This window comes from Columba livia, chromosome W (genome assembly GCF_036013475.1).
Source record: "Columba livia isolate bColLiv1 breed racing homer chromosome W, bColLiv1.pat.W.v2, whole genome shotgun sequence".
Taxonomy (NCBI): domain Eukaryota; kingdom Metazoa; phylum Chordata; class Aves; order Columbiformes; family Columbidae; genus Columba; species Columba livia.
The window spans coordinates 194,735-334,049 of NC_088641.1; the positions used below are offsets into that span (position 1 = coordinate 194,735).

At 51.7% G+C, this 139,315-nt stretch overlaps 6 protein-coding genes and 2 long non-coding RNA genes across 35 annotated transcripts in view; 2 read left to right on the top strand and 6 right to left on the bottom strand.

Annotated features, from left to right (window-relative positions):
• The first annotated feature begins 3,374 nt into the window (after positions 1-3,374).
• LOC135575292 (uncharacterized) lies at positions 3,375-4,651 on the top strand. Its single transcript, XR_010468627.1, has 2 exons — positions 3,375-3,976; positions 4,432-4,651. It is a non-coding gene; the product is annotated as an uncharacterized LOC135575292 (long non-coding RNA).
• Positions 4,652-5,240: 589 nt separating this feature from the next.
• LOC102092987 (complexin-4) lies at positions 5,241-17,751 on the bottom strand. The gene is made up of 3 exons (XM_005515281.3): positions 15,555-17,751; positions 12,744-12,831; positions 5,241-5,789 (listed from the first exon to the last, which is right to left on the bottom strand). The coding sequence occupies exons 1-3, from the start codon at positions 15,719-15,721 to the stop codon at positions 5,562-5,564; spliced, it is 483 nt and encodes a 160-aa protein (XP_005515338.1). The 5' UTR covers positions 15,722-17,751; the 3' UTR covers positions 5,241-5,561.
• A 209-nt stretch (positions 17,752-17,960) lies between these two features.
• Positions 17,961-37,151, bottom strand: LOC135577019 (protein ERGIC-53-like). 2 transcript variants are annotated; one of them, XM_065044481.1, is made up of 14 exons: positions 36,900-37,151; positions 35,634-35,788; positions 35,440-35,547; positions 33,182-33,243; positions 32,375-32,474; positions 31,450-31,573; positions 31,056-31,114; positions 30,372-30,504; positions 28,520-28,713; positions 28,336-28,406; positions 23,124-23,277; positions 22,273-22,394; positions 20,732-20,800; positions 17,961-18,565 (listed from the first exon to the last, which is right to left on the bottom strand). In XM_065044481.1, the coding sequence occupies exons 1-13, from the start codon at positions 37,111-37,113 to the stop codon at positions 20,764-20,766; spliced, it is 1,533 nt and encodes a 510-aa protein (XP_064900553.1). In that variant the 5' UTR covers positions 37,114-37,151; the 3' UTR covers positions 17,961-18,565; positions 20,732-20,763. The 2 variants fall into 2 exon arrangements, with proteins under 2 accessions (XP_064900553.1, XP_064900552.1); XM_065044480.1 differs by having other exon boundaries at positions 17,961-20,800.
• A 5,357-nt stretch (positions 37,152-42,508) lies between these two features.
• Positions 42,509-52,187, bottom strand: LOC135577022 (uncharacterized). Its single transcript, XR_010468626.1, has 4 exons — positions 50,757-52,187; positions 50,583-50,655; positions 45,316-50,337; positions 42,509-43,350 (listed from the first exon to the last, which is right to left on the bottom strand). It is a non-coding gene; the product is annotated as an uncharacterized LOC135577022 (long non-coding RNA).
• Positions 52,188-55,826: 3,639 nt separating this feature from the next.
• Positions 55,827-60,831, bottom strand: LOC102093899 (gastrin-releasing peptide). Its single transcript, XM_065044484.1, has 3 exons — positions 60,506-60,831; positions 59,673-59,923; positions 55,827-56,218 (listed from the first exon to the last, which is right to left on the bottom strand). Exons 1-3 carry the CDS (start codon positions 60,648-60,650, stop codon positions 56,165-56,167), a joined length of 450 nt encoding a protein of 149 aa, XP_064900556.1. The 5' UTR covers positions 60,651-60,831; the 3' UTR covers positions 55,827-56,164.
• Positions 60,832-65,515: 4,684 nt separating this feature from the next.
• Positions 65,516-71,518, bottom strand: LOC102092806 (signal peptidase complex catalytic subunit SEC11C). 3 transcript variants are annotated; one of them, XM_065044486.1, is made up of 6 exons: positions 71,375-71,518; positions 70,224-70,333; positions 68,883-69,032; positions 66,784-66,903; positions 66,085-66,142; positions 65,516-65,713 (listed from the first exon to the last, which is right to left on the bottom strand). In XM_065044486.1, exons 2-6 carry the CDS (start codon positions 70,304-70,306, stop codon positions 65,660-65,662), a joined length of 465 nt encoding a protein of 154 aa, XP_064900558.1. In that variant the 5' UTR covers positions 70,307-70,333; positions 71,375-71,518; the 3' UTR covers positions 65,516-65,659. The 3 variants fall into 3 exon arrangements, with proteins under 3 accessions (XP_064900558.1, XP_064900557.1, XP_064900560.1); XM_065044485.1 differs by lacking the exon at positions 71,375-71,518 and adding an exon at positions 71,057-71,270; XM_065044488.1 differs by lacking the exons at positions 68,883-69,032; positions 71,375-71,518 and adding an exon at positions 71,057-71,270.
• A 16,895-nt stretch (positions 71,519-88,413) lies between these two features.
• LOC102093718 (zinc finger protein 532) lies at positions 88,414-130,421 on the top strand. Of its 17 annotated transcripts, none has more exons than XM_065044494.1 (12): positions 89,866-90,001; positions 93,379-93,504; positions 93,594-93,678; positions 94,384-94,519; positions 98,619-100,978; positions 104,689-104,870; positions 107,510-107,686; positions 117,625-117,787; positions 120,899-121,177; positions 126,169-126,281; positions 127,617-127,764; positions 128,649-130,421. In XM_065044494.1, the coding sequence occupies exons 5-12, from the start codon at positions 98,639-98,641 to the stop codon at positions 129,141-129,143; spliced, it is 3,897 nt and encodes a 1,298-aa protein (XP_064900566.1). In that variant the 5' UTR covers positions 89,866-90,001; positions 93,379-93,504; positions 93,594-93,678; positions 94,384-94,519; positions 98,619-98,638; the 3' UTR covers positions 129,144-130,421. The 17 variants fall into 17 exon arrangements, with proteins under 17 accessions (XP_064900577.1, XP_064900581.1, XP_064900573.1 ...); XM_065044500.1 differs by lacking the exon at positions 89,866-90,001 and adding an exon at positions 91,326-91,813; XM_065044493.1 differs by having other exon boundaries at positions 93,379-93,678.
• A 2,985-nt stretch (positions 130,422-133,406) lies between these two features.
• The window catches only part of LOC102093541 (mucosa-associated lymphoid tissue lymphoma translocation protein 1), a 23,666-nt gene continuing 17,757 nt past the window's right edge, over positions 133,407-139,315 (bottom strand). For all 9 annotated transcript variants that reach the window (XM_065044535.1, XM_065044540.1, XM_065044534.1 and 6 more), the window contains 4 exons: positions 138,832-138,981; positions 137,432-137,589; positions 136,461-136,586; positions 133,407-135,678 (listed from right to left, as the gene is read on the bottom strand). In XM_065044535.1, the coding sequence (XP_064900607.1) occupies positions 135,208-135,678; positions 136,461-136,586; positions 137,432-137,589; positions 138,832-138,981 (905 nt within the window). In that variant the 3' untranslated portion in view covers positions 133,407-135,207. The remainder of the gene's footprint in view (positions 135,679-136,460; positions 136,587-137,431; positions 137,590-138,831; positions 138,982-139,315) is intronic.

Sequence of the window (139,315 nt, forward strand, 5' to 3'; positions counted from 1 at the left end):
CACGAGTGTGCTGGGAGGCCACAGGGCAGGGCATGGCTTCGCGGGAGATCCACAAAATGCTTTTGAGGTAAGGCAGAGAGCCAGATCCTACACCTTACATTGTGCTTGGCTCGGTGGAGGACCTGCCTCCACCATACTCCTTCCTGTAACAAACTCCTTCCTGCCTTTCTCTTTCTGTCACTTGATCACTTTTTACACCAGCACTTGCCAGTTCCTCTTTGGCACCAGCTCTCTTTTGTCCCAGCTGGTTGAGTGACAAACACCGCAACATCTGGAGTGGTTTTCAGCCTGCACTTAGCTTTGAGGATGCTTCCATTTCAAGTCTGAGTGTATGTGAATGAAAAACACCACTGCTGCTGCTTTCAGATATATTAACTAGTCCAATAAAAAAGTATGACCTCTCTCAAGAAATCTTCATTGTTGCTTCCCCCCTGCCCAACAGGATGCATTTTGTGTAGATTTTTCCAGAGGAATCTCTTCAAAACAAAGGCAGTCCTTGCTGCTGCCCACACCGTGAGGTTCATGGTCTGATGTCCCAAGGTTAATTCGCTGTAGGAGCGCTCGCTGTTCTGTCAGCGCCAGGTGAGGTTTGCCTTCGGGAACTGCTTTGGGGTGCGGGAGGCTGGGGCCACAAGAGCTCAGCCATCCCTTGGCAAAGAGGGAGAGGCCAACAGGAGAGACAAGGTTAGTGTGGCTTTTGTGCACAATATGAAAAGCAAGTCAATACCACTGTAGGGGCATTGGAGGGTGCTCAAAGCAATCAGCCAGGGGCCATTGTGTTCCTTTAATCTACATGCGTATTTCCCAAGAACTCTATTAGTGAAGATGAATGAACTGTGCAATGTCCCTAATTTCTTCTAATTTGGAGCTGGGGTTTTATGGCACTCACAACCAGCACAAAACATGCCCGTCCCTCCAGAAGCCCTTGCCAAATTTGGGATTCGGTTTTGCTTGTTGTGGCAAAAAAAGATAGCAAGGTGAGACGCAAAGGAGAAAGCGCTTCAGCTGGACTCTGGGCGGCAGCAAGTGCCATAAAGGGCATTGGGTTCTGGCACGGATGGTGCTGTTAGGGCGCCTGCCAAAATTGTCAAATACAGAGATGACTTACATTTTTTGCTGTTAATCACAATGCAAAACATACAGCAAAAAAACCTTCCACCCCCAAGCAAGGTACACGTCCCACACAGTACAGGAGACCTTCCTCCCTGAGACAGAAGGATCCTTCTCTCCCTCTTTCCTCAGCAGATTATTACAGTTGTGTTTGCCATATGGAAATGCATTTGTCTCAGTAGATTCCTTGTTAAAGGAGAGTGGAGTTTTCGAAAGAGGAAGCAACTCCCTTGGCCACAATCTGTAAAAATGTGGAAAAATGAAACAACAAACCTGTAGCCGAGCAGCCAGCAGCTCCGAGCCCTCAGCTCCAGATCTGTCCCGCCGAGCTCCAGGCACAGCGCGCGGTGCCCTGACGCACACGAGGGCACGGGCGCTGCGCAGGGGGGAATCTAACGGTGCCGGTGATAACCAGGGACTAACGCGGAGAGTTCAGGATGGCAGAGCAAGGTAACCATCTGAACATCTCCCTTTGGGCCTGAGGTGCTGGCTGTTAACTAATACCCTGCTGCCACAGAGTCCCTTGGGACGTGTCACACTAGCATGAAGTTTCAGAAACTGATACTGTGGTACATCACAGCTTTGCAAAGACAGTTTGCCTTTGGAAATTTACAGGGGGAGTCAGGATCAAATCTGAGAATATTCATTATGGGATGAAATAGGTGGGCTTGTTTGCCTTTCCAAAAGACAGTCCCCATTCCATCTCTTTTTAGTTTGTTTTGTTTTTTGCAATGTATTATTACAACAATTACTGCTGAAATTCTGTTTAGAAGCTAACAAACATTGTAAGGATGGACAATCTCTAAAGCACAGCTGTCTGCTATAGCTCCTTCGCATGCATGCATAGTGAAGACAAAATGGGAATAGTTCTGATCCTGTTGGTGCTGTTGAGACATATGTATGGGACATGGTTTCACACAGTGAAATCACCACCATAAAATGCCACAGATTCTTCCTTTCCTCCTGTCTTTGTGTCAAGCTGAAATAATGACTGCCTTGCTGAGCAGACATTGGAAGCTGAAGTGACCCTGCAGGTGGGACGTGGCTCTCCAGGCCGGTGCCGTGCAGCAGGGAGCGCCTCCTGAGAGATCAACAGGCCTCCCAGGGTCAGACAGCAGACCCGCGAGGGGCGAGGGGGACGGGGCTGGGCAAGGAAAAGAGTGGAACGCTGGCCCCGTGGGAGCGCGCACCCTGCTGCAGTTTGCACGCTCCGCATCATCAACAGATTGGTAAAACTTTTTAAAATGGCTCTGCCTTTTTTCTCCCCAGAAGTTCCTAAGTGCGCTGTTTAAGAACCTTCTTGAAAGCACAACGTATGAGAAAACTGCTGCCTCCTCCCATCACTGCATCACTCGTACCCTGAGTCACCTCTCTGCCGAGACTTTCCTTGTGTGCCCCAGGAGAGCCGGTGGCTTTTCCCCACCGCTCAGGGGGTGTTCCGTGGCCTGGCCGCGGCTGCTCGGGGAGCGGGGCGGCACAGGGCTGGTGCCAGGGCTCCCACACGCGGGCTCGCCACGCTCAGCCATCCCTCCGGAGGGAGGGATCGGAGGTTCATGCCGTAAGGCTATATTAATGCAATCCTTCTTTACTTGTTTTCCAATTAGCCTAATTGAATTCGGATTGCTTAAAAGTGGGCACTAGAGACATTTATCTTGATGGGATGATGGCCTTGAGCTCCAGCGATCCTATTAACTGTAAGAACCCAAATCCCAGGTAGGGTCGGTCCAGCAGTAGCTCCCACGTGACCCAACGCTTTAATCTGCTCCTCTCCCATGCAGCACACGCACGCAGACACACAGACATGCACACGTACGTGCACACAGGTGCATGCACACATGCAAGTGCATTCACAAACACACCAGCGCACACGCACACACAGCCTTTCACAGTTCCGGCAGCACTAAGGGAAAGGTTTAGTGCAAGACGCCTTTCCTTTTCCCCAGGAGCTGCAACAGGGTGCTGCCTGGGCCCCCGCCCCAGGGAAGCTCCGCACGGGGCTCTCCCGCGCCGCAGCCCGGCCCTGCGCTGCCCCGCTCAGTCTCCAGCTGCGAAAACGGTGCCTGAGGCAGCTCCCACCCCCCAGCAGCGGCCCGTGCTGCGGATGGGGAGCCAGCCCGCGGCCACCCCCCGGCCCGCAGCCGCCCCCCCAGCCCGCAGCCGCCCCCCCCGGCCCGCGGCCGCCCCCCCGGCCCGCGGCCGCCCCCCCGGCCCGCGGCCACCCCCCCGGCCCCGCAGCCGCCCCCCCGGCCCGCAGCCGCCCCCAGCCACTCCCGGCCCGCAGCCGCCCCCCCGGACCACGCGCCTCTGCCAGCCCTGACACTGTTTTTTGGAATCTCATTAATCACTTGTTTGGTGATTCTGACTGTACTTTCTTCCCTGACCCTTTAAACCGTCAAAACGCTGATCCTGTATGTGCTGACGAATTTAATCAGCTCCTTTAAACCACCAGATGCTTTCAGTAAGATTTTCAGCATGTCCCTGGCACATTTTAATTCAAAGGTCAAAAGCCTTAGGCTTGTTTACTTCGGTGTTGTATAGATAAGACAATTCAGTCTGTAAAGTAACACAACAGTATGCAGACACCTACCAGATTTACACACACACAGAGGGAACGGGATTTATCCTCACAAACCAGTGTTGTAAGCTGAGCTGGCGACTATTGTAACTACTTTACGTAAAGAGCCCACTTCTTTTCCACATAGATGATTAAACTCCGTGGTGACATGTGAGAGAAGGATCCCAAGAGACAGAAATCGGATCAGAAGTCTTGGGGATTTTAGGCAGAGCTGAAGATTCTCTTCTCCGCTACAGAAATGACGCGTTACAAACACAAGAACCACTGACCACCATCTCTGAACAGACCAAGGTACCCTCCGGAAAAAGTGAGCAGGTGGACTGGACCACCTCTCCAGGGGCAGTAACGGTGTTTACAAGACAAGGTTTACGTCACCACATACCGAGGTGTTCTTTCCTGTACCTAATGCCGGGGACACGCACGTGTTTTCTGCAACCCCCAGGATGGGGGGGGAGAGATAAAGAGCGGGGGGGAGGGAAATAGGGGGGGGGGGGGAGGGAAAGAGGCGGGGGGCAGAGAAAGAGAGAGGGGAGGGGAGAGAAAGAGGGCAGGGGGGAGAGAGAAAGAGACAAACTGTACTTAGTGCATTTATTCATTTAAAATGAATATTTTTACTTGATTGGGTGGAGACACAGAGAGAGAGAAAGAGAGACTTACAAACCTGTAGGAAGATGCCACATGCATTCATTTGCAAATTTCATTACAGTCGAGCTCTTGGAGAACTTACCAAATCCTTCATTTTATAGAATACCTGAGTCCCTCGAGAGTAGCGTTGTATACGTCGTCCACGTGCAAGGGCTGTACAGTTTTTGCGTGGGTTATGCTGCATGCTAACTGTACGGCTATGAGACACCGGGGCTCCCAGCGTCGTGTTTGGGGAGCAGAAGGCAGCCGGGCCAACACCTGCTTCGGTTTTCCCCAGAAGAAACTCCAAAAACAGCAATAAAAATCTTGCTTGGTTCTGAATCTCCACCCATTGAACTGGATCGTGCCGGTCCCACAGGCTCAGGTTTAGCCCTAGTGAAAGCCCTGCTTTAGGTGCCCTGCCCCAGCATCATCTTCCAGGCGGGCCAGAATTCCTTGAGCCTTGTCTGCAGCTGGCTCCAAGAGTGAACGTGGTGGGCTCGTTTTCAGCCACACGGGTTATTTGCTGGTACCACAAGCCCGGAATTTGGCACCGGAGCAGCCAGCGGGCTGCTGCTCTCACCTGGGGTGCGAGTGCCCGCGGAAACCAGGGGCCGTGGGCGACGCCGCCCCGAGCAGCCGCGCCGCGCCGCGCACCCCGCCGGGAGCTGCCGAGCCCCGGTGCCTGCCGGCACCCGCTCACCGCTACACGGGAGGACGCTTCTGTCTCGTGCTGTGCAGTTACATGCTTCACCTTTTGCTGTATTCAGTACAGACATGGCCAAAACCACTTTTGCTGAAAAGGCCAACATTTGAACACTGGATTTGTTTCAAAATGTTTGAAACAGATTTTTAAATTAGAAATATAGGTATTTATTTCTGAAAGCAATATGAAATGAGTGGTTACCTATGCTATGCATCAGAAGAACAATTTTGCCTAAAAATACACATTTAATAGCATTTTGATCTCTTTGAAAAATGGAAAAAGGCACATTTTTTCCTCAATATTAGCTTTCTTAAACCTTGCTCCATGGGGAAAAATGTTGTTTAAAAATGAGGTTCAGTTCTGTCGTTGCACTAAGCAGTCACAGCACGTAAATGGACCCCCCGTGGGGTTTTAAAGTCTCTCTCTCTCGGTTCTCTATACTTACACTTAATGCTATAGACCTAAGTGCATTCTTCTGCTCGCTCCTGCTCTGCAGCCCCACTGAGACAAGGCTGAATCTGCCTCCCTTGGGTAGGGGTATCTCTTCTACATCACAGAACATTTCTGCTCAGCAGCCTGTTTCATTTCAGTGAAGGTGGCTTGTGCCTTTTCTTTGATCGCATCCATGTCCATATTCTGGATGTTCTGCAGCTGTCCCAGGATAGAGTCTTTGTCTTCTTCCTCCACCTGATCTTCTGCCACCATCTTCTGAAGGTCTTCTGGCAACCCCACATCATCTCCAGCCATCTGTATTTGATTCTCATCCAATTCACTCTGATACAAAAAGAAAATAAAACAGGTACATGAATTTCTGCTGTCCCAGGATTTACTGATGAGGTTTTTGTTTGTTTGTTTTAGGGAGCAGCAAAACATAGGCACAGATTTTTCGGTCAAAGTTCTTAGATGTAATGCAGTGGCTTAACCAGCCCCCATTTTCGTGCTTAGAGTTTTCGGTGTCAATTACCTTTCTTTAAGGGTTTCAGCAGTGTCAGAGCTGAGGCCCTCAGTGTCACTGGCCGTTTTAGAAGTGTTTGCCATACGGGTTCGCTGTGGAACATGCTCATGCTGCAGGAAGTCCACTACAAGTTGCTTGTATCCACAACGCACTGCCCAGGCTGCCATCTGTTCTGTGGTTCGGTTGATGAAGCAACAGCTTTAGAAAACCCGTGTGGCTACCATTCCCCTATTAATTCGGTGGTGGGTATCTTCCGATATCAGCACTAAGTGGAAGCCTTCCTGAAGAAACATGCATTAAACTTAGGAAATAACGACTAGGAAAAAAATGTCTCCATCTTTCCCAGACCACGTCTGAACTACATCTAGGTCTCTGGCTGCCATCTCCGAGCTGTGACAAGTGCAGGGGCTGCCGGGCACACCCCAGAGCAGCGCTGGTACGTGGGTGACAGGAGGACTTGACAACAGAGGAGAGGATGGAGGTGGGTGTGAGTCTCAGAAAGCAAAAGGAGAGCGAACTGGATAAGCAATTAAAACAGCTGAGATGAGGGAAGCGCTACACACACTTGCTTCCTGCCTGCCTGCTGAAACGCTCTATCGCTGGGGCCATGTCGATTTCTCAAACAATGGTGATTTTGTTCACATCTTCTGATGGATCCAGAGCTCAGAAGAACAGGATATTTTGACACAGTTCACACATCAAAGATAAGCATTAATGCCTCATTACATCTCCAAAATGAAGCATGACAGCAGCAAAGGCCTGATATGAATAAGCAGCACTGCTGTCAGCAGGAGGTGCTTTTGAGAGTGAGAGGGGTTCGTATGAATGAACGCATGCAAAAATGAATGGAAGGACGTATATGAGCAATGTTCGTGCAGTTTCAGGCCTCAGCAAGAACGGGCAGACTGGGAGGTTTGACTGCATAGCCACTATTTACCGCTACATGTATTTGCACAGGTTTATGTTTCCAATAACTGCACTTCCCTTTAACCCAATTTCTCCCCATATCTCCTATGAACATATGGAGAGGTGTATCCCAATTTTCACTACGTGGCTGAAATGGGTGAAGACCTCTCTTAAGCCCTTTGGGTAAGGGCTGCTGATAGCAGATCTGTGGGAGACAGAAAAAACGTGTGAAGTTTTCCATCAGCAGGTGCTGGTTATTGGAGGAGTGAGCCCTTCTGAAACTCTCCTGAGTAGCAGTAGAGGATGATAAAAAAAGATACAGGGTTAATTACTGAAAAAATCTCCCTAAGCTGACAATCACACATCATCTTTTCTTTAGAATTATTTATAATTTAAGACATCATCACTGCATACTACCGTATATTATGTGAAGAGGTGCCTATACAGTTCACAGAAAGGCCACTTTGGCAACGTGAACAGTTGTTCGGCACGTTCTTGCACCGAAGCCTCCTGCCTTACTGAAGTCCGAGATGTGACGCACAACACGGTTTGGGGATTCCGAGTGTTCTCTGACCACGGAAGAGCACATTCGGGTGTAGTCTAAAGCCATACAGTTCTGCCCAAGTCACCTGCCCCTACACATTTGGCATTTAGCCTGACCTTGAACAGGGTAGGGTCACCCAACAGCAAGCCAGGAAGCACATAAGAAATAAGTTAAAGCTTGTTTTCTCACAAGGAGACCCCCGAGGATTTCCCCACAGGGCGTTCTTAAAGTCAGGTCATGCTGCACAGCGAGCCTGCAGCCCCAGGCACTCAGCTCCGAGAGCCGGGACCACCGGGGCGCTGCGAACGCGCTGTGCCCGCCAGCCCGCGGCGGCAGCTGGCCACGGGAGCACAGCGGGGTGTGCCGAGCCCTGCTGCCCCAGCACGGACTGTGCAGGGGCTGCTGCCTGCCCCAGGCCACGCAGGGTTCTGACAGTAACAGCGGCATCGCCCTGCTCCAGAGAACTCTGAGCCTGGACTGCAGAGAGCCCCAAAACAGGCAGACCTCACGGGCAGGACAGCTGGGGCCGTGGGCTTTACAAACTCATACAGAAAGCGCCTCAAGACCCTGGCAAACCTGCACCCGACTGGATGGCCTGTCTCCTGCTGACTTTAATCTTTAGATTCCAGGTCTCTGCAAGCATTCAGCCACCCTTTTAGGATCTCTGAGAACACAAACCCAACATCTATTCTAGTAAATTAAATATGCCTGGCACTGGTCTCTTGCCCGAAGGCCAGCTGGCCTGGAACAACCCACTGCGAGGCTGTTGAACCCTCTCGCCCTCCCAAACAGGGTGGTCCCATCTAACTGCCTGTTGGGAATGCCTGTCCTAACTCCAAACGGGCCCTGGGAACGGCTTGAGAGAGTGCCCAGGCCAAAACTGGGTCAGACGCTATCCTGACCATTCAACAGCACAGGCAAGAGCGTCCTAGTGCCGGGTAATATTCTTTGACCCTGATAATGCACCTGAGGTAGCCAGGCTCAGATCCATTCTGTTACAGGTGCAATATAATAGAGTTCTTTACACATATGACACACAGGTGTAAGCAGAAAACAGTCAGTCTAAACACCTGTTAATATGAAGGCTGTTTGTAAACAAAAGATCAAAGCTCAGACTAATCCATAGGAGAGCCAAACTTTTTGAGCATCACCCTGTCACGTACCGCTTTCCTCATGTCTAACTTACCCTGTCATAAAATTTACCTGTGCACAGAGACCGTCAGGTAGGGGAATCCAGACCTGACCCTGTGATTCACCACCTATAATGTGCCAGTTACACACAAAATCAGGGCTCACTTCACATCAACCTGCAAGTGGGATTTTTGGTAAGCAGTAGGGCAGCCTCATGCTGGGCTATGCCGTCCAAGGGCTGCGGGTGACTCACGAGTTGGTACGAGGAGCCACCGGTTGGAAACACCGGCCTTCCCCCCCGAACACCCTCTCGTGCCCTCCCTGCACAGGGAACACGCGTGGGAGCTGCCTGGCACCCCGGCTGTCAGGGTCCCACGTGCCCCACCACGTCATTGCCCAAACTGCGTTGCCCCTGTGCCCCAAAACCCCATTTTGGCTCAGCCTCCTGGCATCCACTTTGTGACTCCATCTTTGCACAGTGGGTCCACAGATGTTTCACTCTGGCCTATTAAGAAAGCATTTAGATCAGCAAAATAATTCTTCAAGCTCAGGAAAGACTTGCTTTCAGCTACTCATCTGAAGCCTGCACGCACTGAAGAGCTTCTCCTGAGACAAGTTTCTCTTTCTGCCCGGCCAACACGCATCCCCCGCAGCACAGCTAGAGCTTATGTAACGGCTGCAGACAAGTAAAAAACCTTTAATTCTGGAATAGTGCTATTCATTCAGTCAAGTCTTAACAGCATCGCCATCACAGAACGACAGAGCAAGAGCTGAGATTACATGACTACGTCTCACCATGAAAGGGATAAGCTTTCCCTTTTAACGTCTTTAGCAGCACTCGTTGTTGAAAAGACACCCAATTGCATCTGAGTACTCTTCCCATCTAAACACCGGTGAACAACAAACATCCTGCAGCTCCGTCACCGAGAACCTTGCCGAGCAGTGCCCACGGAAGTGCTTTGCCTGGGCAAAGGGGCCCACCTGTGCGGAGCAGATGCAGTCCCTTCCCGAGGTGCCGGAAATTCACACATCATGAGACAACCCCAACTCTTGGACAGAAGAACAGCGCTAAAGTGACAGTACTCTGACGGGCAGCAGTGGCATTCGAGGTGACACAGCGTGCAGATCAGTGGGGCGAGGCTGCCGCGCCGCAGATGAGGTCTGTGGACAGGTCGGGTGGGCCTGTGGTCACATAGATGTTCCTCCTGCATCACACGCATCATCTCCCCAAGACCCTGTGTTTAGACCTTGCGGCAGTTAATTGATTACTGTATCCCAGTTCAGAAAAAAAGGCAGCAGGTGAATAAAGGGTTTGGTGTAGTTTTTTAAAATTAAAATATGTATGTATCTATACACTTTTTAAAAAATGATTTGTATGAAGGCGATGTATTGAATACTCCAAAAGTGAAAAAGTTGTCCGTAGATGAAAGGTCTCATGGCTAAAAACATCTTCCTGATGGCAAACTGAAGTTGACAATTCTGTTAATAGGATTAGGTTCATTAAGGGGCTGCTTTCTCTTACAAATCTAGCCCAGATAGCACGGAGCTTTAGATTTAGCACTGAAAAGGGGGCCCTGTGTAGTCCTGAGTTTCAGGCTTTCATTTACAATGCGTGCTAGTGATTGGTACTGGTAACATTCAGAGTTTCTATCCCATACTGGGCTACCTTAAATTACTTTCAGTTCTGAAAATAGTTAATGCATTATCACAGCTCCGAGAGCATTTTGCTGCCATGATGTTGTATCATAGAGTTGAAATTTTTTCAGGGACACATAGCATGCACGTCTTGATTTAATTTTCTTCCTAATATAACAGATGGTTTCATAAGGGCTGATGAAAAGAAAGCAGACCTTAAACCAATAAATGCTATATAGGTAGACACAAATGCGGAAAAGCATATCCTACAAAAGTTACTCGCAACCACGGCAAATCAGCTCCTGTCCTGCCTTGGAACAAGCGTTCTGCTGTCACTGCTGACGTTTGGCCCCAAGGAGCACCTGGTGCGTATCAGTGCTGGAGATGGGCAGGTGTCCATCGTGTGGGTCAGCCAGGGTGCCCGCGGAGACCCAGCCGCCGCAGGCGGGAGAGTTCCGGTCCCAGACACCCGCCCCAGCGCGGAGCCGGGCGCCTTTGAGCGAGCCCTGTCGGCACGCGGAGCCGGGCCTGGCAGCGCGGTGGGGCTGGCTCAGCACCCGCCTCCAAAAGGAAAACAAAGCCTCGTGATATTTTACTGCTCAGCTGCTAATTAAAATGCCGGTGTTTAGAGATTTAGGCCTGCAATCCAATCAACCACTTAAAATCTTGTACTTCATTTTTTTGCATAATTAATCTTTCTGTAATTAAACCTGCCCTCAGGATGTGTTTTCCTCTTTCTTGCCTCTATGCTGAGCACCCGTGGCCCAGAACAAACGGCATATTGCAACTGGCAAATCCAGAAGAGCACAGTGGACAATCCGCCCTTGCTCCTTCTGCCCCTATATACGACACTGGTCACGCACAGCGCTCAGGCATACCCGTGTTTCTCCAGGCGTCTCCCTTTCTCTTCCAGACGGATGTTCTGTCTGGAGGGAACTGGAAGACGTGGTACCTCTCTCTCGTCCTCTTGACGCCAGGCTGTGTCTGTGAGTGCCCGCAGTCCCCCAGCACGCGCACCGCAGCGCGGACACCCGCCGTGCAGCGCGGCGGCTCCGGGGGCCGCGCCCGGCCCAGCAGCGCTCGCGGACCACCGCAGCGCCCGCACGGTGCCAACACGCGTCTCCGCGGAGGGACCTGCGGCCAGAACAGCAACACCTCCAGGGAGCGAGAAACAGACCAAACTCGTGTACAGGCGCGTGACCTTGACAGCCGTCTGCGAAAGACCCACAGGCTACAATACTTCAATTTAAAGGGGTGATTTGAATGAGAAGCTATAGGTGTAGCAATATGCCTTCGTTTTGAGGATGACAAACTCTGCCTTCAGATAATTTTAAAAGTTAAATGTCCTTACAGAGAGTTTGTTAATCTGAAATTAGTTGTTATACAGAGCTGTATTCACTTCAAATTCGCTTACAAAAGCTTTATTCAACACTGACACATTGGGAGGGCACATAAAAGTAGCCTAATTGAGGTTTCTCCACAGCATTTTTTCCCTTTCTTGCCAGCACGGGCCTGTCTCAGAACATTCTGCCACACTTCAAGACAGCACTTCTTTTCCTTGGAAAGTCACTTAGCAAGGTTTTGGTTGCAAAAACAGATTTTCAAAGTTAGAGAACAATAAATGTTTCATCCCTTATCAGGAATGAGGCCTGCGTGGTGAAATACAGATGGAACGATTTTATCTAAGTCACAAGGTTCATCCAAATTGTAACGTGCCTTTAGGGTTCAAGCAAACGATTAGGAGTGGTGCAGTATTATGAATATGGCACTAGAGGGCTTTTGGCTACTCGGGGTTAGAAACAGCAAACTAACACTGTAGAAAAAATATAGAATCACAGAAGCATTTCGTCTGGAAAAGACCCTCAGGATCATCGAGTCCAACCATAACCTAAGTCAGGAACTGAACCATGTCCCCAAGAATCTCATCTATGTGCCTTTTAAACACCTGCAGAGACTGTGACTCCACCACTGCCCCGGGCAGCCTGTATGACTTACAATTTGTGTTTATATTATATAATCCCTTTTTGAACCTAGGCGACTTTGTTAACTTTAAATTGCTCGATCGCTGGTCCTTTTCTTCTGGCATTTCTGATGTTTCAGTGGGAAGTTCTTTAAGCAGCTCAGCACAGACACCTGCAAGTATTTCAGTACTTAGTTGTCCTTACCACAGAAAACGCACAAGCGTCCTACTCTATCGCTCGCGGGTTCTGCGATAGGTTTTAACACTTCTCAGCCACACGTGCCCTTGCTCCCAGGTCGTGCCAGGACGGGCTCTGCGGAGCTCACGGGCAGCCCCACCAGCCCGGCGTCCCCACCGCTCTGCACACAAAAGTCACCGTGGGTCCCCTCCACCTCGGGACATTCTGTGAGCAGAGAAAAAAGGGTCTAAAAGCAGCAGCCAGCAGGGAAAACCGCGGCTCCGGCCTCCTCCATTTCCGTACTGAGCCGCAGCGGGGACCCCGCTGATGAAGGCGATTTGCCGTTTTCAGAACGTCGGTAGTCAGTCTGTTCCAAAATTGGGCACGTAGCTAGATGAGATCAGGAACGCCAGGCTTACCTTAGGGAGTCTGTACTTTTCTCTCAGATGAACCCTCAGACAGGCTCGCTCTGCTTTTTTCTGTGCAAATGCCGCATCTCTTTCCATTCTGGAAATCAGAAAAAAAAAACATACAAGAGGCTAATAAAATACGGTCTTTTATACTGAACCAGTTGCTCCGCTGCAAAACGTTACATGCGGGAGTTATTCCCAAGGGCACAAAAGCAGCGAAATCAATAAAGTGATGCTAACAGGCCAGACTTGTGCACCCTGAGCGTGTTCTCAGAACAGTTCCCTTGAGCCCTGTGAAGAGTGAACGAAAAGGCAATACTGCTTGTCTGGAGTTTGTACCTGTACTAACTGTTATTGCTCACTGTAACAACGAATAATTCCGATGAGCAGAACAGAAAAGTTACACTTATTCCTTGGTTATTGCACGGGGGCACTTACGGACACGCGGCTGCCTGCCCGTGCCCCTGTTCTACAAACAGGGCATTGTTACGGGTAGAACGCACACAATGGCAGAACGGTCCTTCTGGCTCAGACCAGAAGTTCGCTTACCCTGGAGTCCCAGCTCCAACAGTGGTGGATGCTGAGAGGAATTTAAGAGGATAAGCATCCCGTATCAAAACTGCTCAGCTTCCAAAAGTCAGCGGTGTGAAGTACTAGAGCAGGAAACAGGCTCCACATCATTGTCTTTAATAGGCCTGGACGGTCTCTGTCACCTCTGACTCTTCCTAGACTCGTCTGCATTCATTTATTGTTTCAGAACATCCTACAGCGATGAATTCCACAGCTTCCCTCTGTGGAAAGGTACTTCTTTTATCTGTGATTTTATGAAATGCTTTCATTAGGTTGAAGAACAACTCAGCACATTTTTTGGTTAGATTACTTGCACTGTCACAGAAATTCTATGGCAAAATTTATTTTGTTCCAGTACAGGTATTTTGTTACATAAAAGCTACTTGTAGGATGAAATGCTGCTTTTCCTCTGCTTCCACAAATGAGCTTTTGGTCTCTCTCTCAGAAAAGTCCACCTGAACTGGAAGCCATCAGCGCACCTTCCGTGTGCTCCCCAAGGCGGCTGCCCTGCTGCCCTCGCCGAGCAGCTGGCGCGGGGCCGTGTTCGCCAGCGCGGCGACGTCCCAGCACGTCCCTTCAGGCGTCCGCTGGGGCTGGAGAGCATTTCCTGCTCAGGTGCATTTGAGCTTTTCGCCTGTCCTGCCATCACGGGAACACCTCGCAAAACTCACTCAGCTGATCTGCCACCATTGCCCGGGCCCTGGCACCTGTCCTAACCTGACACCTTTTTGCTCTGGAGGATCTAATTATCCTGTGGAACACGAAGCAGGTACCAGAGTGGCTGCGTGGCCGCCAGGAGCCTGCGACGTGCAGCACGAACCGGGGCTCCCCTCCTGTGGCGCTGGGAGCAAACTGTACGCGACCGTGCTGGAAACTGCCAGCACAAGCCACCCGTTTCTTTCTGCTGGTTCTCAGGGAAACGTATAATACGCAATCTGTGCATTTTTGTCTGTTTAATTGCCAAAGCAATCCCAAGCCTGAGAAGAACCCAGGGCCGGGGTGGCCACGCGAAGGCCCGGCCGCCCGCGCGCGCCCCCGCCAGCCCCTGCAGCCTCCCCGGCAGCGCGGAGCCCGGCAGCGCGGAGCCCGGCAGCGCGGCGCCCGGCAGCCCCGCGGCGCCCGAGGGGGCTGAGGGGGTGACGCGCCCGCTGACCGCGCCGGCCCCAGCTCTCTCCTCTTCGAACGTTCCGATCGCAGCTGCAGACCGTGCTCCCGGAAGCGCGCCCGCACCGCCTCAGCGCGCGTCGCGGGCACACGGCACGCTTGAAACATCACGGAAATCGTTGTCTCACAAGCTTTTTCCCTGTCCCGGGAGCCCCATTTTGCTGCTCAGCCTCAATAAAGCATCTTCCTGCCGGCAGGCAGCTACTGCTCTTTCAAATAGCCTTTCACAAAATGAGTAGCAAAGAGTCTGTATTTTATTCCAAACAAAATGATACCTATTTAAAATTTTGTGACAGAAATGGCCACTGCTAAATACAGACCTGGATACCTCAAATTCCACTAGTCATTAACCTTTCACCTATAATCATCTTACATGACGGATTTACACAACCATTATGTAATTGACCATTAGATGAACAGATGCATTCGAGATTTAAAAGTCAATTGTTTTCTTTATAATTATGCATTATTTGAACTCCTACACGTTAAGGTCTTTATTTTAACTCCGGTTTGATACTTAAACACAGCAAGCGGTAAACATTATAACTACAAACAAAATAAAATTGAGATTTAATCAGTTGAAAAGTTCTGCTTTTTTTAGTAGATTTTAGAAAAATACTGAAAATGTGGCTAAAAAATAATACTCTTAAAACTCATTAGTTTTTCATGTCTGCCATAATAAACGTGGACAAACAAAAGATTGTGTCTTGAAAGCGTACCTGACGGGGGTTCACAGGACAGCAAATCACACACGCTTTACAATTAACTCCTGCACTATAGAGAGCTCTGTACCTACGGAAAAATCTGACAGGTAAAGGACCGTCAAGGAGGAACAAATCCAGGACACCGAGGTGCGGAGACAGCAGGAAAGTGTGGGGGAAAGTCACAGATGGGGGAGGAAGGGGAACGCAACATTTTGTAAATCCAAATCGGTGAACTTTTATTTTGCAAAGTCTCTTTAGCAAAGATCCACCTGCTTTAGAAAGGGAAGAGAGCTGAAAGTTTGACGTTTTCTTGGGTTACCTTTATCTGCACAGAGTTATCGAGAATCAGCCCCATACTGACAACAAGGGAACAGGTACTCACTTCTCCTCAACCATCTGCTTCTGATACTCCTCATACTCCTCTCTGGTCATCCCCGCGGCCGCGGCTGGGTCGGAAGGAGCGCTTTCTTCTTTGCTTTCTTCCCCTCCACCTCCGAGTCCCAAGTTCTTTACCTGGTTGCTCAACATGGTTTTCATTAGAAAGGCCATCTTCAGGAGGAAGGAGCTAGGAGCAAACAGCTACGAGAACGCAAAACCACACCGAGAACGTTTCCAAACCAACAACTGTAGGCAAGAGAATTTCTACAGCCACACCAGCTCCTCAAGGGCACAATGCTAGTGAAACGTGAATGCCAAAACCAGTTTGTCAGCCATAATCTGGATTAAAGAGCGAACTCCTTAATATCTGGAGGCAGATGGTTCAGATTACTAAAAAAAAAATCATTAGATGCAGCTACCTACTTTTTATATTAATGCCTTAAGCTAATTTTACACACACAATTATAATGTGCAATAGCACTTTGACGTCTTCAGTCGTGAGCCTCTCACTTCCAGAGAGATGGAAACACTCCCTGGAGCACAACAGATCTGAGCTCAAACGCCCGTTGATTAAATGGCCATAGTAAAATCATACAATTCGGGCTACTGAGCAGAAGACTCTCACGGATTTACAGTCAAATGAGATTTGAAAACAAATTCTTCGGTAAGCAAAAAGCCCAATCCTTTTTATCCGTTAGTATCTTATCAGATTGGACAGAAATACATTGATTTTTCTTCATCTGCTTCTCACAGGGTTGGTTTGCCTCTGAACTCTCTTTTTCCAAGAGGCAGTCACGAGAAGCCAACGCCATCGTGCTGCTTGCCGCGGTTGGCCGCAGCTCCTCCCGGCTGTCCCGCCTGCACAGGACGGCCCGGACGGCTGGGGCTGCTCGCGTGCCGCGGCTCGTGCGGCTCCTCAGCTCTCACACCTGCGCTCGCACCGCCGGCCTCTCCACGCCTGCTTAGGCGCGGATCTGCAGCCTCTGCTGCCTGGATCACAGGCTATTTTGGGAAAGATCATCTGATAGGTCTCAAAAGTTCATGATTTTGGGTTTTGAGCATTTGTTCTAGTATGACTGACTGCACATGCCTTAATGAAACACTCTGTAATTTTGATTATCTAAATGGTGCTCCCAGCACTCCGATAATTTCACTGAGAGATGGGAGGATTCCAGTTTGCCTAATGCCTTAATCTGTATTAGAGTCTTTCTAATTAAAGCAGACCTGTCACTATTTAAAAAACAACAACAAAACAACCCACGGTATTATGTAATCCTGGATTATTTGTGATTAAACAAGAAAATTTGCGTTTCTTATTGAAATATAGTAACACTCAGAAGCACAAACTCCGAATCGCAAAACCACTTTGATATACTATGGATACCTGTGACGTGTTTTGCTTAAATCAAAACTGATCTTTACAATCGCCGTGCTCTTCCGGAACTGCCCAGAAGCTGCCAGAACTGGGGAGGAGGACCAGCCTTGCACACCTGGCCGGCCGCGAGCCCGGCCACCAGGACCGCGAGCCCGGCCAGCAGGACCGCGAGCCCGGCCAGCAGGACCGCGAGCCCGGCCAGCAGGACCGCGAGCCCGGCCAGCAGGACCGCGAGCCCGGCCACCGGGACCGCGGCGCCTCCCCACACGGCTCGAAGAGCTGAGACCACGATGTCAGAGAGCTGGTCCCAGTTTCAACAGCGAATGCTAAACTTGAGCGTGCACTACTCTGAAGTTCAATGCATAAGATTCTAAGCTGTTATCTGGCAAAGTTTAACAAATATAAATCCAGCATTAAGTTTATACATAAGGTACTGCTGCTCCTACCTCAGAGCCGGTTCCAAGCGGGCCCGGCAGCCTGGCTGGGGAACGAGTGAGGGAATCCCTGACCGGACAGACACACGGCACAGGACAGAACGTAAGACACCGCACCCCGCACGCCAGGGACACGCTGACTGGCTGCCAGGGGACGCACGTTGTGTCCCAGCAAACAGGAGCGGAGCGCCCAGGTGACGGCGGTTTGGGGAACCTGGAAAAGCACTTCAGAGATACAGGCAATTTCAGCGCCAAAAAATCAGGTACATTGTACGCTCAAAGCAGCCAGCACGCAACTCTGCGTGCCGCTAAGAGACCCGGGAGTTGACACACTACTGCAGGCCTGACCGCCAGTGCCCGATACTCAAGGCAAGTCTGACAACACAAGCTCTTGAGCCCACGTCTTGCTCTCCGGTTAGAGTGGCTCTTGCGCAGACTGCGCACTGTGACCCGCCACAGAGCCGGCCCAGGCGGGTCAGCACGTCTCCCACAGCAGCGCGGGCGCCGCGGAACCCACATCACGAGCGCTGGACCCTCCGAGCGGCGTGCACAGTGCTGCAAATGCACCTGCCTGGGTTACACGCACCAAATTAGAAACCGATTACTAAAAATATGCATCTTTATTCAAATAAGGTTCTCTCTGAACTTCAAGTGTCAATTTACATTAGACAGAAACAAACATATGCAAATGTCAGCTGTTTGAATTAAAAAACAGTAGACAGTCTTTGCTGTTACAGTAATCGATGCTTTGATAAATGTCAAATTTTCTTCAAACAAGAAGTTAGGTAATTTACAAACCGTATTGTGAATTTTACTTTTAAAAGATTCACATGTGACTATGTATTTAACACACTCCAACCAGTACAATGAGATTCTCTCGTCACTGCCAAATATTTGCTACTTATGATCCACACTTCAAATACAACTATTAGACTGGTTCTCACCCGTACTGCCAAACTGGATTCCACGTTGTCTCCTCCTTCTAGTCTGAAATCTTACTTGGTAAGAACCAACCGCACTGTGACAGTGTTGAAAGAACCTTCTGGTATGCAGCCGTGACAGGAAGCTACGCTGACTGGCAAATACTATCTCAAGTCCAAATCTGTTGCTCCCACTTCGAGAGCAGGCGGGGCGGGATTTGAGCTGGGCAGCTGGGAGGTTTCCTTTGATCCAGTGAGTGACCAGGCAGTTAGGAGCGTTCCGGGACTGTGAAATGAAGCACGAAGCAAAGTTACCACTTTTCGGAGGTTACGCTTTAGACCTTGTGCTCCCCAGTACAAGAGGTTCCCGGTTGCACAGGGAGACGCGCCAGATCTACGAGCAGCACGGGCACACAGGCCGGGCCTCGCACTGGAGATAACGGGGTAGGCTGAGTTTCCCCCACACACCGTTCCCAGCCTTCACTTCTTTCTACCAACAGACACGAGAGTACGGGCTGCTCCAGCTTTAAAACAGAGTTACGTTTAAATTCACAGCAACAAAAAACACGGGCTTCCTCCAGTTGACAGACTAGAGCTGTTCCTCGTTGTGACAGAGACACGCACCTGCCCACCAAATCGCACCAGGCCGTGGGACGCAGGGCGCCCCGCGCAGCTCCCGCACCGACGCAGGAGGGCTGGCGGCTGAAAGGACAGCACCGCCTGTGTTCACGACGATTTAAGAAAACACATCAAGGGCAGTCAGAAGGGTCGGGGTTGAACAGCTTAGACTCAAGGCACCTCTAAGTATTTGCTGGTGTTGAAAGAACTGAGTGAATCAATTCCCGTGTGTTATTCTGGCTTATCTGAAAAGTGGTTTTGCATTGTTTTACCCCATTTATCCAGCAAGATCAGCTCAAGGCAGCAGTTTCTCCAATTAGTACAGCAAAAATCTTCTCAGATTTGTAAACGAGCCTATAAAGCCGTACCAGTTACAGCGTACTACACACCGTTCCATCGATACTGCGCAGACATCTGCTTTTGGACACTGTACTTTCAGTAACAAAACGCGTTGCATAGATCTCTGGCTTCCCCAGAGCGACGGGCGCGATGCTGACGTGGTCCCACCGCCCCGGGCCCGGCAGCACGGGCCGAATGCAGCGACCGAACACTAGATGCCGAATAACTTCCGCAGGTTCGGCCAAACCAATTAATAATTAAAAGTGAAGTATCCTGATGCATTTGTGTATTTTATAGAGTTTTTAAAAATGGAATACCCCTATTCTAACTCTACACACAAACAACTCAAGGACAAAGTTACAACAGGTAAGTAAATAAGGCAAAATTAATTCATTTCACATTCCTAATCTGGGTTATCTGCTTTGTTTCCTTCCTGAAGCAAATGTTCACCTGACAGACGGTATCAAACACACACGTTCAGGCTCATGCTTTTGATATCAAAGCAGAAACCGACACACAATACTGATTCTGCAACAGCTGCTGCATTAACAACCGTGTCTGAAGCAACAGCCCGTGAAGAAACAGGTTCACATTCAGTACCTCTAGTTCAGAATACCTGCCATGTCAAGAGTTAAATCGAAGCATCCGAATTTGATACATGAAAGACAGCTTTATCAAAGTAAAGACATATTCACACACGGAACAGATCCTTTTAAAAATCAGATTTGAACAGGTATAAAGCGATTATATCTTTGCTGAAAAAGTTCCAAAAATCTCCAAACAAAATGACAGATAGACTCGAAAGTACAAAAAAGAAACAGTCCCACAATATACTCCAAGAAACTACTTTATCATGTTTTTTCTCAGTGTCTTAAACCAAACCCAAACTAAGTGGAGAGGCCTTTGCTTGTTCTGTATAGATTGTTTTCTGCATCAGTCAGACTGTTACGGGTCTGTCTCTGTGTCCACATATTAACAAGCGTTTAAATCTGTATTTCCCAAAGAGTTAGAATTAACTAACTAATCCTTAAACTGTTCAATCTAAGTGGTAAATAAATGAAATGTTGATAACAAATTTTTACTCCCGCCAAAAAACACTGAAGAGCAGCTGGTTTGGGCTTCGTTGTCCCTTCGCTTGCCTTTCTTGTCCTCTTTCATCAAGTGACGTGTCGGGACACTCGGTGTCGAGGTTTCTGCACAGACCATCCCCCTGCAACTCCCGTTACAAACAACCAGAGCCGGGATCCCAACGAAAGAGGAGGAACACGGCATTTGGTTCAGTATCTGTGGGCAGGTCAGCTGAGAACACGGACCCAGACAGGCTCCACAGCCCCCTCTACCACGTGCTCCCCACTCTGCTTCTAACTTCAGCATCAGCTGTTTAAATGGGAACTCATTTTGTCTATCACAATTCAATAATTTACAATATTGAAGTATATCGAACACTTTAATCTCCCCCATTTACACAAGTGTATAATTTTCTGTGCATACATACTGCTGTCATGTACGCACAAAAGGAACAGGCCATCAAAAGAACTTTTTGGCTGCTGCTTCTTGTTGGCTCCTGGAAGAAAAAGCAGAAGAGAATTCATTAAGAACTTACAGCACAAAAATGCCTAACTGGTTTAAACAAATAAATATGGCATGTATTTGGGGTTAAAAGACTCCATTCCCTGTCGGCAGAGACTTAGGAAAATCAAACGTACATCGTAGCACAGGAACGGAATACATTTTTTCTGTTTACACAGACGCTGGTAACACCCCTACGGGTCCAATTCTACATCAGAAGCCAGGAACTGCGAAAGAGCTTACGAACTCATTTGTGAAACACTGCAGCTAAAATGTTCTAAAGCTTCTCAGTATCTGATTGGCCTTAGGGCCATCATAGCAAAGGAAATACGCAACCAAGCACTGAAAGAATTTACTTGAAATGGGATTTCCTTTTCCCCGGCACAGAACACATTAGTGTTTCTCTTGGTGGATCCAGACACCCCGGAACAACCACACACGGGCACTGGAGTTACAGGGGCACTGAAAACAGCTGGGAGGGACCAGCTCCTCGTTTGCCTTGGAAACCATCTCTGCGGCTGACGGCACAGAGCGACTCACGGAAGGAACGCGCTCCCTCCGCTCTCCCGAGGAGGAGACCCACAATAAAAGTCAGCGCTATCAGCAGCATTTGTCTTGTATTAATACTAGTTATTCCTCCATAGAGGTAGCAAGCAGCGTTTCCCCTTTGAAGGGCAACGCAGCTATTTCAGTCCCCACTCCTTGTCCTGACTCGCGTGTGTGAGAGAACAGAGGAAACATCCCAGTTAGTTTAGGGCGAAAAAACTTCCACAGAGTGTCAGTGTCGTACGTAGGAGAGAGATGACGGGGCGTGCTTTGTGAATAGAGCTCACTGAGGAATCTGCAAGGTGAAACAAGTACCTTGTAGGTACATGTGGCAGAAACAACAATTTTTTAAAAAGCATCAAATCGCATCAGATTTTGTTGAGATATTAATAAACTTCACAAAGTCCAGCAGAAGAGGCCAGGACGGTGCTCGAGAGCTGCGGTACGTGCTTCGGGAGAGAGGGAGGGAACCGGGCGTGCTCACGCGGGACAACGGCCGGAGGGCTCCGCAGCAGCGGTGCGATGCACACGGGGTGCTGCTGAGGATGCGGGGACAGCTGCTCCACAGTACAAGAGACATGGCAGTCAAAGTCACACAGGGCACGTTCCCACCACACAGACCATCGGGGTGGGAGGAGAATAAACCCTTCGTTATGATAATTAAACATTTCCAATAGGGTCCGTAGAAGTGGTAAATTTTCCGTTCGTGGAGGCTCTGAATACCTGACCGGGCGACGGGGTCTGAACTCAGTGCCAGCGCTGCTCTAAGCAGAAGGCTGAACTGGAGACCTCCCGAGGTCTCTTCCAATCCCAACGATCGTGTGTGTCAAAGAAGATTAAGATAATCATACCATTGCAATTGCATTTCTGGTCAGAGGTTTAAAATCATTCACCCTGTTGTCTTTAAACAAACATACTTACCTGTACATGATATAACCAATGAATAACACTGTTTGCACCGCTACGAATATGAAGAAGTGCACTGTAGATAAGCACGATGGAAACGGCGGCAAGTCCGGACACTTTGATTTCTCACTAGTTGGCTACAACACAAGCAGAAAAAAAGTCTGAGAAAAAAAGCACACAAGACATGCCATCAAACAGCTGTCACACGTACGAAACAAAACAAGGGCTTCGGGACAGGGCCTAAAAACTGGAACAAGCAGAAAACAGACACAAATGACGCTGCTCTGAAAAATCATGATCTTACTCCCCATGGCACTTTCCCTTTTATGTTTCCCAGATAAACTGACTCGTGTTCATTTGAGGGCTACAGGGGAAGGAATAAAGCTTTGGTAAATTGACCCAGAAATCAATAACCTTGTACGGCATCATAAACTAAATCAGCTTAATTGCTGCCTACGCTAGACCAAGGTGCTCCTGAACGGGAGGACAGCCGTGTTCCACACTAAGGCCTTAAGCAGAGCCTGCCGAGCTTCCCTGATTAAAGCTCTCCCTTGCGTGCAGAAGCAAGAGCCTCCTCTGTGCAGAGCGGCTGAGCAGCGGCGCAGACAGGAGAAAAGCACCCAGAAAACCTAATTGCTTGACCTTGTTTCCACAGGAAATTAGACCAAAAAATCATGCTCTTTGTGCAAAACTTCTCATCAAGACACAGATCATGCAGTTAGGTCAAGGCAGTGCAGTTTCAGTGAAGCAGCTTAATGAAGGATTAATTGCTCCATAAACTGCACGCTGGCTCATCCCAGCATTTCAGCAACAGCCAAATAAAGAGGTGTCACGGTCACGCTCTACAGCGGCGGCAGGTGATTTACCACGTTCCGTTGCACCAAGTGCTCGATGTCCCTCTTCACGCCGTGAAGGTGTTCCCTGATGTCACTGAAGTGCTGGGCTGCCTCGTAGGCTGCTGCCGCAGAGCCAGGGTGCTGGGCCCCGCTCACCAGCCTCAGCGTGTCAGCCACGGACTTCCTGAAACCAGGAAAACCAAAACACCCTTCAGCACAGAAAAGCTTTTCCAAACAGCAATTCCGGACACCTTTTAGGCCGCTAAAATCAGTTTGAAATACACAGTTTGCCCCGAAAAGGCAGAAAACATTTTTCCTAGCTTCCAAGAATACCTATTGAGAAACAAGTCCTTCAAACTATGGTTTAAAAGCGTTTAATTGTGCAGAAGCTCCGGTTTGTGCAGCGCGCCCCCTCCCGAAGGCGGCTGAGCACGGGGGCTGGCGAGCGCCCCGCCGCCCGCTCGCAAAGACCAGCGTCGCTTTGAGGCTCTCGCCCAGGCTTTAGGATAAGCAGAGTTTAACGCAATCTTTGAAGAAACACGAAAGCTGTTGGAGAAATAAATAAATAAAAGCAGTCACGTAAGAAATGAAAATGAAGAAGAGGCTTTAGGGATAAGGAAAGATTTAGATATATCCGTGTTTCTCGATTATCATTTATAGGAGAAACTCATTTCCCGTATGCATTGTCATAATACTTAGTATTGTCTTCATGTGAATTCATTTTGCTTCTACAACAAATCAAATTAAATCCGTAAAAAAGTTGACGTTCCATAACTAATTTTGTTTGAGGTAAACCAGTCAATGAGGGAAAAATACTTAATCTCTAATCAATATGTTTATATAATTTTCCCCTACTGTGATGTCTCTTTTCAGTTGCAAAGAGGATTATTCTACAGCTGAAATATTTATCATGTGAATGTTAATCTCTTCATTATTAATAGAATAAACAATCAAATATATGTCTTTGGATTTCTCTTTGATTTACTTAAAACTTCACATTTTGCTCAGACGAGAGCTTAGTTCGGTGCCCCGCGGGCCGGTCCGAGCCGGCGCGGCGCTCTGCGGCAGCACCGCGGCGCTCTGTGGCAGCACCGCGGCACGGGACAGCAGCACAGGCCGGCTGGGGCGGCAGCACCGCGGCGCTCTGCGGCAGCACCGCGGCACGGGCCGGCTGGGGCGGCAGCACGGGCCGGCTGGGGCGGCAGGACCCGGCGCCCAGCACCGTCCCACCTGAGCCCCAACCCCTCCCGGTTCAGCCTTCACATCAGAGGAAATCCGGCTTGGACACTGTCCGTTGCGTCACCCGGTAACAGCAACAATCGTGTCTGCAGGTGTCATACAAACCTATACTGCTGGTTTTTAAAAGGCTCGTATTCATTGTGCAAATGGCAAGCTAAGCAGCAAAACTTAAATATTTACAAATAATCTTCATATAAAGATGATGCTCATCTCTCAGCTTTGCTTCAATTGCTGTTCGTACCATTAAAATTCAAAAACCGCAGAGCTAAAAATACAATTAAAAAACAACAATGAAAAAAACACAAACAAGCAAAAACCCAAAAACAACCGCACCCCAAACGCACAACCAAACACGAACGGGCCAGGTCCGCACCTGTTCGGAGGCACCAGCGCAAACCGCGCCACGGCAGCCCTGCTCCGCTGAGACACCACGCAGCCCGTCTAAGCCGCCCGAGGCGGCCACGCGCCGAGCCAAAGCCACGCGCGGAATCAGCCCACACAGTCATTTCACCCTGCAGACACCACTTTAACAAACAGCCACTGCGTAATTACGGTCCCTACTAAATGCTGAATTAACAGTATATTTTTATACACTACCAGCTCTTCCTAAAAGCATCCCTTCAGCACACAAACCACTTTAACGTACACGAGTACCAGCGTCCTGCATTCCTCTCACAGGAACAAAAGCACCAACTTCTCACTTTCAATAACCAAAAGCTCCAAGAATTCGCCCTTTCCCGTCACCTTTGCAAAAGTTCGTTCCCACAGCCGCCCCTTCCCGCAGCCACGGCGCAGGGGTTCACGTAACGCTCCACGCGGTCCCACATCCACGGTGCAGGGGTCCAGGGAACACTCCACGCGGTCCCACACCCACGGCGCAGGGGTTCACGTAACGCTCCACGCGGTCCCACATCCACGGCGCAGGGGTCCAGGGAACACTCCACGTGGTCCCACGCCCACAGCGCAGGGGTCCAGGGACACGCGGGGCTCGCTGGGATTTCCGCAGAACCCCTCGCGTTTGGCTCACAGGCTTTTCTGAATACTGCGGCGTCACCAGGAGCAGCCACCACAACCAGCAGCGCGCTTCTCTACGGCACGGCCAAAGCTAAGCCAAGCAGCTCTCACCTCCTTTCAGTCGACATTGCTGGTTTGGAACTGATACAAAACGAATGCCAAAAACCCTTCAACTGTCCTAGCAAATTCGCATATATGTTACCCAGAAGTTAGCCTATACTATGTTATATTTCTGTACTGTCATTAAGTAAATTGACTAATGCTAACTAAGATAATTGAATTATGGTTGTAATAGCCTATTTTAGAAGACTTTTCTTAAATAACCCAAGCAACCACCACCATGCCCAGCGCCTACTCAATGTTGACAGCAATTCTGTGTACCCACATCCACCATGTTCACCTGGCCTCGCCATTCCCAGCGCCGGGGCACAAACGCGACGCCCGTGTTGTTCCTCTCCTTCCTAATCCCCCCACCCCTGCGGAATTACCCGAAATCCGCCCGCCCAGACCGACCCCTGCTTGTTACGAGCAAAGAACTTCCCTAAGTAGATACGCTCTGTAGCAAATTTAATTTACGTTTACTTCTGCATGAACAATACCGTGCTGAGAGTTTCCATTGTATGAACACAAGATTGTCCTGTAATCAGATGATTAAGAAATCCACAAATCTTGACAAGAAAATTACTTAGTAAGTCCTTTTCCTCCGGGATGACAAGCAGCAGCGGGCTGTTCATTTCTATCTATAAACAAAACATCTATTTAATCTAAGATAAACACTAAGACGATGTTACACAAACTCATACCTAATAAACAGTCACTAAAGGGGCAGACTGCCAACGTTAACAAGAAAATCTAATTTGCTTGTAAGGTATAAAGATTTGTCAAGAATATTAACATAAAAGCTTTTGTAGCAGAACAAGTGCAAAAATGGAAGCACTAATCTTCATTCTACAAAAAACTGACCTACTTAGATAAACCGCAAGAGCTGCCCTTGAACTAATACAGGAACAAACACAACTGTAGGAATTGGTTTTCACCTTTTTCTAAAGCCAAGATAAGGAACGAAGGGTTAAACCAACGTTAAGCCATTCCTGCTAAAGCCAGCAACTAGAAAGCGTCTTAGGAGGAGCACAGAGACATCCCTATCAAGCGCAGGAACTTCTCAAGCCATCTCAGCACTGCAGCACCTTCGAGATAAGATCCTTACTTCATTGGGTATCGTACTCTGAAAAGGCACAGCTACCTCCCAACCGATTTTACAAACCGCAACTTCAAAAGCCAATCTTTAATCGCTTGGGAACGTGCACGTGCCCGCAGACACAGACACAGGTGCCCCGAGGAAGCCCAGCGGCACAGGCCACAGGACAGGCCACCCAACAGCCCTGGCTCCACTGACCCGCACGAGACCAAGACCACCGAAGTGATGTGCACAGCACATCGGCACGCGAAGAAACCCCACGCACCTGCGTTCACCATGCAGTGTGAGCGCACAGCGCGCTGCCCCCTTTCTTTTCCCTCATCTCCCCCCGAGTGCCGCATGAGGTGTCTCGGCACCCAAAAACCACGGAGTCTTCGGTCACAGTTGGGTTTGCAGCATCCCCAGGGCTGCAAAACCTTCCTGGGCAAACCACCTACTGCAGCGTTCAAGGACCCTCACAAGTTTCTTTTCACGTGTCTACGTGGAAATTCCTGTATTTAATCTGACATCCATTGCCCTCCACTCTGTCCCTGGGTACTGGTACAAAGAGTCTGTCTCTATCACCCTCACCACCTCCAAAACCAGGTATTTATACCCACTGGTATGGCATCTCCAAGCCTGTTCTCCAGGCTACATGATCCCAGCTCCCTCAGCCTCTCCTCCTACAGCAAATTCTCCAACCCTTTAACCATCCTCACAACCCCGCACTCGTCTCCCTCCAGCACGTCCCTGTCCCTGCGGCACTGGGCAGCCCAGGACCGGACACAGCACTCCAGACGTGGTGTCACCGGTGCTGCACAGAGGGGGAACCGTGTCCCTGCACGCCGCAGCCGGGGGCACGAGGTTCAGGCCACGACAGGACACCAAGTACCTTCCAGCCCTGGCCCCTGTCCTAACCGTCGCCAGGAAGCAAGGCGCCCGAGCCCTGCTCCTGCCGATTACAAAACAAACGGTACTTTACAATGGAAATGGAAAAACAACAAAAAAAGACTTCTGCACACTGAAATTCTGAGAGACTTCGCATAGCACTGTAAACAGCTTTTGTTATATACGAATGAGTAACACTAATACACCACTACGGAGCAATAATCAACATACGAGCTTTAGGCAGTCCTAGCAAAACCAGGGAAGAAACCTCAAAGACAAAACATACGTTTACATTGAAGAAAGAAGTGAACTACTTAAATGAGCAATAAATCTCAACTCTTATTACACGCACAGACACTTTCATTTGTACAGAACTAATTCGCTGAACTATTTACATGCCTTAATAGGTTGTTTACACTAAAAAACTCCCTAAAATAGATCTAATACTACAGGTTTTATTGATAATATTACATAAAGAACACATGCAATCATTCTATCAGGAGTACACTGAGTATACTGACAGATACTCCACCTGTTTTTTTTCAGGGTCACTAGACATAAACCAAAGGCATTTACGCCCACGTTGTTACAAATACTCCAAAATCAGAGCGACAAGTTTCCATGCGGTAGCAGGTTAACACGTTACCAGAAATGAATTGTTTTTAGAAGGACTGGACCCACCTGCTGAAGTGGAATCTCATGATTTAAAAGAAGAAAAGAAAAAAGGCAAATTAGGGGCTTTGCCACCCTAGGGACGGGAACTTTATTATAGAAACTGCATGTATGGAGAGAGCCATCAGTACGGAACTGACAGCGAAACTTCAAGATTGTCAGTACTCTCCTAGCAAAATAATAAATAGGATTTAAAAGGTGGAAAATAACATAAAATTAAAAACACAGCCTTAATACTTAGAAAGCATTTACCTTATTTCATCCACTTGTCTAACAACCTCTTCTTGAGTTCTCAGAACCGTCTCCATGTCTTGCTGGGAAACCTGGAGGGGACGGGGGGAGTGGTGAGGAGGAACGACCGGCGCGCCTTGGGCAACACAAGCTGACCGTGCTGCTGAAGTCAGGCCGCCAGTCGCCGCGGGCCGCTGTGACTTACCGGTCCCGGCTGGCCCGGCAAGGCAGCTCCTCTCTTAGCGATCTCCTCCGTGACCGCAGACACGTATCTCCTCTGCTCGTCCAGAATCATGTCCAGCTGCCTATTAAGCTGCTTGATTTCAAGATGAATTCGATTCTGCCCCTCAAAGATCTGCCGCAGTTCACGATCACTTACAGTTTCAAAAAGATCATCCGCTGCTAAGAAAAAAGCACAGGTAGCTCTGATATATACACATTCCTCATCAGTTGTATTATATAATTACATCATTTTTCTTGCATCCTTGAAGTTTCCAGGCAGATACACTTTTTTCCCGTGATTTCGTGTATTTGGCGTTTACCCATCACCAGGGCCATGGCAAAGTACAGGCGAACGCGGGCGGAACCACCAGTTCCACAGCCGGGCTCCGCCTCGGAGCTGCGGTCCCAGCGCAGCGGAAGCGCGGTGTGCTGTCGTCGGGAGGCAGCCGCCCCGGCACGAGCCAGCGCTGCCCGCCAGCCCTCCTCCGCAAGACATCTGCAGCACCGGCAGTGACTTCGCAGCAAAAGTAAGCTTCGAAAAGCGGCTCGAAGCAGAGAACTGAGTGTACTCTGAGCGAGCTCTCCCGCAGCTTCAGAAACAGCAGAAACAAGGAAGTGCATGAGACTCTGTCCAAACAGATCGTTCCTGATCAGTGGAAGGCTGACCAAAACACGGGTGAAGTTGAAATGGTGTAGGATTTTCAGAACAGTCATCACTTATCACCACGCAAAAAAAGATCACAACCTGAAATTTCAGGTTGAGACGCCTGAAGCACATTCCCAGTCCGCGCGCACTCAAGCGGAGCTCGCTCACTCCACGAGAGCAGGAAACAGACTGGCTTCCACCGTATCGCCAATGACCACATCCTTCTTTGCCCAGCCCTAAGAAAAATAATAACAAAAACAAACAAACAGAAAACCCCGCACACAAACAAATAAACCCACCAAAACACCAACACAGGCAAACAAACAAAACCCCACCACGTTCCGCAGCAGAACACAGAGGACTGGTTAAAAACCTCAAAAATGTGGGCAAGAGTCAGTACTGTAATTTTCCTCAGTTAAATATAATCTGAAGTCAGTGCAAAAAGCACAGTTCAGTCTGAAATACCTTCAGACAAGAACCTGCTGCGAGCTGCAGACGTGCAGTACCAATAGCAGAAACAGCAATTCTGGCTTACGTGCCAAACCTACATTTCTTATCAATAGCTAAAAATGTAAAAACGAAGGCCCTGGGTTCTCAGAACACCAAGCCATAAACTCGCTACTAGGCCGCCCAAAGACCAATGCCAACGCCAGCCGGCGCTGCGGCCGCCAGAGCTCAGTCCATGCCCAACGTCAGGCAAGCAACTGAACGCTTGTCCGAGCAGGCACGTGTTCCAGCGTGCCCGCCAGCCCGCCTTCAGCCACCACCCGCGGAACATCGCGGAAAAAGAGCGTGTTATGAACGTGCAGAAACAGACCAAAGAGATCATCTTTCACATACACTGTCAAATAAACAAGGCCACGCTTCCCTAACCATCGCTTTACGGAGGGAGGCACGACCTCCTCTCCTGCTGTTCCATACAGATCCTCATCGCTGCCATTCGTTTCCATTCGTTAGTTTTGTTCTCAACTCAGGCGCGACAAAAGTGACTTCATGGTTCAGAAAACACTTTGCAAACAAACAAGCAAAACCCTTAAGTCAAGTAAGTAACGTCAGCAGCAGCGCGGAAAGACCATCCGGAGCACGGGGCAGCGGTTCCATTTCCGTCCCCGACACCCCACAGAAAACACCCACGCGCCACCAAACACACACCAGCCCCGCAGAAAGCCGCCACACAGAGATAACTTGCCTGGCTGTCCTTGCACGTCGGGATGTTCCTTTTGAAATTCTTCTTTCTTCTTATCCAATTCTTGTTGAAAGTGTTCAAACTCCTCTTGATACTTCTCCTTGTCTTTCTGAGGAATCTCTGCGTCCGGTGTCGGCTTTAAAACATCAAAGGGGGGAAGAGATTTTTTCATGTTCTCCACCACGCCTGTTTAATTTATTCTCCAGCAAGGCTGGTCAGATTTCAGATTTGAAGACATAACACAGTTAGCGCAGTACATTAATATAGTAAGCTGAAGCGAGGAACCAGACGCTCCTACGGAAACCCATCGCTTTTTCCTGATACCCTCTGCGATCACAAAGAAATCAAGATTTACAGGGACAGATGCTCTTTAGCAGTACAGAAGCGTTCAGGGATACGGAAAGTTGAGATCAAGAACAGATTATTTGGCCACTTTCCAGACAAAGTACACTTTTTAGTTTGTTTTCTCTGCAGGTTTTGTTTTAGCATCATTATTTTTGATGATTCAGTGTTGCTTGAAGAATTCTGGTCTTGAAAATGTTAATTAAAATATTACTGAAACATTACAGTGTTAGTGTAAAACAGACGACAGCACGGCCACATGCCAAAATCCTCAAACAGGGATGATGAGTATGACTTCAGAGGAAACGATAACATGTTTCACTAATTACGTATAAAGATGCTTACTGCTTCCTTCCCAGGCTCAGTCAACTGGAAGGTCAGAAAAGACAGGACATCGTGATCATCTGTGTTCAACAAACAGAACGCAGAACGACCGTTAGTCGCTGCTGCCACACGTCAGGAAGCCCAGCACCCCACCAGCCGCCCCCGCGCTCGCACGGGACCCTCCCAAAGTCCCCCAGGAGGAACGAGGCTGCTCGGTGTCTGCCAGGACACACTCAGAGCCTTCTGCTCTAGCCAGGAAAAGGCCTAAGCACACCAGCAATTTGGGAATGGGAGGCAACTAATTACACCACCGTGATCAACAATCAGCGTGTGGGTCAAGAGCAGCAGTCAGGACACCTCTCTGGCAAGGCCTGCCGGCCCGCACGCCACGTGTCACCACTGCAACATTCGCTACCTGCAAGTCCCCCTGTTGCTGCAGATATTCCAAAATAGCCTTGTGACGGCAACACCATTTCTTCCACTTTCGCACAGAACTCGTAGTCCTCTTTATCCGGAGTAAAGCCATTGTTAATCAATACCTAAAAGGATAAACACATATAATTTCTACCCTACAAATCTATTTGTGCTAACTGCTTTGCCAGTTTACAGTAACAGTCACAAATACAACTTATCAAGTAACTCGGCTGCTGATACTAGAAACCAAAAATTATTCCATTTCTGAAATACACTTTTTACAAAGAAAATGCATAAGCTTTCTATTTTAAAAAGGAAAAAGACATCTGAACCACAGTTTAGCATGAACAAAATTTGACATTTTCTATTCATTAACTAAGAGGACATATCACATTAAAATTCATATATATATATATATATAAAAATGTATTAATTTCGGTTTAAAGCAGCAGCAAGACAAACGAGCGTGTGGGCAGGAACCCGTGGGGAAAGAGACACCATCAGGAGAGAGGAAGGCAACCCCACGGCGGGGCGGCGCGGCACTGCCCGAGGCTGCCGCGGGAGCACCACGCACCACGCTGAGGCTCAGGAGCACGCCTGAAGCGCCTGTGCCAGCACGGCGCGTGAGAAACACGGCGGAAGCACCGGTCCGCTCCCAGAGCTTCGACACCGCCGGCACCAGTGAGACCGGGTGACGCGGAACCCACAGCCGGAGCCGGGGCGGAGGGGCGGCTTTCAACGCTACATCACGGTGAACGTGCACTCGTGTTCACTTTTAGAGAAACCGTCACTACAAAACGACAGCTCGACACCTTGGAGAACACTGGAATTAACATATGGGGTCTTGGGGTTTTCAAATACTTGCAACAATCTCATACTAAAAACGCTGAGAAACATCAGTAATTATGTTATTTCAGAGTACTTACAGTCAATGTTTTTTGGTAGTAAGTTATCTTTACTCGAACGGGATAGGGCTTGTTACGGAAGTCCCTCTGACACGATGCGAGCGCTTGCGTGGAACCATCGCTACGCAAGAAGACAAGTCGCATAAAACCGTACGTTATGGTTTGTCAGCTAAGACAAGAAGGCATCGGTGTATCACTGAGCAACATCCTGACAGCTCTTCCAATAGGTGAGTTTTCCAAAAGCTGTCCCGCAACCGCAATGAGCTTCTCTGAACTCCGGGATCAACAGCACCAGATGCTTTACACAGGACACAACACACAGAACACGCTAACGGGGAAATCTGCTTCTGAGATACATGCCCGCAGCTGCGCACCGCGATGGAGAAAAGCTCCATTCTGCGCTGCACCAGCCCAGCTAGACAGCTCTCCTCCCAGAGAACCCAAAAATGTCAGTTCTGCCGTGGGCAATAAACAATCAGAAACCAAAATCAAACCAATTAGCTTGAGTAACAGGCAATTAGCTTTCAGTTAATCACGTCTGTCAGCTACTAGCTGTGTGTGGAAGGAACCCACAAGCCACGGAGAGGGAGAAGTCTGTACCTCCACTGTCGGAGTTCACCCATCCCAAAGGGCACATGCCACTCAAACAGCCACCAGCTGCCAACCTAGTGCTGCCAAACCAGCATTTGACAAATTTTAAAAGCCTCCATTGAAAAGGAAACAAAGTTTCCTATGAAATAAACTTTTATAATGTTTCTCAAAGGGTTTCATGCAACATTTCACGATTCAAAAGCAAACATTCACCAATAATATTGAAAATACACTTACTTCTGATGGTCATACTGAAGTTTTCCATTGTTGCCTACAACAATCACTCCAGGGTTGTTTTTCTAGAAAAAGAAAAAGCAAACAAATGGAAGTTTAATTTGAAGTGAAACACAAGTAGCACCTCTGATAGCCTTTCAGTACAGCACGAGGTCACCGCGCTGCAGACACGTCGGATCACACAAGCACAGCGAGCGAGGGGCTCCGTGCCACGCGTGACAACACACCGCTGCGCTCCGCACAGCCAGCCACGAAAACACACACGCTAACGTCCTACGTGCACCACCAGCTACCATCATCTGGCAAACACAAACGTAAAACCCAAGGATAGGAGAGATCCATACGCAGCGAAGATAGAGATCTTGAAACTAATGGATGACCCAACACATCCAACTTTGACTACATGACACTGGGAAAAAGATCCAAACAAACACTATGTCAACACCCCACTGACCTTGCCACGGTAACTAAAAAACCTCAGGAACTATCTGCCAGACACTAAACAAACACTGTCGAACACATCCCCAGGTATTCAATTGCTAGAGGCTGAGAAAAGCTGAACTGACAATGGCAGAACAGATTCACAGCTCACAGTTTACAGCTGCTATTCCGGTTGCCTCCAGGAGCTTATGAAGTGAACTCCAGCTTTCACAGGAGCACAAGGTTCCAGAGCTAACCTCCCTTCCCTCTCTAACAGTTCAACTCATCATCTCTCAACGTGTTCCGGCTTTGGCTGGAGCAGAGTTAAATTTCTTCATGGTAAACTGCACGAGGCTGTGTGTTTGCACGTATCGCTGAAGCCGTGCTGATAACGCGGTGACGTTCCAGTCACTGCTCACACAGGCTCAAGGCCTTTCCTGCTGCCCACAGTCCCCACCAGCGAGCGGGGGACACGGGGGAAACGGCTGAGCCCACCAGCCCCCGGGCACCCAGATCCTGCAGCACCACGTGCAGCGGTAAAAGACAGAGGAGGGGGGACACTCGCCTTCCCGAGGCACCGTGACGCGAGACTAGCACTGCTGTCCTGCAGGCAGCCGAGCACCTGCCCCGGGATGGGAAATACACAGTTAACTCCTCATTTCGCTTTGCTGGAGGGCGCAGCTTTTGTTTACCTATTAAACTGCGTTTCTCTCAACCCACGGGTTTTCTCAGCTTTACCGTTCCGATTTCCTCCCGTCCATCAGGAGGGAGCGAACAAGCAGCTGCGCGGCGCTCAGCTGACACCGTGGTGACCCACAACGCACAGGAACGTACCGTCACACTACACAGGTCGCCAGCTCTTAAGAGAGGAAAACGAGACTCAGGCTTCGAGAATTGAATAACATTCTCGATTCGCCGTGGTGGGCTAGGGTGGCCCCGTGTCTCAAAATAACCCAAACAAACAAAAAACCCACAAACACACACTATAACCAAACAATCTGCTGCTTTTCCTTCATTACACAGATTGCGACAACAGAACAGCACACCAGTATGCAGAAATACACCAGTGTTTCCACCTCTCAGCAATGCAGAAGGCAGGAAAAAAGGAAACAAAAGCATTTAAAAACTCTTACTCAGTTGAACAATAATTCTATGTCTTGCCTTTGAAGATCAAAAACAGTGCCTTCAGCCTTTCAACTTTTATATACAATAAAGTTTGCTGTACATTACAAGCCATCAGTAGGAAAAAAGCTCGTACATCTACAAAAATATACTTCAAATGCAGAAAAGCAAGACAAAGTAGCGCAGGAAAAAGAGACAAAACGAACCACAACACGCACAAAGCAGACCCGCTATGTATCGTTCAAGTTCTCCCGCGCTATTCTGGACTGGGAAAGCGGACGCTGGAAGCAGCTGTGCGCCCAGCTGCCGCGGGACCGCCGCTCGCCGCCCCAGGCAGGCCGCAAAGCGGAGCGTCTCCGGGGGCGGGCGCGGAAACCCGCGCCTGCGCAGCCGCGTTCCGGCACAACGCGCCCCTTCCCAAGCCCGAGCTGTGTGCGGGCATCCCGGAGTCCAGCTGGTGCCGATGCACCCTCCCTCCACACCCAGCACATCCCCGCGGAGACTCACCATGTGTTACGCTTTAGCTTAAAAGCTTTAAAAAAAAGTGTGGAAAAGTAAAATTCTATGGGGGAAAACTTGCTTCTTTTAATTGATCACCTCAAACCGAAGGGGGGAAGAGTAGGAAAATAACATCCCATTACTTTCCACAAAGTTATATGTAAAAAACAGGCAGAAAACTCATTAATAAACTTTGCTAGCAGAGTTTGCTTCCAACTAACCTTTCCATCATTGTCAAAGGAATCAAAGAAAATTCCAACCCCATTCCATTCATCGGCTGCCCCAAACACGGGTCCTTCCAAGCCTTGCTCCTCTGTAAACCAGATCGCCTGTTACGGAAAGCAAGAGTTGTAAGTCAAGATTCGGTTTTTAAAGCACGTCTGTTTTTTTGTCAGTTCAATCAAATGCTCAATACCAATCCATCAGCTCCAATGCGGCCTCTTCCCGTAACTCGAAAGGTCACTTCGACTTCCCAGTATTCAAATATCGACTTGTTTTTTGTCCACACTGATCCCCTCTGGCTCTTCAGAGACGTTGTTATACGAATCTGATCTGCGCTGGGGATGGCATCTGGAAAGGAGCGGAACAAACACGTAAGATACAAAAGTATTGAAAGTGACAATTAGCAAATCTAAACTCAAAGTTTCCTGGTCTTCTGACCTGGCAAACAGCTTTCACAGTAACTTTTCGTAGAGCACTCCACCACTCCAGAGGGAAAAATAAGACAACAAACCAAGCAACCAACACCACACACGCGTATTTTCAACGACTTGACTCCCGCTGCTTTACACAAGGCTTAAAAAGTGTCCGTCTGGGGCCGTGAAGTAGAGCTTCAATGGAACGCTGTTCTTGCTGTTCAGATACATACCAGTTTTTAAAAAGCCGGGTTTGGCCTCCTGCTGTGTCCCACCCGACTCCTCGCACCCCACAGACCTGTGACCCGCTTATTAAGAACAGGTGCTCTAATCTTCTGTTTAAAAGGATAACAGGCATTCATTTAGAGTGTTGTATTAAATAACATTTTATTCTTGTGATTATCTGCTTTGAAAAGCAGGAAAAAGTTCATCTATAGGGAGCGTCCTCCGTGCCACTTGCAGCGTAATGTCAAACAGGAGCCAAAAAGTAACACTGTTTAACTAACCAACATAAACTAAATAGAGTCTGTGGAAAAGGCGCACACGGCACAAGTCCCGGCAGGGAACGCGACCCGAGGTTCGCGCTGTGTTCGCCCGAGGTCACGCAGCACAGGAGCGGGCACCCCCGCAGCACCCCCGCGGCCCGAGCGCGCACTCAACCGGCGCCAGGCCGGGCCCGCCGCGGCACGGCGTCCGCTCCGAGCGCACAGCAGCGCCGGCTGGCCCGGGACACGGGGCCGCGGCTGCGCCCGACTGACACATCAGCGCTGCGCGGAGCCGCCGCAGCGGCGGCCACGGGCGGCCCGGGCCCGGGTCACGGCCGGCGGGAGGACGAGCGGCCGCTGCACCGACACCGCAGCCCGCCCGCGGGCACCGCCGGGCCGGGCCCGCGGCGGCGAGACCCCGCGGCTCAGGGACGGGCCCGTCCGGCCCCTCGCAGGACCCCCGCCCCTCTCACCGGCCCCGCGGCGCGTCCCGCCGCCCCGGCCTCCTCCGCCGTGCTCCCCCGGAACCGAGCAACGCGGCCGGGCCCGCGCAGCACTTACTGCCCGTGTGCACCCAGAACGGCACCGTCCCGTCCGCCTGCACCAGGTGCGGCCCCTTGAAGCTGTACTTGTACTCGAAGCGGCGGTGCGGCACGGCTGCGGCCGAGCCTTCCGCCGCCGCCTGCCCGAGGGCGAGCGGGAGGCGGCCGAGGGCGAGCAGCGCTCCGGCCAGCACAGCCGCGCACAGGCCGCCCTGCCGCGCGCGCGCCGCCATCTTGCAGCGTGGTGCCGGACGCCGGCAGAGCCAACAGGGCGCTGCCTGATTGGCTGAGCGCGGGGGCCGGGCGAAGGGCGCGGCCCAACGGGGAGCCAGGGGGCGGGCCCGGGGAGGCGGAGTAGACGTGGCGCTGCGGCGAGGCGGTGGGCGGGGCGGGTTGCGGGCGCGTGAGGGGCGTCCCGGCGAGCACGGGCCTCGGCGCGCGGCAGCGACGGGGCGGGGCGAGGCGCGCGGCGCGGGGGGCGGTGCAGGGTGTGCTGTGCGGTGCGGGGTGCGCTGTGCGGGGTGCGCTGTGCGGGGTGCAGTGTGCAGGGTGCGCTGTGCGGGGTGCGCTGTGCGGGGTGCGCTGTGCGGGGTGCGCGGTGCGGTTCGGGGTGCGCTGTGCGATGCGGGGTGCGCTGTGCGGGGCGCAGTGTGCGGGGTGCGCTGTGCGGGGTGCGCTGTGCGGGGTGCAGTGTGCAGGGTGCGCTGTGCGGGGTGCGCTGTGCGGGGTGCGCTGTGCGGGGTGCGCGGTGCGGTTCGGGGTGCGCTGTGCGATGCGGGGTGCGCTGTGCGGGGCGCAGTGTGCGGGGTGCGCTGTGCGGGGTGCACGGTGCGGGGTGCGGTTCGGGGTGCGGGGCGCAGTGTGCGGGGTGTGCTGTGCGATGCGGGGTGCGCTGTGCGGGGTGCACGGTGCGGGGTGCAGTGTGCGGGGTGCGCTGTGCGGGGTGCAGTCCTTTATTTAAAATGGCACACCTACTTCAGCATGGATGACAGTAAAACCGTACGTATTCGCTGGGAAAGGTACATCCTCGTTCTCAGTTGTGCACGGGAGTGAGCAAATATGTGGATCAGATGACACATGCAAGCAAAATATTTCTGAAATACATTTTAGAAGAACATGAGTATCTTGAGTATTCTTGATAATTTAATACTCATTAATGTAGAGAAAGAACTACCTGATGTTTTGTTTTGTACAGTATCTTCCATCCAACTATGTTCTAAAATACCTCTAAGCAATTTAAGAATATATTTGGGTTTCTTAGAGTACACCTGTGAGATGTTCAGGGAGCTGGGGGTCTCTCCTTAGCCGCTAAGTAGGCACAGAAAACTCAGCTACTTGGCTTTAACGATCCAGAAAGAAGTTTTCCAGGTAGAACTCTAGAACACTGGATCAACACAGTGTGCTGCAATCACCGGAGGAGGACAGAACGGTGCGTGCGTCAGAGGTCCAGGCAGAGCAGCACGCAGCCCTATCCTGTCTACTTCACACATGCATCTGGCAGTAATCTTGGAACTTTTCATGGCAATAAAATAGCTGAACCCCACTGAGAGAGACTAGAAAACCAAAAGCACTAGCCCTGAAACAAACCTCCTCTTACCACCTAGAGGCACCAGCATAGAAGCAACACACGGCTTAAGAGGACAGACGCTGTACTGCATAACTTCACAGTGTTACATTAAATTGTCTCAACTTAGTAGTAGGTAAAATAAAACTACTTTTGTGTACATCAAACTTGCTATCAACTCTTCTGTCATTTGACTGATTGTGCCTGTTTTATATGATACTTTGTAGGTGTTTCATAAATGTCACCAAGCATGAAATCTCCTGAGTACTTGCCAGCACTCCATAGCCGAGGAACAAGGTTTCCCAGATAGATCACTATATGGTTGTTTCTTAATTACCATAACGTCAAAGAGTAAAACTCGGTTCAGTTTGTGTAATCGCTCTGTACGGAATGGCTCTGCCAGTTCAGCCACTCGTTTCCCTCAGATGAAGACAAAGATGAACTCATCACATTGTATGTGCATATATACATGCACACATACAAACTTGCACATGTATAAATATCTATTTTAAACTTACATTGGCTAAGTGGTGAAAAGTCTGGGGATATCAAACTTCAAAACATTTGATTTTAAAAGACAGCAAATCACCACTTTTCTTCATCGCTTCCCTTTGTGGCCCTTGCACTTTCACTGTTAAACTCATCCTTCTTGGTTTTGATTAATCAAACCACATAAGGTTTGATTAATGCCAAGGAAGTTTGACACACACACGTGAACACGTGTGTAACTGTATCTGTCTGCGAAGCCCCCGTGCAGTGCAAACTGCATTAAAGTCTTCGTCGAAGCCCATGTGGGGTGCGATGCCCAGTGCCGAGATCACCGCGGTGGCGCTGAGGTACCTTCTGTGTGAGGAGGCGCGACCCCTGCCACAGACACCGCTCAGCACGCGTGCTCACGGTAAAGCCCAGGCGGCTTTCAGGATCTGGTGGCATCCAAAGATTTTAGCGTGATTACTTGGCTACATTAGCAATTGTGCACGGAGGATTTTTAAAACCTCATTTGAAAACAGAAACTCACTTATTTAAAAGTCGTCTTTCCAGGCATAGAAAGCTGCCCTGCAATCCACTGGGACACACAGGAAAACATCCAGAGACTCCCAGATTATGAACATTATAGCTGAGACAGGGAACTAACTGTCCCTTCAGGTTGTTCTGACTGCACGAACTCACTAGAGAAAACAAAAGATACTTCCTGTTTGTAAGAACTGTATTGAATTCTGTCCTGAAAATTAAGTTTTCATTCAAATACGGTAACAGGAAAATGATGGTTCAGCAAACAGAGAACAGAAAATGGCTTACTGGCCTGGAACCTGCTTGGACTGGCAGGGACTGACAGCCTTCTCTAGTCGAGAAAATATGTGCTAGCGTCAGTCCTGTTACCAACAGACAGGCACTAGGAAAGCATTAGCATATTTGCTGGAAGTTTCAGCAGAAACACCAAAGAACATGTAAATATGTTCTTGCTTAGCACCTGCTAATCTCTCACACGTCTAGAATGTATCTTCATAAATACTTCCGTGGGTGATGAGCCATTGGCAGAATGATGAATTCCATAGAATCATAATGAATTAGATACCTCAGCTGTCTCAGATCCCGCCAAGCAGTAGATGATACAGTTTCTCTGTCGTTATTCTTAGAAAAATGCCATCATATTTCCAGAGGTCCCAGCAGTGAAGTGAGATATAGAGTGGATATAGAGTATGGGATCTGTCCTTCCTCCTCTGATATTTGAGCCTTTGCTGAAGAGTCCCCGTTGGGAGGGTGCAGGGAAAGGGAGGAAACAAAGGAGGCCACAGTGACCACTGTCATGCTAATGAGCACCTGAGGTATCTTGTGTTGAACCCAGGAATTCTAAGCAGAAATACAGGTGACTGTATCTGTAACTAAAGTGTAAAACACAAATACATCTTATACCAAAAGAAATCTCCAGTACAACTGGTAGACTGCACTTACCTGTCTAGTTTCTTCCCACCTCAATGTGAATGATTAGCATGTGAGTTTTATGTATATCCATGAAAGCAAACATTTGCACACAGATCCACATTGGTTTGTGTTTCAGAACAGACAGGGGCATGCTAAAACAGACTGTGTTTTTTGCATTGGCTGTGTTTAAATGTATGCGTAGTGAGTCAAATGCTGCAAAGTCTGACTACCTAGGAGAAGCTCATAATTGCTAAACCAGACATTAGACTTCTGGTGACAATGCTCCGTCAGTGGTGATATAGACGTTGACATCTCCAGAACACAGAACTCGGGGATTCTTATCACTAACGATAACGTTCAGAAGCATGAACTGCTGTAGGGCCTAAAGAAGAGAGCTGCTTGTTCCCGGACTGGTGTTTTTGCCAACCTCAAGCCGCCTTTCCCCTCCTTTTCTGTGACACCTATATCGGAAAATGGATCTTCTGTGCCCAAGTGTGCTGCTGCTCGGTAGAGAGGCAGTGTGTGCGTCAGGTGGAAAAGAACCATTAAATCACGTTGTTCCAGTGAACTTTGTGAAACTGAGGCACTCCACTGGCTTGCTGACACAGAGCTTTGTTCCCTGGAGACCTGAGAAAGGGAATTTCCACTCGGCAGTTGTGGTGAACAGCTGGCCTGGCACATCTGCCGAACACACAGCAAGGAGGAGCCACGACACCGGGCGCAGACGGAGAACGCGAACTGCATTTGTCCAAAGGGCACGTTCTGCTATCGTGGGATGGTGACTGAAGATCCTTCTGTGCTGGGGTCTTGCCTGCGGGACTGATGAGTTTTCCTCAGCAGGTTGCAAGCTTCACACACACTGCCTTAAAATCACCAGAGTGAACGGTGCTGTGCCTCCAGAGCACACTGAGCCCCAGAGCACACTGAGAACTGACACATCTGCAGACCGTTCACTTCCAGAGACAGGACAGTGCCCCACAAGTAAGGTAATAAAGAGAGTGATTATGGATTTAGATAACAGTATAAAACCAGTACAAAATTTACCTCGTGCTATGTCAATAAAAGATTAAGGACATGTAAGCAACTCCTAAGTGCTGCTTTGGAACCAACACTCGCAACAAGTGTTGGTCTGTCAGGACAGACGTACGTCCCGTCAGCCGTGTGTGCGACACCAGAGCACGGCCAGGAAAGGCGCCCTCAGGGCACCCGTGCACCGGCCACCCCCCGTTCCGGTCCCTCAGGGCACCCCTGCACTCCCCACCCCCCGTTCCGGTCCCTCAGGGCACCCGTGCACCGGCCACCCCCCGTTCCGGTCCCTCGGGGCACCCCTGCACCGGCCACCCCCCGTTCCGGTCCCTCAGGACACCCCTGCACCGGCCACCCCCCGTTCCGGTCCCTCAGGACACCCCTGCACTCCCCACCCCCCGTTCCGGTCCCTCAGGACACCCCTGCACTCCCCACCCCCCGTTCCGGTCCCTCGGGGCACCCCTGCACTCCCCACCCCCCGTTCCAGTTCCTCAGGACACCCCTGCACTCCCCACCCCCCGTTCCGATCCCTCAGGACACCCCTGCACTCCCCACCCCCCGTTCCGGTCCCTCAGGACACCCCTGCACTCCCCACCCCCCGTTCCGGTCCCTCAGGACACCCCTGCACTCCCCACCCCCCGTTCCGGTCCCTCGGGGCACCCCTGCACTCCCCACCCCCCGTTCCGGTCCCTCGGGGCACCCCTGCACTCCCCACCCCCCGTTCCGGTCCCTCAGGACACCCCTGCACTCCCCACCCCCCGTTCCGGTCCCTCAGGGCACCCCTGCACCGGCCACCCCCCGTTCCGGTCCCTCGGGGCACCCCTGCACCGGCCACCCCCCGTTCCGGTCCCTCAGGACACCCCTGCACTCCCCACCCCCGTTCCGGTCCCTCAGGACACCCCTGCACCGGCCACCCCCCGTTCCGGTCCCTCAGGACACCCCTGCACTCCCCACCCCCCGTTCCGGTCCCTCAGGACACCCCTGCACTCCCCACCCCCCGTTCCGGTCCCTCGGGGCACCCCTGCACTCCCCACCCCCCGTTCCAGTTCCTCAGGACACCCCTGCACTCCCCACCCCCCGTTCCCGTCCCTCAGGGCACCCCTGCACTCCCCACCCCGCGCTCCGGTCCCTCAGGACACCCCTGCACTCCCCACCCCGCGCTCCGGTCCCACCGGACGGGGCAGAGGCACCGAGGGCTGGGCCGGCCACGCTGAGCAGAGGTGAGTTACACCGGCCCCATTTTTGGCTCTACCAAGGAGGTGCTTGAGCCCGGCCTATGTTCTCCAGCTGGAACACAGGGGGTCTGGGGTTGGTTTTGCTTTTTTTCCTGAGATCATGCAATAGCATTTTAGCCTTAGCAAAGCTTTATAAAGTTGCTTCCAGAGGCAAAACACTCTCCCTTCAGCAATGTGCCCCTGGAAACAACGGAGGGGAAAACTGCTGGGCATCCTAGACAGCATCACCTTTTCTCACGATTTCCATTTATCAAATCGGTGAAGGAAAGGTGTATTTACAGAAAGTGTAAGCAATATTTTGATTAACCAACTCCATGTCCGAGACACCTGGAAGCAATAGAGTTGTTTGTTTGGGGTTTTTTGACTGAAAAGTTTCTTAAAATGTAACACAATTTTAAAGAGACAATTAATATTTTGACCCCAGTTATTATTTTCTTAATTTCCCTGTCTCACCCTTGAGGATTCTCACTCGCTCCTCCTCCTAGTCCAGAAATTTGTGTATGAAGGGTATTACTTAATTTCAATTAGAATGTTAATTACAGAAGACAAGTGGTTACTGAATCTTGCACCATAATTAATCAACCTGATATTTACTTACTGCATTGTTCATACTGGATTAAGCTGTAGCTGGACAAGCAGGGCAAGGGAAGTGAGTGACAGGAGCATTATCATGGCACACTGCCTCCCATTGGGAAAGTTCATCTTCTTTCTGAAAGAGACGCCTTCAGGGATCATGTAATTTGAATTCCCTGTGAATTTAGTGTCATCTTAGCTTGACCAGCTCTGGAAGAACATATTAACCTCCTCTTGTGATTTTCAGAAAACCATTCTAATTTAGCAAGTAATTAAGGGTCACATGTAGGATAAAGAGCTAGATAAGCTTGGATTACGCACAGGAAGCTTTGTTTCCAAGGCAACCCGAGCAGGGGGGGTGTTAATGCTGAGGTCAGTCAGTTAATGAACTGGGAATGGTCACTGGCTGCAAAATGTATTAGAACTGGGGAAATGAAACTAACAATTGCATTACCATTTAATGATTTGATGATAGAAAACAAATGCCTACAAAGCTAGTTATTGCTGAAAATACTGGAGACAAAGGTTACAGGCAGCGAGGCCGTTCTGCTAAGTGAGGTCACGAGAAGTCCAAAACAATGACGCTCGACAAACCCCATTTTTTTAGCGCTGAAATTACTTTAGTCACCGTTCACGGGTTTCACGGCTTCCCAGCGCGAAGCTGTCGGTGCCTGCGCAAGCTGCTGCTGACAGCCGCGCTCCCCGCTGGACGCTCGGCCCGTCCCGCGGTCCGTCCCGCCGGAGGTCGCTGCCCGCGCCGCGCCGCCAGGGCGCAACGGCCGGTGGATTACGCGCTGGGGAGCCAGGCAGCGGCGCAGCCTGCGATGCCGCACACCCTTAGGGCTCTGGACTAATCTCATGGAGATTTGACAGGGCAAGCACACAAACATCACGGGCACGGATAAAATGTCCAACCGGCTCATATGTAGCAAACATAAGCTGATTTACTAAAACATTAATATTTTAGATCCAGAATCTTCCATGTTGTTTTTTTTTTCCCTGCAAATCTCATAATCTTAATTTTTACACTTTACAAGCAGTGTACAGGCTCAGTCTCCATCTCCTTTTCCTGATAATCAGCAGAGTTTGACAAACAAAGGTTGTGCTCCCATATTGCTGTGATGACTTACTGCAAGAACTTCTTTGCTTTTCCTCCTATGTTTCGGAACGCCCAGATGCACCCTCTAAACCGGGGTCAACAACAGCGAGTGCCAGAGCCGGTCAGAGGCGGCGCAGTCCTCACTGCCTCACCCAGAATTCATACCTGATGCTTCCGGGACCGTGCTGAGCTGGCGCCTGGTGCTGCGTGCACTGTGGCTCCTGAGCACTCTAGTGTGCTCCTCGTTACTGCTGTGCCCATGAGCTTCCGGTCATCGCAAACCAAGGGAGCGGCGCTAACAGCAGCACCCTGCCTGATGCTGCGCTTGAGCTTTGGAAGAGGCAGTGGCGCAGGTGTGAGCCCTTCATTAACTAGTGAGATACAGCCCCGGTGGGCACAGGGGGAGACTCAGACATCAGGTGCCTGTTGCTTTGTGTGCTTTGCTGACAGCACACCGTTTCTTTTGCTCTCACCTACTTCAGGCAGCCCAATTCATACGCCTTCCTCTAAAGCCAGCGAGTCCGGTTCACCACATCACCATCACCACAGCGCTCGCGGCTGCTGGCTGCGCCCGCGGTGCCTCGTGCCACGAACGCTGCAGCTCGTGGGCCTGACCCACCCGCAGCTTCGGCCCTGGGCAGCCCACGCAAAGGGGTTTGAAGGGACAGGAGAGAAACCTGTCCACCCTTCCACAGGATAGGTGCTTTCCAAACTTGGAGCCTTTTTGGAGCCTTCTGTGATACTTTTAAGGTATTTCCTTTGGAAATGGTAATTTTTCATTTTCAAAGATTATCTGGTATATGTTAGAGTCCTTTGCTGTCACCCTTTGCACCTTTTCCCTTCACATGAAGTTTGTAAGCAGACTTTACCTCCTTTAGAGACAACTCGCCTATTAAACATCACTGCAAGTGAATTTGTGCTGAATTAACATTCCCAGAGTGATGAATATTGAAGAGGAGACATTTTCAGACAAAGCAGCAGGCAGGGGACGGGGAAGGCGGGGAGGTTTTCTTACCTGCCTGTCCTGGGCTGCTGCTCTCTCTGGGGACAGTTTGATGGCAGCAGTGGTGGACAAGCGGCTCCGGTGCTTCCCACTTTGCACACACGGTGCTGTGCCGCGGTACTGAGCGCACACGGCCATCTGCTCCCTCTCACGCAGGGACAGCTGCCAAATTCCCTCCAAGGTCAAAGATGAGAGATTCATTGCGCACTGGTGGCAGGAGCCGCTGGCACAGGCTCGCAGATGAGATGGCCTGGAAATGCATTCGGGAACTAATCCCAGCAGGAATCCAAAGATGCTTCCGCTCTAACAGGTACAATAGTAACTACAAATGTGGTTTTGCCTCTGACACACCTACTCCATGCACTTCGCAACCACTAAACTACTCACCACTTGTGCAGGAAGAGATAAGGCTTCCAGACCCAAACCTACCAACAAGAGGAGATGGTTTAAGGCACCTTTAATCCCCTCATTAGCAGCAGCTGATGAGATATGCCATCCCATGGGCTCAGGCGAGTGGTGCCCCCTTTACCTCATTTAGATGTGATAGGGCTGCCTGTGCCCCTGAGCTGCAGCTGCAGCAGCCAGAGCAATGAAGCCATCGCTCATCAGGACCAGGAATGCCAGGAGCCAGCGAAGGACCCCAGCCCTCTCTGCTGTTTGTTCCTTATGAACAGGATCACCTTCACCTTCAGAAAATGAAGGTCATTCCTATTTAAACGGGTGCACAATTGGCCGTGCTTGTTGGGAAGGAAGGGGGCCTGGGAAGCGTCTTTCCCAACAGCAGCAAGGCAAAAGGTAAACTGGAAGAGGAAGTGGAAAGAGAAGACGTCTAAGGATTACATCTTGGCAGGCACAGCATGCAATGCCACAGCTCACGTCACGCTGCCTTGTGGTAAACCAGAAGCTATTAATCCCATGGGAAACAAAGGAAACCCGAGGGACGGCCTCCCGCAAGCATTCAGCGAGAGCGCCGCGGGCAGCGGTGACGAGCGCGCGTCCCGGCGGCACAGCGTGCCTGCCCCTGGGAACACACAAACATTGTCAAGTGCATCAGTCGCAGAAGAAAAAACAAAATATTTGCTCAATTAGCCTTAAGGGATCCAAGCTTTTTTTTCAGCTCTGCATCTTTTGTGACTTCTTAAAGCAAAGAGCTCTGTTTTGTTGCCTGTTTTATAGATGGATGGTTCTAGGAACACATGTTTAGAGGAATTAATTGCAACTTTGTTCCCTAGGAAGTTTCTTTCTACCAGCCAGCAAGAAACCCCCCATCTTCATGACAACTGAAAGAAAATCAAGGGACCACGTGTTAGAGTGAAAAGAATCCAGTTTAAAATGTCAATAGGGGTACAAATTACCAGGCATAAACACATACCCAAGTAACTGGTTGTTTGCAAACTAATTGGTTTTTCTAACTGCGTTATACACAGCCAAAACCAACCCAACCCAACCCAGAAGTGAGCAAAGGGAGGGCCCTGAGCCTTTATTTCTCCTCAGCATCAATAGATCATCTGAGTCATCTTAATAAAAGGTGCATTGTCGTCTTAGGCTGACTGTGGGTTTTACAGGTTTAACTGCACGTTCCTCTCCTTGTCCACAGGAAGCTGCTCGGCAGCTCCGAAGGACTCAGGGAGCTGCCTGGCGGTCCTGAGCCCGCGACGGGGAGGACGAAGCGGTCACCGCCCGCAGCCGCTCCCCGAGTCCCCAGGTACCGCCTGTGAAACACGGAGCCCTGCAGCTGCGCATAAAACAAACTGTATGTAAAGAAACCCATCAACAGCACAGACTCTGTTGAACACAGGCATTTGCAATATCATTCTCAAAAAGCTTGCAGAATTATTTTTGCGTATTGCCAGGCAACATCAGCGATAGCCCAGGTGCTTTCTGTGCTCTCCTTTAGGACTCGAGTACTTTAGTAGTGGGGAACTTCAGAATTGGTTTAGAAACGCGGGAGGCAGTATCAACCCACCTACAGGATATGCGTAAAATGCAGAGGACCCAATGTTACTCAACATCTTTTTTAGGAGGTGTACATAGTTATGGCAAAAGTAGGACCTCTGGATCCAGCTGTAGTAGCAACAGGTTTAACACTACACGCTCTAATCACAATACTTCACATAAAGCTGGCAAAAAATCATTTTAAAAAGCTAAAACCATGCCAAGCATTAAAAAAAAGAAAAAAAAATATTTCTTTTCTTCATGGGGTTCAAATTATTCAGGGTGTTTCTGTATCCATGTTGTTACTGAAAATGTTGTCGAAGTTATTAACTACATACCCAAATTAAGTAACTATATTAAGAATATTTTCAAAACACAAAATTACCAAAAGACTAAGCATGTAAACATTTTTAAAGTCAGCGCTTTCCAGATTTATTTTTTGATACAAGCCCATGTGCTGAAAATGAGGTCATTGAGAGCGTCCCCCAACACCTGCTGCTGCTGGCGTGTAAATCACGGCGGCACACACAGTGGGGAAGGTGACAGCAACCCGGCGACAAAAGGCCTGTTGCTGGGCTCGGTGCTGGTCGCAGGCGGGGCGGGGGGGCGGGGAGCCTGGTGACAGCCGAGCGCGGCGGTCCGGCCAGCGGTGTCCGCGGGGTGACCCACGGCACGGGCACTGACACAGACCCACTGCCGCGGACACGCGTGCCCCGAAACGGGAGCGCTGCTGCTGCTGGCGGGCACCACTGACCGCAGCTGCTCAGCCTGACACAGGCGTCTGGGCTATTTCTAACCAGCCTAGACCTCGGTTTAACACCACAGATATGAGTTTGAAATAGAAACCTTTCCAGCCTAGTCCAGCCTGCAGGCTGTGGGTGCAGAGGCACAGCTGTCACCTGCGTGTGGCTGCGATGCCACATCCACCACGGCGCGGCGGGTGGCTGTGCGAGGTCCGGCTGTCACGCCGGAGGGCGCCGGCCTTGCCCTGGGCCAGCAAGGGGCCATGGCGAGCAGCTCACCTGCGAGTCGCAAAGCGGCGGTTCGGCCCGCCAGCCTGCAGACCTCACCTCAGCACCCTCCTCAGGACCGTGTGAACACCTCCGGAGCGAGTCCTCCGTGCGCCACCGGCCCGCGCCCCGCCGGCAGCCCCGCCGGGCTCCGCACCGTGCGGCGGGTCCCGCGCGGCGCCCCCGCCCCTCCGCGGGGCCGGAGCGCTGGGCGTCCGTCTGTCCGTGCGTGATCTGCGCCCGGCGTTGCCCCTTCGCTCACACAACTAAATCCTCCCAGCCATCGCCTACATTCAGACATTTCCCTTCGCGTTTTTGTTTACACCACCAGGATGGCACGTCCGTATGTGCTGGTGCACACATTCGCATGGGCTGTCTTAGCTCTGGTATGATTTTTTTGAGGTTGGTTGGTTGGTTTGGTTTTTCTTTTTTGCTAAGCCCTCATTAACTCCACTCACGCTGTCTTACTCTGTTTGCCAGTGCTTAAGTAGTGCTTTTTTTAAAAAGCAACCAATTAGCACCTCATCAGCTCCAATTAGAGGAGACAAAAGCAGTGTAAAGATAACTCAATGAGAGGGGGTGGCACAACATCATGTAATCGCTTAGGACAGCGGTGCGCATTCACGGCGCTGCCCGGGCCGGGCCTATTCACCTTTTCTTCTTCCCTCTGGACGCATTTAAGACCTTGTTTTTTCTGGGAAGCCGGGCCTCCCAGGAGTCCCAGAGTCCCCATTCAGGGCTACCTGTTTACAGCTCACCGAACAGAAGGACCTAAACAATCCTATATTGTACGCCTTGTGCTTCCTTAAACTTAGGCCTCCACAATGGCATGTTTTCAGAAGCTGGGCAGAATAAGTTAAAGGCTGGCTTTATACTCATTAAGTGTTCTGCTTGTACTGTCTTCTAATTACATGGCAGAGCAACAATGTATTTTTTTTCTCAATGGAGTTCTTTGGAGCAGTTAATTTGGTGCCTGTACTAAATGCCCCAAAACATTAATTAGTGTGGAAGGAACCCTAATTTCCTCAGCGGCTTTCCTCTCCATTTACTTCCCTTGTTTTCACATAGGCTTGGATGAGCCTCTATAATGAAATTACCTCATTAATGCCTTTATTCTTGCAGAGTAACTCATTCAAGATCTACCATTTAGTTTTAATTTAATGCTGTCAAAAGCAAAAGGTGCATTCATGTATTTGATTAGTGCATTTTTTTCTCTCTAAAGAGTGGACAGATTTAAATTATTAAGATGGCAAGTAGTGAGTTATAATTGGATACAAGCAGCACTTCAGCGAATATTAAATGCTTTCAAAGCCTGGCCTATGTGGTCTGCTGACTATTAACTGTGTCCAGTGAGTTACTCTGTGGGTTTTGAATTAACAGCACCTTAGCTACTCTGAAGCAAATTAAGTTCAATTTTGTTTATAAAAACCGGTGAGGCTGCATTATCAACACGACATTCAGTTGTAGCAGAGTTCAGTTTTGCCCGTTGTCCTACAGTGACCCCATCCCTGGTTAGCACTGCTAACGTGGGGCCGCATCCTGCGCTCCACAGTCACGCGGGGCCTGGCTGGAGACTTGCCTTTGACCTTTCATTTGCAAGAGCTGCCGAGTTCTGAACGTTGCCCAACAGAACCCACCTAGGCCACTCTTGCCCGCACTGATTGTTTGCTTGCAGAGTACGGTGGCATAAGTATGTCTGCTATTGATGGTGAATGCACAGCAGCAAGCAGTTTAAGGACCAGCAGCTGAGCAGGCAGGATGTAACATCTGATCCTTTATCTTTAGCTCGCCCTCTTCTTCCCCTTTTCACTCACAATTCATATCATAAAATACCTGAGATTCACCATAGAGACATGTTGTCAGAAGACTGACCCCCTGCTCTGCATAGCGTGTACATATTCCAGTTTGTAGTGTGGCTGCACTCCTGCCTGAGGTCGACAGTCAGTGTCAGGTCCGCGGGGACAGGCGCTCTGCGGGGCTCAAAGCCGCTCCCGGCCTTCTCCAGATGTCCAGGGCCTTTGGGTTTTAGGATCTTACAGCCCTCTGGGCCCATGTTCCAGTGTTCACCCACTTCCATAGCGATATTTTCCTTATGTAATTAAAAGGAAATTATTATATTTTCAATGCAAACATGAAATATTATATTATAACTTGCTATAATGCTTTATAAATAGCATAAATTAAAACTATTATAATGTATTACGTATTTATAAATATTCAATATATTATATATACGATGCTTGTATAATATACAATTATTATATTATTATCTTATATAATTTAAAATACATATAATTATGTTATATACATTTATTATAAGAGTATGCAGCTTACCTTTCTCCGGGCCCTTTCCCTATAGAGTACGTGTATTCAGGCCCTGCCTTGTGGCTGCGGTGACTGCTGGTGGCTGAGGGAGGACAGAAGGGAAGTGACAGGTGTGACCCTGCACTGCCATGTGAAAAACTCCCCTCTGCTGCCACCCTTTGCAGTGCTTTGGGACCAACTTACTCGGCCTTTGGTTCAGATGGTGCATTGGCTACATCCAGTCCAGGTGAGACAGTGCCAGTGTGAGCCCGCGGAGCACAGACCAGACCCGTTCCCATTACCTGACTCATAACTCTGGGTTTCCGCTGGTTTTCATCTAAGGGCCATCCGGCCGGAAGACATGGAGGATGCGAGGGTTTCCTGGCACGGGCACCTCTCCGTTTCGGGCTGCCCGAGGCGGAGCGGCTGCAAGCTGCAGGAGCACACGCTGCCTGCCGTGGTGTCAGGGTGCACGGTGTGGTTCGGAGCACAAAACCCACAGAAGGCAGCTGCGAAATGCCAGGGAACCGGTTCTGGTAGAATCTCTCCTGCCCATCGTCAGCGGGTGCTGCTGCCCTGTGCTGCAGCAAAACCCCCTCAGACTGCCGCTAGGCGGGGGCCCGCACTGCGGGCGCTGCAGCCGCGCGGCGTGAGCGACTGGGCGCCAAAAGCTGAGCCGGCCCTCTGGCTCTGGCTTATTTTGCAGTGAGAACATGCCATAAAATCCTGTTTCTGTTCTAGGTCAGCTAAGAACAGTGTGGGTGGCTCATGAAGAGCCAGCTGAAGTCAAATCGTCATCCAGAGACTAAGTGTTTCTCCACACCACGCGAAGGCCCGGTCCAGGGAGTGTTCTCCGTGTGACGCGTGCTGTCAGAGCCGGGCTTCTGCACGCAGCGGCTTTCTCTGCCGGGTCCCTGTTAGTCCAGTGACTGAAACAGATGCTCAAGAAGCGAGATAGCTGGTCCAATTCTCACCTCACCTCCAGGAAACGTGCACATTTCAGATCACCCCACCACGTCTGTCTAGGAGAAAGGAGAATGAATGGTTCTTTCTCTCCACTTCTCTCTTTCTGAAATATGGCATTACATAGAAAAAGAGTCAGAGAGAGCAGACGAGACCGCCAGGCTGGGAGCTAAAGCTGTGTTTGGTCTCTGTCCTGAGAACTGTCCCTGCGTTTTATGCTTGTATGATTATCTAACGAAATGTTACAGGGTGTTTCAGAGAGATGGACTCGGCTGGCAGGACGAATGGACGCGCACGGGCCGTGTTCTTCCCACCTTTTCCTCTGGAGCGCGTGTTCCCCGTGCTCTTCCCCTCCCGGGAACAGCCCGTTCCCTCACGCTGCTGGTGCCGCTGACAAGCGCTCCGCGGCCCCGCGGCTGTCTGTGCGCTGGCAGAGGCACCTAGTGGCAACAACCGGACATTCTGCGCCCTGCCCTTTCCAGCGGTGAGAGCTTCTCGTTCGTGGGCTGCAGAGATACAGCGATTTCCAATTGAGCGCATCTTTTTGGAACACCTTGTATAACACTGGGAACAGAGACAGGAACCCGGAGTCCCCTCTGCTGGTGACTGTCCCCATGCAGATCACCAGCACTGGAGCCACCCAAGGGGCTCGGCTGCTGCTCCTGCTGCTCCGGGGAGTGTCAGACACGGAGAGGGGAGCCCGTTCACCGCGACAGCCCGTTCACCACAACAGCCCGTTGTACGAAGTGAGACGGGGTAAGACTGAGCGGCTACAGACAGCGGCTCAGGCAAAATCTGAGCTTAATGTGAGTGCTGATCCCGAGCCTTATTAGTATTTGCCACAGCCTGAAGACACTGTAGGATACACAGATAGAACAAGGATCAACTGAAGCTGACAGTTCAAACACATTTTTGTTCCTCGGCAAGTATGGAACAAAAAGAAGACCAGATTCTGGGTGCACAGGGCAGACATAAGGAGAGAAACAGGGGAAAGACGTAAGTAGGGTAAAAGGCCAGCGAGCGCTCAGGCAATGAGCTGGGCCCCGGCGTCTTAGGGGTGTTTGTGGTCCCGAGGGAGACGGCAGCACGGCGGGCTGGCCTGGCTCCTCCGCTGCCCGCGGCACACGCAGCGCGCTCCTCGCAGACGTGCTGTCGGCAGCACTGGCGCACTCCTCGGCAGCCGCCCCGCCTTTGTGCCATTGCACTCCTTGTGGGACCAGGAGTTACCCAGGTTACAAACAGCACACCCTGCTCCCCGCTTCGCTAGCAGGGGAATCTGCATTTCCCTGTTGGAGTTCACTGCACTGTCCCACATCCCTCCACTGGCACTGCTGGGCAGGAGGAAGCAGGATGAGCAGCAGAGAAGGACAAGACAGGCTGAACACGCCTTGGGCACTGATGGAAATGCTGGTCTCTCCTTGCACAGGAGACAGTTTAAAGCAGCTTTAAGGAAGGACACACACCTGAGGAGCACGCCTTTGCCACCCATTTATCAAGAAGGATTCCTAACACAGGCAGTCAGTTGCAAACCAGAGAACTAACTACCCACTGGTGAACGATTACTGGTCAGAGCTCTTAGACTCCACTCAGAGAACAGGTTAGCGAGGAGAGCACAGTGCAGGAGTGCCCCCTTTTGCTGCAACAAGGTTTCCAGAGCTGGGAGGGAGCCGCACACAGTGGGAAAGCTTCACGGCACCGAGAGATGCGAAAGGGGAGGCTGGAGAGGCCAGGAGCGTGAGTTACAGAGCACTGACACTGGAAGAACGGCACAAGGAGACACAAGAGACGTGCAGCCATAGGGCAGGAGGGTGAGCAGGCAGAATCTCTGCATTACTGTGGCCAGAAAAGCACCCTTAGTGTCCGCAGGCTGCAGGGTAGTGCATCGCTCAGCATGGCAAAGAGTTGGAGCAGGGATGGCAGGTCCGTGTCGCACAGCGCGAGAGCACCAGGGACACCCGGGTCTGATGCGTCAGGCACAGTCCGGCGGGACAGCTGGCGGTTTGCCGGCGGCAGCACACGGGCTCAGCTGCTCTCTGCAGCCCGTCCCCGTCGTCCCCGTGAAGCTGTCAGGCGTGGAGAGGGCTGGTTGGGAGCAGGGAGCTGTGGGGACAGGAAAGTGTAGGACAGCGGGATTCCTATCATTGAGATGGGTAATGCGAGTTAAATACAACACCAAGCTTCACTACAGTCCTCTAGGAAAGATGACAAAAATTAAACGTTCAGAGAAATGGGTCTGTCCGCAGCCTGCACTTCACTCTCTGGATCGCAGGAATCATATTGCTTAGATGCGCTTATCTACCTGTCTCTGCCTTCCACTCGATGATGCCCTTAAAGGCTTCTCAAGTCAGATCGAGTCCTACACTGACAGGATCTTTCCTTCCATCTGCTGGAACCCCGGACGCGATCTACACTGCATGCAGTCCCTGCACCGGTGAATTCCTCCGTATGACCTGGGCTATGCAGAGGACCTGGTCAAGTCTTCTGTTTGGTTTGATCTTTTGATCTTTTTGAGCCCTGACACAGCCAAGCATTCAGCTAAATGAGCATTTCACTATGAATAGCACAAATATTATAATTCCAGTATGTATCTACAGCAATTGATTGAAACATTTATAATGAAGGCCTACAGGAACTAAAGGTGGGTGAACAAGAGGAAAATGTTCTTTGTAGGGCTAGGTTGGGGTATTAAGACAACCCTGCTAATTGTAAGCAGGTCAGCTGTTCTGCGTGGAGTCAGTAACACGCAGACACTGATGTTCTGCTTAGCCCAGCAACAGTGAGGTGGTTACAGGGAAAGCAGGCTGAAAATTCACGTCACCTGGTGAGAGAATGTGGTCTAAGTGCCCAGCACTGGTGGGCTGAGTGGCTGCCGGAGAAAGCTGGCGATTAACGCTATGCTTTGGTGGAAAGGGTTTACGTTCCACTCAGGTCTGTGGCTTATATATTCACCTGTGAAATACAAGGGGGTTGATAGAAACAGCCAGTAAAACCTGTTGTTTTCCCAACAGACAGCAGGAGGTGACATCAGGGTGATGACAAGCTATAGGGTGATGGTTTCTGTTTGAAAATACTCAATGCATGTTGTTTTTGAAGAGCGTCCATCAGGGAGCCAGAACAACACCCTTCCAGAAAAGGAAATGAGCAGAAAAAAGTACCTGACTAAGCTGCTGTTCTATGGGCTCATTGCTTTGTAGTGAAAGAACTGGGTGACTTAAAGGAACAGGGAATAAACAGGCTCAGGAAAGATCTTCACTGGAAAGTAATAGGGGTAAATATATATGTAGGAAGGACACCTCTCCCTCACACATGCATAGATTAGGCTTCAGCAATGGAAGAAGGCCCATTTTTAACAAATTGTCTGCATAAAAGTATCTCTCACTCAAGATGCTGTTAGACAGCTGCCTGTTGGTGGCAGGAGATGAAGCGTCTGTTGCCATTTTGATCATGATACTGTTTTTCTAAACACCGAGAGACACCGACAAGAGCAAGATACAAGATCTAACTAATTTAGAGCAGTTGTGGCCACCACAGCTGTCCTCAGTGCGCAAACAGGAGGGTGTCCAAGCCCAGCACGGGCAGCTCAGCTGCCTCTGGCAGCAATGGACCCGCAGCCAAGGCCTACGGACGGGGGCCGGTCAGGAGCAGCAAGCGCTCACCTGCGCCTCTGGAAACCCCGCTGTGCTCAGCACGGGCCCCCAGGGGCCAGGTCCGTGTTCCCGGTTCCCAGCAGTGCCACCAACACCACGCCACCTCCGTCCCCGCCGCGCTCACCTGGGTCCCCGCAGCCGCGCTCCCGCAGCCCCGCGCTCCCGCGGCCCTTGTGCCGCAGCCCTTGTGCCGCAGCCCCGCGCTCCCGCGGCCCTTGTGCCGCAGCCCCGCGCTCCCGCAGTCCTTGTGCCGCAGCCCCGCGCTCCCGCAGTCCCGTGCTCCCGCGGCCCTTGTGCCGCAGCCCTTGTGCCGCAGCCCCGCGCTCCCGCAGCCCCGCGCTCCCGCAGCCCTTGTGCCGCAGCCCCGCGCTCCCGCAGCCCTTGTGCCACAGCCCCGCGCTCCCGCAGCCCTTGTGCCACAGCCCCGCGCTCCCGCAGCCCTTGTGCCGCAGTCCCGTGCTCCCGCAGCCCCGCGCTCCCGCAGCCCCGGTGCCCATCCGGCCGGGGGAGCCAGCACCAGCTTCCCCGCCAACAAAAATCACAGGCCAGGCTGCGGTTCCGGAGGGAAAGAGCTTCAGTGGGAAAATCGTGCTGTTGCATCTTTGCTACCAGCCGCGGCACAGCCAGATTCTGTTAACTCAAATGAAAACATAAACCCAGCCTCTTTATTAGTACTATTTATTGCAAATGTTGAAATGTCATGTAGTTTTGAACTAAGAGATGAACTGATTAGATAGGTAAGTCGTATAATTAATTGGAAGACCCTTCCGTGACAATTATATATATCAAAGCCATTCAAGTGAGAAAATGCAACCTTGAAAATGAAGTAGAGAGTTTAGTCATTGTTGAAACATACAAGAATATGTGTATTTAGATATTTTACACAAAGGAAATCTTGTTTACAGGAAAGAGACCTTGTTGATTATCTGATACAATCAAGTGTTTGTGAAATATAGTCTCTTACGGAAACATTACGTTTCTTCATGATTTGGAGCCCTTCTTTCAGCTTGGAGCGCTCTCTTTCATATTCACAACTTGAAGCAGATAGTCCATCATCTAATAAAAAGAGAAAAATATTATTTATAGACCAGTCCTGAGAAAAGCCATTCACTAAGTTAATAAGCCTAATACATATCTGCTCTGTGTATTCACATAACAAACACATTCCCAATAATCTTTCCAAAACAGACCTCATTTGTCTTGGTTAACGTAATAACCAACTGCCAAAAGATGAGGAAAGTCATTCCCCCAAATAATTCTGTCTGCCATCTCATTTATATAGTGTCTCATTAGTGGTAAACAGCCAAGTTATGGAAATGATTCTAAGCTTCTTTTCCAACTTACTTTTACACTTAGGCCAACTTGCAGGAGAGATTTCCCCTCTGATCCTCAACCGCTTTAGCTGTAATTTATTCACAGAACGAAGAGCAGGCGAGATCCTCGCTTGCCCGGTACTGACCGAAACCGGGCCAGAAGCCGGTTCCCAGAGCTGCCGTGCCCACGTGTGCTGCAGCTCTTTCTCTGCTCGGGGAATCCTTCAGAAGCGCTGCTTTATTCCTGCGACACGCAGAGCGCAACACAAGCACCAGGGGTAACTAACGCACTGAGTGAATCCGAGCTGATAAGCAAGACCCTGAGTTGAGTTACCTGAAGTCCATTATCCGTATTTACTTCTACGGCCGTTAGCTTTGGGAATTTCTGAGCTTAAATTTAAAATTCCGATTTTAAATCAAATCAGCTACGTTTGAAACAGTCCGTGAAAACAAAGTCCTCGTAGCACGTCTCTTCCCAGCACAGCCTGTCTTTGCTCTGTTCAGCGGGCAGGAGCGTGGGGCTGCGCAGACGGACAGACGGACTCCTCGGGTCAGCGTCTCTGCACGGGCACACGGAATCGCAGCCCCGGACGGCTCCCGGGACAGCTGCTCCACCAGCCGGCGGGAGGGTTCACCATCTACCTTCTGGGTCGCATTCCAGTACCTCAACCCAGCAGTGACCCGCTCTAAATACAGCGTCTGGTTCCTCTTACAATTAGTTTCTATTTCAAGCTCAAACACAATATGATTGGAGAAGTATTTAATGTCAAGTGCAAACTTCCTGTACACGCTGCACCTTCATTGTCGGTTTATCTGGCCATCTGCCCCGGGCCAGGGAGCTACATTCATCACCCCGTGCACAGCACCTCGGTCAGCTGGGGACAGCAGCACCTTAAAGGTGCTGTCTGACCACCTGTGCAATTTGGAACCCACACAGCCGAAAACCTGCGACACGGAACCCCTCATAGCCAAAAATCCACAACCCAGAACCCTCACAGCCAAAAATCCACAACCCGGAACCCACACAGCCAAAAATCCACAACCCGGAACCCTCACAGCCAAAAATCCACAACCCGGAACCCCTCACAGCCGAAACTCCGCGCACCAGAGTCCAAAGGCCATTGATGCTCGTGTATCACTGTCTACATGTATGACTGAATTTCATGTGTACCAGAATTCCACCTTTATACATTAAAAAGGTCTCCTTTGTTAAAAATAACAACTATCATTAGTCGAATGTTTAGGAAACTATCACAGTCCTCTAGAAAGAAAAGCACATTCCTTCCGACGGCCAGCACCTGGAAAGCGGATCTCAAAGCCATACGTCGCCTGGCTTGGAGGTGCTGGGTTTTAACTTGCTGAAGCCAAAGAGAAGCAACACATCCTGTCCTGTCCAGGCTGCGTGCAACCGGGTATTCGTGTCCGACATGGGAAAGCACAGGTTATTGTAATACTTTGATATCTTTTACTTCAGGATGGAGACTAAGTAACTGTTGAGTGCTGGAAATCAAAGGTTCTATGGAAAAATGAGGCTCTGCAAGTTTTTATGTATCTTAACCATGTGAAATACATTATTTTTTTACTAATAATGGGAGAACTCTGGATATTTCAGGCAATAATCTCATTATTCCACATATATGGTCAACATCTGACCACAAAAATATGGATATTAATTTAGGGCAAAAGTACACACATATGGATATGATTCAGCTTAACGGAGGCAACTTTCAGCCTTTCTAAGTACAATTTATTACCAGATACTTTTAGAAGACAAAACATTTCCCTTTTCACATAGCATCATGAATTTGTTCATCTGATTTGATTACAAAACTATGCACTGCAGAGCTGAAGAGATCAATTGCTTCCTTTTTAGATAGTATTGATGACTGTTATTAGAAGCATCGCTGTCACAAAGCCATAGACAGGAAGAAACCCGTGGGCAGCGTTCACACCAGTGGCAAAAGAGGCTTAAATCACAGCCTCATTTAACAGGTGCATTTTCACTCGTGTTCAAGCGAAACCCGACGTACTCACTGACTTTAGTGATCTCGGGAGGGGGGCTGGGCTGAAGCCATTGCAGCAATATTAATTACATCATATTACAGTAGACATAGGAAGAAAAAATATCTTCCCATTCATGTCTTTAAGGGGGGATATTCATCTTTTTATTCTATTTCAATGTCACCCAAGAGAATTCTGCAGCTATATCACCATTGCCATACCTGACACCTTACAAACAGGTTTCTAGCAAGTTCTGCAGTTTATGTTATGTCATTTAGACCCCGTTTACTTTCTGCCAAGCCTCACTGATATCCTCCCAAGTGTATTTTATGAGATTTTCCAAAATTGCAATAATAGCGGTGAATCTGTTGCCAAGTCTTGTTGTGATATAGCACTAACACACGCTCTCTGGGGGAAGAGGAGGTGGGTCCGAGGCGCACGCTGCAGCTTGTCAGCGCAGTGTGCTGTAAAGGGCGCAGGGGAGCGCGGCGCGCTGCGAGCTGTAAGAAAGGGGCGCAGGCGAGCGCGGAGCGCTGTGAGCTGTAAGAAAGGGGCGCAGGCGAGCGCTGTAAGAAAGGGGCGCAGGCGAGCGCTGTAAGAAAGGGGCGCAGGCGAGCGCGGCGCGCTGTGAGCTGTAAGAAAGGGCACAGGCGAGCGCGGCGCGGGCTGGGGAAACGCTGCCCTGAGAAAGTGGAGCTGGGAGCGGAAGCAGCTGCCCACCCGGCTGCTCTGTCCCGTGGTTGGCAGAACCTCACGAGCCAGGCAAACAACAGCCCGACCGGTACCAAGGGGAGTCAGCGCGGTGCAGCTTCGCACACAACACGTTCTGCTTCCTTCCCGCCCCCTCTACTCACAGCTGCTCTTCACACTGGCTTGTTCTGCTGAGCTGATGCAGAACCTGGTGCTTCTAGCAACTGAGGTGCTAGAAAAGAGTGGAACGACCAACCAACCTGAAGGGAATCAAGACACTAACATCTGCTTAATGCTTGCTGAGTTTATGCCCAGTAGCAAATTAATTAATTAATGCCTGTGAGTGACAATTTGCAATCGAGTGTACAGTCTTTACCAAATGACCAGCATACGAGATGCATTTCTGCTACTTTTCTGGACAATCACAAGTCAGAGAAAGCTGATGTGTCACTGTACAATGGAATTTGAATATATGGAGTGTTTTTTACAGGTTTTATCTTACTTACCTCTTTCCAGCTGCTGTTGTCATCTGTCTCCCAGGGGCTCCTGGCATACCAGGGAAGCCCTCCCTTTGAAAAGTGAGCACTTTGATTTTCATTTCCTTCCAGCAGCCGTAGCAAATATTTTGAGATTTCTTCCCACTTCAGATAGTCTTGCAGTTGCTTGATATTTTCGGGTAATGCTGAAAATGGGGTCTTGTTTTCTTCTTCATAGACATAAGGAAAATCTCCAGTGCTCTTTTTCCCCATTAGATGTCCTGTAGGAACAACGGTGACAGCATGAAATTAACAAAAACGCGTATAGATTTGGTTGTTCAAGCACCAGCTGGAAGTTGTTATTGACTGACGGTACGTGGGGAGCGAAGGGAAGGGACCGGGGTTCGCCCGTCGGTGCCGGCGGGACAAGATCGGCCCGGGCTGGGCTGCTCCGCGCCGAGCACGGCCGGGACCCGCTCCGGGCCGGGGGTCCGCCCGCCGCGCCTGGAGCCGCGCGGGACGGGCGGGGCCGCAGCACCGGGAGGCGGCCGGTACCGGGCGCGGCTCCGCGCTCCCCGCTCCCGGCGCCGGTGCGGGCGCCGCCGCTCCTCCGCAACCGACGGCCGGGACAGCGCAGCCTCCCGGGGATCCCGGTGGGACGCCGGGTAGTTGGAACCTTCTCCTCCCGGCCGAGCCCGCCGAGCCGCTGCCCCCTCGAGGCACGGGAGGCGGCCGCGGGAGCAGCGGAGCGCCGTCGGGGCGGCCGCGGCGCCGGGAGGGTGGAGGAGCGGCCGGGAGGGTCGGGTGGGTCCGGCCAGCCGGGGTGGGGAGGGGGCGGGCGGGCTGCCGGGTCGGTCACTTACCCACAGCCCAGTGGCTGCCGCGGGGGTAGATCTTGGTGAGCGCGGGGGAGCCCCCGGGCTGCAGGGGAGCCGCGCAGCCCTGCGCCGCCAGCAGCGCCAGCGCCAGCAGCGGCAGAGCCCCGGGCCGCCGCGGGCCGCCGCCCATCGTACCGGTGCTGCTGCTGATGCCGCTGCCGAGCCGCTCTCTGGCTCCGTCTGGGCGCAGCGCTGCCGCTGCTGCCACCGCCGCCCCCCATTTATACGGAGCCGGTACCCGGAGCTCCCGCGCCTGACGCCTCCTCACGGGGCCGGGGCTGCGGCCGCCTCCGTGCCCCCGTCCTACCTCCGGCGGGGGCGGGAGCCGCCCCGGCCCTCCGCCCGCCCCCCCGCCCCGGCAGCTCCCGGCGGGTGGAGGCGAGGGGCTGCCGGGCCGGGGCTCAGCCCTGCGCGGCGCTGGGGACCCGGGGCCGGCACCCCCTCCACGGGCTCTCCCGGGAGCGCCTCCCTGCGCGCCCGCTGCCGCCCGGCCCGGCCCGGACCCCCGCGCTGCCTCGCCCGTCTGGCCCGGGCGCGCCGGGGCTGGTCCCCGCGTCTGCCCGGCTCTGTGCCGGGACACCCGCAGCCGGCCCGTGGCGCCTCCGTACTCCGGAGGGACGGGCCAGCCTCTCCCTCGGGGGTATTTTCTCCAGTACATTCGAAAAACAGAAACTTCTCAGGGGTTTGTTTTCCTCTGACCTCCCTTGGGAGCTCAGAGCATGTGGGACCCATCAGCCCGGGGCCTCTCCAGCTGTGCAGGGGTGGCAGCTGCAAAGAGTTTCTTTTTATTTCCAATATAACAAATGCACTGTCACAAGTGACAGTAATGTGACACAGATTTACAGGGCTTTCTTCTCTGCTTGCACAAAGCCCCTGTGAACTTTCCAGCACTCTAAGGCACCTGGAACTGCCCAACTTCGTAACAGTTAATGGATTAAAAGATTTCCATAATAAAGAGGTAGTGCAGCGCAAAGGATGGATGAATCACCGAGGGAGGCAATATGCGAATGCGAAGGCCGTGGAGAAATGGAACACTTACACACACTCCAGGCACATGAGTCGTTTCACTGGGTTGGAGGTAATGAGTAGTGGAGGGGTACAGGATCCCAATGAGCTGCTGCTTGTCCCAGAGGAGAACAGGGACAGGGATGAAGTCATGTGGAACTGGAGCAGTTTATGGGGTGATTTTGCTGTCTGGAGAACCACGTCGGAGGGCAGAACGCGCAGTTAACGGAGCTGACTGCAACGGCCGCGCCAGCTCCTCGCGCTCACCCCGCAGGCGGGGACCGAGCTGTCCCCGTGGAAATCCGAATTAACGTGGTTACTGGGCAGACTACCTGGTACAATCACTTTTGTAGTCCATTGTGTATCCTGCTGTATGAGCTAAATTGTTCCCTTGTTTTGTCTTAGTTTATTGCATCTTCTTTACAGATTAACGTGATTCATTCTTTTATTTTGGTTATTAATTATGCATTCTTGTTTAATTCACAATTGTGTTCTCCTGCCTCAATCAGGAGTTTCACTGCGCAGCCTGCAGTACAGACAGCTGATCAAATACAATGCAATCCATGGGAAGGTCTAATTGTTCCTTGCAACTCAGGACAGGAACTGAGAATTCAGGAAACTGTCCATTAAAACCCAAACGAACCGACCGCAGAGCCCCATTCCGGCTTCCCGAAGCTCCAGCGGCCGTACCGGCCCCGCGGCCGGTCCCTGCCGGTGCTGCCCAGCCAGGAGCTCCGACTCAGCTACTCGTTGACCAGAAGTCTTGGTCAACAAATAAACCTCCCTCTTGTTTTCTATATACGCTTTGTACATTCCACGCGGTTAAGGCTGTGCCTTCACATTAAATCTCATCCTGCATGGCTTTGAGCTGCTTCGAGATTGTTCCTCACACTCTCCCATTTTTATGCCTTGTATTACGGACTTAACGAAAGTCTAAATTAGTTTGCCCTTTAGGTAAAGTTACAGTGAAAAATTCTGATTTGAAGAGTCGGTCAAATACGAATTTGAATTCTCTTTTTAATTGGCATTACCTTCTGGAGTGGAGGGATGTTTTTGCCAAGAAAAACACACTTCCAGCATTTTTGTCATAAAACAAATACAAAAATCTGTTTTAACTGCTTCAACCAATCAAACTGTGTTTTTTGAAGCAAACCACCACCAAAAACTCACTTCGAGATTTTGCCTGTTTTTCTGGAAAAGACAATAGTATTCCCAAACTAAAGCAACCCTAATTACCTTTTAGCTTTACCTTTCCTTTTGTGCCGACAGCCATCACGAGAGCCTTCTCCTAGCTGAGCACATTCAAAGGAGGCTTATTCTGCTTTCAAAAGAAACAGACCCTGGTAGATCTTCATTCCCACAACTCGCACGCGACTCAGTCCACGCACGATAACGCGCGCGAGGCTCCGGGCCCCCAGCGGGTTCCGGACGCGTTCCTCCAAAGCCCGGGCTGCGTGACCGACCCGTCCCCAAAACACACCGCGTTTCTCGCAGACCGTGCTGGACGCGTCCCAAGCGCTGTCCGACCCGCAGGTAGAGCTGGGGCTTCGTTCTGCGTGGCTTCTGGGGCCAAGACGCCTATCAGGGCATTCTGAGGACCCTCCTCACCCTCTCTGGGAACAACTGGCAACCTTTTGCAACCAGAACTCACTGGAGCGCGGGGGCCGGGGTGAACACGCGCGTGGGGCCGAGGGTGACGCGGGGGGTCACGCTGAACTGCAGCGGAGCCTCGTGGCCGTGGGCACCGCGTGTGCCGGCGGCAGGGACAGCAGCGGCCCCGGCCCTGCAGTACTGCCAGTGGTTGGTCATAAGGATAAAAAAGGTAATATAGATTTATTCTAAATTATTTTTATGAACCTTTTCAAAAAAGTTTTTTTTCAATATTTGATATATTTGATAGTACACAGAATATACTGGACTCCCCAACAGAGAAGGATGCCAGTACAATAAACATGTTATCAACTGTGAGTGACTCGTTCATTCTACGCAACTTTTCTCTCTTGAAGAAATCCAGTAACATAGATTTGTGTCTGATTATCACATTTACTAATTTAAAAATCCCTTTCTGCTTTTTATATATCCCATGGCAAAGTGAACTATTGTTGTGCTCCATGTCAGGAAATCATTAATAGGTTTTAAATGCTCTCACCACAATAAGACACTTCAATTTGCTTCCTTTACATTTTGGAGAACTACACTTTTCCTGTCAGCAAGGCAGATTTTACGGGAAAGCAAGGGGAGAAGAGAAATGGAGCGGCTTCCACGCCCGTGTCCGCGGGGCTCCTGGCGCTGGAGGCGGCTGCGCTGTGTGCGCGGAGCAAACACCCGATCCACGCGGGCACCGCGGCCACGCTGTGAGTACTTGGTAAACGGTGAACACTGAGCTGACCGATCCCCAGCGCTTCAGCCCTGCAGCTGGGGCCGGCGCTGTGCAAATACCCGAACAGACTCGGCCGTAACAGCTCCACGAAGAACCGGAGACATTTTCCACAAGAGCTCCACAGCTTTACACAGGCTGAACCACATGAAACAAGAACTGTGTGCAATAGGGCACAGATATTTGATGGTTCGTGCTGGACCCAGTCAGGGCCTCACGAGATGAGGCCCCGCTGCAGGCTGGGTGCGCCAGCCCCCACGGGGAGAGGCGCGGGCGCTCACACGAGCAGCAGCCGTTTCCGAGCCCGGGTCCCGCGCAGAGCTCCTTCCCAAAGCCGGGGCTGAGCGTGGTTGGACCGGGGCAGGCGGATGGGGACAAACCGACTTCAGCAACACTGGGAACAACAACATGAAACCTTACTACACAAACCGTCTCCAAAATGACATGATTTTTCCGTAGCTGCGGTGGCACGCCTCTGAGATACTGCATTAACGACACCTTCGTTATCCTGCCACGCCATTTACCGGAGTCAATTTTATTTCTACACAATTTGACACAAAATGAGTAATTTTTAGAATACAGTTTCTCATGAAAACTGCTTAGCAGGACATAAAGGAAGCAATACTACTTGTAGAAGTTCAGCGGGTGTTACAGCAGAAGAGCTGCCATTACTGGTTAATAGTGCATCTTTGTGGAGGTAAGGGATTACCGAAGAACCAAACTCCATAGGAAAAAAGCATCATGCTGTTCCTTATCAAAGCTACAAAACCAAAGCAAGCGAGGAAAACAAGTTCTGCTTTGTTGAAGGTAAAAACACTGACAAGAGAAAAGTCCAGAATTTGATGCAGGACAGTATCAGGTAAGTTTTACAAGGAAAAATACTTTTTACATTTAACACCATTCAGGTATCATATGATAGAACAACGTTCTCAAACCTGCAATGTGAGTCGTCTTGCCCTTATTGGCAACATCACTGAAGTACGCTACTGTGCTATTCATCCAGCAATTGACGAGCGCTAATAAAGCGCCAAAGCCACCTTTTTGTCAGGTGTTTTACAGCTGGGAACAAAAGGCAGAACGGTTCACAGCCTGGATTACAGAAACACACACAGTCCCTGAAAATCCGGCCTCTGAAAGTCAGGCCATCAGGATTTCTGTCCCTACACCACCAAGGATCAGGCTCCAAGTTCAGGGAAACCCCTCCAAGTTTCCATTTCTCGGTTCCCATCAGAATGGAAGAGCCTTTCTGGTCCATTCTGTCAGGCCACTTCTAGACAACTTTCTGTAGGCTTAAGTCTGATTAAACTTACAGCTCAGTACCTGTTCCAACCCACCTGCGCGTCCTGACAAACACCGACAGAACAGTTCGTATGGTTGGGAAAGAGAGGGAACCGACCCAGACTACAAGTAACCAAGGGCAAACCCACAAAAGCAGCGAGGAGGCAGAAAGCGGGTTCGGATGCAGCACCACTTAGAAGCGACGGCGCAGGGAGGAGCGAGGCCCGAGCTGCGGCAGCACCGACGGCCAGCGGCTTCCAGCGCCGCCGAAGGCAAAGCGGCAGCTACGGAGCGCGGCACGTATGCCGTTACAAAACCAACCAACAGCCGAAAGCCTTAGTCATTACTTGTCCGGTTTATTTAGACAAGACAAAAGCTGGTACAGTTTTGTAACTGTATACAGAAATGAAAACATCTGAAATATATTAGTTTTTCCCCGGCATATTTAGCTTTTCCCTTTGTTCTTGAGAAGCGGTTCCTCAGGATTCCCGTTTCAGCAGCACGTACGCCCCCATCACCGCCAGCAGAGCGTACTGGAAGAGAACAGGGAACAAGCACCATATCACTTCACACAGGCTCTGAAGTGGCTCAAAGCGCTCTCCAACATCACACCCTCCGGGCGGGTGCACACTATTTTAACACGACCCTACTAACTGTAAACAGGCATCACGACTGCGTACGCTTAGTTTATGACAGCCCTATAAAAAAGGTTTTCAAATGACTACAAATGCAGAGTTCTACTGGATAACAGACGAGCTAAAACAAGCAAAAACCCCACCACAGCTCATCTTACCTTAGGTACTAAACCACACAGATTTACTAACGTGTACTCTTGCATGCAAGATTCTTACTACCTCGCTATCTTATAGTTTTAAACTCAAGTACTCAATGTCTGTGTACATACCTTAAATTTTGGATAGTCGTTCATTATTATAGTCACCATACCAACGTAAGGCAAAAACCTACAATGGACAAAAGCAGACAAATGTAAAATTAACCTTCAATTATTACATGGAGATGTATTGAATATTTTAGATTATCTATTTCAGATTAAAAAACCACAACAAGAAGCACCAAAACTGAACAAAACCCGAAGCAGAGCTTTAGAGACAATATGTACTTCATGAAAATTTGGGAGCAAGACCTCAGATTTCTGTCTCATGTTTCTTCTTGCTGCATACTGATAGCATTATTTATTATTATTAGTTCACTAATTATTAAGTAAGCCATCCACACGGATCCCAGAAATGGCAATACACGTCACGGTAAGGAGGGCGCCCCAGAAGCACGCCCCGCAGCACAGGGAACCGCCTCTCAGCGTTTGCTCCTGTTCTGCAGCTACAACAGCCCGCGAGCCAGCACAGAAAGGACAGGTCTGTTAGATGTGCCATTACCTGAAAAGCAATTAAAGACTTCCACTGTTGCCATCAGTGACAGCACTACAGGAACTTTCCCAGGAAGTGATTCTTTACATTACCATTTCATGTAATAAAGTTTTAGAATACTACACCAGATCTCGTTTGTACCGACAGCGGAACTGAATTACATCCTAACCCTAAATGTTCTATTTTAGCTACAAACACAGACGTTTCACATTACTTACCCTCTCGCTCTTCCAACGACGTCTTTCTTCTCTAACCAGTTCTGACCTTCTTTGTACAAACCTCTATCATCGACTTCATTATTATCACCTTTAGTCAGAAATTTGATGTTCCCATTTTCTCTAGAAGGCAACGAGGTGACAAACCAAACACCACTTAATTAACATCTACAAAGCACAATGAAGATGAAAAGTGCTACGAGATTAGATAACCATGTTTACTTCCAGTCCTGCGTATTTGACAAACACCATTAAATCATTAACACTGCGGTTGTTACTGACGGAGTCAATGGATTTTAACCAGAAACGTTTTTAAAAACCACCCCTAGATCACGGTTTATATAAGCAACTACACAGCGAACACCAAAGGGACACTGTCCCCCCGAGCAGGCTCTGAGCTTCAACAAGAGCACTGTGTGCCTGCCTGGGAAAAGCCAAACACGCCAAACCAGAGACAAACCCAACCGAATGAACCCCCAACAGCAAAAGCATCTGACTCTGAAATGCTGAACAACGCCCTACTAAGTTTGTTCTGCTTTTAACAAATTGTGGAATAAGATCCTGTGAAGCCATCACGCATTACAGAATAAATGGAACTGCATACGAATCACAAACCCCAGGTGAGGCAGACCCTGAAGGTCTTCCCTTGGGAGAGCCGGGGCTACAATACAGTGCTGTAGGACTTGTTTACCTCTTAGAAATCATGTTTATGACAAAAAGCTTTGTCCTTTTGATGAAAACAGCTATTGAAGAGTCTCTAAAGTAGCTGCACACCTGCATCAAATTTAGTATTTTGTCACTAACACCACAACACGGTTTTAGGTCACTTGTTAACTGCTAAATGATCCAGTGCGTTCCAGGCAAAGCCCCACTTATGTTTGATATTTGCAAACGTGGCAAACAAGACGTGTAACCAGCCTTCACGTAACATAGCGCACACAAGACGCTCCGCTGGGCTTTGGGGACCGTACGGAGAAGCCCAAGCCACCGAAAGGCGGCGGCAGGTGACGGAGCCTGGGCAGCCGGCTGCTCCCGAACCCGTCACCGCGCCTCCCCCGCCTTTCTGTACCAACAGCGCTTTAAACCCCGACCCTCTCCCTGCTCTTTCAAATGAACCAAGTCTCTTACACCGGGTTTTGAACGTGACATGATTTAATCACTGATGTCAGAAAACCTGCCACGTCTTGTGCCCTTGCAAGACTTCAGTTCAACACTCCCACTTCAAAAAGTCATTGAGTTTACAGTCTTCAAACCAATTTTGATTAAGAATTGCCAACTGCAAGTAATTAATATCAAGAGACAAGGAATTTTTATGATGACAAATTAGGTATTTAAGAAAAAAAGGTAATTCTTGGATATACGCATTTGTTTCAAAGAAGTGTTGAAGAACAGATATTACTCAAAAGGTAATCACCTCCAGTTCACAGCCAGGATCTCCCGAGCAGCAAACGCGCCAGAGCCTGCCGCCTCCAGGCTGGCTTCTTGCTGTGCAGAACCAGAAACAGAACTGCCGCTGCCTGCAGACAGGACTGATCATCATAGCAGGCACATGAATGAAGGTAAAACCAAGTCATCTACCCGCTGCTTCTCAGCACAAGTTGCTGTTGGCATTGAGACTAATACACACCAAGAGAACAACAATCTCTCTTTCATTCTTAGTCAAACCTCTTTCTTGGAAAGCTTCACATAACAAAGATCACATACTTGTCAGACTTCATACACAGCTCTGGTTCTGAACCTTCACTTTCTTTCAGAGATTTGTGTTTAGAAGTAGCTATTTATCACACCAAAACCCCAGTTCCGCGACAGTCGGCACAGCAGCGGACCGCTCCCCCCGGCGAGAGCAGCGTGCACGGCTCGCGCCACCAGACTCCTCTTTGGGACCGGCTCACCTACACCCAGCCGAGCAGCCCTGCTGAGGGACAGGAGCCAAACGTGCCGCAGCACCGCGGGAAGCGCAGATCACACCCCAGAGCTGGGGCTGATCTTACAGCGTATCCTCACCTGTCTTCTCCATAAAATACTACCAAATTAAAATGTCAGTGGAAGTCACAGTGAAGGCAACTACATTTAGAAACAAGGAAAATGCCAAGTTGCATTACCTTTCATGTATTTTGATTACTCTGTGAACTATTGGAATATCTCTGCCTTCAACTTTAAAAACAACTATTTCCCCAGCTCGGATTGGGTCATCATGGAAATTCGTTAAGAACAACAGGTCTCCCCTGTGAAAAGCTGGTTCCATGCTGCCACTACAAACAAAGAGAGAGGGTTTATTAGCATTGTGGTGAATGAAAGAAGAGCTAGGAAAACACAGAACATTTAATTCTTACAGATAGAGTCACAATTTCAATGGAAGTCTGTAGCTTCACCCGTTCAGCAACAGCACGCCAACACTCAACACAACCAGACCTCAGTAAGTCTCTGAGCCAGCCTACAGAAGCCTGGCTTACTGCCCCAATGAAAGGAAACAAGCTGCAGAGGAAACAGCATTGTGGCTATGATGGAGGAACAAAACGAGCCATTCTGGTTACAAAACCCAATCCGTCAGCGAAAAGACAGAAAACGTCTCCCAGTACAACAAGTAGTACTTCTCAACACAGAAAGGGCTCAATTAACACCAGCAGGAGTTATGCTTACATCAGCGATTGTTATTAATGATCAGAACACCCTGTGGGGGACTACGGTGCACCCGTGGATTCCCTGACGGAGGGCACGGGAACGGAAATTAGCCTTGAGGATACGAAGGCCCACCCGTGAGGACGATGGGAGCAACGGAGCACCCGGAGACGTTAAGGATGTGCCCGTGAGAAAGGAGGGAGTAAAACAGTAACGTTGATGACAGCAAAAACAGCCAATGAGATGTTACTGCTGCAACTTGTAACCAACAGCGAAGAGACACATGAATTGGTAAAGCTGCATCAAACGCACTTGTGGCAGTAAGCCGCCTCCACTAGTTCCACCCTGGAAGAACGCGGTCTGTGCGGTTTGTCCGTCTCAACCACGACAACTCCCACCCCTTTTTCAAAGCCAGCCCCCGCACTGTTTGGTAACAACCTCTAAGGCAGGATTCCAGATTCCGTAACTAACAACATGAACAGATGATTCTCATGAGAATACCGGTGTTTGCTGCATACGTTCCTTGCTGACAGACACTCCATTTCTGTTCCATGAACACGTGTTTAACTTCACACGTCTGATCAGCATTCAGGGTCTGCAAGACTGACTCTGTACACCACATATCTACGAACTTCAATGGAAACCAGACTGCAGTTACGAAAACAGCCCAAGCGTCCAAAAACAGAGTTAAAAGAAAAAAGCGTTTGAATATTTCTTTAAGGAGGTGAGATTTCAAACTCAAAATCTATCCAAGGGGGAAAGAAAGGAGATGAAGGACAAAGCAATATCTGGGCTTTAACAGAAACGCCTTTACACTGACTTACCTGAGCACCACAACAATAGGGCTTTCACTTCCAGTAACGACGATCAGCCCTTTCCATATCATGAGGGCAGAAGACACGATCATAGCAAAATTCAGGACTTGGTAATACAGCTAGATAAAATAAGCAAAGAGTTGTTTAGAGTTACCATGTTGTATCTCAAAGCACGACACAGAATTCCAGCCCATGTGCACCGAGTCACAGACCAGGCATGCCGACTCCTGCGCTACAGTCGCTTCCCAGGAGCGGCCCCGTGGAACCGGCTGCCGCGCTGGTCCAGCGTGCGCCCGACCTCGGCCCGCGCCACGCCGCGCTGCGAGCGCCAGGAGCCGCCGGGCCCGCTGCGGGGACTTCTACAATACCAGAGGCTAACGGGGTTTGACCACAGGCCGCTGACTTCTGGGCTCACAGGCGCTCCAAACAGGCATGAGAAACACAGCAAGGGCAGCAGCGGCAGACGCTGCACTTTGGACAGTTATCTTTACTGGACAGAGGAGCTGTGAGTGCAGAAGAGACACACGGGGCCATCTCCTTCATGGTCTGGCAGAAACATCTTATGTGGAAAATCTCTTGTAACTCGAGTGAGTCCGCGGCCGCGCTGCCCCGCCGCGCGGATACACCTCCCGACGCCGCCTCCCCCGCCGTTCTGCTCGGCGGCACACGAAGACGCTGCCGAGGAACGACCCCGCCCGACTCCACTCACCCCCCCAGTGTGACGACACGTTCGCTGGGGCTCTCAGGTACACGACCCGCCCCAGCCCCAGAGCCTCCCGCGGGCTCCGCGCCCCGGCCCAGCCCCGGGCCCCGCCTGGCGGCACCGGCAGCCCCTCCGCTACCTGCCGCTTGTTCATGCGCCGCAGGTCCCCGAACAGATCCATGGCGGCCGGGCAGGGCCGCACCGGCCGCGGCAGCTCCGGCGGCTCCTCGGCGGGCGCGGGAGCCGCTCGCAGCCCGAAGCCTCGCGCTCACCGCACCAACCGCGGAACTGCGGCGCGAGCCCCGCGCTGCTCCCCGGGACTTGTAGTGTCCGTGCGCCCCCGCCCCGCCCACCCGCCGCGGCCTCCGCCGCCACCCGGACTACAACTCCCAGCATGCACCGCGCCGAGGGGCCTGGACGCGAAGCCCCTCGCCTCCCGTCGCTGCAGGTGCCCAACCCATTTGCGGTCCGAGGGGGCTCTCGGTGGACGCTGAGAGCCCGCGATACGGCGGAACGAGCCAGAGTCGTCTGGGAAGCAACAGGACGGCGGCGCCGGCCTCCTGAGCTGCGGCCTGCGGGTCAGGCGGCTGCCGGCCAGCCCTCGCTGGGGCCGCCGCTGCGTGTGCGCCGCTCATTGGAGGGTGGGCGGGGTCGGGGGGCGGGGCCGGGCGGGCGGGGCGGGGCCGGGCGCGCCCGTTCCCGGTGCCCGCCGTGCTGCGGGGGCGGTGTCCGAGCCCGCAGACCCTGCGGTGCCTGCGCAGCCCCGCCCGCGCCCACCACCGCGTTCGCAACACGTCTGGCACGTGTGCGACTGGGAACTACTGATTAACATACGTCACACATAAGCGAACCATTGTCTAATTACATTTCGCTCCCAGCAAAAAAGGGCCAAATTCTCATTTACACCAGAAATCATTCTACCTGGAATCAGTCTAAAAACCTCGTTGAATATACCACCAGTTCACAGCAGGGCAGCCGAACCGGGTTCAGACCAGGCAATTGTAGACAATCTGACTGATAAATCTTTGTCAAATTTACTTTGCCATTGGAATGAAATCTTTATGTTATTTCTTGTGGTTGTAGATGTACATTTATCTTTAGCTAGCCAAATAATGAATTACATTAATGCAGAATATAATATTTGCCTTAATATAAAGAAACCACAGCAGACCAGCTTTTGTTCCAAAACAGCGTGTACCGCACCCGGATTGCGACTCGTGCAGTCGTTGTGGAGACAATTAAAAGTGGAAGCTCAGATTATAAAACCTAATTTTGTAACAAGTGGAGGGAAAAAGCCGTTGAAGGCGCTTGTTCTTTCTTCACAGAGATGCCAGACGGTTTTGTGCAAGGCACAGACCCACACCTAATTCTGAGACCATTGCATCTTGGCCTGTCACTTTGTTACCGATCAGGGTTCCAAAACTCGGAAAACACTCTTAGCCACCCGTTGTACGTGGTGGGGAAAGGGAAACATCAGCAGTGGGCTTTCCTTCCGTTTCCACAGACGCCACGAAACACCCACCCACGCTTCTGCTGCTGGTTCTGCTGTTTTATCATCTGGATGGTTTAGGTTGCTAAAGGTCACCTGTGTTTTGAAATCCCCCCGCTCTCTGGGTGTTTGACTTCAATATTTGTACAGTGGATCTTTCGGAGCACCACGGCTGCAAAATTATGCACGTTTTTAGAACGCAGAATAATGTAGCTCTTGACATTCTGGCTGGTTTGCCAGACCTTTGCGAACATCCAGGCGTTAGAGCTACCTGCATATATAATATTTGAATTACAGCTCTTTGTTTTCAAAGAGATTGGCCATGGGCAAATAACCAGCACCTTGCACCTGAGCTGAAAAATGTAGGTTAATAGGCGAAGCCATAGGAGTTCGCCTGCAGCCGCTCGCAGTGAAGCTCGGAAGAATCGCAATGCCTGACTTCCCCGGCGAGCGCTCTTTGTTCCGGATACGCTGGAACTGCCGAGCTCCCCGCCGGCGCTGCTCAGCGGGCGGCTGGAGCAGCCGTGCTGTGCACAGGGCCCACCAAAAGCACCGGGGTGCCGCTCGCACCGATCGCTCCCGGTGTTCCCGTGACACCGCGGCGCTGAGCTGCCCACAGGACCAGCTGCGGCGAGCGCGACGCTCTGCAGGAAGCTTCTGCTCCATCTGCCGAGCGTCAGAGCGACGGGGCGCGTCAGAGAAGGGGCGCGTGCCGGGGGTCCGGGGGACACACCGCTGGGCCCGTGCTCGGGAAGCAGCGCTGGCCCCCGGGCTCGCTGTACACAAGTGTTCCTCGTCCTCCGGGCCAGCCGCGGCTGGACTGTCCTCTGCCATGTCCATAAGCAGGATCGCGGTCCTGATACCGTCGCTGGTACCTTCAGGTTGTTGTCAGAGGAGCTGTGCAGGACCAGGTGTCTCTGACTTCAGGTCTCATGACTCCTCATTTTCACCCAACTTTATACACCTGAGCAAAGCTGCATCGGACTCCATACGGGACCCTGTCTACTTTTGTTCAGTCCTCAGAAAAATCAGTCTCTGGGCATCATCCTGTCCTCTGGGGCATGGAGCTGAGTTCTGTCCTGTCCTCTGGGGCATGGAGCTGAGTCCTGTCCTGTCCTCTGGGGCACGGAGCTGAGTCCTGTCCTGTCCTCTGGGGTGCAGAGCTGAGTCCTGTCCTGTCCCTGTCCTGTCCCCTGGGGCATGGAGCTGAGTCCTGTCCTGTCCTCTGGGGTGCGGAGCTGAGTCCTGTCCTGTGCCTGTCCTGTCCCCTGGGGCACGGAGCTGAGCCCTGTCCTGTCCTCTGGGGCATGGAGCTGAGTCCTGTCCTGTCCCTGTCCTGTCCCCTGGGGCATGGAGCTGAGCCCTGTCCTGTCCTCTGGGGCATGGAGCTGAGTCCTGTCCTGTCCCTGTCCTGTCCCCTGGGGCGCAGAGCTGAGCCCTGTCCTGTCCCTGTCCTGTCCTCTGGGGCGCAGAGCTGAGCCCTGTCCTGTCCCTGTCCTGTCCTCTGGGGCGCGGAGCTGAGCCCTGTCCTGTCCCTGTCCTGTCCCCTGGGGCATGGAGCTGAGTCCTGTCCTGTCCTCTGGGGTGCGGAGCTGAGTCCTGTCCTGTGCCTGTCCTGTCCTCTGGGGTGCGGAGCTGAGTCCTGTCCTGTCCCTGTCCTGTCCCCTGGGGCGCGGAGCTGAGCCCTGTCCTGTCCCTGTCCTGTCCCCTGGGGCGCGGAGCTGAGCCCTGTCCTGTCCCTGTCCTGTCCCCTGGGGTGCGGAGCTGAGCCCTGTCCTGTCCCTGTCCTGTCCTCTGGGGCACGGAGCTGAGCCCTGTCCTGTCCCTGTCCTGTCCTCTGGGGTGCGGAGCTGAGTCCTGTCCTGTCCCTGTCCTGTCCCCTGGGGCGCGGAGCCGGGCCGGCCGCGATGCAAACCCGTCTCGGGAGGCTCCTCACGCGCCGGGCTGTGTCTGACAAGAGCACCACGGCCGTGCTGCAGCAAGACCCGCGGCCGCGTCCCGGTGTTGTGTGGGTTGCGTGCGCCTCACCACCCTCAGTCATTTCCACGTTTCACGGTACCCACTGAGGTGCTGCGGGTTGTTTGTCCTATGTGAAGCACGGTGCTGTCGATATGACCCCAGCTGCACACCTTCGCTCTTAAAAGTTATTTTTGAAGTAATTTCAGCTGCCTCCGTCAGACCACACGCCAAGTAGTCTCAAGCAATTCTGCCTTTGAAGTACCATTAAGGTTCCTCAAAATTGGGCCCCCAGCAGGCAGGACTCAGAGTGGCCTGTCACTGGCAATGCAGCCCTTCACGCCGGGTTGTTAGGGTTGTTAATGGCACTTGCTGGCGTGTCTCGCTCTTCTGAGAGGCTCTTCCAGTCGCTGAGAAATCCAGGCACAGTTTCCCCGCGGCTTCGCGAGGGCTCTGACTCACCCGTTGTTTGCAGCACGTGCCTCCAAGGGGCATTCGGATTTTGCCATTGTGTCGGCTGTCGGTTCTGCGCCGCGTTCAGACGTATGTGCGCGTTGTCCCGGCGCTGGGCGCTGGCTGCACGGCGCCCGCCAGCCGCTCTGCTCCCTCGGGCCGGTTCTGCCGGGCCCTGCACCGTGCTCCCCAAATGCTTCCGATCACACATCCCATCAGTAACCTGCGGTCGTGCACCCTCAATATCTGTATATTTACTTAATTGTAAATTACAGAAACATATGACTGTACTAATATATTAAGCACATGATAAAGCATACATGAAAAATAAAAAAGTGTGAGATAAAGGTGACACGAACATTATTTTTTACAAAATATTTTATTAATTTCATTTTTCAATGGTACAAAGATATTTTGCTTTAGAGCACGCGTGGCTTCCGTCTCGTGGCGCTTCTCTCCCGAATCCTGTTACGCGTCCGGGATCTATTAACAGGCGGAGTTTCAGCCGGAGTGTCGCGGTGTGCGGTCGCATTTCGAAGCGTGGGCCAACATCCCCGTGTGCCCTGCGAGCCGACGTCCGGGTGGCTGACCCGGTGCAGACACCTGTGCTGCGGGAGCAGTTGTGAAAGTAGCTCCTGTTTCAGGGGAGAGGGGGGACCCGACTGTCCGAACATCCAATCGAATTCAGCTAATAATGTTCTCTTTTCGTCCCCTTACCCCAAGGAATTAACTAAACCAGAAACTACTTGAAAAAATGTTTAGGCCTTTCCAAGTGAAAAAGAGTTCATTTTTTAAAACTGCCCACGAGCAAAGGAGGAGACGGTTAAAAGGTTTCTAAAAACTCTAACAAAAGGAGCTGTTTGATCCTTATTCAGGAACGATCTCTTGGTGGTGAAACTGTGTGTAATGCGTTGGGTTTGGCTCTTTGCCGGGGGAGGGGAGAACGCTGAGATGGCCTATGGCAGTTTAGTTTCCCTTTCCTCTGAAAACTGCCACAACTTTTGCATAAAAGCAGCTCACCTCGAACTGGAAATGCCCCGAAATGCCCTCTGCAGTGAGTCAGCTCCGGTGACAGCCCCATAGTCACCGACCCTGTTGTGCCGGGTATCAGCCCACAGACTGTCACTGCCACCGTGTCACTGTCACCATTGGATCCAGGCCAAGAGGCAGCGCCGTTGTCTGCACCTGAAAAACGCGCTCGTGCCTCGTTGTGCCCCGCTGTCCCTGTGCTGTCCCTGTGCTGTCCCTCCGCTGTCCCTGCGCTGTCCCTCCGTTGTCCCTGCGCTGTCCCTGCGCTGTCCCTGCGCTGTCCCTCCGCTGTCCCTGCGCTGTCCCTGCGCTGTCCCTCTGTTGTCCCTGCGCTGTCCCTCTGCTGTCCCTCCGCTGTCCCTGCGCTGTCCCTGCGCTGTCCCTGTGCTGTCCCTGCGCTGTCCCTGCGCTGTCCCTCCGCTGTCCCTGTGCTGTCCCTGCGCTGTCCCTGCGCCGTCCCTCTGCTGTCCCTGCGCTGTCCCTGCGCTGTCCCTGCGCTGTCCCTGCGCTGTCCCTGTGCTGTCCCTGCGCTGTCCCTCTGCTGTCCCTGCGCTGTCCCTGCGCTGTCCCTGTGCTGTCCCTGTGCTGTCCCTCCACTGTCCCTCCACTGTCCCTCCGCTGTCCCTGCGCTGTCCCTCTGCTGTCCCTCCGCTGTCCCTGTGCTGTCCCTCCACTGTCCCTGCGCTGTCCCTGTGCTGTCCCTGTGCTGTCCCTCCGCTGTCCCTGTGCTGTCCCTCCACTGTCCCTCCGCTGTCCCTCCGCTGTCCCTCCGTTGTCCCTGCGCTGTCCCTCTGCTGTCCCTCCGCTGTCCCTGTGCTGTCCCTGCGCTGTCCCTGCGCTGTCCCTGTGCTGTCCCTGCGCTGTCCCTGCGCTGTCCCTGTGCTGTCCCTCCGTTGTCCCTGCGCTGTCCCTCTGCTGTCCCTCCGCTGTCCCTGCGCTGTCCCTCCGCTGTCCCTGCGCTGTCCCTGTGCTGTCCCTGCGCTGTCCCTGTGCTGTCCCTGTGCTGTCCCTCCACTGTCCCTCCGCTGTCCCTCCGCTGTCCCTCCGTTGTCCCTGCGCTGTCCCTCTGCTGTCCCTCCGCTGTCCCTGTGCTGTCCCTGTGCTGTCCCTGCGCTGTCCCTGCGCTGTCCCTGTGCTGTCCCTCCGTTGTCCCTGCGCTGTCCCTCTGCTGTCCCTCCGCTGTCCCTGCGCTGTCCCTCCGCTGTCCCTGCGCTGTCCCTGTGCTGTCCCTGCGCTGTCCCTGTGCTGTCCCTGTGCTGTCCCTCCACTGTCCCTCCGCTGTCCCTCCGCTGTCCCTCCGTTGTCCCTGCGCTGTCCCTCTGCTGTCCCTCCGCTGTCCCTGTGCTGTCCCTGCGCTGTCCCTGCGCTGTCCCTGCGCTGTCCCTGTGCTGTCCCTCCGTTGTCCCTGCGCTGTCCCTGCGCTGTCCCTGCGCTGTCCCTGTGCTGTCCCTCCGCTGTCCCTCCGCTGTCCCTGCGCTGTCCCTCCGCTGTCCCTGCGCTGTCCCTGCGCTGTCCCTGTGCTGTCCCTCCGTTGTCCCTGCGCTGTCCCTCTGCTGTCCCTCCGCTGTCCCTGCGCTGTCCCTCCGCTGTCCCTGCGCTGTCCCTGCGCTGTCCCTCCGCTGTCCCCGCTGCACCGAGCTGGCTGACAATCGCGCTCACTAACCAGTTGCCATCTGCTCACCTGTGCTGGCGAAGCGAGGCTGACGCCGTCTGCCAACAACAACGACGGGGGAGTGATGTCGCTTGAGAGCCTCGGTCACAGCACTGGATAAGAGGACCCGGCCCCGGGCACCGAGCTCGGTGAGCTGAACTCGGCCTCTGGCCGCAGCGCCTGCTACGTGATGCTCGTGCCTCGACTTCCGTGGGCACCCGGGAAGTGCTCGCCATCCCCGAGAGGAGCACGTGGCGTGGGGACATCTGGGCAGGCAAACCCTCCGGAGCAGCGCTGCTGCGGCTCGCTGCGGGAAGGTTTCTCTGCATATAATGGGCTCCACTTGTTTTGCTAACAGCAACAGTATGTAAATGTAATGACCAAGTGCTATTTTGAGACAGTAGCTCCTCCAGTTACAGCCTGATTGCATCCATCAGGAGCTGCTCTGCATTTTAACTGAGAAAGTGACAGTCACTTAAAGCAGGAAATATCGTTGCACTTGACCTTCAATATTAATCCGGCACACAAGCCGTGGCCGTGTCAGCCGAGCGCGGAGGGGCTGGCAGCAACGCTGATCACACAGCGCATCCGCATCCCCGCCATCGTATTGGAATCATTGAATATGAAATAGCAGAACTTGAGACAATAAAATAAACGGACTGGATAAAGGCTCCTGCCAAATCACATCAAGGGACATATCTGTGAAGGATACAATGTTCAGATTATTTTGCTAATAGTCACATTACTGCTCCAAATAAATCTCTTTTATCCAAATTAGAAACCTGAGGGTCAGAGAAGCAAGCTGTAGTGCCTCTGGTTCGTTTTCCAGGTGAATCTGGGTCATTCCCAATGCCTTGCGTTACCAGGCGCTTTCAGAGCACCCCATAGCAGTGGGCAGAGCGCTGTGCACGGGGCGTTTCGGCCAGCAGGGAACGCGCGGCGTGCGCTCGGCGCCCGTGCGGGTGGCGGGGGCTTTGCCGTGGGCTGGCAGCTGCTGCTGTGTGGGCCTGTCCTGCGGGGTCCAGGTGACGCGGTGCTGCGGCTCCGCGCCGCCCCTCCTGCCCGCCCGGCCGCACCACAGGGTGTCCCGCTGCCGCTGCGAAAGAGGTAACAGTAAAACCAGTCTCTGTAGGGTCACTTTTGAGGACACAATTCGTTTGTTCTCAAAGGCGAGAAGTGCTCAGGGAGCAGACAAGACGTGCTCCTTATTTCACGCTCCTGCATCCACCTCCGGCCCCAGAACCCTGTTCGTACACAAAGCCCGGGGATGTAGGTCGGGTGCGCTTGTGCCTGCTACGCTTGCCACGTTCTGTACTTATTTATCTTCTCACTCCATTACCCACCCTTTGTCCTCCTGGGCGCCTAGACGGATAACCTTTTACTAATAATCTGAAATTCAAATACAAAGAATTGACTCCCGAGGTGCCCCAATATTTGAGAAAGGTTTTAAAATAAAATAGGTTTGTTCTGTGTCCCATTACTGGCCTGGCAGCTGCGTGTGTATGCTGGGTGTACTGAGAAAGGTAATATTAACAGAATGAAAAGGTCAGAGTTATATAAAAATCCTTTTAAAACCGAACAGGCCTGCTGTGCTGAATTCCCCACAGATACGCAGAGGGAAGAACGGAGAACATCGGGCCTTGGGTGGGCGAAGCCGTGACCTGTGACGGCGCTTCGGCCACGAGCCTGGGGAGCGTGCTCAGCCACACTCGGCCCGAGCCGTGCCCAGCGCCCCGGCTCTGCCCGCCGGAGCGGGCACGGGGACCCTCCGGGCGAGTCACCGATGGGGGGTACCGGGGTGGCCACTGCACCATACAGGGGCAATATACCCGCCCGGATCCGGCCAAACGCTTGTCTGGCTCAAGCCCTGCTCTGACAAAGCCAAAACCACCGAAGGAATCAGTCACAAATAATTTTATTTGCTATAAATACACTTTTTACCCTTGCTGAAACCTTGATATTCATCATTTTCTGCAGCATCGAGTGTCACTGTTTCACTGTATGATGGAATCAAACCCATGTGTTCTATCAGTTTTGAATGTTCTGCTCCTCGCAGGACACGGTTCCCTCGCACATCCCGAGTCCTCTGCTGCACCGGCCACAGCTGGGGCCAGCGCCAGCTGCCGCCTGCAGGAGCAGCTGAAGGGTGCAGGGTGTAGGGTGCAGGGTGTAGGGTGCAGGGAGCAGGGTGCAGGGAGCAGGGTGTAGGGTGCAGGGTGCAGGGTGCAGGGTGCAGGGGTGCAGGAGCAGGGTGTAGGGTGCAGGGTGTAGGGTGCAGGGTGTAGGGGTGCAGGGAGCAGGGAGCAGGGGTGCAGGGAGCAGGGTACAGGGTGCAGGGAGCAGGGAGCAGGGGTGCAGGGAGCAGGGTGAAGGGTGCAGGGAGCAGGGAGCAGGGAGCAGGGGTGCAGGGAGCAGGGGTGCAGGGAGCAGGGTGTAGGGTGCAGGGAGCAGGGGTGCAGGGAGCAGGGTGCAGGGAGCAGGGAGCAGGGTGCAGGGAGCAGGGAGCAGGGGTGCAGGGAGCAGGGTGCAGGGTGTAGGGGTGCAGGGAGCAGGGAGCAGGGTGCAGGGTGTAGGGGTGCAGGGTGCAGGGAGCAGGGTGCAGGGAGCAGCGTGTAGGGGTGCAGGGAGCAGGGGTGCAGGGAGCAGTGTGAAGGGTGCAGGGAGCAGGGAGCAGGGTGCAGGGAGCAGGGTGCAGGGAGCAGGGGTGCAGGGAGCAGGGAGCAGGGTGCAGGGAGCAGGGTGCAGGGAGCAGGGAGCAGGGAGCAGGGTGCAGGGAGCAGGGAGCAGGGGTGCAGGGAGCAGGGGTGCAGGGAGCAGGGTGCAGGGAGCAGGGAGCAGGGGTGCAGGGGTGCAGGGAGCAGGGTGCAGGGGTGCAGGGAGCAGGGGTGCAGGGAGCAGGGTGCAGGTGTGTGTGCTCTCGCTCGCCCCCGCTGTGCCCCAGCCCGCCGCCCCCATCGCTCTCTCTGGCAGAGTGTCCTGGCCCCTGCTGTGCTGATTGCGCGGGACGAGGCGGCTCTGCCCGCCCGCTGTCCCACTTCTGCTCATTGTTCCTCCCTGCCAGCCTCACAGCCTTTCTCAAGGGCATTGTTGTTGCTGGCAAATGGAACATTTTGGAAAGCATCTCACTGTGGCCCTGTGTAAAATGCGGCCGTCCGGCTCCACGCTGCCTCACTGGGCTATTGTGACCTCCCATGCTGTCATTTTCTGTTCCTCTCCCACTGATAAGTGGCCGTGTGTCCCCAAGAAGATGCATTCAAAACCTGCCCGTGTGGTTTGTGTTCTTTTCCACACATACTAGTGTCTCACTGACTTGTTTCTGTGCCGTTTCCCAAAGACCTCACGTACACAGGTCCCTGAGACAACCCGAGCTGGCAGCGCGCCGGCTGCTCCGGGTGACCCAGCGCCGCCCGGTGCCCGACACCCACCACCAGCCCTTACAAACTGCGGCAAAACGTCTGTACACCCCACAATGTAACAGCTGAGGAGGGCTCACCACTCCGGAAAGCTTTGTTTTCATACACCGAGGGACACTTTGGTCGGTAGAGCGGTCCGAGGGGAGCACGTTTGAGCATTAGCACTGCGTGTCGACCGATACCAGCAGGCGGGCAGGTGGGGCCGAGCCCGTCGCGCAAGGACCGCGCTGCTGCTGCCTCCGTAGCGCCAGAGCTCCACATCTCCGGTTCCCCGGATCTTCAGTCGTGGTTTCTCAGTGTTGTTTTAACTGTTGCTGTAACTTGGGCATCAGTTTTGTTGTCAGAAGTCTACTCTTTCCTTCCTCCCATGCGCCATGCAGCTGAGGGGGAGGAGAGCGAGCCCCACGCAAAGATGACATGTTTAGGGAACAGTTTCACAGAAGAAAAAAGAAGAGATGAAACATTTCCATAAAATCAAGATATTTTTCTTGAAGACGGTTGTTGGCATAATATCTGTGCTTTGAGATTGTCTTAGATGTATTTCTTCATTAGTGAAAAGATGTTTTGTCTGAGAGGTGAAGGGACAAAGAGGGAAGATACCCCGGGCCTGGTGGGTGGATGAGCCCCCGCAGACAAGGGTGCAGATGCTGGGGGAGCCGATGCCACGACAGGCTTGTAATCTCCGCACACAGCCTGCCACTAAACACAATCTAATCAGCGCGGCAGCAGGCGCACTCCGACCCACGTACTGTCACCGTGACAGAAGGGACGCCTCACCACAGACAATGCCCTCCCGCCGCGCGGCAGAGACGCTCATTTGACGGGAGGTAACGAGGCCGAGCAGCGGGCTGGGGGCTGCTGCCCGCCTCCCATCCCACAGGAACGCTGCCACCGGGGACCCCTCCAGCGAGATAACGGTCCCCTCGCTGTTTCTTTCATGTGGAACAAACCCAAAGAGGCTCACCACCCTCCCTCCGCACCCCGGCTGGGCAGCACACACCCCACGAGCACCAAAAACAGGTTGCAGGAAGCGACCAGCCCCAGTTTGGGTGACAGATTGCTAATCGTGCACATTTAGGGTTTTGTTTGGTAGAGATCTTTACGGCAGCAGAAAAGGAAGTTTTCAGCACAGAAAGTAGTAGTTGTTACACAAACTAAATGGAATTTGTATAATCCTGACTCATCTCTGCAGTGTTGGGTGGTGATGAATCAGATGTCCTTCCTCCAGCAGGAGATACCAAGTACCGGCAATGGAAGCCTGAGATTGCTTGAAAGACTCCCAGGCTGTGCTGGCTGCAAACCAGCAAGTTGCCTTTATTTTTGTTTGCTTCAATTGTAGAAAGAACGTCATGGGCAGCTCGAAATCAGCAAGCACAGGCAGGCTGAGCTGCTCCTGACATCCTCATCCCTGAGGATTGGAGGAGAAAGGCAGCAGCAGATTTGCTCTTGCTGGAAGCAATGCTGCACCTGAGCTGCTCCCCGCGGCCGAGGTTTACAAATTGGCTGCTGGTGGCTTTTGCTTAGTTCTGACGACTCTTCAGAGCCCAGCTCTGGATGACTGGATTCCCCTTTACCCTATTTTGTTATGTGCTTATTCCATTTTATGGCACATGCTATGGAGAGGCAGAAGTAGAAGCGCTGCCTGGCTGCGCTTGGCTGCAGAGGGACAGGCGCCCTGGCTGCGGTGGCTGCGGTGGCTGATGGTGGCTGCAGTGGCTGCGGTGGCTGATGGTGGCTGCAGTGGCTGCGGTGGCTGCAGAGGGACAGGCGCCCTGGCTGCGGTGGCTGCAGTGGCTGCGGTGGCTGCGGTGGCTGCGGTGGCTGATGGTGGCTGCAGTGGCTGCGGTGGCTGCAGAGGGACAGGCGCCCTGGCTGCGGTGGCTGCAGTGGCTGCGGTGGCTGCGGTGGCTGCGGTGGCTGATGGTGGCTGCAGTGGCTGCGGTGGCTGCAGAGGGACAGGCGCCCTGGCTGCGGTGGCTGCAGTGGCTGCGGTGGTTGATGGTGGCTGTGGTGGCTGATGGTGGCTGTGGTGGCTGATGGTGGCACGGTGGTTCATGGTGGTGCGGTGGCTGATGGTGGCTGCCGTGGCTGATGGTGGCTGATGGTGGCTGCCGTGGCTGATGGTGGCTGCCGTGGCTGCGGTGGCTGATGGTGGCTGATGGTCACTGATGGTGGCTGCGGTGGCTCATGGTGGTTGCGGTGGCTGATGGTGGCTGCGGTGGCTCATGGTGGCTGCGGTGGCTCACGGTGGCTGCCATAGCTAATGGTGGCTGATGGTGGCACGGTGATTCATGGTGGTGCAGTGGCTCATGGTGGCTGCGGTGGCTGATGGTGGCTGCGGTGGCTGATGGTGGCTGATGGTGGCTGATGATGGCTGCAGTGGCTGCGGTAGCTGATGGTGGCTGCGGTGGCTGATGGTGGCTGCGGTGGTTGATGGTGGTTGCAATGGCTGCAGTGGCTGATGGTGGTTGCAATGGCTGCAGTGGCTGATGGTGGCTGCGGTGGCTGATGGTGGCTGCAGTGGCTGATGGTGGCTGCCGTAGCTAATGGTGGCTGATGGTGGCACGGTGATTCATGGTGGTGCAGTGGCTCATGGTGGCTGCAGTGGCTGATGGTGGCTGCATTGGCTGCGGTAGCTGATGGTGGCTGCAGTGGCTGATGGTGGCTGCGGTGGCTGATGGTGGCTGCGGTGGCTGCAGTGGCTCATGGTGGCTGCGGTGGCTGATGGTGGCTGCGGTGCCTGATTGTGGCTGATGGTGGCACGGTGGTTCATGGTGGTGCAGTGTCTCATGGTGGCTGCGGTGGCTGATAGTGGCTGCGGTGGCTGTGGTGGTTTTGGTGGCTGCGGTGGCTCATGGTGGCTGCATTGGCTGCGGTGGCTGATGGTGGCTGACGGTGGCTGCGGTGGCTGCAGTGGCTCATGGTGGCTGATGGTGGCTGATGGTGGCTGATGGTGGCTGCAGTGGCTCATGGTGGCTGCAGTGGCTCATGGTGGCTGCAGTGGCTCATGGTAGCTGATGGTGGCTGTAGTGGCTGATGGTGGCTGTAGTGGCTGATGGTGGCTGATGGTGGCTGATGGTGGCTGCAGTGGTTGTGGTGGCTGCCGTGGCTGCAGTGGCTGCTGGTGGCTGATGGTGGCTGACAGTGGCTGACGGTGGCTGCGGTGGCTGATGGTGGCTGATGGTCACTGATGGTGGCTGATGGTGGCTGATGGTCACTGATGGTAGCTGACGGTGGCTGATGGTGGCTGATGGTCACTGATGGTGGCTGCGGTGGCTGCTGTGGCTGATGGTGGCTGCTGGTGGCTGCGGTGGCTGTGATGGCTGCTGGTGGCTGATGGTGGTTGCGGTGGCTGATGGTGGCTGATGTGGCTGCTGGTGGCTGCAGTGGCTGATGGTGGCTGATGGTCACTGATGGTGGCTGCAGTGGCTGATTGCGGCTGTGGTGGCTGCTGGTGGCTGTGGCGGCTGTGATGGCTGCAGTGGCTGATGGTGGCTGCTGGTGGCTGATGATGGCTGCAGTGGCTGCTGTGGCTGCGGTGGCTGATGGTGGCTGATGGTGGCTGCGGTGGCTGATGGTGGCTGTGGTGGCTGCGGTGGCTGATGGTGGCTGCAGTGGCTGATGGTGGCTGTGGTGGCTGCGGTGGCTGATGGTGGCTGCGGTGGTTGACAGTGGCTGATGGTGGCTACAGTGGCTGATGGTGGCTGTGGTGGCTGCAGTGGCTGATGGTGGCTGCGGTGGTTGACAGTGGCTGATGGTGGCTACAGTGGCTGATGGTGGCTGTGGTGGCTGCAGTGGCTGATGGTGGCTGCGGTGGTTGACAGTGGCTGATGGTGGCTGCGGTGGCTGAAGGTGGCTGATGGTGGCTGCAGTGGCTGATGGTGGCTGATTGCGGCTGCGGTGGCTGATGGTGGCTACAGTGGCTGATGGTGGCTGCGGTGGCTGATTGCGGCTGATTGTGGCTGCGGTGGCTGATGGTGGCTGCGGTGGCTGATGGTGGCTGCAGTGGCTGATGGTGGCTGTGGTGGCTGATGGTGGCTGCAGTGGCTGATGGTGGCTGCAGTGGCTGATGGTGGCTGTGGTGGCTGATTGCGGCTGATTGTGGCTGCGGTGGCTGATGTTGGCTGATGGTGGCTGGGTGTCTCAAGGTGTCACCGTGGTGCCCTCCCCAGCTGTCTGGGTGCCAGACCGCCCGGTGGGCCCTGGGGCACCTGCAGGAGCCCACCAGACAGCGTGCGGATCACGCCGTGTCCCCTGGGTGGAATCTCTCCAGCTCATTGCACCCTGAGCTCTGCTGTGTTCCGCAGTTCGACGCCGTCCTCCAAGTCCAGCCCAAGGCCTCCCCGGAGCACGGGTGCGCCCGTGCCAGCTGTGCCTCGCTCGGGTCATCTGGGACAGCGTCTTCTTTCACTGCTGCGATTCTCAGTTCGGGAGAATGAAGCATCTGAACACACAGTGTCCGCCTCCGCTCGGGCGGGGAGCAGCAGCGACCAACCCCTGCAGGGCGCACTGCTGCAGAAAGACAGTGTGAACATAAATGCCTACAACTGCTAGCGTTTTCTTTTCATGTGCTTTACTCCATTGCTCGAAGAGATGCCACGAGTAGTTCGGTAGGATACATACTCAACTACACACAGATTTTCTGTTCTGAGAAAAACAGAATAGATACTTCCTAAAACAAAATTTACATATGGCAAAAATACTTCCTTTCCTTCTCCTGTTTGTAGGATCCCAGCCTTGAGAAGGTGCACCCAGCGTCAGGAGCTGCCCTGTGGAAACTCCACCTATAGCTCCTATAGGGAGTGCCTAGCGAGGGCGTCCCGGGGACTCTGAGTGAGCCAGGCGTTGCACACGACGTGACGATTAACGGATATTACAGTAAAAAACCATCTCCCAGCCCTGCGTTTCGATTCGGCGCTATCCTCTCGCTCACGGTGCTGTGTAAATGCAGGTGAACACACAACATTCAAATAGCTGTTGATAGCACCATCTGCAAAAGGCTAATGGCTCATTCATTAAGCAGTGGGAGCCAGCACAGCCCCAGTCTAATCAGATATTGCATGATGAATAATTCAGAAATAGTCCTCGTATACTTGAATAAATATCAGGAGAAGGAAGGAAGGAAGAAACCCATACATATGGCACGTTAAGGGAACAAACCAGACATTTTTCAGCGTGCCGGGCTGATGAGCTCTGTTGTACTGGATGCTAATCACGCAGGTGGCTACCGCTTGAAGGGAAAGCTGACTGGGCGGTTCCCGGCCCCGCGTTTGGAAGGTGCTGGAGAGCGCAGGAGGCGGCGGCGCGCACCGGAAGTCCATCAGCCGCGCGCGGAGCGACGCGCGGTGGGCGAGCGGGCGGTGGTGGCTGCCAGCCCGGCCCCGGGCTCCCGCAGGGCCCGCCGGAACCGCGCGGCACAGCGCCGCCTTCATCCTGTCCCACAGAGCGCCCCGTCTTCTAGTAAACCCCATCTTTCCAACGCAGTCCCACAGCCATTAGTCTAACATATAATGGGAGACTTATTTTAATAACCAGGAAAGGAATTCTTCTTTTTGGCCAAGAAAATAGCTAGAGAATATTAATAGGAGCATCTGAAAAGGCTAAGTTGGGTTGTAAGCTGTTTTTTTAATGCTGAATGCCTAAATATAGAGGTTAAACTAAAGTACCATTGCATTCTAAACAGTGACTAAAAATAAAAAGATAAGGATTCTAAAACAAGAAATGTGGGCTTCTGCTCTGCTCTTGTGGATAATACGATACGGGAAATTTTCAGGTGAACACCTAAAAAAGCAGCTGAAGTATTAAGCAGCTGCAGTATTAAGATTTTGCCAAAAGTTGTAAAGCTATTGGTCTGAAAATGCAATTTACGATTGGAAATACGGAACCTGCATTTTAGTCTTCTTGCTTAAGCTCAGGATGTTTAACTAGCCAGGAAGGAAATGTCCTATCATTGAGTAAAACCAACACACAACACTGGGAGAGGACAAACAGGGCGTCATTTACTCCGACATTAAAAAATTAAATGTAAATTTACCCTATTTTTTATTGTGTCAATCCACCTGCAAAATCATCTTTGGCTCCCGCACATCTTTAATATGTAAAAGCTATGTTTGGCACTATTTACATTTGATACAGTTAAAATTGATTCCTATACAGACAGTGTGGGATGAATACACCACGTTTTAGAGTCAGTTCCCACCTCTGGAGACGCTGGAGTGAGCCAGCCCCCCGCTGCCCCCCAGCAGCCCCCGAACCGGCTTCATCCGCAGCCACAGCGCCCGGGGTGACCTGAGACGGCATCTCAGCGCTGAGCTCAGCGCCAGCAGCCCCCGAACCGGCTTCATCCGCAGCCACAGCGCCCGGGGTGACCTGAGACGGCACCTCAGCGCTGAGCTCAGCGCCAGCAGCCCCCGAACCGGCTTCATCCGCAGCCACAGCGCCCGGGGTGACCTGAGACGGCATCTCAGCGCTGAGCTCAGCGCCAGCAGCCCCCGAACCGGCTTCATCCGCAGCCACAGCGCCCGGGGTGACCTGAGACGGCATCTCAGCGCTGAGCTCAGCGCGCCAGAAACCTACCGAGGCCGCGCACAGCACACGTGACGCTGCAGGGACACCTGCATGGCGACTGCCTGTTGTTTTGTGTGTTTGAACTGAGAAGCCACTGCGGAAGAGCTATCAGCCTGGCACCGCTTCTACACGATACTTAAAATTCTCTTCATTTTATTTTTGAAAGTCAAATACTTGGGGTGACAGACTTCTTCTGCCACGGAGATGTCAAAGACACCTGGCTGACAAGAAAACAAGTAAATCTGTCTGAAAGGCAGCACGCACAGGACCTTTATGTCACGTATAAACTGTGAAATCAATTAACATTTCAGATATTAATACAAAAGTAGCAGCAGCAGCTGCCATCTTCTTTATGCTATTATGCAAGCCAACCACAGAAATGCAACGTAAGAAAACAGACTGTACTTCTCACTTTCTAAATCTAATCAGTTCGCTAGTTAATTGGGAAGAAATAGGGTGTGATAAATATTACAGGCTAATTCTACAAGTCGCTTGCAGGATGAGCCCCAGGCTCGTGTGAGCTGAAATTCATGGTGCTCCCCGAACATTAAAACTAGTGCAGAACAAAAATCCGTTTGCTTTGATATAAGTTACCAAATCAATTCATTCTATTCAGATTCCGTAAGTTTTCCGGACTCACGGCTCGCCGTGGCCGCGGTGGTGCCGCTGCGCGGGGCGGCGCTGGGGACCGTCGTGAGCGCTGCGCCCGCCAGCCGGCGCGGGAGAGGCGTCCCTACGACAACACAACACGTGGTTGTTTGCTACATAGTTCGTTAAAAAAGTCTTAAAGCATAACCTTGAAATAGGTGTTATATATGTAAAGCCACCAATATGACCCAGTGAAGTGATTCACGTGTGGAAGTTCAGACCCTAGAAATGATGCCGCACACTTGTCCAACAGCCGTGCGGTGAGAGGCCGGCAGGGAATGTCACACGGCGGTGCCAGGCGCACTCCCGGCGCGCTGTGCTGCACGCAAAGGCCTGCTAGCCAGTGCGGCCTGTGGCAGGAGGTAAGAGCCAAAACACCGAGCCGTTTCCAGGAAGGGCCCACTTATTTCCCGCTCCCCTTCCCGTGCGCGGCCCGGCGGCACCGCCCGGGACAGCGCTCTGCGCTGCGGGCTTGTAGCGCTGCCAAGGCCCCGGTCCGGCGGCCGCCCGCGCCCGCAGCAGCAGCCCGGGCGCCGTGCAGGGACCCGCGCCCGAAGCACACCCCACGGCCGAGCGGGCTGCGGGCCGCTTGCCCCGTCCTTTGTTAGCTCAGAACCGAGGCACCGGGGATGCGGCCCCCCGGGCGGGGGCACGGCAGGGACCCCCTCCCGCCCGGGAGGCGCGGGCTGCCGCTGGCGCCGTAGCGGGGCTGCCCCGGCCCTGCCGCAGGCCCGCGGTGCAGCCCCGGGGCAGGGACCGGCCCGGCCCGCCGGCGCCGCTCGCTCCCCGTCGGGCGGGCTTCCCCCCGGAGAATCCCCCGCCCGGGCTGCGGAGGCCGCGACCTGCCCGGCCCGGCCCGGCCCTGCCCGCGCAGCGCTCGGAGCCGGCGCGGCGCTGCCCGCCCCGGCACGCTCCGGGGAGCCGTTTCACACGGAGTCACACGGGAGCGTCTCCCCCTCTGTGCAAGCCGAGGCACCCCCACCCCCACCCCCACCGCCTCCTCAGCCCCGCGGAGCCTCTGCCACCATGTTCCACCGCCTCTTGGCCAGGCCGCTCCGCGGGCGGCCCAGGCGCTGCGCACCGTAGCCATGCGCGCCTGACGGCCGCGGCCGGCCCGCAGCAGGTGTGTTTGCATGGGGTGCGGAGCGTGCATGCGGGGGGGTCGCCCTCCTCCCGGCCCCGCTCCCGCCCGGCCTGCGCGCAGGCCCCGCCGCGGCGGAGCGGCCTGTCCGGCCTGCCCGGCTCGGGCTGCGGCTGCGGAGCCCCGCGGCCACTCGAGCGCCAGGGCCGGCGGCTTCGGGCCGGCTCGGCGGGAGCGGGGGCGCCGCTCGGACGTGGCCGTCCCGCCGCCCCCCTCTCTCCCGCGCTCGGCCGCGCTCCGTGCCGGCGGGGCCGCGGCCTCCTCTCCCCAGGCGGCCTGCGCGCAGAGCGGTGGCCGATCCTCCCGCGCAGGGCCCGCTCGGGTAGGGCCGACCCCGGGCCCCAGAGCAGCAGGCCGGGCGGGGGGGCGCGCAGGGGAGGGGGCCGCGGCCCGGCAGCGCGGTGCCCGCGGCCACGGCGGCCCGCAGAGGCGGGAGCAGCCCACCCGGGCTGGGGCGAGGGAGGGCCGGCTGCAGCCGCTGTGCTGAGGACGCGGGGCTGAGGCGGCGGAAGAACGTGGTCCTTTCCCCAGAATGGGGTGGGGATGAGGATGTGCAGAGTGCCAGACCCGGGCGCCGCAGGGGAGGGGGTGAAGGGTTGTGCCCGAGACCTCTGCTGCAGTTACAGGTGCAGCCCGCGGCGCGAGGGGCTGCCCGGCTGGAGGACCATCCCGCGGACCCCCAGAGGATGGGGCTTGGCGCGTAGGCGGAGGTAGTTACTGGTGGTACCAGTGCGAGGGTGAGTAGCCACACCACGAGTGGGGTGGATGACGTGTGGGCTGGGGCGACGGTCAGCGGCGCAGCAGGAAGGCCCTGGCTGGCAGAGAAAGAAGGGAGTGGGCCAGGAGCAAGGCTGCCATGGGCAGAGGTGGCTGCAGAACCGCCACCCGGGGAGCGCTGGCCCTGCTGAGGAGTCACCCCGAGCGGCCGTGGGGCGGCCAGCGGGGCAGCCGTGGTGCGGCCAGTGGGGCAGCCATGGGGCAGCCAGTGGGGCGGCCGTGGGGCAGCTGTGGGGCTACCAGCGGGGCAGCCGTGGGGCAGCTGTGGGGCAGTCGTGGGGCGGCCAGCGGGGCAGTCGTGGGGTGGCCAGCAGGGCAGCCGTGGGGCGGCCAGCGAGGCGGCCGTGGGGCATCCAGTGGGGCAAGCTGTGCCCGGGGTGCCCTGCGAGCCGCCCTGGCCTCCCAGAGCTGCGGTGCGGGACGGGGCTGGCCCGGCGTGGGCTGCAGCTGGACCGTTTCAGCGCCTCAAGGAGAGCCGAATAGCAGAAAAAGAAAGAACAGCAGCAGCCGAGCCGGTGCTGCAAGGAGGGGGCACAAGAGCTGTTCTGCAGGCATCCGCTGCTGCGGAAATGGATTTCTTGAGGGGAGGGAGGTGTATGTGGGCAATCTTTGTAGCAACGCTGTGCAGAGGAGAGAAAATGCCATTCGAGCGGCCCCCGACGCGGGCAGGAGTGGGGAGGGCGGATGGAGAGCACCTGGCTGGGCCACCCCACGGCCGTGGGCACCGCGGCCGGCGTGACGTGCCGAGCAGCCACCCCCGGGCCGTGGGGAGCGGGGGGAGCAGCCCGGGGCTCGCAGCCTGGCTCCGGTGCTGTGGCCGAGCCTGCCTGGTGCTGCACAGAGATCCTGTGAGGATTTTTATTGCGGTCTCTTTGTTAGCTCCAGCCAGGCACGCACTCGCTCACAGCTCCTAGCCAGGTTGTGGGAGGTAAGTGGGGGAGGAGAGAAGGGAGCGTGTGGGGGGCACTGGGGAGCAGGGGGTGCGGGGACAGGGGACCCGGGGGACCGGGCTGCGGCCGCCACGGCAGAAACAGCCCCTGCGATTCTCAGGGACTTGTTGGCAACTCAGCGAGGGTTGCCATAGCTTTTTATGTAGGGTGACCAGAACCGGCTGGAACTGGTTTGAGGCAGATCAGCTCTGAACACAATGCAGTCACTGAGCCTCTACAGTGGGATAGCTTCCTCCCTCCATGGCAGCCAAAGGCAGAGGAGCTTGCAGAAAGATACCAGCCCCAACCAGTATGTGAATGCACACTTTAGACACACAGCACTGGTATGTGGCTAATATAGTCATAAAGGCTTCTGTATGTGAATGTACATATTTGCAGTAACTGAGATTACTTTGGCTTTTCGTGCCTTTTTATGCTTAAGGAATGGGCAAGAGCTGAGATTTATGACCCTTATTAAAATATTTTTGCTTTGCAAGGGTGGGACACTGGTTATGCAGTCTATTTTAAAACTAAACCGAATAAAATTGATGGAATGATTTGTAATTGTAGTTGTGCTTGTGACTGAAGAATGCTGCTTTGCATGCTGTTTTATTTACAGGGTGCTGTCTTGTGGTTTTCTTCTTTAGGAGATGTTAAGTGGGGGGGGTGCTGTGCCTTTCTGTTAGGCCAAAGGGAAACAATATTGTAGAATTGTGCTTGAAAGGCATTGCACAGATGCTGTGAGGCGTACTCGTTTTCCTCCCTGTGTTGTGCTGTGTTTTGTGTTTTTTCCTTGCAGGCCTATTGATTTGGGCTGCCTTTAACCCTTTCGTATTTGCAGAGGTAATGCATCCCTGGCAGTACTGAGCACTGGCTAAAAAGTCTTTCAGAGGTCAAGGTTCACGCGGTGAGACGTGGTGTTTTGGGTGCGCAGGTAACGGTAGCGTCAGGGTACCTGTGTGTGAAAGGTAAACCTGGCTCCTGATGGCACACTTGGCACGTTAGGAAGGAGGCGACTGCTTAAGTGCTACTAAAGAAATGCTATTAACGTCCTCCAGTTCTAATAGGATTAAGGCTATTATTTGTAAAGACTTACAGATATCTCAGCTAAATACAGTATTATCATTGAAATATCTTCTGTCCAGATAGACATTTTCTCACAATGTAGTGATGTGGAATAGGCCTCTGTGACAGTCATAAATCGTGAGCCACATGGCAGTGTACTGTGTGTGTTGTGTTACAGCGTTACTCGTTCGGAATTTGCTGGCTAATTATTTAAAGGTTGCTTGTTTGGCCGTGTCTGAGGAACTCAATACTTGATTCTGAATTAAAGTCTTCAGTGTTAAACGTGTGCTTAATATAGCCTACATAGAAAAAAACCCATACAAAATGAATAGCATGGATGGTGTTTCTTAAACTGTTGTAACCCAGGGAGGATTTTGCAGCAGCCAAGTGGAAAGATGTATTTTAGAGGGCTGATGGAGCTCCAGTGGGTTATTAGTGGCATGAATTATAATATTGTGCAGTAATCAAATAAGAATAGGAAACCGGATGGGCAGTGCATCAGCTCCTGGGGGAGAACTCCTTTTAACTCAGAGCAATGGATAAGCGATAGGATCCCCCCCAGTCTAAAAACCAAACGTATACTTAGATTTGAGCTGGCATTTCTATCTAACAGTGAAGCTGAAGGATTCAGAGCGTGGGGAGGGGAGAGGAGCAAGCAGTAATGAGTACAGCACAGGGGAGAACAAAGGCTGTTAGGGCTCACACGTTGGAACACTAAGCATTTTGCCTTGGGGATTCTTTTGCTGGAGCTGTTACTTCCTATAACAGGAAACCAGCCACTCTAGAAAATCATCCGGTGTGATTTTCAAAAATCTGACCAGTCCTGGCTGTGTTAGCTGGCTTGGCAGTCTGCAATCAAGATAAACATGGAGGCACAGCCCTGCCAGTGTTGTTCTGGTGTGCAGTGGGGGTCTTTGCTGTGTGCTCAGCAGAACGGAGCAGACAGTTAGGAGCCCTGAGAGGCTGTGGATGTTGGTAAGTTGTGTGGTGTCTGGTGACAGGCAGGGTGCCCGCATCACAGTGGCAGGGAGAGGGAACCTTTTCATGGCTGCCTGCAGTAGGTTACGTAAGGTATTGGGATATTAATTGTAGAAAAGGGAAAATAGCATGCTAATGTTTAGCCTGAAATTGCGGTTTAGTGGTTTTTAAGGCAGCTATAATGTGTTGCTTCTCAGATGCGATAGGGCAGTAAATAGCTCGTGTGGTGGAGTAAAATGCCTGACAGATCACTCTGCCAGTTTCTCTTCCTATTTTTCATCATTTGGATGCAGAGGTTCTATATTTGACTATAGACACCCATAGCAAAATTATGCTTGCAAACACGAATTCTTGTTGCATGATAGGAATGGTACCTATTGCTGCTGCTGCGTGTTCTTTTCCAAGTGTCAGCTAAAATTCGTACGCTACATCAGGGCAGCTCCTAGACTATTTGTGTTCTATCCACCAGTTCAGCGAGCAGTTTTAAAATGGTAAGTTCTTGAATTGTCACAAAATTCAATGTGTCTGTTTTGTTTGGATTTTTGAATACGATCTGAACGCGATTCGTTTTTGTTTCTAGCAAAAGGCAGTTTTGAATTTGCAGGGATGTTTGTAGGCGGTGGGAGGAGAACCCTGGATAGATGCTGGACACCGCGGTGTTCTTGGTGAGTTGCATTTTTCAGTCTGATAGTATTTGTGCCGTTCTTCAGCAGGAGCTCCTGCTTTGGCTTGTAGGCCAGCTTTCCAGCAGCAGATGCTGCTTAACGCCAGAGGGCTAGTGCTCTGTACCGGCAACCGCGATCTCATTGTGCATTGAGATTTGTCTCGGGTATTTGATCTCGAGAATCAGGGCAATGATTTATCAAGTTCCAAGCCTCTTCTGAAAGAATTAACTACCTTTGGTTTTCTTAGATGTATGAATGATGAATGTGTGTTAAATACGAATACGCGTTTGGATTTCTGGGAGTGTATGTTTAGAAACACACACACACACACACACACACACACACACAAGCCCAAAGCTGACCCGGGCGTCTCAGGCCCGTTTGCTGCTGCCCGCGTGGCTGCTCCCACCGGCACTGCCTGCTTCTCGCCGGTTCGGAGCAAGAATTGCCATGCACGGAAAAATGTGCATTAAAAGAAACGGGCAGGAAGCAAGTGTCATTTGGAATGTGACTGAAATTTGCTGGAAATTGGGAATCCTGACATTATGTGCACTATTGCTGTACATCCAAATTACTCACTTTTTACTGTCCCAGCCCATTTTAAATATAGAAGTACCAAATTAAGCCATTTTTATAATTAATTTTTAAGTTGAGTGCAAAAAGAATGGCATGGGGATTTACCTGTTTTTCATGAATTCATCTCAGTTTTTAGAGAAACGTGGGAAGCTGCTGAGCCCAAAGCCTTGGCTGAATCTGTGGATCAGCAGCGTGTGGTTCCAGAAGCCTCCATAGCTGGCACACTCGAAAATGCATTTAGACATTGTCACAAGTGGGCGGTAAGGCAAGTGAATGCTAACTAATGGTTTAAATCTCCTACCGTGAGAGCAGCGAGATGCTGGGACGCGTTCCCTTGGGAGGTTTTGGCGTCCTCATCCTCTGCAGCACCCAGAACCGGGCCGGCCGGCGCCCGGAGGTTCCTGCGGCGTCTGCGGCGCTTCGAGCAGCGCAGTCGAGTTCAGAGCTCCCTCGGCTGTTCCGAGGTTCCGTGAAGTGCCTGTTGAAAACTATTTTGGCTAGTAAAGAATAAATCTTGAAATTCTTCTGGAGCTGTCAACAGCAAGGTTGCTGCATTGAGGGAAGGAAAAATAGCTAAACGTTCTCGTACCTGAAATACTGGGCTGGTGCTGCCCCTCCAAAGCTGCTCGGAGGGGAAGGAAGGAGCAGGAAACTCGGTGGAATGTTATCTCAGAAAACCAAAAGTGCAGATTCAGATTTCTCTTACGCACTGGGGTTTGTGCGCAGAGACAGTTTGGATTTTCTTTTTGTTTTCTCTGAGGGCAGATAGATAGAGTGCATATCGTTGAAATAACAGATTGCTTGGTGTAAACTTTAACTGTGAACCGCTGCGTACTTCACAAAGGCGTTTGCATAAGGACTGGCATGACCTTGGTGACACTGTGGAGGGTAAGTGAGGCCTTTCTGCTGAGAAATCGAAACGCTGCCTGTTACGACAGCTGTGTGTCTGGAAGCGGGAATCTGCCCGAGTTCTGCAACAGAACAAGCGAAGGGACCTTTGATGAGCAAAAAGGAACCTGTATTTTATGTGAATGTGATCGGCGTTGCTGGTTGTGGTTGAAGTGGCCTCTTCCGTATCCTCCGTGCCTGTGAGTGTTTCAGACCGCACTGAGTTGTGATTTGAGATGCGGTTCTCGTTTCCTGAAGAAGGTCTGCTGGTTAAGTTAGCACATTGCTTTTGCCTTTCAGATACTTAGTTTTCAAAGTAAATAATCAGAACCGTTAGTCACAATTACTAATATGTGTTTTATAACTAATGAACCGCTTATAATCTGTGTATTAGGCTGATGTTTGCCTAATGTTGGATATATATTACTGGAGTTTGGAGATATGACCCGTCTGGGAGTTGCCAGATGATTCTTTTTTCTCGTCTTTATTAGGCTGTTGAACTTGCCCCAGATGAGCCTGGTTTGAGTGTTTACGTCGGCTTAGCTTTACACCAAACGGTGTTTCAATCTCAGCAGCACTTTATGGTCAGGTTGTCGTTCTGGTTCTCGTCCCGTGGCCGGAGTCCCTGCCCGGAGCGGGCACGGGGCTGGAGAGCAGTGACCGACATTCCGTACCGTGAACCAGCACGGCCTCTGCTCGTCCTGCAGAAACATCGGTTACTTCGAGTTCTTTGCGTAATATTTCTGTCATTTGGTATTTGAGCTGGCCTCACATCTACACAAATAGTTGCTGTAGGACAGCGGTATTCCAGAAGGGTCTCTGGAACCCCCCGGGTGCGCTACATCTTCCAGATGTTTTCCCTTTTTCTGGAGATCAGCCCTTGAGGATCTTCTAATAGGTCCTTAGGCTTTCCAGCTCCTGTGCGACGCGGTGTTGCTGTTGAACGTACTCGGATAGAATGCTGTGAACACGGGCCTTCCCGCAGTTCACTGCTGCCGCTAACCGTTAATTCAGCTCCGGTATATGGAATTAGAGCAAGTTCAGGCTAGGAGGACTTTCTAGTTCTTTTTGAGTGTATATAATAACTGTAAAAAGACACCTCTGGACAGATGTATGGTCAGAGTGCAAATAGTATCTTGGATAATGAAAAACTGTGTCAACTAAGGCTTTGCTTGTGTTGTTTTCAGTGGATCTGAGGTGCTTTGGTCTCTGGAATAATGTCCATCCAGTTCTCACACAAACTTTGTAGTTCTGATATGACGTGTGCACGGATTTTTGTACTTGTTAGATGTGCCTGTGTAGCTGTGGCCGTGCCAGGCAGCGGGCGGCTGGCACCCGCGCCGGCGGGGCTGCGTGTAACCGCGCTCCGTGCGACGCGGGGTCGGCTGCCGGCTGTGCTGCGGGAGCTGAGCTGCGCCGCTTACTTGGCTGCTGTCTTTTCCTAAACCTTCATGTTAGCCCAGCTACTAGTTTGAAAAGCATGAGGGCTAAAAACTTACTTTTGAATAAATGGATTTTAATTTTTTCTAGTTAAATAAACAATAAAAGCAGAATTACCAGCATTATGAAATAGTCTTATGTCTGATAAATATGGATTATGGCTATAAGCTTTACAGAAGTAGTGAAGTCTCGATAATGAGCATTTACCATTATAGGCTCCTATGTACTGTCCATTAAGTAAAGGAATGATGAGTTAATTAAGAGAGTAAATTAATCAGTTGCAACAGTATACTTACAGTTTCTAGAGAATCACATGCTGGGTTCAGCTCTGCAGAAGGATTTGCTGTAATGGAAAGGAGTTAGTTAGATAAAGCAATAAAACTATGAAATGGACCGTGTAAATAGTTTTCAAAACTATGACATATTTATGTGAAGGTGTTATATGAAATGCCTGTGTGTATTCCAGCGGCCTTGAGAAATTTCTTCAGGTGCCTCTCCTAGAGTCCATGGTGACTTCCAGGTAGCCAGTGCTGATGAGTACGTAAGTCGTGCAGGTTTTTGTCAAGCGAAGGGATGATGCCATTTTAATGAGCAGCGTCTTTCTGAGGAGCACCTCGAGTGCTGCCCGTGTGGGTAATGATGTGTGTGGAAACACATATTTAAACATCTCTGCACTCAGAAGGGTTTATCTTAGCGCTGCGAAGCCGAGCGCAGCAGCCGGCGAGCGGTTGTGTCCGAGCCCAGGCCGGTGAGCGCGGAGCAGCCGCCGAGCTGCTGGAGGCGCGGACGCGGCTGGAGGGCAAGCGGCCTCCAGCAGCCCGTGCCCCAGCTCCGGCGGGCAGGGGGCGCCGCTGCGGGCACCGCGCCCGGCTGTGCCGTCCCTCCCGCACACGCAGCACCGAGTCCCGCACGACCGGCGTTCTCCAGTGCTCTGGTGCTGGTCCGGAGGCAGCAGGGCGGACGCCGTGCTTCCTAAACGGGCTCTTTCCAGCAACAGCGCTTGCCTGGTTAACCATCTTTTCACGTCGTGTGCTGACTTTGCCCTGATAATTACTGAACAGTGAAAGTATGTTCAAAACAGCTCTGTCACAACAGCATCAGTCATACCTGTGCACGGTTATGAAAGAGAACGGAAGTGTCTGTGCTTTCCGAATGTGGTTGTTTTAGATCTCTGCAGGTGATTCCCCCGGTCACCTCTGCGTATGCTTGAAACACCTGTGGAAAAAGGCAAATGTCACAGTGGAATTTAAATCTGAAAGTACATTCCAAGTGAGGTTTTCTTTTTACACAGCATTGGTAAAGTTCCAGTTTTGAGTTACCTGTTTGGTTTGAGAATCGGAAGGAAAACGCCCAACAGCAGAGGCCAGCGGAGGACAAAGAGAACAGGACCTGGAGGATGTTATCTGGGAGGGGAAAGACAGCACTCAGGATCTGCTGTTGGTTAGTCTGGAAAGGGGCGGACTCAAGGGACACAGTGGTCTCGGTGAGGTGCTGTGGGAAAGAGGATGGTGCAGGTACAGCAGGTCCTTCATCGTAGCTGCGGAAAAAGCATTGTGAACGCTGGGAGCCACCCATTCCGTAACTCTTACAAAGCAAGTTAATGTGTAGAAAACAGTGCAGCAGCCTCAAACTGTTAGTAGAAATACACGAGTTTGGTAATGCAAATGTCGGGGCAAATCTAGACTTGGAGGAGTTGCAGGTGCCTCTGGTGGTTTTCATGGAAGCCTGGGTGTCCCGCTGAAATTGCGTTTGTGGGAGGGGGGCGGGAGGGACGTCAGCGACGAGGAATTTGTGCCTAGAATGAAATGACTGGCTTACACTCCGTGAAGTTGATGGATTACTGTAGCTCTTGGTGTAATAATTTGGCTGTACACTTGCACCGCAAAGCTTCTGAAATCTATAATTTCTGAAAATATTACTGCAGAAGTGAAAAAACACCTTTTTGCATGGCATATGTGAACACGCGCTTATTTTTTGTAAGACTACGCTATTAGAGCCTAAAATACTGAGGTGCTGGCTTTCTGTTTATTTTACAGATTTGCTTACAATCAAATACATGACCATGGGGGATATGAAGACCCCAGATTTCGATGACCTTCTCGCAGCCTTTGACATACCAGACATGGTTGATCCAAAAGCAGCTATTGAATCTGGACATGATGACCATGAGAGCCACATAAAGCAGAACGCTCACACAGATGAAGATTCTCACGCCCCATCGTCCTCTGACGTTGGTGTGAGCGTCATTGTGAAAAACGTGCGTACTATCGATGCTTCGGAAGGGGTGGACAAGGATGGGCACCATTCCACAGGCAATGGCTTGCACAACGGCTTCCTGACGTCTTCAGCTCTTGACAGTTACAGTAAGGATGAGGGGAAGTCGCTTAAAGATGACGGTTCAGCTTCTGAGACTACGCTGAAGGATTCAGCTTTCAACCAGTTTAGCCCAATATCAAGTGCTGAAGAATTTGATGATGATGAAAAAATTGAGGTGGACGATCCTCTGGATAAAGAGGAGATGCGTGCAAATTTCAGAGCAAATGTCCTGGCAGGATCTGGATCTCAGCAGGAATACGACAAACTAAAGGCACTTGGAGGGGAGCACTTGATTAAGTCTGGAATCCCAGTTTCAAGTAGTATAGATAAAAATAAAGTAGCTAAACGAGAAACAGAGGCAACCTCCGTGAGTTTAAGTGTCTATGAGCCTTTTAAAGCTCGAAAAACAGAGGACAAATTGCTAAAAGACAATTCCGAGAAGCTTCTCGAAAACAGGGTGCTCGATGGAAAACTGAGTACTGAAAAAAGTGAAACAAATCTTGGCGGCGTTTCCCAGTCCAAAGCAAAGTCGTCAGCAAAGCTTTCTTCGTGCATTGCTGCAATCGCAGCGCTGAGTGCTAAAAAGGCAGCTACAGATACCGGTAAAGATCTACAGTCTAATTCAGGAGAATCCTCTCCATTACCAAAAGACATGAGTGAAAGTCCCCGGGCTATTGAAAAGTCGCCTGAATCTCAGAGTCTCATCGATGGTGCTAAAAAGCCGTCTGTCAAATCACCTGACAGTCCCAGAAGCGTATCGAGTGAAAACAGCAGCAAAGGGTCTCCATCCTCCCCCGCAGGGTCAACACCAGCAATTCCTAAAGTTCGCATCAAAACCATCAAGACTTCCTCGGGGGAGATCAAGAGAACTGTTACTAGAGTGTTGCCAGAAGTGGATGTGGACTCCGGTAAGAAGCCAGAGCAGACCGCTTCTATGGTCACCTCCGTGACGTCTCTGCTGTCCTCGCCAGCCTCCGCTCCCGCGCTGTCCTCTCCTCCTCGAGCTCCCCTGCAGCCCACGGCTGTCACCACCGCCGCCGCGTCCGCGGAACTGGCGCCAAAGCAGGTCACCATCAAACCTGTGGCTACTGCCTTTCTCCCCGTTTCAGCAGTCAAAACGGCGGGTTCACAAGTTATCAATTTGAAGCTTGCTAACAATACCACGGTGAAAGCCACCGTAATATCTGCTGCTTCGGTGCAGAGTGCCAGCAGCGCTATTATCAAAGCTGCCAACGCTATCCAACAGCAGACTGTTGTGGTGCCAGCGTCAAGCCTTGCCAGTGCTAAACTTGTGCCAAAGACGGTCCATCTTGCCAACCTTAATCTTCTGCCTCAAGGTGCTCAAACCACCTCTGAACTCCGCCAAGTGCTAACGAAACCTCAGCAACAAATAAAGCAGGCAATAATTTCTGCAGCAGCCTCACAGCCTTCTAAAAAAGTGTCTCGAGTCCAGGTGGTGTCATCTCTGCAGAGTTCGGTAGTGGAGGCGTTCAATAAGGTGCTGAGTAGTGTCAATCCCGTACCAGTTTACATCCCGAACCTTAGTCCCCCCGCCAATGCCGGGATAACGTTACCCACGCGAGGGTACAAGTGTTTGGAGTGTGGCGACTCGTTTGCTCTTGAGAAGAGCTTGACCCAGCACTATGACAGGCGGAGTGTGCGAATCGAAGTGACGTGCAATCACTGTACAAAGAACTTAGTTTTCTACAATAAATGCAGTCTTCTTTCCCATGCTCGTGGGCACAAGGAAAAAGGCGTTGTGATGCAGTGTTCCCACCTGATTTTAAAACCGGTCCCAGCAGATCAGATGATAGCATCTCCTTCAAGCAATAGCGCTCTGTCGGTGCTGCAGAGCCCCGGGGGAGCTGGCGCGCACGCCGTGACCAAGATCCAGTCTGGCGTAACGGGGACGGTGATCTCGGCCCCCGCCAGCACACCCGTCATTCCAGCCATGCCCCTGGACGAGGACCCGTCCAAGCTCTGCAGACATAGTCTGAAGTGTCTGGAGTGCAACGAGGTTTTCCAAGATGAGACGTCTCTTGCAACTCATTTCCAGCAGGCTGCAGACACGAGTGGACAAGTAGAGTATCATACGTTTACATTCCAATGTTTCACCTATGGGCCTAGGAGACTTCGGATGTGTTTTTACTTTCATTTAGCTGTTAATTATCTGAACCTCCATGATTAAATGTATAAACAAACAGCACAGAAAAACTTGCAACACTTACACAGTCACTGTCAACATTTTTTAAGTAAGAGTTTTGTTAGAATTTTTCTAGGCCCCGAAGTCTGAAGTTTACACTGTATTTTTACTAGAACTTAGCATTAGCTTTCTTAGCGCTGAACATTACAATACTGAAATTAATAATGGTCTTTTCTTAGAATTTCTAATTAGCCTTTCTGTGCTTTGGAATTTGAATATCCCGTGGAATCCACTTAATTGGCACCCTCATTAACTGTTCGATCTGAAGGACAGTTTAAGCGATTCATCCTCGATTTGTCTTCAGTCTCTACTCGTTTCCCGTGGCGTGTGAGCCGGGCGTTCCGCTCACCTGCCGGGGCTCCAGGCAGCGGGTAAATGGCACGCAGGTTGTGCTCAGAGGACACGCACGCTGTTGCCTTCAGCTCGCTCTTACACACGTGAGAGTGTTCCCTAGCGTGCGTTTCTCCCTGTCTGACATTTATTTGTGTTGCTTTTCCTTTCCTCTTACCATTGCTAAGAAGTTAAATTTACAAACCATTTAATGTATGTGGCCTAATCCGAAAGAAACACGTCATTCAATAAAAGTTAATATCTATCAGTGCAATGTATTTTATAGTCCCACAAGAGTTAGGGTCGTTATAAAGGCTATAGCTGGATTTCTGTTGGGGGGTGCCAATTAAAGGGATTCTGGTGTGTTTCAAAGCCTCAGCCGAGCTGGCGTTGCAGCTGAAATGGCGCAGGTGCTGGTTTGGACAGGGATGCCCCGGAGCGTCCCCGGAGCCGCGCAGCAGCGGCAGGATCGGGGTTTTAAGACAAAGCACTAGTCGCAGAAGCGCGGGCGGGTTCCCGGCAGGTCTGTTTCCCGAGCTCAGGCCGTGCAGCGGTTATGCTGTGCCCGCCGCGGAGGAACGTGCCGGGGTCGGGATGGTCTCCGCTCCGGATCACGTGGCTCTGCCTCAGGTCCTGCTTTCCTGCCTGCCTCGTGGATTCGGGCTGAATTGCCTGGATTCCCAGTGACGTGCCTGGAGCGTGGATTTCAGTTTGTAAGGTACCGCAGACGTGCCTACCTAACGCGAGCCTAGGGAGGTGTTTTGTCAGAGGTTAGCAGAATATATTCCGTCCTTAGACCTTGCTGCGGTTTGAACAGTGTCTGACCACGAGTACATTCTGCACCAGCTCTTGAGGTACTTAATACTCGGGGATTGGTTTTTAGCTAACTCCTTGGCTGGTGCTTACTGGTGTTAGGTTTGTCCTTTTTTCCATAATAGGTTCGTTAATTATCATTTGGTATGCTAGGAACCAGTAGTACTTGTGAAAACACTGTTGTTCATGGTACAATGAAATCAAGCAATTAACAAGGCACCGAAATAAAGCAAGTGGATGAGAGACAGACAGATGTACTGACAGGTTGGGAGGATGAGGTGAGGATAAAATGAAAACAATAGACAAGAACAAAGATTAAAAAGTGATGTACTCACTTTCTGTGGGGCCCTTTTTTGTGTGGGCAGGTAAAATAACTGGGTTTGTAGAATCGCCATTTCCTGCTGCCTCTCCCGGTGCTGTTTCCCTGTTGCTGCTGGGTTTGCTCTCGATGCCTCACCTGGTGACACTCGCTCTCACCTGGTGATGTCGATGGCTGTCCTGGTGACACTCGTCCTCACCTGGTGATGTCGATGGCTGTCCTGGTGACACTCGTCCTCACCTGGTGATGTCGATGGCTGTCCTGGTGACACTCGTCCTCACCTGGTGATGTCGATGGCTGTCCTGGTGACACTCGTCCTCACCTGGTGATGTCGATGGCTGTCCTGGTGACACTCGCTCTCACCTGGTGATGTCGATGGCTGTCCTGGTGACACATGCTCTCACCTGGTGATGTCGATGGCTGTCCTGGTGACACTCGCTCTCACCTGGTGATGTCGATGGCTGTCCTGGTGACACATGCTCTCACCTGGTGATGTCGATGGCTGTCCTGGTGACACTCGCTCTCACCTGGTGATGTCGATGGCTGTCCTGGTGACACTCGCTCTCACCTGGTGATGTCGATGGCTGTCCTGGTGACAGAGGCCCTCACCTGGTGATGTCGATGGCTGTCCTGGTGACACAGGCTCTCCACGTGAGCAAGCATGCTGAAGTTCAGAGTTGTTCCCACAGCAAACAGCACGTGGTGTCGGCCCGAGCTCGCAGCGCTGCGCAGCGGGACCCGCGGCTCCGTCCGGGCCGTGAGCTGCCGACAGGGCTTTGGGGGGACCCTGGAACCCGCACGAGTCTGTTATTGCAGTAAGGGTTGTGGTTTGCTGTTTTCTTAGGTAATCGGGCAGTCCTGCAGGTTCTCCGGGGTTGCATGGCTGCTCATCCATCCGAGCTGCGGGTAGCCAGGACTGTGCCTGTGAGCCCAGCTGAGGATGAAGTTCTCGCCCCGAAGCAGTCCTGTGCGGTGCTGCAGGGCGAGTCGGGGGTTGGTCTTTGCAAAGTGACTGTTTCTGTGTGTCTGCACAGGCTTTCAGACCGGCTGTGTCACGACGGCTCCGGTGAGGGCTGGGGAGGCTCGGGCAAACCTGAGGGTGCAGCCGCCCGCTCCGCGCGGGGCCGAGCGTGAGCCGTGGTGGGTGCTCAGTGCTGCGCTTCCTCCGGGTCCGTGTTCCGCACTGGCCGTCTTGCTGTCATCGGGACGACTGAGAGAGATGTTGGATGGAGAGTGTTCAGACGTGTCAGGCCACCGTGTTCACAAAGTGAACGTTAAGAGTGAACCACGTGAAAACGCTTTTGCGTGTGTCACCACAAGATGTTTCACGTTAATGTTTCTCCTTAAAATTACTCTTTTTAAAAAAGAAAGTATTTACACGAGTCCTCAAAAAAAGCATTTAGATTAAGCTGTTTTGGAAAAATAATGGAGTGTTTGGATTGTAATACAAAAATATAGTTGTTCTTAGAATACCAGTAGTACTGTAAAACCGCTAAGGCAATCAAGAAGTTACTTTAGACCTTGTTGCTGTACAGAGTTCTGTTAGAAAAAGAGATGCTTTCTGCCAGGCCTGCAAAGGCCTCTTCCTTGTCTTCGGAGTCGGTGTCTGTCTCCTGTTCACCAAACGGGAGCAGGCTGCTTTTTAGCGGCATAGCTGCCACCACTCGTAAGCCAGAGTCCCGTGAAGGCTGTGTGTAACGCTGCTATTTCTGCAAAGGTGGCTTTGATTCTGCTGTTACAGGCTCTGGATCTTACTGGTTTTTAAAAGAGATTTAACGAGGAGTTGCCTAAATTGGAAGGACGGGGTGACTTTTGTGAAGCGCCTGTCTTTTACTGGGAAGCTTGTTTTACATGAGGAAGGGGATGATTTCTTAAGCGTTTATTTAGAATTTCCTCGTGCCCGGACGCGAACCCGCCAGGTTCGCTGCTGGGGCGGCGCGGCGGCCACCCGCGCCGCGGAGCGCGTGCTGCCGGCCTGTGCCCGCCGGGCCTGCAGTGCGTGCTGCCCGCTGCTTCTGGTCCGTCACGTTTAACCTTTTATTTGATATGTTACAGTGTTCGACCCAAGACGTTATGTATAGCTGAACCAAACCTTTTGTTTCGTCTATTTTGGTTTATTGTTTAGAAGACATGCAATATCTGCCAGATGCTGCTTCCTAACCAGTGCAGTTTTGCATCACACCAGAGAATTCATCAGCATAAATCTCCATACACGTGTCCCGAATGTGGAGCAATCTGCAGATCTGTCCACTTCCAGACCCATGTCACTAAGAACTGCCTGCATTATACCCGAAGAGTTGGTTTTCGGTCAGTATGATGGTTACTTTTGTTGTCAATTTATGTATAATTTATGCTTTTAAAAGTAATTTTCCATTGTCATAAGGATTGTTTGTAGAATGCAGCTTCATAGTTTAAGGTTGTCATGGCAACAGTGCTATTAGTACTACAAGTTTCGGAATAAATACCACATTAGGATTCTTCTTTGTTTTGGGCATCCGCTTTTGTGTGTTATTAAATCAGAATATTGGCTGATCTCATCCGGCCACAAAGTGTCAGATTCAGGACGTCACAGACAATTCAGATGTATTTTCTTAATTTCAGGTTCTTAAAAAAACCTTCGGGTGTGTCAGAACATTGGATTTTAGATGGTTCTGTGTGGTGAACAGTCATTTCCCGTGTTTGCTGGCAGCGGTTGTTGCCGAGATGCGGACGGCCGCACCGCACCGGCTCGCCGCCTTTCTGTGGGGCGGCAGGATTCCCCAGCTCTGCCTCCCTTGGAAATGACCTCTCCTTCAGCCAGCCTGGGCGCTGGTGGTTCTCTCGTACCCTTCAGTTCCTCTTCTATTACGTTCTTCCTGCAGCTCACTGAGAAAATGGATCAGAGCTATTACATGGAATATTAAGTTTTGAAAGGCTGGGAACGTGGTTTTGTGTTAGAGTGGCGGGCAGCACAGCACGGGATGAGGAGCAGCTCCGCTCTCTAAAACCTTTCAGCCTCGTCCCGTCTGAGCAGAGAGGGGCCATTGGGCATCTCAGCAGCAGGCAGCTCCTCCCCGTGCGGTGCCACCAGTCCACTTACTGGGCGGTTGTTGGCACGTGCTGCTCCGGCCGGCTGTTTCCAGGTGGAATCCCTGCCGGGCAGCGCTGCGTTGGGTTCTTTTCTCCAAGCAGCAGTCTGTCTGTCCGCTCCTGCGTCTGTTACACCTGCTGCCTCCGCTCTCCTTCCCTCCAGCCCGTGTCTCGGGTTTGTTCACAGGATCCCTGGGGACCCCGGTGTGCACCAGCAACACCACGGGACTCATCAGCCCTTCACTGTGAATCCAGACTAAAGTTACCAAACGTTCAAGACATATCATAAGCATCTAGTGTCACACTGAGTCAGAATTTCTGTATATGGTGAAACTAAAACAAAAATACCAAGGCAAAGAAAGGCACTATTTGGGAAAGTTAAGTTTTCCTTCTCACACCCCTCAGCATCTCCCGGGCCTGTGGGTCGTTCCCGAGGAGCAGCACAGGCGTCCTGACGGCCCGCGGGGCCTGGGCGGGAGGTCAGCCTGGTCCCAGCACTGTAGCCTGAACTAAGTCAGCTGAACTTTGCAACCTTGGGTTTGGTTGGAACGAGGAAGCCGGTCCGGCAGCCCCAGAAGGGAAGGCTTGGTCCGCGGAGCCGGTTCGGTGGGCAGAGGCGGGTGCTGAGCACAAAGGCGGGTGCTGAGCACAAAGCCCAGCGGGAGGGCTGGCAGGGGACTGTGAGCATCGTCTGTGAGCAGAGTGAGCGCACGCAGACACTTCAGAAAACGCCTCGGGAAGCGGAGACTTGAGAGATGTAAACCTCATTAATAGTACCAAGGATGTAGATCAAGTGCTCAGAAATGAACGGATGGCGTTTCATAAAATTCCAGGGTGACAGATTTTAAAAGGACAACGGGACTCTCGGATGTGCTGTGTCCCTGTGTTCTCTGCCCTGTTGCTACCTGCAGGGCTCTAAAACAGTATAAAAAGGATTTGACGTTTATGTGACAACAATCACTACCACGATAGATGCCAAAATGAACATTTTGGAAGGACAGAGGCCCTTCTATGTTTAAATTGTAAAACTCTTATGCAAAATACTGGTAAATAAGAAACTTGTTGATTTGACAGGTTATTTCGTAACTGCTCCAGCAGCGTGTTCCTGGGCTGACTTGGTAGCACTTACTGTTGGAGACGTGTGGCACTAAAAGGGACCGTTGCGTGCAGAAATTCTTATGTACTAATATTAATGCAATTTTTTAATAATTTTATTTTAGACTAGATGCGGAAAGGTCACAAATTTCCGACACAGCGGAAGTATGTGTTTGAAGAATATTTTCAGAATTCTAATCTGATAGACTGATCTGATTGCAGAGATTTGGCTTAGCTGTCCTGAACTGAAATTACTCTTTTTGTTTTAAATCCAAGCGCTGATTTGATTACATGAACAGAAATCATTACGGTTTGTCTTCATTAAATCTAAACAAGGGAAATGGGGGAAATTTTTTGCTAACTGGTTTTCCATGTTGGTGGCAGTTTCTGTATTGACGTACCTTATACAATCCATGCATGTGATAAAAATGCATTTTGTGAAATCTCTTTACAGATTTGCGGAGGATTTAAGCATTCTTTTTACAATCGATAGAATATCCTCTGTCCACCCTTCTGTCTGTTCTGTTGTAATGCCATAAAAACATGGTCTGACTTCATATCTCTTAGATTTTCATTAAGTTTGGGAAATGTCTTTTCTTACTTCCTAATATGCAAATCTCTTCATGTTGATTCTTACTGGGTTATTTAATTGTCGGAATACCGTGGTTTTACCTGGTTGTATGTATGTTTATCTCTTCCACTTGCTTGCCAATGAGTGTTTATTGGTTTCTTGCAGCGCTGCTTTGCCGAGGCTGACCTGACTCTTCTCCGCTCTCTTGCAGCTGCGTGCATTGCAATGTTGTTTACTCTGACGTGGCGGCTCTCAAGTCTCACATTCAAGGTTCTCACTGTGAAGTCTTTTACAAGTGTCCTATCTGTCCCATGGCATTTAAATCTGCTCCCAGCACACACTCCCATGCCTACACACAACACCCGGGTATCAAGATAGGCGAACCAAAGTAAGCAAAATTCATCTTCTACTGCACTTGCCTGCGTTTCAGTAACCTGTGAAATTGCATTCTGTCCTGTGCTTGTAACCTTCAATGTCATGTACTGTACAGCCAACAGTTTGTCATCCCGTTGGTAACGTGTGGGGTTTGTGTAATGTTTTCATGAGTTTTTAGCTGGTGATTTATTTGGCAAAGGTTAAATTGCTATGACCGTAGCAACAGCAGTTCTTTAAACACTGCATTCTGCAGGAGAGTAATGCAGTGGTTATGGAAGCGGTTTGGACAGCTAGCGTGTTGCTTGTGCTTGCTTTTTAATCTGCTTCGCTCATCTGCATTTTTACTGTGAATTAAGACAACGTGATTCCAAAAAGAACTGCTAGAACTCGTCAGGTCTTATGCAGTCGTTTTCCTAACATCTGATTGAAAAGGTGGAAGAACTGGTTTTATTTTGGTTAGTTGGTTTTGATTTTCCCCTTCAGTGCCCGTGGTCCTGGCTGTGCCGGGGTTGGTGTCTCGGTGCCCGCGGTCTCGGCTGTGCCGGGGTTGGTGTCTCGGTGCCCGTGGTCCCGGCTGTGCCGGGGTTGGTGTCTCGGTGCCCGTGGTCCCGGCTGTGCCGGGGTCGGTGTCTCGGTGCCCGTGGTCCCGGCTGTGCCGGGGTCGGTGTCTCGGTGCCCGTGGTCCCGGCTGTGCCGGGGTCGGTGTCTCGGTGCCCGTGGTCCCGGCTGTGCCGGGGTCGGTGTCTCGGTGCCCGTGGTCCTGGCTGTGCCGGGGTCGGTGTCTCGGTGCCCGCGGTCCCGGCTGTGCCGGGGTTGGTTTCTCGGTGCCCGTGGTCCTGGCTGTGCCGGGGTTGGTGTCTCTTCCTGGATTAAGGTAGAACTGATTCCAGCTGTGCGTGCAGCTGGTGGTTTGCTGGTGGTAGTAACACGGGGCACAGTCGGAACGCGCCACCGGGGTCTGTTTTGATGGTGCTGAACACCCCAGAGCTCCGTGGAAGCCCCTCGGAGCCGCAGGGGCCACTGGACGGGAAAATCAGGCTCCAGATCTCATCAGCCGGAGCCCGACGTCTTCTCGTCACAGACCTTTTTTCTGTGTCCTTTCCCGTTGGCAGGAGTGCAGTCCTGGGAGTAAATACTCAAGGATTTAACTCCCTGTTGTTTCTCTGGAGTGCACAGAGCACATTAGTACATTTTAACAACTTGAAGACTCAATAAAGTAGAAGACAGATGAGAAAAACAAGGTACCATGTAGTGTAATAACCAGATTTCAGTAGAATTTGGTTTATCACTGTTTCTTCTAACATATAAACAGATGATTTATTCTTCAGGGTGTTTAAACCTACATTAAGGCAAAATGGCAGCGAACTTACTGTTGCTGACACTAGACTAAGGTATTTCCACACAGGGATAAATGATACCTTGTTTTAATTCAGGGCGGTATCTGCAGTGAGGGGCTTTGAAGTACCAGCACTTCACTTAAAACTTGTTTCAGGTTCCGTGAGGTTCGTTGGGGAAAACCAAACGATTAAGATCAGCATTTGTGTTAGATACTTTACACAAGAAAAACGCAGATTTCTTGAATTGGGCTTGGATCTGCTGAACTGTTTGTGATAAACTTTGTAAATTAAGTATTTTGCATTAGTTTTCTTTCCATAGAGATGTGCTTGTAATTGTATTCTTTTATTAATTAATTTTGTTTCTAAAAATAGTAAAAAAAATTTTGAAGTGCTACTGTATTGTGATCATAGAACTCGTAGTTGTGTCACACAGGCAGCGCGGTGTCACACAGGCAGTGCGGTGTCACACAGGCAGCACGGTGTCACACAGGCAGTGCGGTGTCACACAGGCAGCGCGGTGTCACACAGGCAGTGCGGTGTCACACAGGCAGTGCGGTGTCACACAGGCAGTGCGGTGTCACGCAGGCAGCACGGTGTCACACAGGCAGCGCGGTGTCACACAGGCAGTGCGGTGTCACGCAGGCAGCACGGTGTCACACAGGCAGCGCGGTGTCACGCAGGCAGCGCGGTGTCACGCAGGCAGCGCGGTGTCACACAGGCAGCACGGTGTCACACAGGCAGCGCGGTGTCACGCAGGCAGCGCGGTGTCACGCAGGCAGTGCGGTGTCACGCAGGCAGCGCGGTGTCACGCAGGCAGCGCGGTGTCACGCAGGCAGTGTGGTGTCACGCAGGCAGCACGGTGTCACACAGGCAGCACGGTGTCACACAGGCAGCGCGGTGTCACGCAGGCAGCGCGGTGTCACGCAGGCAGCGCGGTGTCACGCAGGCAGCACGGTGTCACACAGGCAGCGAGGTGTCACACAGGCAGCGCAGTGTCACACAGGCAGCGCGGTGTCACACAGGCAGCGCAGTGTCACACAGGCAGCGCGGTGTCACGCAGGCAGCGCGGTGTCACGCAGGCAGCGCGGTGTCACACAGGCAGCGCGGTGTCACGCAGGCAGTGTGGTGTCACGCAGGCAGCGCAGTGTCACACAGGCAGCACGGTGTCACACAGGCAGCGCAGTGTCACACAGGCAGCGCGGTGTCACGCAGGCAGCGCGGTGTCACACAGGCAGCGCGGTGTCACACAGGCAGCGCGGTGTCACGCAGGCAGTGTGGTGTCACGCAGGCAGCGCGGTGTCACGCAGGCAGCGCGGTGTCACGCAGGCAGTGTGGTGTCACGCAGGCAGTGTGGTGTCACGCAGGCAGCGCGGTGTCACACAGGCAGTGTGGTGTCACGCAGGCAGTGTGGTGTCACGCAGGCAGTGTGGTGTCACGCAGGCAGCGCGGTGTCACGCAGGCAGTGTGGTGTCACGCAGGCAGTGTGGTGTCACGCAGGCAGCGCGGTGTCACACAGGCAGTGTGGTGTCACGCAGGCAGTGCGGTGTCACACAGGCAGTGTGGTGTCACGCAGGCAGTGTGGTGTCACGCAGGCAGTGTGGTGTCACACAGGCAGTGTGGTGTCACGCAGGCAGCGCGGTGTCACACAGGCAGCACGGTGTCACGCAGGCAGCACGGTGTCACGCAGGCAGCACGGTGTCACACAGGCAGCACGGTGTCACGCAGGCAGCGCGGTGTCACACAGGCAGTGTGGTGTCACACAGGCAGCGCGGTGTCACACAGGCAGTGCGGTGTCACACAGGCAGCGCGGTGTCACACAGGCAGTGCGGTGTCACGCAGGCAGCGCGGTGTCACACAGGCAGCACGGTGTCACACAGGCAGCATGGTGTCACACAGGCAGTGCGGTGTCACACAGGCAGTGCGGTGTCACACAGGCAGTGCAGTGTCACACAGGCAGTGCGGTGTCACACAGGCAGTGCGGTGTCACACAGGCAGTGCGGTGTCACACAGGCAGCGCGGTGTCACACAGGCAGCACGGTGTCACACAGGCAGTGCAGTGTCACACAGGCAGTGCGGTGTCACACAGGCAGCACGGTGTCACACAGGCAGCACGGTGTCACACAGGCAGCGCAGTGTCACACAGGCAGTGTGGTGTCACACAGGCAGCACGGTGTCACACAGGCAGTGCGGTGTCACACAGGCAGTGTGGTGTCACGCAGGCAGTGTGGTGTCACGCAGGCAGCGCGGTGTCACACAGGCAGCGCGGTGTCACGCAGGCAGTGTGGTGTCACGCAGGCAGTGCGGTGTCACACAGGCAGTGTGGTGTCACGCAGGCAGCGCGGTGTCACACAGGCAGCACGGTGTCACGCAGGCAGCACGGTGTCACGCAGGCAGCACGGTGTCACACAGGCAGCACGGTGTCACGCAGGCAGCGCGGTGTCACACAGGCAGTGTGGTGTCACACAGGCAGCACGGTGTCACACAGGCAGTGCAGTGTCACACAGGCAGTGCGGTGTCACACAGGCAGCGCGGTGTCACACAGGCAGTGCGGTGTCACGCAGGCAGCGCGGTGTCACACAGGCAGCACGGTGTCACACAGGCAGCGCAGTGTCACGCAGGCAGTGTGGTGTCACACAGGCAGCACGGTGTCACACAGGCAGTGCGGTGTCACACAGGCAGTGCGGTGTCACACAGGCAGCACGGTGTCACACAGGCAGTGCGGTGTCACACAGGCAGTGCAGTGTCACACAGGCAGTGCGGTGTCACACAGGCAGCACGGTGTCACACAGGCAGTGCGGTGTCACACAGGCAGCGCGGTGTCACACAGGCAGTGCGGTGTCACACAGGCAGCGCGGTGTCACACAGGCAGTGCAGTGTCACACAGGCAGTGCGGTGTCACACAGGCAGTGCGGTGTCACACAGGCAGTGCGGTGTCACACAGGCAGCGCGGTGTCACACAGGCAGCACGGTGTCACACAGGCAGCACGGTGTCACACAGGCAGTGCAGTGTCACACAGGCAGTGTGGTGTCACACAGGCAGCACGGTGTCACACAGGCAGCACGGTGTCACACAGGCAGCACGGTGTCACACAGGCAGTGCAGTGTCACACAGGCAGTGCGGTGTCACACAGGCAGCGCGGTGTCACACAGGCAGCACGGTGTCACACAGGCAGCACGGTGTCACACAGGCAGCGCGGTGTCACACAGGCAGTGTGGTGTCACACAGGCAGCACGGTGTCACACAGGCAGCACGGTGTCACACAGGCAGCGCGGTGTCACACAGGCAGCGCGGTGTCACGCAGGCAGTGCGGTGTCACACAGGCAGTGCGGTGTCACGCAGGCAGTGTGGTGTCACACAGGCAGTGTGGTGTCACACAGGCAGTGCGGTGTCACACAGGCAGTGCGGTGTCACACAGGCAGCACGGTGTCACACAGGCAGCGCAGTGTCACACAGGCAGTGCGGTGTCACACAGGCAGCACGGTGTCACACAGGCAGCGCAGTGTCACACAGGCAGTGCGGTGTCACACAGGCAGCACGGTGTCACACAGGCAGCACGGTGTCACACAGGCAGCGCGGTGTCACGCAGGCAGTGCGGTGTCACACAGGCAGTGCGGTGTCACGCAGGCAGTGTGGTGTCACACAGGCAGTGTGGTGTCACACAGGCAGTGCGGTGTCACACAGGCAGCACGGTGTCACACAGGCAGCGCGGTGTCACACAGGCAGCGCGGTGTCACGCAGGCAGTGCGGTGTCACACAGGCAGTGCGGTGTCACGCAGGCAGTGTGGTGTCACACAGGCAGTGTGGTGTCACACAGGCAGTGCGGTGTCACACAGGCAGCACGGTGTCACGCAGGCAGCACGGTGTCACACAGGCAGCACGGTGTCACACAGGCAGCGCGGTGTCACGCAGGCAGCGCGGTGTCACGCAGGCAGCGCGGTGTCACACAGGCAGCGCGGTGTCACACAGGCAGCACGGTGTCACACAGGCAGCGCAGTGTCACACAGGCAGCGCGGTGTCACACAGGCAGCACGGTGTCACACAGGCAGCGCGGTGTCACACAGGCAGCGCGGTGTCACGCAGGCAGCGCGGTGTCACACAGGCAGCGCGGTGTCACACAGGCAGCGCGGTGTCACGCAGGCAGCGCGGTGTCACGCAGGCAGCGCGGTGTCACACAGGCAGCGCGGTGTCACACAGGCAGCGCGGTGTCACACAGGCAGTGTGGTGTCACGCAGGCAGCGCAGTGTCACACAGGCAGCGCGGTGTCACACAGGCAGTGCAGTGTCACACAGGCAGCACGGTGTCACACAGGCAGCGAGGTGTCACACAGGCAGCGCGGTGTCACACAGGCAGCACGGTGTCACACAGGCAGCGCGGTGTCACACAGGCAGCGCGGTGTCACACAGGCAGCACGGTGTCACGCAGGCAGCGCGGTGTCACGCAGGCAGTGCGGTGTCACGCAGGCAGTGTGGTGTCACGCAGGCAGCGCGGTGTCACGCAGGCAGCACGGTGTCACGCAGGCAGCACGGTGTCACACAGGCAGCGCGGTGTCACGCAGACAGTGTGGTGTCACGCAGGCAGTGCGGTGTCACACAGGCAGTGTGGTGTCACGCAGGCAGTGTGGTGTCACGCAGGCAGCGCGGTGTCACACAGGCAGCACGGTGTCACGCAGGCAGTGTGGTGTCACGCAGGCAGTGCGGTGTCACACAGGCAGTGTGGTGTCACGCAGGCAGCGCGGTGTCACACAGGCAGCACGGTGTCACGCAGGCAGCACGGTGTCACGCAGGCAGCACGGTGTCACACAGGCAGCACGGTGTCACACAGGCAGCACGGTGTCACGCAGGCAGCGCGGTGTCACACAGGCAGTGCAGTGTCACACAGGCAGTGCGGTGTCACACAGGCAGCGCGGTGTCACACAGGCAGTGCGGTGTCACGCAGGCAGCGCGGTGTCACACAGGCAGCACGGTGTCACACAGGCAGCATGGTGTCACACAGGCAGTGCGGTGTCACACAGGCAGTGCGGTGTCACACAGGCAGCACGGTGTCACACAGGCAGTGCAGTGTCACACAGGCAGTGCGGTGTCACACAGGCAGCGCGGTGTCACACAGGCAGTGCAGTGTCACACAGGCAGTGCGGTGTCACACAGGCAGTGCGGTGTCACACAGGCAGTGCGGTGTCACACAGGCAGTGCGGTGTCACGCAGGCAGCGCGGTGTCACACAGGCAGCACGGTGTCACACAGGCAGTGCAGTGTCACACAGGCAGTGCGGTGTCACACAGGCAGCGCGGTGTCACACAGGCAGCACGGTGTCACACAGGCAGCGCAGTGTCACACAGGCAGTGTGGTGTCACACAGGCAGCACGGTGTCACACAGGCAGCACGGTGTCACACAGGCAGTGCGGTGTCACACAGGCAGCGCGGTGTCACACAGGCAGCGCGGTGTCACACAGGCAGTGTGGTGTCACGCAGGCAGTGCGGTGTCACACAGGCAGTGCGGTGTCACACAGGCAGTGTGGTGTCACACAGGCAGTGCGGTGTCACACAGGCAGCGCGGTGTCACACAGGCAGCGCGGTGTCACACAGGCAGCGCGGTGTCACACAGGCAGTGTGGTGTCACGCAGGCAGTGTGGTGTCACACAGGCAGCGCGGTGTCACACAGGCAGTGCGGTGTCACACAGGCAGCACGGTGTCACGCAGGCAGTGCAGTGTCACACAGGCAGCGCGGTGTCACACAGGCAGTGTGGTGTCACACAGGCAGCGCGGTGTCACACAGGCAGTGTGGTGTCACACAGGCAGCACGGTGTCACACAGGCAGTGCGGTGTCACACAGGCAGCGCGGTGTCACACAGGCAGCGCGGTGTCACACAGGCAGTGCGGTGTCACACAGGCAGCGCGGTGTCACACAGGCAGCGAGGTGTCACACCGGCACTCGCGCCGCTGGCAGCGACTGCTCTTCGCCAGCTAATCACGTCTGCTTCCTCAGGTTAACTACCTGCATGTCTGCTACTCAGCAGCAATTTAAAAAGGAAATGGTTTTGTTGTTTAAATTACTTGTTTCTGAGGATATTTCTCACATATCTTGGTCAAGGTGACTTCAAGTGTTTGTGACATGGCTCAAATTCTGGCTTATCTGGGGTAATGTTCTGTGTTACAGTCACAGAACGGCCCAGGCTGGAAGGGACCCCATTCCGTGGGAAGGGGCCGCGATGGGACTTTGTGGCACCGCGTCCAGCCGTGTCTGGTGACGGAGGCTCCACCAAGTCCCTGGGGAGCTTGTTCCGCTGAGTTCTTGTTCTCGCCGTAAAAGATTTCTTGTATCAACACGAAGCCTCTGCTGGTGCAACTGGTACCCATTGCTCCCTGTCTTTTGCCTGCGATGTCTTACGAAGAGAGACCCTCGGTCTCTCTGTGGCCTCCCTGTGAGCACTGAGCACGGTGACGAGGTTCTCCTGAGCCTCCTCTTCTCCGGAACAAGGCACCTGGCTCTCCCCTCTGCCCTCCAGCCCTCTGGTCACCTTCCTGCCCCTCCTTTGGACCCTCTCCAGTCTGTCCACGTCTTTCTTGAGCTGCGGACACTGCTCCAGGCCTGGCCTGACCAGCGCTGCTGTGTTTGGGGAAATACGCTCCCGTCTGAGCCATCTGCTGCTGGCTCACCTGGTCCCGTTGCCCGGTGGCCGGTGCGAGGGCCGCGTCTCAGGAACGGGCAGGGCCGTGTCCCCTGGCGTTTGCTGAGCCGCGGGATTTACGGTCGCATTGCAGATGGTGGTTTCAGAACAGAGACGGTCAGTTATTTGGTGTATGAAAAATGAAGTTTATGTGCAGCGATTCTCAGTGGGATGAAATTAGATTATTTAATATAGGGAAATGGGTGGCTGTCTTGCATTTCAGCTTAGTGAGGCTCCCTCCTGTAGCATACCTAGGATGCTACATGGTTTTTATGGGAAACCAGAGCTTATATGTGATTTTCTTTTGTCAGTACACAGCATAACTTCATAGGAGAGGCACCCCATTTTTCATGGCTGATCTCTCTTGCAGGGAAGACGACTGACAGTAAAATCACTGCCTTAAATTGATGCCAGGTACATGAGGTGAAACTGCGTTTTAGAAACTTGGGATTTCTTTCTTACCACAAAAATAATATTTTTCACAGCTAATGTGATTAAGTGTACCGTTTTTCATGATTTCAAGTCTCTGCACTGGCCAAATGGCTTGGACAGTGGAGCAGTGTCCCTGTCCTGCCATCTCCCAGCAGAGTGCAGAGCGGTCTTCACAGCGCTGGAGCAATGAACTATCGGTAATTCCTTAGGGGGATACAGGAAGGGCCTGGAACACTGATGTGGATAACGAGGACGTTCAGCACAGCAAGCAGGGGTTGGTTTATCTGTTCTAATGGAAAGCCGTTCAGGACAGAGCTCAGCCTGTCACCGCTGGGGTCCGGAAACGTGGTGCTTTTTACTGCTCGTGAGCAGATACACTAGAGGGTCGCGGGTTGAATGGCTAGTCTTGTGACTCGCCTTTAGCTGCCAGGAAAATAATTCTGAATACTATCAGACATACAGATAATCAAAACCAAGAAGCAAAGTATCAAGTAAATAGTTACCTAGAATGCAACTTGAACTATACTTTTTCTTATAAAATCCTCAGCAGAATGAAACCAGCTTCCAAATATTGTCATGCAGCAGTTGTTACACCATTTAGATCAGAGGATTGTTTCTGGTTTCCATGCGGTTCTTGTCTGTTGGACAGACACTGACAAGGATATGCTAAAATACAACTGTTTTCAGATTGTTTAATAACTGTCTTAGGATTTTGTAATATAGGATTTTGGCTATCATATTCATTTTCGGGGACTATGCTTTTAGTGTCTGATTCTTACCTAGTTCTTTGTTCATGAGCGTATCTGTTTCTAAAGTACCTTTGAAATGATGTTAAGGGATACGTTGCTTTGCCAGTTACACAGCTGCTAAAACACACGTGGCTTCTGTTAGCCCTTTCTCTTTGGACGCTGCCCGTAGAGCGGGGGTTTGGCAGCCGCTTTCAAACGCCCGTGTGCCCTGGGAGGGGGAGCTGCGGGTTCCGTGGTGTCTCTGGTGCTTGTGACACACAGAAACACCGTCCTGTGAGGTTTCAGCTTCAGAGCACTCACAGAGCCCAGGCTTAGCACTCATGGGGTTCCGAGCCATACACACTGCCAAAAATAAATGTATCGTACTAAATCCTGGCGAACTACCAGTGATGATCAAATCACTCGCTCCCTTCAAACATACTGCCTTTGCAACCCGAAACAGGAGTGTTGTCCTTTGGTTGTAAAGGGAGTTCAGAAACCACAGTCCCCCCAGAGCATCCCGCGCAGATGTTGGTGTTGCACGTGTAACTGCCATATGCTGTTGTTTGCACTTTTTAACCATTTTTGTTCTGTTTTTCTGGGTTTTGTACTGCTCCTGTATTTTGAAGTTGGAGGATGTTTTGAATTGGTTTAATATTAACGTTTTTCAGGCAGTGTGAAATGATTGCTTGAACATGTCAGATCTCTGCTCAGAAAACAGTTAACATCATGATTCTTGCAAATAGATCATCAACATGACTGATGTTGTTTATTGTACTTCTGTTTTTAGAATAATATATAAATGCTCTATGTGTGACACTGTGTTTACTCTACAACCTTTGCTCTATCGCCACTTTGATCAGCACATTGAAAACCAGAAGGTGTCTGTTTTCAAGTGTCCAGACTGTTCTCTTCTGTATGCACAGAAACAGCTTATGATGGATCATATCAAGGTGTGTGGGCATCTTCTCTTGTTTCATTCGTAGATACATTTGTCATGCAATATATGCTGTGAGAAAATACTGTAAAAAGGCACAGAGTAACAAGGGCTCTGCTGAAAGAGATATTAACAGTGCCAAGAGAGTAATCTCTGAATAATGTTCTCAATTGTTCGATGTTATATTTCATATGATCCTCAGCATATCTGTCATGTAATCACTAACCCAGTTTGTCTGTATGAATGTTCATTTTGGTACCCTAGGAATATCTCAGTGTATTGCACTCAATAGGCCGTTTGATCAAAATAATGATGGATATAGTCCGATGCCAATAAGTACTGATCCTCGTTTACAGTATCTAAGCGTTACTCCAGTTGTTAGGAGCTGAGAATGCTTAGGACACTGGAGAGTCAAACCTTCGATGTTCAGAACGCCCCAGGAGGAGCCGCAATGGTTCTTGCGTAGATGTGGAGGTTATTGGTGTGTTCACGTACGAACCCGAACACATGCATGCTTTAAAAGACTCGAGTTGGGTCTTCTCATAAATAACCTTATAACTGAAGATTTACCGTCATCCTTGCAAATTATGTTACTAAGAATCAGCAGTCCCCTGGCTATAATTTGTTAGCCGTGTATTTTAAATACACTGTTTTACCTTGTTTTATATATACCAAATCTGTCAGCAGTGCTGAAATTTCTTAGGCCTTGTTGACGTGATCTGGCGCCTGGTAACAGTCTGAGTTATTCACACCGTTGCACAGAGTTACAATCCAGAACGGGAGCTGAATTCAGGGGTTTCTCTTGCAGCAACACATGAGACTTGGTACCATTTGAATACAGACTAGTGGAAAACCAGACGTCTCTCCTGTCTGCTGTAAGCGTCCTTTTGCAATTTAGTCTCAACTGTGGCGCTTGTCACCTCAGCAATGTCTGGAGTCGTCTTGGGAACAAGACCACAAGCCTTGGGAAGGCAGTTGGTCTTCAGGCCAGTCTTGAACTCGAGGAGGAGACAGGGGAGGGCTGACCCGAGACATTCAGACATACAAGGACCAGGCACTTTCTTTATTTCTGAGCTAGTTCACGTTTACTGTGAGAATCGTCTTACAGGTACCGTAAAGGGTTCTCTTTTGGCTTTAGTGTTCCATGCCAGTATTTCAGCTAGTGCTTTTTGGCATGTTTCACTATAAATGATTCAGACGTTTTTGAGAACAAAATTAGAGGATTAGAACATACACGTGCAGCAACAGTATTACTGCTTTCATTCAGGATTGCTAGTGCTTTTACATTTGGGACGTGTGTATCGTAGTGGGGACAGCAGCGGAGAAGCAGGAATTGGGCCTCAGTTAAGGGGGAATGAAAAGAGCAGTGACTGGGTGTAGGTGTAAACAGAAAAGGACTCAGGGAGGGGAGGAGTGCCCGACGGGGGCAGCGCTCAGCCCCGCTGCACAGACCCAGTTAGGTGGTTGGCTAGACGTAAGCCATCAACACAGAGGAGGCCTGGATGGAAACAGAGTAGAACAGAAAGGGACAGAAGGAACCTCCTGAGGTCATTTAGAGCTCCAAAAATAACCTCAAATAATTCCTGCAGATACGAATGTTTCTTACTGGCAAAGCTAAGTCTCGTTTTCCCGTAACATCTGGTTCCAGAACGTTTCCAAGAGCCAGTGGGAACCCGTGTGGAGCTCTGGGCTGGAGAGGTAACGCTCCCAGTCCTGCGGGTGGGAAGTGCTGGGATCAGTGGCTCCATCCATGCTCTGATGCTTTTTGGTTATTTTCAAATAAGAACTTGAAATTCAAGTATTGGATTTAAAAGACATTTAGAAAGTTGAGCACGCACATTTTACGAGCTGGGATGGGATTTCCAGTTGCCTGGAAGTGCAGGACCCTCCATGTCGACAGGCGGTGGTTCTGTCTGCGTGTCCGGCCGCAGGGACGCTGGAGCAGACGCGCCCGTCCCGCACAGCTTCGGGCAGCTCTGGAGCCAGGCAGCTCTGGAGCCAGGCAGCTCTGGAGCCAGGCAGCTCTGGAGCCAGGCAGCTGGGCCCGCGCGCCGCTCCTCAGGAGCGTTTTAGGGTTTTTGATTAGTGACTTTTCTTTTAGAAGTTGTTAAATAGACAAACACGTTCCACAGATCAGGGTGATATTTGCTGTAGAGCCAGCAGGTCGTCCCAGAAGCCACAGGATTTCTGAAAGAACTTCATAATGAAGGATTTTACTGGAGTATTGGATTTGAATCTGTGCTTTCTCAGAATCAAGAATGTATTGAATGTTGTTTCTGAGATTACCTGTAGGAACAACAATTACGTTAGGGATGGCTGGTGTTGCAGATCAGACCTTGGCCGCGGGCCGCACGTTGGACCGCGTGTGAAGCGGCTGCTCGCTCTGCTCAGCCGCGCAGCGGCCGCCCACGCTTCCCGAACCAGTCAGCTTTGGGCAGGCTCAGGTACCCCGCGCTGCGACACCGGCTCAGAAACGGGGCAAGGAGGAGGCGGAGGACTCCTTCCCTTCTCCTCAGTGTTCAGTTAAATGCGGGTGAGGAAGCGTCAGCGCCGAGAGCTGTGGCGTGTGCCGCACTCCGCCCGGCTGCCCCTGCTGCCGGGGACTGCCAGCTCTGCCGCCCCGGCTGGGCCGCCCCTAGCCTGGAGTCAGGCCGGGCCTAACACTGCTACGTGCTGAACAGCGCAGTTGCCTTTTCTTGTCTTGTTCACCAACATGCCAAGTCAAAATTTGTCAGAAGTCTCCAGTCAGGTAGTTTGAAAGGAGCATGCTCAGCTGTTGTAGGTAAGTAAAGCGAGAAACGAAGCCTGACATTAAGTACTTCGTGAGCCCTTTTTTCTTCCTTAGGAAGCAGCAATTTAAACCTAACATACGGTGTCTTTTTTTTGGTGAAAATGCCTAGCCGCTGCAGAGAACTCTTCAGCCACGCATGATGGCTGTTACTGCTCTTGGCTAATTTCTCTTTATGGGAGGCCTTGCCTTTACTTAATCATGTTAAGAATGTGATCTGATAATAGTGTGACAAAGAAGTAAATGAAGGCTTTTGATTTGGATGGTCTTTTCATTTTTTCAAGACAATCGTACATGTCTGTGTTAGTTTTGTACCTTTTTTTTTCTCTTTTATTGTAGTCTATGCATGGAACTTTGAAAAGTGTTGAGGGGCCACCAAACCTGGGGATAAATCTGCCCCTCAGCACCAAACCCACAACTCAGAACTCAGCCGGTCACAACAAAGAGGACACAAAGGCTGTCAACGGAACAGAAAAGCTGGAGAAGAAGTCTGCTTCTCCCATGAAGAAAGCAGAACCCAAGAAAGTGGCCAATCCTGGCTGGACGTGCTGGGAGTGTGACAGGCTCTTCACCCAGAGAGACGTTTACATCTCTCACATGAGGAAAGAACATGGAAAGGTAAATGAATAATATTCAATTATGAAAAAGTTAATTAAACTTGAAATATGAAGTATTTTTTTCAAAATTCAGTTGTGTTTTTGCAAATCATTCCTTTAAGTTCTGTGGTTACTCTTCTCCAGTCTTACATGGATTTAATCTGCCTGTCTTTGGCTGCTTAGTTTTTGTCATTTTCTGCATAGTTCTATTGAGAAAATCCATGCACTCTTGCTTAATTGTAGGGTTCTTCATCCTGTACCAAAATTTCTTGGAGGTGGAAAGAGTGAAGGGTGTTGCGGGACCTCGTCCGAGTCATGTCGTGTGATCCGGGTTCTCGGTCCTTCCTTTGTGCCTCGGGTCCCTCTCTGGAGCCGTTCGGCCGGGCAGTGCACGTTTGCTCTGTGGGCGCAGTGAGGGTGCCCGGCGTCTCACTGTAAAGGCAGGTTCCCCGCGAGGCCAAGCTGTTGCTCTGATCTTACACTTGTACGTTCAGCCCACCCTGAGGCGCGCTGACATGTTGAATTTTGAGTTGAAAGCAGCAGGATTGGAGATGATTTGAAGTGAAATATGGGAGTGCTGTATGAGCGTACACGCCTGTGTCTCACTTTAAATCCGCCTCCAGTGGCTGTCCCTGCGGCACCCCCAGCTTTCCCAGCAGCTGGCGCTGAGGACCCCCAGGTCGGCGGTGCTGAGGCGGTGCTGGGCCCCCGGCCTCGCTCGCACCCGCCCTGCGCTGGGAGCGGAATCAGAGCGAGGTGCTGTGCTGCACCGCAGTGACAGAGCAGAGCGTCTGAGCGAAGACAGTCATCCTCCGCGGAAATCTCTTGTTTTTAGGATACTAATATGCTATGGTAAACGATAACACATTTCAAGAGGTTCCTTCAGATTACAGTGCTTTTGTCTAAAGCTGCTGTGCAAATTAGTTTATTCTGCTTATAAACATTGTGTGGAAAAGCTGAAAAGGGCAGTCTCACCTCTAACGTCTCCTGAGGCCTCGAAGCAGTCAGCCCCGTGACGGACCTTCAGCAGCCCCGCTGTCCTCCCGCAGGCGTCCTGCTGCACCGCCAGCCCCTGCAGCCACACACACAGAACCAGGCGTTACCATTCGCAGAACCACGTTTTCCTTACCTGGGTCTCCTTTCACAGCCTGAGGGCGTGAACAGCAGACTAAGCGCTGACATCATGTGGTCGCCATTTGATTTCCTCAGTTGCTTTAAAAGACAATTTTTGCATTTCTGTCCATTGAAGTCACCGACGAGCTGTTAATTTCTTCCATTTTGAGCCTAGCAGGTATACTCCTGACATTTCTGCTGGGCAGGGTCTCTAAAGAAACTCGTGCAACGTGTCACAGCCCCTGCGGGATGCTCGCGCAGTGAATACTTGTTCCTGATCTTGTATCTCATACAGTCATAGTTTAGTTTTTTGTCTACGTCAGTCTCTTTAGCAGCACATAAACTGTCGGTCTACTCTGGTTTGCCTGTTAGTTCAAATATTAACACATCAGTGCTTTTACTGGCAAGGAAATAAGTGTGAGACCAGCTGCATCTCACATCGATGCCATCTTCAAAAACAAAAGCACAGAACCTCCCAGTGGAAGTGTCACTGCAGAGTGAACTGGAGAGCGGTTTCCAGTCTGATCCCCTCTGCAACAGAGTGGCACGAGGCACGTCAAATAAGGTTAGTAGCACCTTGATAATGCTTTCTAAATATTAGCTTTAAATATGTATTTTTCCGATGTTTAATAAGAACATGCAACGTTACTTCAGGAACAACCCTTGCCATCAAATATTAGTTAAGTGTTGCACTCAAACCCTGGCCTAAAGGCTTGTCTCTTTGCTTGCATTTATGTGCTATTTTTAATCCCCGTTCAAGTGGTTCCTCAAATAATGGGGGGCATACATATTTTAAAATGAATAGAGACACAACTCCGTGTCTCAGAAATGGGTGATAAAAGGCCAGTCGCTACCTTCCTTGCTGACCTTTTGAAATTTTCAGTAGTTGTTGAGTTTCAAAATTCCTATATTAAAAAACTAAACTTCTATGGATACATTTTATTGTAGAGAGACTAGAAATGAGCATAAGATAACCAAGTATGTGAAATGGGTCTAATAAATAATGGAATTAATTTGTAGACTATTTTTCTTAAGAATGATAGGTATGGGTTAAATGCTCTAAAATGATCTATGGAGAACGTTTGTTAAAAACTTACCTAAGCAATTCATTACCTATTCACAAAGTCCATTGTCATGTAAAGTATTTGAAGACAGCTGGTTCCAAACTTCTGATTGCTGCTTTGGCAGGATCAGAGTGCAAGTCTGGAGCTGCAGCGCTCGCAAGCGACCCAGGCTGGGCTGTTCAGAGCTGTTCAGAGGTGCTGTGTGTGTCCTGGCTGGACGGGGCTGTTCACAGCAGAGGTGCTGTGTGTGTCCTGGCTGGACGGGGCTGTTCACAGCAGAGGTGCTGTGTGTGTCCTGGCTGGACGGGGCTGTTCAGAGGTGCTGTGTGTGTCCTGGCTGGACGGGGCTGTTCAGAGGTGCTGTGTGTGTCGTGGCTGGACGGGGCTGTTCAGAGCAGAGGTGCTGCGTGTGTCCTGGCTGGACGGGGCTGTTCAGAGGTGCTGTGTGTGTCCTGGCTGGACGGGTTCTGCACCTCCCGACTCGCCGGGAGCGGCTGCACAGTCAGGTTCCAATGGCTGAGTCCCCTGAGCTGGCTGAGCGTGAGCCAGCCCTAGGGTAGGAAGGGCTGGAGCTGCCTTGGCCTCGCTGTCTGCCCGAGCGTAACAGTGCTGTTTGGAGAGGAAGTTCTTGGTCCAGACAAAGGTGGTTCTGAGCAGTCTGGACAGCTCCTGGCGTGGAACTGCACGCTGTGTGTCTGCGCTCAGCCGGGCTGACGTGCTGAGCTGCCCACGGCTCCTGTGTAGGTGTTCCTATGAAAGGACAGATGTTTTCTAAGCAGGAATTGCTGTACATCCTCTTTCATCCGGTAAAGACAAGATGCTGTACACCAGGTTATCCTGCACCCAGTTACACAACTGATTTTTCAGTTCTTTTGGTGTTGGCTGCCATTGCTCAAACTAATGCTTCCCAAATCCGGTTTGGGTCTCTATCCGGAACCTTGCCAGGTGTGGTGGGCGGGACAGGGTCCAGCTGAGCACGGCCCTGCGCTCGCGGCATGGACGCGGCCTCGGCACAGACACGCGGCTGCTCGCTTGAGCTTGTCTGTGCAGCGCAGTGCAAATGGCTTCACGTTCTGTTGTATTTTATAGATTCTTTGACTGCATTGCAGTCATACGCATACTGCAAACCCTTGTATTGGCATTAATGAGCACGCACTGTGTGTAAACACTGCCAGGTTTTCACCTGTAACAATTTAGGAGTGAAATATGTTGATTTAATTGGCCTTTAAACATGAAAAGGAGGTCTAGGTTGAGCAGTACTGTGCCTCTAAGAGCACTGACTAGCTCTGGTAAAATTACCATCTCATGTTTCCTAATGAGCTGCTTCGCATTTGCACAGACGACCTTTCAGAACTGCTTTTCTTTCCTTCCGCCACACTCCGTGTGATTTTGGTCTTGATAGCGAAAGGTCTCTCATGCCAGTGTAACAGCTCCTGCTCCTTCAGCCATGCCAGACACCCCTTCTCCTGCTGTACAAGCCTTCCGCCGTTCTCTCCAGACTCGGCTGCGCGAGCTGCTGGTCAGTGACGACGCGGCCTCCGTCGTCCCCCTGGCGGGGCTGGGGCTGTTCTGAGCGCGGAGCCGTGGGGGAGAACAGGAACATGGACACAAAATGCAGCACTCGGAGCACAAATGGAAGATGGATGTTTTTCAGTTCCTTGTGCCTTGAGCGTGTTAGTGTTTAGGACTGAGAATTTTTAAATTATTATTATTATTAATGGTGAACAGGCACTAGAGCTGACTCTCGTAATATTACAATGTCTGTGTGGATTATTGTGCATCTCCATTGTTTAGGAGCTTATCATTTCCTCAGAAGGTGAGAATAAGTGAGGTTCCAATAAAATCCATTTATTCTTGAGGCCCAGGACACCTCGATTCTGGCAGGAATTATTATATTATACTGAGTGACAAGTGTGGCATCCCGACCCGGACAGGGGTTTTGAAAAGTAAACTGGAAAAGTAATCTGGAAAGGTCTTCAATTAGATTTGTTTGGCCAGCGTTCGGATTTAATTTCCAAGATCTTGTTTCAATTTCCTTGTTACTGCCAAAATAGCAAAAATTACAGATATGAGCTTGAACAATGTAGTTACCTGCACAGGAAGCAGGAAACCTGATTGGGAATACTTCCAGTTCTGTCCTGCAGCTGCTCAGGCTGATCAGATGTGCCCTTTGAACTGGGTGCTGGGGCTGGTGGAGTTTAAGGGACAGAACCACGTTGTTCACTCTATAGTCCGCGGCTTTGCAGATGTGATTTCTTCAGATCCTGGTGGTCCCGTGGCCACGTGCAGCTGGGGCGACGCGATGGAGACCACTCGTCCTGTTCCGCTTCCTGCCTCTTCTGTTCCGAAGGGAACAGGTGTCCCTCAGGATGCCATCAGGCCATACCTCTCGTTTCTTCACGCCTTTCTGAGCCCTGTCAGCGTGTCCGTGATGTGCTCTTCACCCCCGCCTAGGTGGCTGACGAGCTCCCTCAGGAACCACAAGCGCAGTTTGGGGATGGGAGGGAAGGTTCTTTCACAGTGAAAGTGCGTCTCTCGCTCTTCTGCCTTTACTGATCCAGAAATAATGCCCTGATCTTCGTGGCTTCTTCGGGGAAGCAGTGCTCTTCGCGCAGCGCGTGGCTCGGGCTCGCAGCTGGGGCAGGGTGCCTGAGTCCCCGGGCCGCGCGGCTCTGCACGGGGCCGGGTGCTCCGGGCAGGGCTTGGACCTGGGGACACGGTGCCCGGCGCGGCAAGTGACGGGGCGTTCCTGTTACTGAAAGTGCACGTACGCTACAGTTACTGAGCTTTTGTAATTAATGTATTTTTCTTCTGTTTTTTTTTTTTTTTTTTAAAGCAAATGAAGAAACATCCGTGTCGACAATGTGACAAATCTTTCAGTTCATCTCATAGTTTATGTCGTCACAATCGTATCAAGCACAAAGGCATTAGGAAGGTTTATACGTGCTCGTAAGTTCTACTTTTATTTATTTAGAAACAGAGTAAAAACCAACAGTAAACACCGTTGGTTGGCTTTCTTTCCTTGATTACATAGAAGCCGGTGTCCCGTTCGTTCAGCCGAGCCAGCTGTTGGGACCCACGGACGGGGTCCCTGCAGGCACGAAGCCCGGCCGGCGGCTGGGGCGCTGGGACCCGAGCTGCGGCGCTGAGCCTGCGGGACGGCGCCCGCGGCGCTCGGCTGGCTTTGCCGCAGTCTCTCAAACGTACAGCCCACGCTTCTCACCCACAAAAGCCGGGATTTGTAGAATTTTTTTCATACATAAAACACTGTGTAACATCTAAAAATCCTTAGTAATGTTAGAGTGGCTGGAGAGGTGATACGTAATTTAATAGAAAAATCTGTCGGATAAGATATGAACTTTCTGTTGTGTCTCTTCGTGCAGACACAGCGTGTGTCCTGTGCAGGGACAGGAGCTGCACGCCACGATCCTTGTGGGTCCCTTCCAGCTCAGGACATTCTATGAGCCTATGGTAGTTGTGTGTGTATTTGCATGGTGGCGCTCAGTTTTCATTTCAGAAGGCCTGCAGAACTGTCTTAAAAAAACCCACACACCCCAGCATTTAAAAAGTTAAAAACCTTAGGAGCGAGACTTGGCAAGAGAGAACTGCCGCTTAGCCTCTGCCCTGCAGTTCTTGCTGGGCGACCCTTCCTCCAGACACCCGCAGGACACGTTACAAAGCGGAGCTCGGCAGAAAGGCTCTTCCCAAAAGCACACAAGGGGCTTCAAGGTGATGCAGCTGGTTCTGTGTGGGAGAACAAATCACAGATTGTGGAAGACCAGTTTGTTCTGCTTACTGGGAGGCTGGAAAGGGACCTGAGAAGGAATTACTAGTTCCAAGCAAACAAAGTATTTGAATGCAGAATTAAGCGTCATTTGGAGCTAGAATTCATCCTACGAGGAAGGTGATTGCTTTCCCTATGGCATTTAAATTGAGGAGAACTTGGGAAAGTGTCTAATAGAAAGTACAGTTTGACGTTAGCAGAGGTCCAACAAGCAAACTCGATGCTCCCAGGTTTTATTCTGACTCGTGTTGTACCATTTTGGATATTACCTTCAGAGAACTTCTCATTTGCTCTGAATTGCTCAAACATTTCTAGTTCTACTTTGTGATTGTGATCAGTTTCTCAGAACACTTCCAAGTGGTTGGAAAAACATTGTCACTATCTTCAATAGGTCGTACTCCGGTCTGGATTTATGTGCCGGTCCTGTTGATACTCGTCAGAATACTACGGCCTTTGTTAAGCTTGACGTTTGAATGTGTGTCTGCTCTGTGCTCATGCAGGCACTGCCCGGATTCCAGACGTACTTTTACCAAGCGGTTGATGCTGGAGAAACACATTCAGTTGATGCACGGCATTAAAGACCCCGATGTGAAGGAGATGACTGAATCAACCAATATGGAAGAAAGGGAAGTGAAAGAAGATGCAAAGGTAATCACTTGGGAGATCCGTGTAGGTCCCTTCAAATGGAATTGTCCTTCTGTTGGTGATGAGTGTTAGGAGGAAGGCAAAACTAAGATGACAGCACTGTCCAAAGGCTTGTTACATGCAGAGATTAACGACAGTTTTTAATGGGTTTTCGCTCAAGAACTTCACCTGTGATGGCAAGTCCAAAGCTGACAGCAGAGACATGAACATGTCTGATGTACTGTTGTCCTTTACGTGACTCTTTCAGCCCAATATATTGTGGTCTTATTTAAGCATTGAAAATATTGCAGCTAAATACATTGTCTTCATAGAAATCACCGAGCATATGGGAGCTACATGGGATGCAGAGGATTCTTGGGGAATATTCGTGTCGAAGAATAACCAGAATATAAAAATGATCAGTTTAATTACTTGTAAAAATTGTGCCTGTTGGTCCGTTCTTTGGCAAGACATTAGTTTAGTTACTGACAATCAGGAGATAAGCTGCCAAGTCAGATGTCAGGCATGGAATAATACTAAGTAATTCAAACTGTGTTCTCGAGGTAGTGCTTCAGAGTTCCTAGGCTGGTATTCTGCGCTCAGTACACAGCTTGAGTCTCGGTGTGTGGACCTGGATGCAGTTACTCAGTTTATACAGCATATTAGATACTGGAGCTCTATATCAGAGCTGACGAAACAAATCTTATGTGCAATTTATAGTAAAGAAAACCCCTAGTTTTCCAACACATATAACATGTATTTGCTTGCATTATTTCAAATCTCGTATTTATCGAAGTTGTACTGGAGTCTACCAAGGGCAAGTTTTTGAAGTTTGCAGGTTGGAAATAGCTGTGAACAGAACCGCGTGGTTATGCTGACGTTGTCTGTACCGTTACGGCTTTTTCTAGGTTCCCAGTCCAAAGCGCAAACTGGAAGAACCTGTGCTGGAGTTCAGGCCTCCGCGAGGCGCAATCACTCAGCCGCTGAAGAAGCTCAAGATAAACGTTTTCAAAGTTCACAAGTGTGCTGTCTGTGGCTTTACAACAGAAAATCTTCTCCAGTTTCATGAACACATTCCTCAGCATAAATCCGATGGCTCTTCGTACCAGTGCAGGGAGTGTGGACTCTGCTACACGTCCCACGTGTCCCTCTCCAGACACCTCTTCATCGTGCACAAGCTGAAGGAGCCTCAGCCGGTGTCAAAACAAAACGGGTCTGGGGAGGAGAGTCAGCAAGAAAATAAACCCAGTCAGGAGGACGAGTCGTCCGACAGCGCGGCCTCGGACAGAAGGTGCAAAGTGTGCGCAAAGACTTTTGAAACGGAAGCGGCCTTAAACACTCACATGAGAACACATGGCATGGCCTTCATCAAATCGAAAAGAATGAGCTCAGCTGAGAAGTGATCAGAGCATTTGGGATGCAGAAATCTCTCTCCACATTGGAATATTAATGACATTTTTGCTACAGAAAGTTCAAGGCATAACAGTGTTAACAGTACTGTTCAGGCTGTTGCAATATATTCTGCATAAAAGCGTCCCCGTCACCTCATTGTCTATATCCTCAGACCCACTGAAGCAGTATTTGAGTTCAAGAGAGTTTGTATATATTTAAACTAATAACTTTTATACTCTTTGTTATGTGTTTGTATCAGTATCTAGTGGGAAGTTTGGGTTCTTCAGTTTTGTTTTGGTTTTTATCCTGGTAGTCCCTTGATCAGAGTTCTGAATGCCGGGGCAGTTCTTAGGTTCTCTTCAGCTGTTTGTCATGCGGACGCCCCTGGAGGAGGGTGAGCTGTAGTGCAGGGGCAGGGGGGCAGGCGAAGGGGAGGCTCACTTTCTAAGAACTCGTGCTTCTAAATGCTCAAGAAAGCTTTTAAACTTTCTCTTAAAAGATATATATTTAAAAAAAAGGAAAAAAAGTAAGAAAAAGTACCACTGCGTATGTAAATGCAGTGCTGGTTTGAGGTGGCAACACCAGAACGGGTGCAGGCCCCCTAGAGCGATAAAGTACTTCTGAAAAGTGTAATTGCACAACCGTGTATCATGAAGTGATTTTTTTAGGCCATCGGGTGCTTGTGATCAAAGCTCAAATTGTTACAAAAGGGCTGGGCTGCTCTGGATTTAACAAATAAGTTGTAATTAGAGGAATAGGTTTATAAGGGTGTTTTTTGTCATGTAATTTATTAAACGTTCCATAGGAGTGAGTACACAGCAGTATGTGTTCCGTTGTCTCTGGTTAGCCCTCGCTCCGGGGGCTGGCGTTTCCCAGCGCCGTGTGCTCACGCCTGACGTGCTGGTGCTCGGTGCCAGCGGTGTCGGTGCAGCTGGGGCTTCCAGCTCCAGCGCAGGCCCCACGAGGCTCGCTCGGCCGCTGCAGTCGTGGCTCTGACGTCACGAAGTACAAAAGGTACCATACTGTCCCTTTCATATATAGTTCTCTGTGAGAGTTATATTTTTGGTTTCTTTTTGCATTTTATACCTTGTATGTATCCCTAAAAAACCAATTTTGTACTTTTTTTTAAAACAAACTGTGTATATATAGATAGCTGCATGATATACGGTAGTAATTGTTTGGTTCCTTAAAAGTCTTGCTGCTGTCAGATGTTACTATACACTATGTCCATTACAACTGTATTAAACACATTTCATATGTAAATAAATGTGGAGCATTTTGCCCCTAAAGATTTGTGAGATTCTGTTATTTATCATTAAATTTTAACAGTTTTAAAAACGGAAGTGTTTGAAAAAATATTGATCCTTCTCAGCCACCTCTGTAAAACCCTTCATCACTCTGGAAATTGTGTATGGGATACATTCGTTCGCTTTCTCTCGCCATCCGCACCCCCAGTTTGGCTCGTTGGTAAGCGCTTTGTCCCGTCTCTCTTACCGCACGCGGTGGTCGCGGGGCGCCCGTCCCCGTCGCTGCGGGTGCGCTGGCCTCGCCGCTCGCGCCGCTCGCCTCCCGGCACTCGTGTGTTGATGTGCGCTGTCAACTGTACAACAAATGGGTAATCACTATGCAGAATGGTGCTTTGTAGACAGTGAACAGACAATAAAAGTTACGTTTCCACAGCCATTATTAACACCTCCGTCTGCTCTCCCTGCGCGCTGTGCTGACAGCAGAGCCGGCGGTCTGGGCGGCTGCGGGCGCAGGGTGTGCGCCACCCCCCCCCCGCACGGCCCGCGTCCCCGCTGGTGAGAGGAGATAACCTCGCAGCCTCAGCTCTAGCATTAGCGAGTGAGCGACGGACGTGTGATAACAGCACGGTGAACAGCAAAGCCTGATCTAAGCCCCGCTCAGGCCGCCAGGCCCCCGAGCCGGGTTCAAATGCCACGGTCCAGCCCTCGCAGGCAGAGAAATGGGACTGACCCGTTCTGAAAGCCTTGCTTGACCTCCTCCGTGGGAACGACGCAAACAATGACACAAGCCCGACACGCAGGAAATGGCTCGGCTTCAGATAAGGCAAAATTTACATTTTGCACTTCATGTGTGCAAACTGCAATGGAGGCAGCAAAGGCATCATCTCTCTGCTCACTACATTCTGTTATTATTTCTTACAGCTGTCCAAAATGTCCGTCTTACATAATTAAAACCAACTCGAGTTTGTGATACATCAGAATTCTAATTATGCCTTTTGTACCTTATATACACCATAGTTTGAACATCCTCAGCTCTGGCGGACAGGTGAGTTTAACAGGAAATATGCCATCAGCAGATGCTACTACCTAGTTATCTTTGTTGGGTCTGGGAATAAAGGGAGGGGTAAGGCACAAAAACATGTTTTCTTTTAGGGCCACCATCTGCTACTTTGAGAAGCTGCTGTCACTGATGACTCAGTACCACTTGTATGTGTAAAAATATTACCCATGTCATTCTCAGGACAGCTATGATCATATATTAACTTTATTATCTCTACTGAGTGGCACCAACGCTTTCCACACCGATTTCCACTGACACTGACACAAAAGCGGGGTGCCAGCAAACGAGTGACCCGGCTGCGTGAGGAGCGCCGGGAAGGCCCTGCCGCCCGTCCTGCGCGGCTGCGGCTGCGGCTGCGGCGCGGGGGCTGCGGCTGCGGCGCGGGGGCTGCGGCGCGGGGGCTGCGGCTGCGGCGCGGGGGCTGCGGCGCGGGGGCTGCGGCGCGGGGGCTGCGGCGCGGGGGCTGCGGCGCGGGGGCTGCGGCTGCGGCACGGGGGCTGGCGGAAGCGCGCCCGCGGCTCCGGCCTCGCGCTGCGCGGCAGCAGGCGCGGACACGGCCACTTTTGTCGGCCACAATGAGGCCCAGCGCCATCCCCTCCAGATGGGGAACCGCACAGCCAGCAAAGGCCAAGGGCATGAAATCCAAAATGCCAAACCAAAAGACCAAATGAATCTTAAGCTGTTATTTTTGGAGAGTTCTTTATAAGCCTGTCATGCTCCTCTGTTCCTATCACTCACCAGAAACAGGATCACTCTCAGAAGTTTAATGCTGCATTAACAACGGCTTCTCGCATTTAAATTACCCCATTACTGCAGCGCGGGGAGGGAAAGCGGCACAAGTGTACTGGCCTTTCTGAAGCGTGTCTGCTCTTCCTTTGCCAGAGAAGCACGAGCTTATTTTGATTACCTGAAAACCTCTCCTCCAAAGCTATCCAGCATCCAAAACCAGACAACAAACACGTAGGTAACCTAACCTAGCAGATACTCCAAGCAAAAAGTATTATCCCTAAACAATTGTGCTTCGGAAAAAAACCCCAAGGCTTCAGTTCAGAAAGGGCACCCCAAGGCAAAGAGAGCTTTAACAGATGCCCACGTTTAGTCATGTGTTTTAATCCCCTTGATTTCACTGGGATTTCAATTTTGGCTGAATTTATGCATGCTGAACTTTTAAAGTGCTTGACTGGATCGGGGCCAAAGCAAACGGCTGCCTCCTGCAGCCTGTCCTTGAGAACCAGCATATTTCACCCTCCACGCCAATGACGGATACAGTTACAGGGCTTTCTAAAGGCAGGGATACGGTAAGAAACGCTTCCCGTCAGCATTCCCTGTGCAAGCAGGGCTCAGGACAGCGTTTCCTCCGCAGGCCCTGCTGCCACAGGCAGCGTTTTCAGCCCATGTGCACACGTCCCTCTCCGCCCTCTACAGTTCTGTGATGTTCCCTTTACCACGTTCAAATAACTTACAGCTGGAGTGCAGACCGTCCGAGGCTGATCGGCTCCCAGGAGGCACCACCTGCTCCCGCGGCGCCGCTGCTCCGGGCCCGCGCCGCCCCGCGCCGGACCTGCCAACACACAGCCAACACTCAGCCCGTCGCCGTTCCTAACGGGATCCCTTCTCTAGCCACATTTGTCCAGGAAACGGTCCGAGTCTCACTGAAACTCGTTTGGATCCCTTTGTGAGGCGACGGAGGAGGGCCGCTTTGGTTCAGCCAGCAGTACAGGGGAGACGTTAGAAGCCAGAAGGCAAAAAAACCCCAAACCGAGAAAACCTTCTAAGTGCAGAGTTTGCAAAACCTGTACAGGCCCAGGGCACAGACAGGTTTAACTGGAGCGGAAGCTCACGATTCAGATTGCCCCTGCTTTTTTCTTACGGAAACTATTTTATTATATGCCCTGTTTGAATACAGACTGGGGGTTTTTAAACTGGGAAGAGTAGAAGAATATAGTAACTACGTATGCACAGATATGTAATTTTGTGAGCAACAGTTTATTATACAGTAAGAAACAGAATAAGCTTTCATACAAATTAGAAAACTGTGACAAAGTATCAGCTAAATATTACCGTACTAGGTCATGTCTCTCGCCACATTTCTAAGTCAATTACACAGGATAATTAATGCACAGGCACATCTCACCCATCAATAAGTATTTCACTATTCAATACCCTCCAAAGGAGAACGTCAGACACTCAGGCTCATTGCAGATCACCTCAAGCGTGGCTGTCATTTGGGAATAACTGCATTAAACCCCACGGACATACCTCCACCTTCCAGCACAGGCCAGCCTGAAGACGAGACGCTAACGCTGCACGAGCACCGCCTGCGCCCAGCCCCACGTCCGCCGGTCCCTCCGGCACCTCAGCTGAGCCTTCTGACTGGCTTGTCCACCGCAGCAGGGACTCAGCCAGTCTAGCTTTTGCTACCTGCTTAATGGAAACTGCTACAGTAATTTCTCTAACGTAAAACAAATGACTTATGACAGGGATGTTAATGAAAGCAATACTGCTTATCAGCATTACCAGGGCAGAAGCAATTGCAATACTTCGCTTTCTATGAACAGGCACCTTCCCCCCTATTTCCGTTTAGTGTTCTTCCAGAACATGAAAAGACCACCTTTCCAGAAATCAGATCAGCGAAAATCTCAGATGTGTTACTTAAAAGAAACATGATCATAATAAAAACAACCCGGGGCAGTATGAATTGTGACTTCGCTCCCTCTGATAATCCGTAGCTCTCTTAAAAAAAATAATAATAAAAAAAAAGCAAAAAAAAAGGAAAACGAAAAAAAGTGACGACGTTTGTCTGCTCACTGAGCCCAGGCCTGGCTCCTGGCTCCTGGCTCCGGCGCAGCTCTGCGCGCTGACCGCGGCGCCGGGGCACGCGGTCCAGCCGGGGTCCAGCTGCCCCCAGGGACCCGAGTGTCGGAGCCGGGTCTGATACAGACACCGGGAGGGAGGGAACCTGAGGCCTCCAGGAGACACGTTCTGAACACTGCAGTATTAAAACACGATACAGTCACTTCTGTAAAAGCTCCCCCTTCGCTCATTTTACATTTTCAATAGGAGGCTGTTACAACATATATAAACACATAATTTTAATACAGTTATGTAAAAAGAAACCCCTGAAACGGAAAGATGGAGGAAAGAAAGGTACATTTACCATTTTGGAGCTAATGGATTTTTTAAAATCATGTTAAATTGTAGAGGACATGAAAATTCATCTTCCTGCTTAATTCTGGCAACATTTTCTCCTCTGACAGCTACACGTTTATCTTGGTTCTGTACAGGACGAGCAGTTCCTCTCTGAAAACAGAAGATTTATGAAAAATAGATTTACGGTCAATGTTGTAACTCCCGCAGGTACTGGAGGAGCAGCTGGGAGGATCCAAGCCTTTACTATCTCAAGAGAACCCACCACAGCCAGGATTTTCTGCACTCATCCCCTAACAGCTCCCTCCCAGAAATTCATGACTGCCGGAGCTCGTCAGCTGGCCCGCCAGAGAATGGAATGGGAAACAGAGTTCAGGTACTTCCCTGTAACAAATGTCAAATGGTAGGAGAAAAACATAAAACCCATGCCTTTTCCACTCCTAAATCTCTCAGTCCAGTTTTGTCTCTCTGCATCTGAAAAGTTTTGGTCATGATCTCATCCCTGGTCCCACCTCCAGACCACCCAGTCCCTCTGTCCCGAACTCCAGCAGACAGACAGACAGCCAGGCAGGCAGGCAGCCAGCGCGGCAGGTCCCCTGCTCAGGGCGATGCCCCAACACGTCACGGCTGCTGCTGCTCAGGGAACCTGAGGCTGTTGGAGAGAAGGAATTCCAGTTCAACAGTGTCATCAGTGGTCTCCACTGGTACGTTACTCTTTCCCACAGGGCGGGAGTCATTCTGTACTTCATGTCTGGTAGCCAATATCCTTGAAGTCCCGCTGCAAGAACATGCCTCCAGCTGTCTGATGTTGCCCGCGCACATACGGTTTGGATGGTAAACGCCTGGACAGGAATTTGGTTGGCAATGACTAGGGATGTAGTATTGACTTGCCACTGGACTTGATTCCATCTGATTATGAAAAGGATTATTAGCCACGCAACAGGTCTGGAGGCAGTTCTTGGTTTTGAATCCATGATGAAGGCCTAATTTAGCAATAAGGGGCTTCCCAACATTAACTTCCTTTCTTTCATCCATTGTATCTTCTATTCCTGGATACTCATAGTGCAAGCAAACAGTGAAGATCAAGTGTTCCTGCAAAAGAGGAAAGGTGGAGGGGGGAGAGATGGGAAAAAAAGTTACACTTCCACCCCAGATTAACAATCTAGGAAACACTTAAAGAGGCACAGTGTACTGGAGAAGGAGGCTAAGCTTTGCAGGAGCTACACACATATCACAGGCAAGGCTTGTTTACCGAGGGCATCTTTCAGTTAATTCTTGCTGACCTGACAGTCTTTATTTCTAGAAGCACTTGTATTACACCAGCTGCCAAAAGTGCTGAAGAAGAGATACCAAGTGACGTCCAGCACCAGATTTTCATGACGCAAAGATACAGAGATCAACTTAACAGTGCCACAGTATGTTCAAGTGAGAACCTTCCAAAACTGCGTGCCCAAGAGCACAGGTTGGAACGCAAGGAGATGGTATGTAGCATTTTCATCTCCTACAAATAACCTTGCAAGATGCAGCTCTGCTTCAGGGCACATTCTGCTTGTACTACAGGGCACAGGAACATCCCCGCAGTGCATAACAGAAGATCTCTGCAAAAATCATCACCTTGCCAAAGTTCAGTACGGGCCTAGAAAATACAAAGTGCCTTGCACGATGCTATCAAGATTGCACATGCATCGACTCCCTGGCTTTTATTTTCCAGCTAAGAAACTAAAGTCAATAAATTATGCTATTAGGCATTTTTTCCCTCCAAAGAACACGTTACTTAGAGTGCAGACAATACAGAGTTACCTCAACAGAACTGCAAAGCAACACGATTAATCTAAAGTATCTGAAAAAACTTGTGAAGAGTAACAGATACTAACCCTTAGTTTCTGCAGTGAACTTAGCCTGGTGTAGAGGCAGTGCTTGGGAAGGTCCTTGGACACTAGATAGCTCCCAGTTTCCTCAGGAGTGCCTTTGTTGGCCTCTTTAGGATCCACATCCAGGTCCTGTTGCAAGAAAGAAATGACAACTTAGTTGAAGGTACAGAATCTGTACATCATAAAATAGCCATATTTCTTTTTATAAAGTCAGGACTTTCTTCTTAACAGAGAACACCGGTCTTGGATTACTTGCAAAGCTGCAGAACCCTGTTAGTGGCAGGCAGAGGGGCCACATTTGGGCAGGTCACCCTCCTCTGCCCGCGGTTCCTGCCAAACTTGCTGTGCTTGCTTCAGGGCTGCTTTTTTGTTACCCAACCTCTACCGTGAAGGACAGTACCTAACACTTCTTCTGTGGGCTAAAAATACATGTAGTTATTATGCACATTAACTCAAATATTTTATTCATAAGGCATCAGAAGTGTCCTGTTTGTTCTACCTAAGAAGGTTTTCTGCCCCATGTCCTCTTTCATAGACATCAAAAAAGAAAGTTTTTTGCCCCGAGGAGCTTTCTGGTTTACTCTTATCCTTCTCCTTACTGTGATCGGCTGAGTAACATCAATGTAACCGGACAGGATCACTCAGCTGCAAAGAACTGTAGAACTGAAGCCTAAGAAAGCTTGTCTTGCAAGGCAGACATGTCCTCAGCTCACTCAGGAGCTACTGACATTCAACTTCCTTACTTAAATGTAACAAATACTTAACACTGGACAATGAAAAACAAAGGAGACTTTGAAAAAGATGTTCCCAGATTAATTTTTATGGATTTTCACCTATCTTAAAAATACGCATTTTAAAAACCAGTAAATGTGTGCGTCTGTACAGACACACACACGCAGACCCGTTCTTTCCCCAAAGATGCAGGTGGACGGGGCAGACCAGAGACCACCCGGACACCAGCGGGAAGCACTTACGAGCGCGAAGTCTGTGACGTAGGCTCTGCAAACCGCTATCTCAGGTGGCTTCTTTACTATGCGCGTGTAGATTATCATGACATTGGAAAACTCGGCTGCGAACCCCAACTGAATCTGAACACCACATTTGAATTCAAGATACATACTTTCTGGAAGCTCTGCAAATAAATAATGTATCATCACTTCTAAATAAAGCATAGCGTTTGCGTTTTCTCTTTATTTTTCTTTTGGTTTTAAACTCAGAAGTTCTGAAAGGTAGGGACCCCCTCCTCCCGCCCGAAGCCGGCCGCGCCGCAGCGCTGTGTGCCGGATCCACGCGCCGCTGGGGCGCCGCCAGAGACGGCTCAATCCCTGCTCAGCCAGCAAGGCCGCGCTGCTGCAACTAAGACGTGGCTCACCGACACAAGGATTTGTTTCCGTGTCCGTAATCAAACCAGGAACGGTGATGCGGTATATACCCAACATATAGGAGACTCAGCTATAGCATGATAAGAACCTTTGGATTTGACTGCAGAACAAGTTTCACGTTCAGTTTTTCCTTTCACAACCTATGCACACATTCACAAAGCCCAGCCTGCAGTGTTTGTCTTCTTTACATTTTGGATCTTTCTCAGCCCACAGGAACATACCCTAAAGTGCTCAAGGATCAATGACACCATTCTGTGCGTGTATGCTTTGCACTGATTCTTCTGCTCCCACTGAAGTGGGTTATTTATCATTATTGTAGACAGAGCAAATATAGAGGCTACTCTTTTCCCAAATTCCAAAGATGTTCTCTTCTATGCATGGCTTAACACAGCTAAACCATCATGTCTTTATAATTTCTGTTTTGCATTTCAACCAATTAACAAACAAGAATTGAGGGCTTGACTCCACAAATGAAAGGGTCTGCCGGCATGACTAGTTAGTTCTAACAACGCCACCTCTGACCCTCTGCCCAATCTGTCAAAGAAATCTCAAAATATACTCCAGCATATTTAGGTGAAAAAAATAAAAAGGTTCCAAACCTCAGCACCCCTGTAAAAAGAATCCCAGAAAGCCTGGAACTGACCTCGCTCTTAGTTTCGTGTTCTTGGTTGTATACGGTGAAACTTTTCATCATGCCCTTTCACCATACAGTTCACCTGGCTATTCCAGGTGACGACTTCAGAAGGGGATTAACGATGGCTCAGAAGTGTCACTGTCAGACACAAACGGACTCTTAGGAGATTATCCCTGGAGGCACACATCATGTAAGCCTCCCCTTCAGCCCTTGAGAGGTCTCAAAGATGCTTGTTCGTTATAACAATTCAGATTAACTTGAATTTCTTCCACTTCCATTCAGCATCACAACCCGCAGGCTAGAGATTATTTTTCCCATTGCAGCAGCATGATCACCCCAAAACCAGAGTGTGCCATACCGTGAGCTTTGGCCCACTGCAGGTTCCGTGCCAGAGACTCTGCAGAAGATGCGGTTTGTTGGATGGGATCAGTCAATGCCCTTTTCTCAGACAGGCTGCTGCGGATCTCCAAAGCTTGCTTGCCTTTGGTAAGGTGACACTTGCCCATATCTAAAAATAAGATGTATATGTTCTCTTTCAAAATCAATGTTTGCACAGAAGCAGCACATTTCCCTCAACCGTTTTCACTTTAGCACTTCTCCTGTCAATTAGGAAAGACAATTACTGAACCAGGCATATTAAAATAGTGGATTGCCCCTTATGGTATCCTTACACCCTTTGATAGAGAGCAAATAATGATCATCACCAGAGCACTCTTTGAAGTAGGCAGGACTCAGCTGTTAAAACGAATGTGGAAATGACTGGATTACCATTAGCAGCTAACACCACAAGACAAGAGCAACATGACAACTCCAAGCTCCATCCAGAAAGACACTCAGAAAAA

What these genes read in the sequence shown, in the direction of transcription:
- LOC102093899 (XM_065044484.1), bottom strand. Translation starts at nt 60,650, where the DNA reads ATGGGCGGCGGCCCGCGGCGGCCCGGGGCTCTGCCGCTGCTGGCGCTG. An exon ending in CGGCAGCCACTGGGCTGTGG is followed by an intron (nt 59,924 to 60,505) that starts GTAAGTGACCGA and finishes TTGTTCCTACAG; the next exon opens with GACATCTAATGGGGAAAAAG. An exon ending in ACAACAGCAGCTGGAAAGAG is followed by an intron (nt 56,219 to 59,672) that starts GTAAGTAAGATA and finishes TCTTTTTATTAG; the next exon opens with ATGATGGACTATCTGCTTCA.
- LOC102092987 (XM_005515281.3), bottom strand. Translation starts at nt 15,721, where the DNA reads ATGGCCTTTCTAATGAAAACCATGTTGAGCAACCAGGTAAAGAACTTG. An exon ending in AAGCAGATGGTTGAGGAGAA is followed by an intron (nt 12,832 to 15,554) that starts GTGAGTACCTGT and finishes TCTGATTTCCAG; the next exon opens with AATGGAAAGAGATGCGGCAT. An exon ending in AAAAGTACAGACTCCCTAAG is followed by an intron (nt 5,790 to 12,743) that starts GTAAGCCTGGCG and finishes TTTTTGTATCAG; the next exon opens with AGTGAATTGGATGAGAATCA.
- LOC135577019 (XM_065044481.1), bottom strand. Translation starts at nt 37,113, where the DNA reads ATGGCGGCGCGCGCGCGGCAGGGCGGCCTGTGCGCGGCTGTGCTGGCC. An exon ending in CTGAGCCTGGGAAGGAAGCA is followed by an intron (nt 30,505 to 31,055) that starts GTAAGCATCTTT and finishes GATGTTTTAAAG; the next exon opens with CCGACACCGGACGCAGAGAT. An exon ending in ATTGGTTATATCATGTACAG is followed by an intron (nt 20,801 to 22,272) that starts GTAAGTATGTTT and finishes TTTTTCTTCCAG; the next exon opens with GAGCCAACAAGAAGCAGCAG.
- LOC102093718 (XM_065044505.1), top strand. Translation starts at nt 98,639, where the DNA reads ATGACCATGGGGGATATGAAGACCCCAGATTTCGATGACCTTCTCGCA. An exon ending in ATCAAGATAGGCGAACCAAA is followed by an intron (nt 107,687 to 117,624) that starts GTAAGCAAAATT and finishes TTCTGTTTTTAG; the next exon opens with AATAATATATAAATGCTCTA. An exon ending in TGAGGAAAGAACATGGAAAG is followed by an intron (nt 121,178 to 126,168) that starts GTAAATGAATAA and finishes TTTTTTTTAAAG; the next exon opens with CAAATGAAGAAACATCCGTG.
- LOC102092806 (XM_065044485.1), bottom strand. Translation starts at nt 71,098, where the DNA reads ATGGATCTGTTCGGGGACCTGCGGCGCATGAACAAGCGGCAG. An exon ending in CCTATTGTTGTGGTGCTCAG is followed by an intron (nt 69,033 to 70,223) that starts GTAAGTCAGTGT and finishes CTTTGTTTGTAG; the next exon opens with TGGCAGCATGGAACCAGCTT. An exon ending in ACGACTATCCAAAATTTAAG is followed by an intron (nt 65,714 to 66,084) that starts GTATGTACACAG and finishes GTTCTCTTCCAG; the next exon opens with TACGCTCTGCTGGCGGTGAT.